This window comes from Bufo gargarizans, chromosome 1 (assembly GCF_014858855.1).
Source record: "Bufo gargarizans isolate SCDJY-AF-19 chromosome 1, ASM1485885v1, whole genome shotgun sequence".
NCBI classification, from domain to species: Eukaryota; Metazoa; Chordata; class Amphibia; order Anura; family Bufonidae; genus Bufo; species Bufo gargarizans.
In genome coordinates this window covers 275,730,920-275,847,821 of record NC_058080.1, presented here as the reverse complement: position 1 = coordinate 275,847,821, position 116,902 = coordinate 275,730,920, and the positions used below count along the sequence as shown (strand labels likewise).

The 116,902-nt window shown below is 42.9% G+C and overlaps 1 protein-coding gene across 1 annotated transcript; it reads right to left on the bottom strand.

Moving 5' to 3' along the window:
- Positions 1 to 9,652: 9,652 nt before the first annotated feature.
- PPEF2 (protein phosphatase with EF-hand domain 2) lies at positions 9,653 to 106,672 on the bottom strand. The gene is made up of 19 exons (XM_044277531.1): positions 106,530 to 106,672; positions 100,688 to 100,803; positions 88,074 to 88,091; positions 84,507 to 84,533; positions 82,536 to 82,663; positions 64,641 to 64,698; positions 60,154 to 60,329; positions 53,575 to 53,689; positions 39,113 to 39,159; positions 38,686 to 38,852; positions 38,561 to 38,597; positions 37,860 to 38,009; positions 36,937 to 37,350; positions 28,906 to 29,091; positions 23,155 to 23,297; positions 22,966 to 23,072; positions 22,704 to 22,867; positions 13,333 to 13,420; positions 9,653 to 11,027 (listed from the first exon to the last, which is right to left on the bottom strand). The coding sequence occupies exons 2-19, from the start codon at positions 100,743 to 100,745 to the stop codon at positions 10,825 to 10,827; spliced, it is 2,286 nt and encodes a 761-aa protein (XP_044133466.1). The 5' UTR covers positions 100,746 to 100,803; positions 106,530 to 106,672; the 3' UTR covers positions 9,653 to 10,824.
- Positions 106,673 to 116,902: the final 10,230 nt, after the last annotated feature.

Sequence of the window (116,902 nt, the reverse complement as noted above, 5' to 3'; positions counted from 1 at the left end):
AGTCATCATAACCCTTCTTTGTTGCTACCTTGTATGTATAATAGTAGCAGATGTTTAAATGCATCACAAGATAGATTTCTATTGATGAGCGGCTCCACATAAGGCTAAGATCACTGCACAATGTGAAGTGTTGGCTAGAGCAATGTTTCTCAACCTTTCCACACCAAGTACCCACTTGTGACAAGGTTTAAACAAAGTACCCCCACAAAACTGATCAGTGATAAATGTTAATAAAATACGGCTACTCTCACACCCTTGTCTACGGCTACTCTCGCAGCTTTAATCTTCCTGCAGACAACAAACGTGGACCCATGATGTATGAATACAGCACTACATACCTATTACATCCAGTGACTGCTCCTCTGGTTGTAGATGGTGTTTTGTTTTTTTTGTTTTTTTTTAAACTCCTCTTCTCTCTTCAACCCAGACCTCCAGGACGACTTCTTCCAGCCATGTCTGCCTCAGCAGAGTTTGCCACACAGATATCTCAATTTCCTCACATTTCCATCCCCATTCTCAGCACAAACTCCCTCACCTGGTGCCCTCCAGAGCGCCATACTGTTGCTGTCCCCAGTACTGTGCCACATAATACTTTTTGCAGAAACAGAGTCCCCCTGAATAGTAGTACTGCACAGATAGTGCCCTCCTCAATAAGTATTGCCACAAAGCGCCCTCAGACATAGTTGTACCCAGCAAGTAGCAGACCTGACTAAGTGTCACAATGTGTCTCATAAAAAAGAATTGTGCCAAGGTGCCTCCCCATACTAAGAGTGCTCCAAAAGTATCATAAGTAGTAGTAATTCTCTAATTTGTAATAATGCCCCATGCTGTGCCAAAATGGTAATTATGCATACCATGAGTGCCCTGTTAGTAGTGCCCTCTAAAGTGTGCCCTATAATAATGTTCCTCCAGTAGCAATAAGTCCCCTCTATGGTGACACCGGTGGTCTGCAACCCCATAGTAGCAAAAATAATATACTCCCCTTGCTCCTTCCCATTCTATGCCGCTAGGCTCCAGTGGGCCTATTATGACTCGTCTGCTCATGATCACGTCATCACACCACATGTGCCATCCTCTCATAGGCTTCAGGCCTAGTGGCCTATGAGGTTGAATGACAGAGAGCCATCGGTTCCTGTGCCTCACTTCAGTATTTAACTGTGTCGACGCAATACAGTTGAATGGTGGAGAAGGCCCCATGTTATTGCCTGAGCAACCAGTAATGAAATTGCTGGATGCTTAGGCAGTTTTGTATACCTCCTGACCCTGCGACACTGGGCTACAGTGATGTAAAGCATGCTACCACTGGACTCTGGAGCAATAAAAAAGTGTTCCCTAGAGTTGTGAATCCCAATACACTTTCTGGTAGCTTTATGGATGAATCTGGGTAAAATTTTGTGGAGGAGCCGTGACCATTGGGACGAATTGTGATATCGATTGTGAGCCAGACTTTCTCATCTAACATCTGTGCATGACCTGACAATTACAAATGCTCTCGGAATTTTGTGCAAAGCCTCTTTCGAAGACTGAAAATTGTTATGCTTCAAAAGGGGACTCTATTTTGTTACTAGCAGAAGGACCCAGCATGGGTTTATTTCATTTAATGTTTGTGTGTGCCGTTAAGATATTGACAGTATCCACTATAACAGTGACGTCTACAGTACCCCACCCCTTTAACAGTGACCTCCACAGCGGCCTGCCCCCTTAACAGTGGCCTCTACAGCAATCTGACCCTTAACACTGACCTCCATAGCGGACTGTCCCCTTAACTGTGACCTCCACAGCAGCCTGCCCCTAGGGTGGTCAGAGGTCCGGTTTTAGGCCGGACAGTATGGCTTTCAGACTCCTGTCCTCCGGCGCAGGCTCTGGACATGCTCAGTCTCGGATAGCAGCACTGTGCTGTCGGAGTGTGAGCTACAGGGAGAAAGTCACCCTCCCACCCCTGCAGCTGACAAAGTTGATTTTTACCTTCATTTTTCCAATTCCTCATGGCTTAGTCAGACCTGGGGGCGGGGTTTTGAAGTCCATCTTTTGAGGGTGGCCTGAATGGCCACCCTACCTGCCCCCTAAACTGTGATCTTCACAGCATTCTGCTCCCTTAAGTGTCATCCACAGCTCCCTGCCCCTTTTTAAAGCTCACCTACAGCAGTGAAGAAAAATGGCTGGGTTGTTATGGAAACTTGGTGTAAAACTGTGTGTATGTGGAGACTAAGGGCCTGCGAGCTTCTATTGGCTGATCCGGGTCATGTGACCAGGCTTCTATTGGCTAATGCATTTTTTGGGGAATATCTCAGGAACGCTACGTGCTAGAGAGCTGAGACCTGGTCTAAAACCTTCCCGGACACCTGATGTACCTGTCTGACAAATTTCACGATTGTAAATGCGACGATTCCTTTAGCGGACACACACGCACTCAGCTTTATATATTAGATGGTAATGGGATGTCCCAAGCTGAACTAGGTGTGATTGAGAGATGTGGATATGCTTTTGTCCACGTAGTGTATGTCATGCAGAGGGTACTGTAGCTGCTGCACAAGTAATACTGCAGCTATCAGTTAAATCATGTCACTCGCAGCCTTATCTACTGCTTTTACAGTCCATGGCTGCCGTTGGCTCTGTGTATCTAGTGAGAGGCTCAAATGAACTCCTTACAAGCTGCTATATCCTCCTATAAAGTTTTTATACAGTACAGTTATTGGGGATCAGTCTTTTGTAGGAATATTTGTTCCTGATCAATGCACCGTGCAATTGTTCCGCCGATCATCTGATGAGCAAGCAAATGCCTGTTCATCAGGTGACTATCTCTTGGCCAGTGCCTAGAATCCTAATTTCTGGGGACCACATCAAGAGAAAAGAGATTCCCTTCCCATACAATGAGGATGATTGCTGAGCGTAAATGCAGCTCTCACCTCCTTTGACCAGCGGACAATTATCAGGAATAAACAGCTCTTTCCTGATCAGTGCCTGTATGTCAGTCTATATAAAAAGACCATTGGCAGGGCTGCACAATGCAATAGAAAATTGTATTACATTACAAAGTAGTAATATCCTGTTGTGAAGTAGAGTTCACGATCCTGGACAAAAAAAAATCCAGTTTGTTAGTCCAGTTCTATACAGATTCTTAATAACACCAGGCTGCCCACCTAGAAAATCTCAGTGCGGTCAAAACCACTAGATATTTGGACTGATAAGAGGAAGTAGAAGAGTGCTCCTATAATATTGAGGGGAGTCCTCTGTCTGCCACTAACATTTAACTAGTACAGTTTTCGGCATTGGATAGGTACAGTAAACTTTATTGAAATGTTCGGTTGATTATAATATAGAAAATTGTATACATGATTACCTGAGTATCGGCAATTAAAATAGATATATAGTGAAACTCGAACAATTTGAATATCATGTAAAAGTTCATTTATTTCAGTAATGCAACTTAAAAGGCGAAACTAACATATGAGAGACTCATTACATGCAAAGCGAGATATTTCAAGCCTTTATTTGTTATAACTTGGATGATTATGGATTACAGTTTATGAAACCCCAAATTTACAATCTCAGAAAATGAGACTATTACATAAAAGCAATAAAAAAAAAGATGTTAAATAGAAAATTTTTGGACCTTTGAAAAGTATAATCATGCATATGTACTCAGTACTTGGTTTGGGCCCCTTCTACATCAATTACTGCCTCAATGTGGCGTGGCATGGATGCTATCTGCCTATGGCACCGATGAGGTGTTATGGAAGACCAGGATGCTTCAATAGCAGCCTTCAGCTCTTTCTCTTGGTAATGCCCCATAGATTCTCAGGTCAGGGGAGTTTGCTGCCCAATCAAGCACAGTAATCCCATGGTTATTGAACCAGGTTTTGGTACTTTTAGCAGTGTGAGAAGGTGCCAAGTCCTGCTGGAAAATGAAGTCACCATCTCCATAAAGCTCGTCTGGGGAAGGAAGTGCTCCAAAATCTCCTGGTAGATGGCTGCGTTGAGTCTGGACTTAATGAAGACCAGTGGACCAACCACCAGCAGATGACATGGCTCCCCAAATCAACACAGACTGTGGAAAATTCACACTGGACTTCAAGCATCTTGCATTGTGTGCCTCCATTCTTCCTCCAGACTCTTGGTCCTTGGTTTCCAAATGAGATGCAAAAGTTGCTCTCATCAGCCAAGAGAACTTTGGACCACTGAGTAACAGAAAAGTTCTTTTTTTTTTTTTTTTTTTCCTTTGGCCCAGGTAAGACGCTTCTGACGTTTGTTGTTCAGGAGAGGCTTGACAAGAGGAATACGACATTTGAGGCCCATGTCCAGGATCAGTCTGTGTGTGGTGGCTCCTTGTGAAAGTTACCAACACTTTTGAATAGCCTTTTCCTGACAATCCTCTACATGCCGCGGTCATCCCTGTGCACTTTTTTCTTCCACACAACTTTCTATTAATGTGCTTTGATACAGCACTTTGGGGACATCCACGTTCTTTTGAAATTTACCTTTTGAGGCTTTCCCTCCTTATGGAGGGTGTCGATGATGGGTTTTCTGCACAACTGTCAGGTCAGCAGTCCTTCCCATGATTGTGATTCCTACTGAACCAGACAGACAATTACAAGGCTCAGCTACCCTTTGCTAAGGGAGTATGGATTAATTAGCTGACTTGAGTGTGACACTTTGAGCCTAGTATATTGAACCACAATATTCTTATTTTCTGAGATTGTGACTATGGGGTTTTGATAAGCTGTAAGCCATAATCATCCAAATTCTAACAAATAAAGGCTTGGAATATCTCGCTTTGAATGTAATGAGTCTCTCGTATATTAGTTTCACCTTTTAAGTTGCATTACTGAAATGAACTTTTGCACAATATTCAAATTCTTAGAGTTTTACCTGTAAAATATAGACCTTGCATTTCTTATTAAGCTATATATTAAAAAGTAACTGCTAAAAAAAAAAAAAACTAATACAATGGTAGTGGTGAGGTAGTCCCACTTAAGCCATTTATAGCTGAGTGGAATAATGAACGAGAACTATGGATACAACATGGCACAGCCCGCTCTGCTGTTTCCACCAGACATTGAATGGCTCAAAAGGGAATACCTCTTTTAAGGCTGTCTACACCTTCAGGGGCAATTTTATTTTTATTTTTTCGATTGCATTTTACTCATTTTTGGCTTAAAATAATGTTTTCTATTGATCTTTTATAAAAAAAAAGAAAAAAATATATGCAGCAGCTTTGTCGTAAAGAGTTAACTAATACCTAGCTGTAAGAAGCCTAAATTCACTTTGTGATAGACATCAAATAACTCTGATCTCTAAATTGCTAATGGCTCAAAAACTATTATTTAAGCAACATTATCGGTAAGATGAGAACTGAGCTATAAAGGGTGTTTATAAAGTCAGAGATGAGGAGCCGTCGGCTGATCTGAACGGAACACAATACAAGCACAGAATCTCAAGGCTGTACAGAGAAAGGGGCTCAAATGTTTTATAAAGACCAATTGAAAAAATTATTTTCAGCTCAAAATGAGTGCAATGCAATAATTAATAAAATAAAATACAAATTCCCTGAAAGGTGTCCATAACCTTTTAAAGGGGTTGTGTCACTTCAGCAAATATTATTATGTAGAGAAAGTTAATACAAGGCACTTACTAATGTATTTTTATTATCCATATTGCCTCATTTGCTGTCTGGATTCATTTTTCCATCACATTATGCACTGCTCTTTCCATCAGCGGTGGTCATGCTTGCACACTAACACTGGGTTCAGACCTGAGCGTTCGGAAACGAGCGCTCTGTATGCGCGATTGTACGGGCGTTTACAATCACGCATACAGAGATTGGCGTTCACACATTGTCGCGCGTTCCTGAATTTCTATGTGCGGGAACGCGCGACAAACACCCAAAAAAAAGCTCAAGCACTTGTTTGAGCGTCGGGCGTTTTACAGCGCGATCGTACGCGCTGTAAAACGCCCAGGTGAGAACCATTCCCATAGGGAATCATTGGTTCTTGCCTGTTGTGCGTTTTACAGCGCGTAGGAACGCGCTGTAAAACGCTCAGGTGTGAACCCAGCGTAAAGGAAAAGGCGTCTGCCTCTCTGGTGGCCAGGACCGTGGGAGCGCACACAGGCTGATGCTTTTTTCTATAGTGTGCAAGTACTGCCATCGCTGACGGATTGCAGGGTGGTTGTAACCATGGAAATGAGAAGCATGTAATGGAAAAATGAGTCAAGCCAGCAAAGGAAGCAATATGGATATTAATACATTAGTTAGTTCCTTGTATTATTAACTTTCTCCACATGATAAAGGGGTTGTGTCATTTCAGCAAATAGCATTTAAGTCTACTTTCTAGTTGTGTTCATCTTCAAGACATTACATGCTGTAGACCAGTGTTTCCCAACCAGTGTGCCTCCAGCTGTTGCAAAACTACAACTCCCAGCATGCCCGCACAGCCAGAGGCTGTCAAGGCATGCTGGGAGTTGTAGTTTTGCAACAGCTGGAGGCACACTGGTTGGGAAACACTGCTGTATACTGATGTGACTAATCTTGGCTTGAGGTTGTTTATTTTAAATTGTTCCTTAAAATTGTGGGAATGGTTAAAGACTATACTTAAAGGGAATGTGTCTTCAGAAAACGACAATTGTTTAAATCACATTTTTATGTTAAACTATTTTATTTTTTTCAGTGTATATAATCCTGCAATTTTCACACCAGCTGCCCTAAAATATGACTTCCTGTCTTTTGAGAGCAGCTACTGTACATGGCCATAGACACAGCTGATCCCACTGACAGGTTTATATACATTTTAATTTAAATGATGACATAGAAACATTTTTAGAAAATCGTCACATATTTGGAAAAAAAATGTTCAATATAAAACCAGATTTAAAGGGGTATTCTCATCTTCATGATCAGGTTTCAAATGTTTACACTGATCCCATACTTCATTTTTCTAAATTGCTTCTATTATTTATAATGCACCCATTTAGCTAAATTGCCTTCCCACATATCCATTGTTTACACTTGGCAACCCATAGATACGGCCAACGCTCCACGGCCGCATCTATGTGCCGCGCTTGCGCAGACCGCACTTACTTTTCCCCCAGGCAGCCGATCATTCCCACGAGAGCGCGCACGTCTGCTACAGAGCCGCGCATGCGCTCCCCATCTTGTTTCAGGGGAGAGAATTGAGGAAAATTAGCGGAGGAGCAGGGGCTTTGTGATCTATTGGCAGCGTTCAGCAGCGCAGCCCTGATGTCCTCTGTGAGTGGTGAAGAGATCGGGGGTGTGCTGCTGTTTATAACTATGAGCTTTGTATCGGGTGAGGGCAGCTGCCAGCTGAGCCGGAGAGGCGGGGGAGGTAGTGCAGAGAGGAGATCCCGGGGAGAGAAGTCCAGGATTTTGACCCTGAAACACAGGTGTCCGTGACAAACAATCATGATAATGGGCAGGAGAGGCTGTGAGTAATGGACTGTTTATATTTATGAGGTCTCCGTACAGATAGCGAACTCAGTCAATAAGGATTATAAAAGTGCAGTTTAACCCCTAACATTTTAAGGCTTAAAGGGTTTCTACCACCTCATTTGGACCTGATTAGCTGTCAGACACTAGCGATCTGCTAGTGTCTGCTCTACCTAACCATGCTATTCTAAGACCTCTGTATTCCGCCCCGCTCGTCCGTCAAGCCCGCCCATCTCCTTTAGATTGCCAGCCTCCATCTCATTCATTCGCCAAATTCTCGCGCCTGCGTCTGTATTCAGCGCAGGCGCAGTGACTGTCTGAACGCTCCCTGCGCCGATTACGTCAGAGTGCTCCGAGGAACAGACGGCGCAGACGCAGTGGAGATGCCGGCGCAGGGAGCGGCGGGGGGGGCATTTTTATAACTTTTGGTGCATTTTTTTGAGTCCATGCCATTTTTTTTTTCAAGCCTTTTCCCATAAACGTTCCTACTGGAATAAAATGACTAAAAGAAAAGTATAAAAAAAAAATGTGAACAAAAACTGCGGCAACAATAAGCTGCTGTTCAGCAACAGTACTAATGGTGAAGGAAATAGACGGAATTAGCAGAGATGTGTATGTGGCGGTTTAGAATCAATGCATGTGAAAGATAGATTCAGATGTAGCAGAGCTGAATGAGCGGCTGTTCAGCCACAGTACTAATGGTGAAGGAAATAGACAGATTTAGCAGAGATGTGTATGTGGCGATTTAGAATAAATGCGGGTGAAAGATAGATTTAGATGTAGCAGAGCTGAATAAGCGCTGTTCAGCCACAGTACTAATGGTGAAGGAAATAGATGGATTTAGCAGAGATGTGTATGTGGCGGTTTAGAATCAATGCTGGTGAAAGAGACACAGATGAAGCAGAGCTGTATATGTTGCAGGTCAGCATCAATGCTGGTGAAAGAGAAACAAATGTAGCAGAGCTGAATATGCGGGTGTTCTGACACAGTGCTGTTTGAAGAGAGAAACAGATGTAGTAGAGCTGAATATGCGGCTGTTCTGACAGTGCTGGTTGAAGAGATAAACAGACAGATGTAGCAGAGCTGTATATGAAGCTTTTCAGACACTGGAGAAGACGCATGTAGCTGAGCTGTATATGCATCTATAAAGATACATAGTGTGAGGTTTATACACAACTGGAGCACAGCTGTAATGGAATCAAATCTGCATCAGTGCTGGTGGGTGGGGGTTGGTCAAGCTTTTGGGCTAATGTATAATATGGAATTATAGTTTTTGATGCACAGAATGTGTTTGTAAAAGATCAGACAGATATTTTATGTGTAAAACTGTGCACTGAGCTCACTTCACATGGCTCTCTGAGTGACCATTCCCCTCAGACACTGCAGACTGATGAGTCATACTATTCACATCAACGAGCACGCAGGACTCAGCTCTCAGTGTGATGTCATAAGGAGGCGTGGCCGCCTTCACTCTAGCTGCCTAAGCCCGCCCAGCCTTATCTGCAGAAAAGCAGGAAGTTACCAGCTAGCTGGCAGCAATTGAGAATGAAGTAGCAAGATGGGAATACCCCTTTAAACTTTTTCAGATGTGTTATAAAAAAATGACCTATTTAAATTTATTTTAATGTTACTATATAATAAAAATCCTAAAATCCTCCAGTTTTTGTACTGGCCATTAAGCCTAATATGTTGGGACTTGTAGAGGTAACTTTTCAATAGCCATCATATCATCGCAGGCAGAATTACAATGACAGATATCGCAGCTTGTCTATACAGAGGTAACGTCACCTATTGTGAATGGTGAAGCCTGTGTTTTCTTCTCCCTGCTGACCTCTGTACAGGTCACAGAAACATGCCTTGAAAAATTTACAATGGAAGTCAGTGGGTCGGTGCCTCTCTATTGTGTCTTTAGCTGCTGTCAAAGGACTGGAAGTCTTGACTTATTTTAGGCCTAATGGCCAGTATTTATGGCTATATATATATATATATATATATATATATATATATATATATATAGCCATATCTCTATCTCTATCAATTTTGTTTTTTGTTTTTTTACCTAGTGACATGGAAAATAAATGCGAAAATTCTAGAAAAAAAATCCCCAACATAAAAACGCATTTTAAACAATAGGTCAATATCTGATGACCCATTCACTTTAAATCCACAAAATATATGGTGGAGAATTTATCAAGCCTTGCACTCCAGAATTCTGTCTTAAAAAATGTAATAAAATAGGGCTTTGTGACATTCTGTGCTCATTTGCAGGAATATTTTCTTTATTTTTACACCACTCACTACAGCTTTGAAAAGGTGGAAAAATGGCTGTGGTTGTGGTTAGCCTGTCAAGTTGATTTAAGCCAGATTTATCAACTGAGATTTTTTTTTTTTAAGTCACAAAAGTTGTCACAATGTTATCCAGTGAAGGAGTGGCATAGAAAGTGGAGTAACATCTGAAGATTGAAATGTTAAAGACCCACCAAGTTTATCAAATGTTATTTGAATTTCGGGGTCTGTCAGTGTGGTTGAGGTGCCATGGTAATGCTGCTAGCACTCATTAGCACTCAAACTGCAACAATTTCTAGTAAAACCACATGCATTTTTTTTTTACCATGTTCTCACCCGCATGGCAAGAACTATGTCTCATTGGCACTGTGTGTATAGACTCGTATGGTGGCCTGTGGCTCCCTAGAGCTTAAAGCTGTGTCGAGGGCTCTCTCTAGCTCTAACAGAAGAGAGATTCCATTTGGGAGACCCTTCTGTATTAACACCTAGTTGGCAATCTTTATGAATGTCTAGGAGGAATAACACGTCTGAAGAGGGGACAGGTGCTCTTGAAGTTCTAATAGACATACCGTGCACTGAAACACTGTTTTGCACTCATTAACTATAGCGTATATTAATGTTACCCAATTCTATGAGCTGTACAGTTATAAACAGCAGGGGTGGATTGGCCATAGACCTTGCAGAGGAATTTCCCAGGGGCTCCTCATGGCCAGCCAGTGGCAGTTTTTGGGGATGTATTTTGTTCTGGCAGTATTGTGTGATGGACTGTGGTATTTGGCTCTGTTGGGGTGGTATAATGTGCCACAATATGGTATTGCTGGCCCTGCCTTCCATCTATTTGAACCCAACTACAAAACAGGGCTACTTTAAGTTTCCAGTCCGCCCTTGATAAACAGGTAGAAACACATGCATTTACGTATTTCTAAAATGGCATGATACTGTGAGGCTCTCTTCTCATATCCAAAGTTAAGAACCTAACACAAGAGGGATGCCTCATAAAATTGTCACAGTCTCAATAGTATAAATGAGTAGGGAATTATCTGTTGTACTTGTCACCGCTCAGCAGGTATTTGTCTGTCCAGTATGTCTGGTATCCATCAAAAATCGGATTCTCTGTCCTCAATATGTGGTCTGTCAGCCAAACGGAAAGCTTCCAGGAACTCATTGATGTCTATATTACCATCCTTATTGAAGTCCATGCTCTTAGCCAGGTTACAGATAGCTTCATCACTGACCTCTATATTGAGGTGAGAGCTTAGCAGCTTCCATGTGTGTTTGAATTCCTCAAATGAAATTAGTCCTAAAATAGAAATCATATTAAACTTCTAATGCAAATTTACCAAATATTAAAAAAGATTTTTGAGAATCCGCACTACATTTTAAGGAATTTCGCTGGTGGCCTCGTGGTTGAGTGTTTTTGCATCCTGTTCTTTTTAATGGGAGGCAGCGATGAAGATTGTGGAGTAGCGGTGTATACGCCAAAACTGCAAAACACTTCAGGTGAACGGTCCTTTAAAGAGGACCTTTCACCAGAATAAAACTTTTAAAGTAACTATACAGGCATGTAGAGCGGCGCCCAGGGACCCCCCTGCACTTACTGTTATACCTGGGCGCCGCTCCGTTCTCCCGTTATTCCCTCCGGTATCTTCACAGTTAGGCTCCACCCAGGGGAACCTGCCGTCGGCTCATTCTCCCATGCTGTAGCGCTGGCCAATCACAGCGCTCAGCTCATAGCCTGAGAGAGAAAAAAGCCTCTCAGGCTATGAGCTGAGCGCTGTGATTGGCCAGCACTGCAGCATGGGAGAAGGAGGCGCCGGCAGGTTTCCCCCGGGTGGAGCCTAACTGTGAAGATACCGGAGGCAATAACAGGAGAACGGAGCGGCGCCCAGGTATAACAGTAAGTGCAGGGGGGTCCCTGGGCGCCGCTCTACATGCCTGTATAGTTACTTTAGAAGTTTTATTCTGGTGAAAGGTCCTCTTTAAGGTTTAATTTTTTGGCCCAAAAGCACAAACCACAAATTTGACCATGTAAACAAACCGCTAGATCACATGTTATTGCCTTCAACTGAAAAAAGGTGGCCACACATTAGTTTAGTTTAGTTTTAGCTAGGTCTCCACATCAGTCCTCCTTTGGGTACATCTGAAATGCGGTGGATTTGAGAGCAGCAAGTATTTACAGTACCAGCAAAATGGATGAGATTTTATGAAATGTCATCTACTACTGCCAAAATAAATCTGTAGCATAAACTGATCTGTGGTGCGGATTTTAAAAAGTTATCTATCTGTTTGGTAGATGCCCAACTCCTGTTAACCCCATCAATCAGCTGTTTGAAGGGGCTGCAACACTGTTCATAATACATACAGTTTGGCAGACAGCGATCCAATTTTAAGGGAAGGGGGAACCCTTTTAGGCCATGTCATCGAAATGACAGCCATATTGAACTGAACCTCAGGTAGGTGTATTTTACATCACGCGCTTAGGCATCTTTCACACGAGCGTGACTGATTAGGTTCGGATGCGTTCAGGGTGTATTCAGTGAAACTTGCACCATTTTGCAAGCAGGTTGTCTGCGATTGCGTTCAGTTTTTTCCATGAGGTTCAATGCGTTTTGATGCGTTTTTCCCGGACGTGATAAAAAGCTGAAGGTTTACAAACAACTCTTAGCAACCATCAGTGAAAAACGCATTGCATCCGCACTTGCTTGTGGATGCAATGAGTGGTTTCAATGAAGCCCCATTCACTTCTATGGGGCCAGGGTTACGTGAAAAATGCAGAATATAGAACATTCTGGGTTTTTCACGCAACGCAGAACTGCTGCGTGAAAAGAACTCTTATGTACACAGACCCATTAAAATTAATTGGTCAGGATTCAGTGTGTGTGCTATGCGTTCATGTCACGCATCGCACCCGCGCGGAAAACTCGCTCGTGTGAAAGGGGCCTTAGGGAAGTTTACCAAAAACAATGATGTGCTTCATGTTAACATAACTTTATTTGTTCTCATGTTAAAACGGTAAATCAGAAATGTTGAAATCATCTTCATTTCCAGTGAATGAAGCACATACGTCATCACAGAAGATTTCAAGCAATCCAGTCAGAGCTTCCATGGCTTCTTGCCAAATTCCAAGAAACAGTTTCTGTTGCCAATAAACCAAAAGCTGGATGGCCAGAAACCGCTGCTGAGGCCTCATTCAGCAAGAACCCACAGCATAGCACTAGTTGTATGTCCTAGGAATGTGGGTTTAAGTGTGCCTCAATTCAGCAAATTTTGTCTACCCATAAATAGCACCCTTACAAAATTCAGAAGGTGTAATACCTGACCAAGGACGACTCTGACTGTCAAATGGTATTTGTTGAATGGGTGACAGCAACTTCAGATAAACCCTTGTTTACCTCATCAGGCACTCGTCGGTGATGGGGCAAATTTCTTTGTGACTGGTGAGGTCAACAAACAGAATCACTGATACACATTTACATTATACTGAGCTGGACTGAAAAGGGGCATCATGACACCCAGGTTTATTCTGATTTTCCGTTGAGCTATTACACAAATAGAAATATGAACACAATGCATAATGGTCAATGACAATTATAAGTCATACTCACCTGAGCTATCACTATCAATAATTCGAAATATTGTTTCCAAGTCTGATCTATTTCTATAGAGAGCTTCCAGAAGACTTGAATGTAAATTCTGCCAATGATAAAAAAAATGATATTTGAAACCAAACGCATTCCAGGAAAGGCTGACAAATGTATTAGGATATACTTACAGGTACATAAAAACTCATTGGTCAATGCTACTTTGAAGGGAAAAAGAACAAAATGGAGAATCAATGCAGCATACCTACAGCAAGTGGTGAAGTCTATCCTCAGGTGCAGTTTTATAGTTCACATATACAATTAAAGGGGTTGTCTCACTTCAGCAAGTGGCATTTATCATGCAGAGAAAGTTAATACAAGGCACTTACAAATGTATTGTTATTATCCATATTGCTTCCTTTGCTGGCTGGGTTCATTTTTCCATCACACTGCTCGTTTCCATGGTTACAGACCACCCTGTAATCCATCAGTGGTGGCTGTGCATGCACACTATAAGAAAAAGCACCAGCCTCTCTGATGGCCGGGACCATGGGAGCTCACATAGGCTAGTGTTTTTTCCTATATTGTGCAAGCACGACCACCACTGATGGATTGCAGGGTGGTCTGTAACCATGGAAACAAGCAGTGTGATTGAAAAATGAATCCAGCCAGCAAAGGAAGCGATATGGACAACCATAATACAATAGCAAGTGTCTTGTATTAACTTTCTCGAAATGAAAAATACCACTTACTGAAGTGAGACAACCCCTTTAACAGAACGTTGGCTCTAGATTTCAATATTGAGAAGTGGTTTCTTTCCATCAGACACTGTACAATATTCTGATAGGTGCTAGGTTGTGAATTGTGAATGTTCCATGGAATGTCTGACCACCTCAATCTACAATACGATGGAGAAGTTTTAAAGCACCTGGATTTTTAGGATATGAAAAATCTGACGTATATTTGCTTTGGAATCCACATCACAAATTTGAGGTTGACCATTGGATTTCTGCTGTGAATTTACATCTATACATCCATTAAATAGGGGTACTTCGTGTGTGGCTAACCCGCCAATGTTTTCATGCAGAATCTGCATCAAGAAGTGATATGTCACTTCCTGATGCTGACCTCAAATCCAGGTCATATGAAAAGCAATGCATATTCCCATTGCATATGTCCCACTGGCACATATACAGAGTCGGACTGGGGTTCCCTGGGCCCACCAGAGGACACTATTCTCATTGCACAACCACTATATCATCAATAAAGTATAACGGGTTTTGAATCAAATAAATAGACCCTAGTGCAGGGATCAGCAACCTTTGGCACTCCATCTGCTGTGAAACTACAACTCCCAGCATGCACACCTATTTGCCTGTTCTTGTAACTCACATAGATGTGAAAGGAGGATTCTGGAAGTTGTCGTTTCAGAACAGCTGGAGTGCCGGAGGTCGCTGATTCCTGCCCTAGTGGCAAGTGGTTAGTTCCAAAGGCAACTCCAAATGGATTTGTTTCTCCTGGACATTTGGGGCCCACTATGGCTTCAGAGACTGGGCCCACCGAAGGATCCTTTGGTATTTTGGATGTAGATTTGACACTAATTTCTGAAATCAGTGTGGAATGTCTGTGTGACCATACAGTGCATTTGGAAAGTCTTTCACTTTCACTTTTTTCATGTTTTGTTTGTGTTAAAGTTAAAATCAATCTGTACTTAATACCACATAATAACAAAGTGAAAACAGAATGTTTGAAATTTTTGCTAATTTATTGAAAACTTTTGACATAATTATTCAGACCCATTACTCAGTACAGTGGTCCCTCAAGTTACAATATTAATTGGTTGCAGGACGACCATTGTATGTTGAAACCGTTGTAAGTTGAGTAATTGGTTCCAAAGCCCTAAAATGTCATCCAAGATAAGAGGAAATTTACATTTAAGAAAAATAAGCAGATAACTAATAGAGATAAAACAAGTCCTTACATATAACCGCCAGGAATAGCTGCTAACTAGTAACAAATACAACTATTTTAACGGAGAAGTGGCCCTGAATGGTTGGGTCTGACTCTGAGACATTGTATGTTGAGTCTGGTTTCAACTTACAATATGGTCAGAAATGACCATTGTATGTTGAAAATATTGTATCCTGAGGCCATTGTATCTTGAGGGATCACTGTACTTGGTTGAAAGACCTTTGACAGCAATTACAGTCTCCAGTCTTCTTGGATATGATGCCACAACGTTTGCACACTTAAATTTGGGGATTTTCTGACATTCTTTCCTGCAGATCTTCTCAAGCTCTGTCAGATCAGATGGGGAGCAGTGGTGGACTATTTTCAAGTCTCGTCAGAGCTCTGGCTGGGGCGCTCAAAGACATTCATAGAATTGTCCCTAAGCCACTCATGTGTTGTCTGTGTGCTTAGGATCATTGTCTTGTTTTGTTGGAAAGTAAACCTTCGGCCCAGTCTGAGATCTAGAGCACTCTCGATCAGGTTTTTATTAAGAATATTTCTGTACTTTGTTTCACTCAGCTTTCCCTCAACCCTGACCAGTCTCTATGTATCACACACAGGAAAACACATCCATAGCATGATACTACCACTACCATGAGTCACTGTAGGATAATATTGGGCAAGTGCCTGGTTGCCAAAACAGTTCAGAATTTTGATGTTCTTAGTCTGAGAATTCTTTAAGTGCTTTTTTACTCCAGGTGGGAGGTGGGCATTCATGTGTCTTTTACTAAGGAGAGGCTTCTTTCTGGCCCCTCTGTCATAAAGCCCAGATTGGGTGCATGCTACAGTGATGGTTAACCTTCTGGAAATTTCTCCCATCTGCACACAGGAACTTTGTAGCTAAGACAGAGTGACGATTGGGTTCTTGGTCATCTCTCTTACCAAGGCCCTTTTCCCCAGATTACTTAGTTCGTTGTGGCGTGCAGCTCTAGAAAGAGTTCTGGTTGTTCCAAACTTCTTCCATTTAAGGGGCTATTCACATCTCGTTTTTGCTGTACATCAAGTGGATATGTTTAGACATACAGTAAAAAAAATTACACAATTTTATGCAATTTTGTGGTTAACTATCCTTTTTTTTAACTGGTGGAAACATTGTGTTACGCTTCCATCTATAGGCCGTTCACTGCAATGTAAAAAATAAGTATACGTTTTTATACCTATTTTTGCAGGACAGAAAAGCGTGCTATGCTACTGTATTCTATCCTGCAAAGAAAAGTACAGAAATGTAAACAGTGACTGAGTCAAAAGTATGCACTTTTGAATAAATTTTTCCCACTTATAGTTTATGTGTATGTCAAGCCACACATTTCTATACTTTTTGTTTACAAACCTATCCTAAGAAATATGGAGGCCACTGTGCTCTTGTGAACTTTCAGTGCAGCATACATTTTGTGTACCCTTCTCCAAATCAGTGCTTCCACACAATGCTGTATCTGAGCTCTATAGGCTATCCTCCTCATGGCTTAGTTTTTGCCTTGATATGCATTGTCATTTGTGAGACCTCATATAGACAGGGGGTATATTTCCAAATCATGTCCAATCAACTGAATTTACCACAGGTTGACTCAAATCAAGGTGAGAAACATCCCAAAGATGATCATGAGAAATGGGAGGCTATGACAAGTATCATAGCAAAAGGTCTGAATACTTATCAATGGAAAATGTAAAAAAATAATATTTTAAATAAATGTGAAGAAACAAAAACGGAAATACTGTTTTCACTTTCTCATTATGAGGTATTGGGTGCAGATTGATGGGGGAAAACTTGATTTTGATTTATTTTAGCACAACACCACACTCGACTTTCCGAATGCATTGTGACTGCAGATCTCATCGTAAAACTGCAGCAAAATTAGCATGTGTTACCGTATATGTAGTACTAGATATAAACTGTAAGAACGCGAGCCTAACTCCAGAAATAGAGATTAAATTTATATATTTAATATTTTTTTTAGTAATTGTAAAAAACGTATGGTACAAAATAAATGTGTAATTACAAAAAATAAATAAAAAAATCCATACATACATACATACATATATATATATATATATATATATATATACAGTACAGACCAAAAGTTTGGACACACCTTCTCAAAGAGTTTTCTTTATTTTCATGACTTTGAAGGCATCAAAACTATGAATTAACACATGTGGAATTATATACATAACAAAAAAGTGTGAAACAACTGAAAATATGTCATATTCTAGGTTCTTCAAAGTAGCCAACTTTTGCTTTGATTATTGCTTTGCACACTCTTGGCATTCTCTTGATGAGCTTCAAGAGGTAGTCACCTGAAATGGTCTTCCAACAGTCTTGAAGGAGTTCCCAAAGATCCTTTTGCCTTCACTCTGCAGTCCAGCTCACCCCAAACCATCTCAATTGGGTTCAGGTCCGGTGACTGTGGAGGCCAGGTCATCTGGCGCAGCTCCCAATCACTTTCCTTCATGGTCCAATAGCCCTTACTTTCAAAGTTTTCCCAATTTTTCGGACTGACTGACCGACCTTAATTTCTTAAAGTAATGATGGCCACTCGCTTTCTTTACTTAGCTGCTTTTTTCTTGCCATAATACAAATTCTAACAGTCTATTCAGTAGGACTATCGGCTGTGTATCCACCTGACTTCTCCTCAACGCAATTGATGGTCCCAATCCCATTTATAAGGCAAGAAATCCCACTTATTAAACCTGACAGGGCACACCTGTGAAGTGAAAACCATTTCAGGTGACTACCTCTTGAAGCTGATCAAGAGAATGCCAAGAGTGTGCAAAGCAGTAATCAAAGCAAAAGGTGGCTACTTTGAAGAACCTAGAATATGAAATATTTTCAGTTGTTTCACACTTTTTTGTTATGTATATAATTCCACATGTGTTAATTCATAGTTTTGATGCCTTCAGTGTGAATCTACAATTTTCATAGTCATGAAAATAAAGAAAACTCTTTGAATGAGAAGGTGTGTCCAAACTTTTGGTCTGTACTGTATATGAAATCATACCTCTGATAGTTATGAATGCATAATATGTGGGAAACTGATTACTGATGTTTTTAGCCATAATTTATTTATATATATATATATATATATATTATATATTCTAAATATATAATAATATATGTAAATATATTATGGCTAAAAACTTATATACACTGCCTGTCCCCAAAAAAAGTCGCCACCTGGATTTAACTAAGCAAATCGTTATGAGCCTCCTATTGGATAATTACTGCATGGGCGATTATCTTTCAGCTGGCAATAAGTTATTTAACCCCAACTGGTGCTATGAGTTGCTTCTCATTTCTTAAACAACCATGTTGAAAGACACATCTCGTGGTCGTGGAAAAGATGTTAGTCTGTTTGAGAAGGGTCAAATCATTGGCATGCATCAAGCAGAGAAAACATCTAAGGAGATTGCAGAAACTACTAAAATTGGGTTAAGAACTATCCAACGCATTATTAAAAACTGGAAGGATAGTGGGGACCCATCGTATTCGAGGAAGAAATTTGGCGGGATAAAAATCCTGAATGATCATGATCTGCGATCACTTAAATGTTTAGTGAAATCAAATTAAAGAAAAACAGTAGAACTCAGGAATATGTTTAATAGTGAAAGTAAGAGCATTTCCACATGCACAATGTGAAGGGAACTCAAGGGATTGGGACTGAACAGCTGTGTAGCCGTAAGAAAACCACTAATCAGTGAGGCGAACCAGGAAAAAAGGCTTCAATTTGCTAGGGAGCATAATGATTGGACTCTGGAGCAATGGAAGAAGGTCATGTGGTCTGATGAGTCCAGATTTACCCTGTTCCAGAGTGATGGGCGCATCAGGGTAAGAAGAGAGGCAGATGAAGTGATGCACCCATCATGCCTAGTGCCTACTGTACAAGCCTGTGGGGGCAGTGCTATGATCTGGGGTTGCTGCAGTTGGTCAGGTCTAGGTTCAGCAACAGTATGTGCTCCAAGAATGAGGTCAGCTGACTACCTGAACATACTGAATGACCAGGTTATTCCATCAATGGATTTTTTCTTCCTTGATGGCACGGGCATATTCCAAGATGACAATGCCAGGATTCATCGGGCTCAAATTGTGAAAGAGTGGTTCAGGGAGTATGAGACATCATTTTCATACATGGATTGGTCACCACAGAGTCCAGAACTTAATCCCATTGAGAATATTCGGGATGTGCTGGAGAGGGCTTTGCGCAGCAGTCATACTCTACCATCATCAATGCAAGATCTTGGTGAAAAATTAATGCAAAACTGTATGGAAATAAATCTTGTCACATTGCAGAAGCTTATCGAAACAATGCCACAGCGAATGTGTGACGTTATCAAAGCTAAAGGCTTTTTTTTTGTGGCAACTTTTGTTTTGGACAGGCAGTATAAATGTTTCTGCCGGGATTCGAACTCCCAACCTTGTACATTAGAGGCAAGGATAGAGCTACATGTTAACCTGCACAAAAATATAAAATAAGTCTTCTGCTGAATAGGAATACTCACTACATCTGGAACTACTATGAGGTTTTTCTGACACAGTTTAGCATTTAGCTTTATAGCTGAGTGGATAAGGTCCTTGCCTCTAATGTACAACACTGGGAGTTCAAATACTGGCAGAAACCTTTTAGAAATTAGATTTAAATACATTGGGGTGTCCCCAAGCACTGACTCCATATATGGATATTGCTATATATGGAGTCAGAGCAGGGACTCCTAAGCCGAACTAGAGTTCCGACACCCTCCCCTCTTCAGAACAGGGGATGCCTGGGGTTCTCCCATTGACTTCCATTGTGCTCGGGTGCTCAGTAGAACACCCAGGCATTGCAAAGTGTTCTACTCGAGCATACAAGCACTTTGGTGCTCGATCAACACTCATTTTTATGGAATTATTTGCAAAGTTACTCAAGGTTTTATGTACATTGTACAGCTCTGTACAAAAATCAGCCGTAACATTAAAACCACCTTCCTAATAACATGTAGGTTCCCTTTGTGCTGCCAAAACAACTATGTTCCAATGAATCATGGACTCCATAAGACTTCTGAAGTTGTCCTGTGTTATATGGCACTAAGACCTTAGCAGCAGATATTTTAAGTCCTGTAAGCTTGGGAGGAGCGGAGCCGAGGACAGGAGTGATAGTTTCTCTGGCTGCAGTAGTTAAAAATAAATCATACAGGGAGTACTCTCACTGACGCTCCGTAGAGCCGTAAAGGGCATACCCTGATTTTGGGGCTCCTACCTGATGGCAGTTAGGTTGCGCTTGGTGTTATGCGTTTGGGACAGGTGCAAAGCAGGAGATGGAGGTGCTGTGGCTGGCGAATGGTGCTAGAGCCAGTAACCAGCTTCAGCTAACTGTAGGCTCACACTAAACTAGGGGTGCACCTAGATCCAACTCATAGCCTCTTACAAGAGCAAAGTCAGGATTGTTAACCCTGACTAATCCATACACAACTCTACAGGTAATAAAATACAGTAGAACATTAAATGACATTTAAATAACAAGAAAGAATTTTGTAAGTGCTCTATCCTGGAGTACTGCAGTTGTGAGATGACTTCTCGATGGATTGGACTTGTTTTTTCAGCACATCCCATAGATGCTTGATTAGCTTGACAACTGAAGGATTTGGGGGCTAAGTCAATAACTTCAACTCTTTGTCATGTTCCTCAACCATTCCTGAAAAATGTCTTCAGTGTGTCTGATGACATTATTCTGCTAAAAGAAGCCACTGCCATTCGGCAATACTGTTGCTATTAGGAGATAGAGTTTGAGTGCCACAAGGTAGGTAGTACCTGTACATGTAAAAGTAATATTCACAGGAATGTCACAACCCAGAGCATCACACTGCCTCCATGGGCTTATCGTCTTTCCACAGTGCATCCTGCTGTCATTTCCTACCCAGGTAAGCAACACACGCACATAATGTGAAAGAAAACATGATTGATCACACAATGCCACATTCTTCCTCTGCTCCATGGTCCAGTCCTGATGCTCGTATGCACATTGTAGGTGTTTTCAACAGTGGACAGGTGTCTGCATGGGCACGCTGACTGGTCTCTGACTCTACAGCCCCATACGCAAGAAGCCATGATTTTTCAGCAATTTATGCTTTTCATATCGACCCTGTGCAGCACTTTAAATTTGTGCTACTTCGGGACTTATGGGAAAAAGAAATTTTGGTGAGTAAATTTGACTAATCTGTCTCTGGTGCCCATGACTCCTTTGTCTCTGGTTCTCGGACTGTGGACCCAGAGTGGTATTACCATTCCTACACCCTGCTAACCACAATGTCATCTGTGTATATATTCCAGGCCCTTTGTCACTGTGCATTTATAATATTGCTCTGAAACATTTATGTTCATGTAATGTCCAGCAGATGGTGGTGTGTATCTGGCAGCGAGAGAGAGAGAGAGAGAGATCCTTAGATAGAATGGAACTTACATTCCATTCTCCCCCTTTTGGGCAGAAGCAGGCCAGTCCTGTTTTCTACCAAAGGGATGGGTTGCAGTTCTAGTTTATTCCAGTCTAGTGTAGACAGTGGAGCTGAAAAGACGTGCCAAGATGTAGCAGCGAGAGGAGTCTGCAGCAGGAGTCTCTCCAGAGGGAAGCAGCTCATAGAGCGCCATGACTCCTTACAGATTTACAGGCAGAATATTGCAATGTGGTCAACAGCCAAAGGCTGTTCCAGAGATACCAGAACAGCCCTAAAGTCCAGATACCAGACTAAAGTCACGTTTAGCACAGCAGAGAGAGAAAGCAGAGTACTCAAGTTTGCCTGCCAGTTTATGACACACACACAGAGACTGTTAGGGCCGCACCACACCAGGGACACAATCGGCCGTGGGGGGCGGCATGTTACAACTGTCCTTGCTTGGACCACTTCCTGTAGGTACAAACCAATGCATACTGAAAACCCCCACATGAACTGCCATTTTGGAGAAGCTCTGACCCAGTCATATAGCCATAACAATTTGGCCCTTGCCAAAGTCTAATTTTTCCTGCATTCAACACATCAACCTTCGAATAGGCTTCAACGTGTACAGACCTGTAAAAGTAATATGCTGCCCTTACATAGGACAGTATATTAAGCTGATAGATCTGCTTTAATGTTATGGCTGAATGGTGCATATCAGCTCTGAAATAGTGTTCATAAGTGTTGTGTCATTTTAGAACAGGACAACGGTGACAAAGAAGAGGCACCTATGATTGAGTTTATAATATGTCATCCTCCAGCCTGCTCCATGTGCTTTGTACTATACATTTATATTGATTTTACACTCTACCATTGTTTTACAGTCAGACCATCAGTATTGAAAGATGTTACATTGTTTTGGTCATAAAAGATGTATTACACAGCACAGTATCTATCCAATAGAAGTGGATTAAAACAGGTTTTACCTCTTTGATTGGTTGGCACACAGCAAGCTCATCAAACCACTCTCTGTATCTCAACAGTCCATCTGTAGCATTTCGGACAAGTTGTGGCCTGAGCATTCTCCAAGGTAGGCCTAGATTCAGGACAGACTCCAGTGCAGTTGCCCAGTCATTTAGTGTGATATTTCCTGCATAGGTATGCCAAATGTTTTAATATACTATGGGCTAAACTTCTGCATTTCAGGTGCAAATTTTTACTGTGCAGGTCAAGTAGTATTTGACTCACCAGACTTATTTGTGTCATATCTTTTGAATTCATAGATGAGATCTGACTTATGAGCAAACAGCTTTTCCCTTAAGGCCCTCAGTGCAGATGCTTCCACTGTACTCACTCTGAAACACAAAGTAACACGTACTAAGCAACCTGGACCATATGGTGCCAATGATGAACCTCTACTTGTTCACAGAACAGTACCTTTGCCTCAAGGTTAGGGTGTTTGTAGTTTTGTTAGCTTGGTACTGCACAAAATGAGGAACCAGATCGGGACCCAGCTTTACATATGCCCCTTTATTACTTCCCACTTCATAATAATTTGAAGCTGAAAATATTGTCAGCACCTATAAACACAAAAAAAATAGACAGTTTTATTACATATTTATCACATCATTTTTTAATCTTTCCAAAAAAACGTATTTTTCAGTTTATAGTGCATCAGTAGTATGTAAGAGTAGGTGGTTTATGGAAGGGTATAAACCTGGTAGACTAATGGCTCAAGTGGTAAATTGTGAAACTAGTAGTTATATAGCTGTGATCAGGAAAGCAGATGGTTCAAGGCTGAACAGACAGGAATAAATTCCACTTTAGGAGTTTTTTTTTTAGAAGATTTACATATCTGAGCTTACGGGAGAGACAGAAGATGTAGAAGAATATCTGGAAGCTACAGGTGTAATATGACTATCAGAAGAAACAAAAGTGGCCTTGGAGGCTCCACTGTCGCTAGATTAAATAAAAGTAGCCATAAGCATCATGAGGAAAAATAAATCTCTGGGACCCGATGGTATATCTGTTAAAGTATTTCAAGAATGTCAAGAACAACTGCACAGGAATTGTTATACACTTTTGTAAGGGTGTGGAAAAAGGATTCCTTGCCGGAATCGATGCATGGTGCAGACATTATTTTAATTCATAAACAGAGTAAAGACGAGTCAGACCATGACTCCTATAGACCAATATCATTACTAAATGTATTTGTGAAAATTGTAACAAAAGGTCTAGCATTAGTACTGGCAAGAGTGATTAATGAAATTGTAGAAGAAGATCAATGCAGCTTCATATCTCGAAAGACTACCACATATACTGGTTAATATACATAGATTTTTCGCATTGATGGGGGTGGAACCTGATAATGGGGGGAGAAAGGTAATTCTCTCCTTGGATGCAACAAAAGCTTTTGAATGAGTAGAATGGCAATTTTTATGGGAAGTAATAAACTATATGGGTTTTAGCCCTATATTAATTGGATAAGATTTATTTATAATGTCCTAGTTCGAAACTGCCTAGGAGCCATGCAGCATTCCTGACGAGTACTGGACTGTTCATGGTTACTTGCAAGTTGCTGAACTTCTCTGTGTGTGCCTGATTGAAAGTAAAGTTAGTTTTGCTAAATTGACTGTGTGACATTTTTCTGATGGGGATAGCATCTTTAGCATCTACATGTTCCTGATGGGGACAGCATACTACATCACCCTGCCAATAGTTGATCCCTTTAATGTTACTATAGTACAGAAGTTAGGTAATATCTATTTTCTCTTTGTAGAAGCCAATTCAGCACTCTATGCTAGACAGGCCAGAACTGAATTAACCAGTTGCCGCCGCGCTAACGCCGAAAGGCGTCATTGCGGCGGCTCTCCCAGGCTACGCTAACGGCAATAGGCGTCATCTCGCGAGAGCCGAGATTTCCTGTGAACGCGCGCACACAGGCGCGTGCGCTCACAGGAACGGAAGGTAAGCGAGTGGATCTCCAGCCTGCCAGCGGCGATCGTTCGCTGGCAGGCTGGAGATGTGATTTTTTTAACCCCTAACAGGTATATTAGACGCTGTTTTGATAACAGCGTCTAATATACCTGCTACCTGGTCCTCTGGTGGTCCCTTTTGTTTGGATCGACCACCAGAGGACACAGGCAGCTCAGTAAAGTAGCACCAAACACCACTACACTACACTACCCCCCCCTTGTCACTTATTAACCCTTTATGAACCACTGATCAGCCCATATAGACTCCCTGATCACCCCCCTGTCATTGATCACCCCCCTGTCATTGATCACCCCCCTGTAAGGCTCCATTCAGAGGTCCGTATGATTTTTACGGATCCATGGATACATGGATCGGATCCGCAAAACGCATACGGACGTCTGAATAGAGCCTTACAGGGGGATGATCAATGACAACGGGGTGATCACGCATATAGACTTCCTGATCACTTCCCTGTCATTGATCACCCCCCTGTCATTGATCACCCCCCTGTAAGGCTCCATTCAGACGTCCGTATGATTTTTACGGATCCACTGATACATGGATCGGATCCGCAAAACACATGCGGACGTCTGAATGGAGCCTTACAGGGGGGTGATCAATGACAGAGGAGTGATCACCCATATAGACTCCCTGATCACCTCCGTCATTGATCACCCCCCTGTAAGGCTCCATTCAGACGTCCGTATGATTTTTACGGATCCACGGATACATGGATCGGATCCGCAAAACACATACGGACGTCTGAATGGAGCCTTACAGGTGGGTGATCAGTGACGGGGGTGATCACCCCATATACACTCCCTGATCACCCCCTGTCATTGATCACCCCCCTGTAAGGCTCCATTCAGACGCCCGTATGTGTTTTACGGATCCACGCATCCATGGATCGGATCCGCAAAACGCATACGGACGTCTGAATGGAGCCTTACAGGGGGGTGATCAATGACAGGGGGGTGATCACCCCATATACACTCCCTGATCACCCCCCTGTCATTGATCACCCCCATGTAAGGCTCCATTCAGACGTCCGTATGTGTTTTGCGGTTCCGATCTATGTATCCGTGGATCCGTAAAAAACATATGGACGTCTGAATGGAGCCTTTCAGAGGGGTGATCAATGACAGAGGGGTGATCAGTGACAGGGGGGTGATCACCTCAATGACAGAGGGGTGATCAGTGACAGGGTTGTGATCACCCCATATACACTCCCTGATCACCCCCCTGTCATTGATCGCCCCCCTGTAAGGCTCCATTCAGAATTTTTTTTGGCCCAAGTTAGCGGAAATATTATTGTTATTTTTTTTCTTACAAAGTCTCATATTCCACTAACTTGTGTCAAAAAATAAAATCTCACATGAACTCACCATACCCCTCACGGAATCCAAATGCGTAACATTTTTTAGACATTTATATTCCAGACTTCTTCTCACTCTTTAGGGTATAAATAACCCACAAGTGACACACATCTGGTATCGCCGTACTCAGGAGAAGTTGGGGAATGTGTTTTGGGGTGTCATTTTACATATACCCATGCTGGGTGAGAGAAATATCTCTGCAAAAGACAACTTTTTCCATTTTTTTATACAAAGTTGGCATTTGACCAAGATATTTATCTCACCCAGCATGGGTATATGTAAAATGACACCCCAAAACACATTGCCCAACTTCTCCTGAGTACGGCGATACCAGATGTGTGACACTTTTTTGCAGCCTAGATGCGCAAAGGGGCCCAAATTCCTTTTAGGGGGGCATTTTTAGACATTTGGATCCCAGACTTCTTCTCACGGTTTCGGGCCCCTAAAATGCCAGGGCAGTATAAATACCCCACATGTGACCCCATTTCGGAAAGAAGACACCCCAAGGTATTCCGTGAGGGGCATATTGAGTCCATGAAAGATTGACATTTTTGTCCCAAGTTAGCGGAAAGGGAGACTTTGTGAGAAAAAAATAAAAAATAAAAATTCCGCTAACTTGTGCCCAAAAAAAAAATTTCTATGAACTCGCCATGCCCCTCATTGAATACCTTGGGGTGTCTTCTTTCCAAAATGGGGTCACATGTGGGGTATTTATACTGCCCTGGCATTTTAGGGGCCCGAAACCGTGAGAAGAAGTCTGGGATCCAAATGTCTAAAAATGCCCCCCTAAAAGGAATTTGGGCCCCTTTGCGCATCTAGGCTGCAAAAAAGTGTCACACATCTGGTATCGCCGTACTCAGGAGAAGTTGGGCAATGTGTTTTGGGGTGTCATTTTACATATACCCATGCTGGGTGAGATAAATATCTTGGTCAAATGCCAACTTTGTATAAAAAAAATGGAAAAAGTTGTCTTTTGCAGAGATATTTCTCTCACCCAGCATGGGTATATGTAAAATGACACCCCAAAACACATTCCCCAACTTCTCCTGAGTACGGCGATACCAGATGTGTGTCACTTTTTTGCCGCCTAGGTGGGCAAAGGGGCACACATTCCAAAGAGCACCTTTCGAATTTCACAGGTCATTTTTTACACATTTTGATTTCAAACTACTAACCACACATTAGGGCCCCTAGAATGCCAGGGCAGTATAACTACCCCACAAGTGACCCCATTTTGGAAAGAAGACACCCCAAGGTATTCCGTGAGGGGCATGGCGAGTTCCTAGAATTTTTTATTGTTTGTCACAAGTTAGCGGAAAATGATGATTTTATTTTATTTATTTTTTTCTTACAAAGTCTCATATTCCACTAACTTGTGACAAAAAATTCCAGGAACTCGCCATGCCCCTCACGGAATACCTTGGGGTGTCTTCTTTCCAAAATGGGGTCACTTGTGGGGTAGTTATACTGCCCTGGCAATTTAGGGGCCCTAATGTGTGCGAAGTAGTTTGAAATCAAAATCTGTAAAAAATGGCCGGTGAAATCCTAAAGGTGCTCTTTGGAATGTGGGCCCCTTTGCCCACCTAGGCTGCAAAAAAGTGTCACACATCTGGTATCGCCGTACTCAGGAGAAGTTGGGCAATGTGTTTTGGGGTGTCATTTTACATATACCCATGCTGGGTGAGATAAATATCTTGGTCAAATGCCAACTTTGTATAAAAAAATGGGAAAAGTTGTCTTTTGCCAAGATATTTCTCTCACCCAGCATGGGTATATGTAAAATGACACCCCAAAACACATTCCCCAACTTCTCCTGAGTACGGCGATACCAGATGTGTGTCACTTTTTTGCCGCCTAGGTTCGCAAAGGGGCACACATTCCAAAGAGCACCTTTCGGATTTCACAGGCCATTTTTTACACTTTTTGATTTCAAACTACTAACCACACATTAGGGGCCCTAGAATGCCAGGGCAGTATAACTTACCCACAAGTGACCCCATTTTGGAAAGAAGACACCCCTAGGTATTTCGTGATGGGCATAGTGAGTTCATGGAAGTTTTTATTTTTTGTCACAAGTTAGTGGAATATGAGACTTTGTAAGAAAAAAAAAAAATCATAATTTTCCGCTAACTTGTGACAAAAAATAAAAAGTTCTATGAACTCACTATGCCCATCAGCGAATACCTTAGGGTGTCTACTTTCCGAAATGGGGTCATTTGTGGGGGGTTTCTACTGTCTGGGCATTGTAGAACCACAGGAAACATGACAGGTGCTCAGAAAGTCAGAGCTGCTTCAAAAAGCGGAAATTCACATTTTTGTACCATAGTTTGTAAACGCTATAACTTTTACCCAAACCATTTTTTTTTTTACCCAAACATTTTTTTTATCAAAGACATGTAGAACAATAAATTTAGCGAAAAATGTATATATGGATATCGTTTTTTTTGCAAAATTTTACAACTGAAAGTGAAAAATGTCATTTTTTTGCAAAAAAATCGTTAAATTTCGATTAATAACAAAAAAAGTAAAAATGTCAGCAGCAATGAAATACCACCAAATGAAAGCTCTATTAGTGAGAAGAAAAGGAGGTAAAATTAATTTGGGTGGTAAGTTGCATGACCGAGCAATAAACCGCTAAAGTTGTGGAGTGCCGATTAAGTAGTTAAGAATAACTGACATACTGTAGGAATTTATGACTACATGTCTTTGTGTGGCTCAGATTAAACAGATTAGTAATGATTTGCATGAATTACTTTAATTAAATTGAGGTTTGGTTTTGTAACCTTTAATTGTATTAAATATTTATTGTTAAAGAAAAGTGTTGTTTTGTATATACCTTTCCATTGTGACAAAACTCATATCCTTCCTGCTTACACTCATGAGATCTGATTAACATTTGCAGCCCATGTTTTCGAAGAATCTTTTCTGTGATGTCTGGACCAAAATAGCACCCCCCACCTCGAACATTGTTTGATTTACACCCTTCTTGGGCCATGGGATCACTCCAAAGAATGTCAACAATCTGTGGAAAATATCAACAGTAAATAGCTGTCATTGACAATGCAGGTCCCTGTTCATGACCTTCTTTGAATAACTATGCAATTCAGGTTCTTGGTAAGTGCCAGGTTTTGCCAGGAGTGAGAAGTCCTCCTATGAAGCTCAGCAGCAATCTGGTTATGTAGTCTGAAACTCCCCATATAACAGTAGGCTAGGTGTGTATCCTGGATCTCCCCTATAACAACAGTCTGACTGTGTAGTTTGGACCCTATAACAACAGTCTAACTGGGTGGTTTAGACTGGCCACTATAACAGGAGACTGACTAATTAGCCTGAACTTCCCCATGACAACAGTCTGGCTTGTAGTCTGGACCCCCCATAACAGCATCTGACTGGGTGGTCTGGACTGGCCACTATAACAGTAGCCCGGCTGTGTAGCCTGAACCTCCCCCTAAAGCAGTAGCCTGGCTGTGTAGCCTGGACATCCCCCTACAACACTAGCCTAGCTGTGTAGCCTGGACCTCCCCCTAAAACAATAGCCTGGCTGTGTAACCTAGACCCCCCCCAAACAGTAGCCTGGCTGTGTAGCCTGGACCTCCCCCTAAAGCAGTAGCCTGGCAGTGTAGCCTGGACCTCCCTCTAAAACAGTAGCCTGGCTGTGTAGCCTGGACCTCCCCCTAAAACAATAGCCTGACTGTGTAGCCTGAACCTCCCCCTAAAACAGTAGACTGGCTGTGTAGCCTAGACCTCCCCCTAAAACAATAGCCTGACTGTGTAGCCTGAACCTCCCCCTAAAACAGTAGACTGGCTGTGTAGCCTGGACATCCCTCTATAACACTAGCCTGGCTGTGTAGCCTGAACCTCCCCCTAAAACAGTAGCCTGGCTGTGTAGCCTGAACCTCCCCCTAAAACAGTAGCCTGTCTGTGTAGCATCAAGATCTCCCCCATGTCAGCAGTCTGACTGTATAGTCTGGGCATTCCTTCCACAATATTAGCAGCCTGTCTGTGTAGCCTGGACTATCCCCTATAACAGTAGCCTGGCTGTGTAGCCTGGACCTCCACTACAACAACAGTCCGGTTGTGTACCCTGGATTTCCCCTATAACATAAGACTGCCCCTCTCCTATAACAGTAGCCTGGCTATGTAACTTGGACCTCCCCCCAAACAGTAGCCTGGCTGTGTAGAATGGACCTCCCCTAAAACAGTAGCCTGGCTGTGTAGCCTGGACCTCCCCCTAAAACAGTAGCCTGGCTGTGTAGCCTGGACCTCCCCCTAAAACAGTAGCCTGGCTGTGTAACCTGGACCTCCCCCCAAACAGTAGCCTGGCTGTGTAGCCTGGACCTCCCCCTAAAACAGTAGCCTGGCTGTGTAGCCTGGACCTCCCCCTAAAACAGTAGCCTGGCTGTGTAGCCTGGACCTCCCCCTAAAACAGTATACTGGCTGTGTAACCTGGACCTCCCCCAAACAGTAGCCTGGCTGTGTAGCCTGGACCTCCCACTAAAACAGTAGCCTGGCTGTGTAGCCTGGACCTCCCCCTAAAACAGTAGCCTGGCTGTGTAGCCTGGACCTCCCCCTAAAACAGTAGCCTGGCTGTGTAGCCTGGACCTCCCCCTAAAACAGTATACTGGCTGTGTAGCCTGGACATCCCCCTATAACACTAGCCTGGCTGTGTAGCCTGAACCTCCCCCTAAAACAGTAGCCTGGCTGTGTAGCCTGAACCTCCCCCTAAAACAGTAGCCTGTCTGTGTAGCATCAAGATCTCCCCATGTCAGCAGTCTGACTGTATAGTCTGGGCATTTCTTCCCCAATATTAGCAGCCTGTCTGTGTAGCCTGGATTATCCCCTATAACAGTAGCCTGGCTGTGTAGCGTGGACACCCCCCTAAAACAGTAGCCTGGACCTCCCCCTAAAACAGTAGCCTGGCTGTGTAGCCTGAACCTTCCCCTAAAACAGTAGCCTGGCTGTGTAGCCTGGACATCCCCCTATAGCAGTAGCCTTGCTGTGTAGCCTGGACCCCCTAAAACAGTAGCCTGGCTGTGTAGCCTGCACCTCCCCCTATAACACTAGCCTGTACATCCCCCTATAACACTAGCCTGGCTGTGTAGTCTGAACCTCCCCCTAAAACAGTATACTGGCTGTGTAGCCTGAACATCCCCCTAAAACAGTAGCCTGGCTGTGTAGCCTGGACCTCCCCCTAAAACAGTAGCCTGGCTGTGTAGTTTGAACTTCCCCCTAAAACAGTAGCCTGGCTGTGTAGCCTAAACCTCCCCCTAAAACAGTATACTGGCTGTGTAGCCTGGCCATCCCCCTATAACACTAGCCTGGCTGTGTAGCCTGGACCTCCCCCTAAAACAGTAGCCTGGCTGTGTAGCCCGAACCTCCCTCTAAAACAGTAGCCTGGCTGTGTAGTCTGTACCTCCCCCTAAAACAGTAGCCTGGCTGTGTAGCCTGGACCTCCCCCTAAAACAGTAACCTGGCTGTGTAGCCTGGACCTGCCCCTATAATAGCAGTCTATCTGTGTAGCCTGAAGATCTACCCATGTCAGCAGTCTGACTGTATAGTCTGGGCATTCCTTCCCCAATATTAGCAGCCTGTCTGTGTAGCCTGGACTATCCCCTATAACAGTAGCCTAGCGGTGTAGCCTGGACCTCCCGTTTAACAGTAGCCTGGCTGTGTAGCCTGGACCTCCGCTACAACAACAGTCCGGTTGTGTACCCTGGATCTCCCCTATAACATAAGACCGCCCCCTCTCCTATAACAGTAGCCTGGCTATGTAACTTGGACCTCCCCCAAACAGTAGCCTGGCTGTGTAGAATGGACCTCCCCCTAAAACAGTAGCCTGGCTGTGTAGCCTGGACCTCCCCCTAAAACAGTAGCCTGGCTGTGTAGCCTGGACCTCCCCCTAAAACAGTAGCCTGGCTGTGTAACCTGGACCTCCCCCCAAACAGTAGCCTGGCTGTGTAACCTGGACCTCCCCCCAAACAGTAGCCTGGCTGTTTAGAATGGACCTCCCCCTAAAACAGTAGCATGGCTATGTAGTCTGAACCTCCCCCTAAATCAGTAGCCTGGCTGTGTAACCTGGACCTCCCCCCAAACAGTAGCCTGGCTGTGTAGCCTGGACCTCCCCCTAAAACAGTAGCCTGGCTGTGTAGCCTGGACCTCCCCCTAAAACAGTAGCCTGGCTGCTTAGCCTGGACCTCCCCTATAACAACAGTCTGGCTGTGTAGTCTGGACCCCCCTATAATAGCAGCCTGTCTGTGTAGCCTGAAGATCTCCTCATGTCAGCAGTCTGACTGTATAGTCTGGGCATTCCTTCCCCAATATTAGCAGCCTGTCTGTGTAGCCTGGACTATCCCCTATAACAGTAGCCTCGCAGTGTAGCCTGGACCTCCAGTTTAACAGTAGCCTGGCTGTGTAGCCTGGACCTCCACTATAACAACAGTCCGGTTGTGTACCCTGGATCTCCCCTATAACATAAGACCGCCCCTTCTCCTATAACAGTAGCCTGGCTGTGTAACCTAAAGCTTCCCCTATAACAGTAACCTGGCTGTTTAGCCTGCACCTCCCCAAGTGCCAGGTTTTGCCAGGAGTGAGAAGTCCTCCTATGAAGCTCAGCAGCAATCTGGTTATGTAGTCTGAAACTCCCCATATAACAGTAGGCTAGGTGTGTATCCTGGATCTCCCCTATAACAACAGTCTGACTGTGTAGTTTGGACCCTATAACAACAGTCTAACTGGGTGGTTTAGACTGGCCACTATAACAGGAGACTGACTAATTAGCCTGAACTTCCCCATGACAACAGTCTGGCTTGTAGTCTGGACCCCCCATAACAGCATCTGACTGGGTGGTCTGGACTGGCCACTATAACAGTAGCCCGGCTGTGTAGCCTGAACCTCCCCCTAAAGCAGTAGCCTGGCTGTGTAGCCTGGACATCCCCCTACAACACTAGCCTAGCTGTGTAGCCTGGACCTCCCCCTAAAACAATAGCCTGGCTGTGTAACCTAGACCCCCCCCAAACAGTAGCCTGGCTGTGTAGCCTGGACCTCCCCCTAAAGCAGTAGCCTGGCAGTGTAGCCTGGACCTCCCTCTAAAACAGTAGCCTGGCTGTGTAGCCTGGACCTCCCCCTAAAACAATAGCCTGACTGTGTAGCCTGAACCTCCCCCTAAAACAGTAGACTGGCTGTGTAGCCTAGACCTCCCCCTAAAACAATAGCCTGACTGTGTAGCCTGAACCTCCCCCTAAAACAGTAGACTGGCTGTGTAGCCTGGACATCCCTCTATAACACTAGCCTGGCTGTGTAGCCTGAACCTCCCCCTAAAACAGTAGCCTGGCTGTGTAGCCTGAACCTCCCCCTAAAACAGTAGCCTGTCTGTGTAGCATCAAGATCTCCCCCATGTCAGCAGTCTGACTGTATAGTCTGGGCATTCCTTCCACAATATTAGCAGCCTGTCTGTGTAGCCTGGACTATCCCCTATAACAGTAGCCTGGCTGTGTAGCCTGGACCTCCACTACAACAACAGTCCGGTTGTGTACCCTGGATTTCCCCTATAACATAAGACTGCCCCTCTCCTATAACAGTAGCCTGGCTATGTAACTTGGACCTCCCCCCAAACAGTAGCCTGGCTGTGTAGAATGGACCTCCCCTAAAACAGTAGCCTGGCTGTGTAGCCTGGACCTCCCCCTAAAACAGTAGCCTGGCTGTGTAGCCTGGACCTCCCCCTAAAACAGTAGCCTGGCTGTGTAACCTGGACCTCCCCCCAAACAGTAGCCTGGCTGTGTAGCCTGGACCTCCCCCTAAAACAGTAGCCTGGCTGTGTAGCCTGGACCTCCCCCTAAAACAGTAGCCTGGCTGTGTAGCCTGGACCTCCCCCTAAAACAGTATACTGGCTGTGTAACCTGGACCTCCCCCAAACAGTAGCCTGGCTGTGTAGCCTGGACCTCCCACTAAAACAGTAGCCTGGCTGTGTAGCCTGGACCTCCCCCTAAAACAGTAGCCTGGCTGTGTAGCCTGGACCTCCCCCTAAAACAGTAGCCTGGCTGTGTAGCCTGGACCTCCCCCTAAAACAGTATACTGGCTGTGTAGCCTGGACATCCCCCTATAACACTAGCCTGGCTGTGTAGCCTGAACCTCCCCCTAAAACAGTAGCCTGGCTGTGTAGCCTGAACCTCCCCCTAAAACAGTAGCCTGTCTGTGTAGCATCAAGATCTCCCCATGTCAGCAGTCTGACTGTATAGTCTGGGCATTTCTTCCCCAATATTAGCAGCCTGTCTGTGTAGCCTGGATTATCCCCTATAACAGTAGCCTGGCTGTGTAGCGTGGACACCCCCCTAAAACAGTAGCCTGGACCTCCCCCTAAAACAGTAGCCTGGCTGTGTAGCCTGAACCTTCCCCTAAAACAGTAGCCTGGCTGTGTAGCCTGGACATCCCCCTATAGCAGTAGCCTTGCTGTGTAGCCTGGACCCCCTAAAACAGTAGCCTGGCTGTGTAGCCTGCACCTCCCCCTATAACACTAGCCTGTACATCCCCCTATAACACTAGCCTGGCTGTGTAGTCTGAACCTCCCCCTAAAACAGTATACTGGCTGTGTAGCCTGAACATCCCCCTAAAACAGTAGCCTGGCTGTGTAGCCTGGACCTCCCCCTAAAACAGTAGCCTGGCTGTGTAGTTTGAACTTCCCCCTAAAACAGTAGCCTGGCTGTGTAGCCTAAACCTCCCCCTAAAACAGTATACTGGCTGTGTAGCCTGGCCATCCCCCTATAACACTAGCCTGGCTGTGTAGCCTGGACCTCCCCCTAAAACAGTAGCCTGGCTGTGTAGCCCGAACCTCCCTCTAAAACAGTAGCCTGGCTGTGTAGTCTGTACCTCCCCCTAAAACAGTAGCCTGGCTGTGTAGCCTGGACCTCCCCCTAAAACAGTAACCTGGCTGTGTAGCCTGGACCTGCCCCTATAATAGCAGTCTATCTGTGTAGCCTGAAGATCTACCCATGTCAGCAGTCTGACTGTATAGTCTGGGCATTCCTTCCCCAATATTAGCAGCCTGTCTGTGTAGCCTGGACTATCCCCTATAACAGTAGCCTAGCGGTGTAGCCTGGACCTCCCGTTTAACAGTAGCCTGGCTGTGTAGCCTGGACCTCCGCTACAACAACAGTCCGGTTGTGTACCCTGGATCTCCCCTATAACATAAGACCGCCCCCTCTCCTATAACAGTAGCCTGGCTATGTAACTTGGACCTCCCCCAAACAGTAGCCTGGCTGTGTAGAATGGACCTCCCCCTAAAACAGTAGCCTGGCTGTGTAGCCTGGACCTCCCCCTAAAACAGTAGCCTGGCTGTGTAGCCTGGACCTCCCCCTAAAACAGTAGCCTGGCTGTGTAACCTGGACCTCCCCCCAAACAGTAGCCTGGCTGTGTAACCTGGACCTCCCCCCAAACAGTAGCCTGGCTGTTTAGAATGGACCTCCCCCTAAAACAGTAGCATGGCTATGTAGTCTGAACCTCCCCCTAAATCAGTAGCCTGGCTGTGTAACCTGGACCTCCCCCCAAACAGTAGCCTGGCTGTGTAGCCTGGACCTCCCCCTAAAACAGTAGCCTGGCTGTGTAGCCTGGACCTCCCCCTAAAACAGTAGCCTGGCTGCTTAGCCTGGACCTCCCCTATAACAACAGTCTGGCTGTGTAGTCTGGACCCCCCTATAATAGCAGCCTGTCTGTGTAGCCTGAAGATCTCCTCATGTCAGCAGTCTGACTGTATAGTCTGGGCATTCCTTCCCCAATATTAGCAGCCTTCTGTGTAGCCTGGACTATCCCCTATAACAGTAGCCTCGCAGTGTAGCCTGGACCTCCAGTTTAACAGTAGCCTGGCTGTGTAGCCTGGACCTCCACTATAACAACAGTCCGGTTGTGTACCCTGGATCTCCCCTATAACATAAGACCGCCCCTTCTCCTATAACAGTAGCCTGGCTGTGTAACCTAAAGCTTCCCCTATAACAGTAACCTGGCTGTTTAGCCTGCACCTCCCCTATAAGAAAAGTCTGGCTATGAAGCCTGGACCTAACCATATAACAGATGCCTGGACGTCTATCTATAACAGCTGTCTGACTATATAGTCTAGAGTAGACCATCTCCTACCACAGCAGTCTGGCTGACTAGTCTAGACTTACCCCTTAAAAAGCAGTCATAATGTGTAGCTTGGACTCCCCCTTTAACAGCAGTTTACGGTAGCTTCATTGCCCCTGATATTAGCAGTCTAGGGGCCATATTTATCATTACTCTGACAGCTCACTCCACTTTCACATATGGCTAAAGTCAGTTTTAGCCAAGTCAGATTTATGATCGGCCCTTTAAGACTGTAATAAATGTGGTTTGACGGTAGCAGTTTATCCGTCAGTAAGCGGCTTTACAAAAGTCGCACGTCTTTACCAAAAAGTTGCATGTTCCAAAAAAAGTCTCATAAGATAAGCATGGTCCTCACTGGAGTGAAATTGCGCAATTTTTTGCGACTTTTAAAATTGTTGCAATAGTAAATCTGTCTAGAGATTTATTTACATAAGAAAACACGCCCACTTTCAGAAAACTGGCGAGCATAGCGCATAGCCAATAAAAGTCGCAAATTTTTGCGCAGTTTTAGCCCTAGGTGTCTATCTGAACAGTCCTATACATTATAATAACACTCTGGATGTGTAGTTTGGATAGCTCCTAAAACAGCAATGTGTTTGTGTGGTCTATACATCTCCTTATAATCGCCCTTTCTTGCAGTCTGGTTCTAAAGTGTGGAATCTATTGAGGGTAGATTAGAAATCTATACAATTTTATGTTTACTGCCTATTTATTGTTTTATTAAAGTGATCACACACATTAAAATGAAACACAATACCTGCTTCCTTTCTTCATTATTCATGTCATATTCCTGTGTTTCTCCAGGATCAGATTCAGACTCAGACACAGATGATGGACTAATAGGCTCTAAATAGGTCTCTGTGAAACCCACTTGTCTACGGCATTTTACCAGCTCTTTATCTACAGCTTCCCGCACTCGTTTGGAAATCTCCTTTTTGTCAACTGATATGGTGGTTGGGCTGCTAGCAGATCTTTTGCCCTTATAGGCAGGCAGAAGGCTTGGAGTGGCACTGCATGAGAATGAACCACTTCTTGGTTGAGGAGGCCAAGTTGTCCCTACTGATAAGATGTTGTCTCCATTTGTATATGTTTCCTGACCTGGCTTGTCCTCTATCTTCTCTGTCTTGTTAGCATTTTCTTTCTTTTTTCGAGGCCGTAAGGTAGATGCAAACTAAGGAAACAAAAATGTGTTATTGTTATGTAAAGGTAATAAATAATAATCATAATTGTAAATATATTACCATTGATATGCATAATAAATGGTAAAAACACTACATGTTACTGCACTAAAGGGGATTTCCGTGAATTAAAAATATTGATATCCTCAGGGTAGGTCATCAATATCAGATAGGTGGGGGTCCGTATTTCTGCGCCACTGCTAATCATCTGTTTGAAGGAGCAGAGCTGTTCAGGAGAACTCTTTAGGCTCTTCCTTGGCCTATGAGGTTCATCAGTCACATGGCCTTTCTGGATCGCACCACCATTTAGGTGAATGGGATTGAGCTGCAATACCAAGCACAGCCACTATACAATGTACTACTCTGTACTTGGAATACTTTGAGGAGGCGGCACAGCTCTTCCCAATGCCGAGAACCCTTCAAACAGCTGATTGACGGGTGTTGGGAGTCAGACCTCCACTGATGGGTCACTGATATTTCACTCCTTTAAGTAATTTGATACCTTGTGTCGTTCAAGCTTTGATAAAATCTCTAGGTCTGTAGAATCGGACAGTCCTCCATGTGTAATCAGTATTTTTTGGTCTATAATTGTTGCTAATGGAAGCCAGCCAAAAACATTTTGTAGCATTTTCAGGATTTTCTTCCCATGAACCTTTAAGGTCAATAAACAAGAAGATTTTGTTAGAAAGAAAACAATGGAGGACTTGTGCTGCACATTTACATACTGTACATATAATATACCGGAGTCCTTGTTTTAACAAGATATAACTTGTCTCTCTTCGCGTATACGCATTGTCATACCTTGTACAGATATAATATAGTGCTGCAGGTATAGCCTCATTAAGACATGACATTGTATTTGAAAACTGTTTGCTGAGAAGACCATGGTTAAATTTATTTTTCCAAAGACCCCCCCCCCCCCTCCCCCCGTTCGTGCACTGTTGGCCCCGTTAAGGAGTACAGCATCAGGCTTTGGGCCTACCAAGCAATCATATCTCAGAACTAGAGTACAATAATTTAAAACTTTTTTTTACATTTTAATGTACAATGACAGGCTTTTTATAAATATACTGTATAATTACGCCGGTCTCCTTTAAGTACTCAAATAAAATAAGTACTTTCAGATGATACATTTTCATCAGTGGGTTTCAAGACAAATCTTTTTTAATTTTTGCATAATTGGTTTCCTTCAAGAAGACATACCTTGTATTTTTTCATTATTTCCTTTGTAAACCCATACCTCAAGAAAAAAAAAACATAATTTGAAGTAAATGATGGATGGGAAACTTTAAGAGTAACAGAATTCAGTGTTTTAAAAAAAAACTTACCTTAAATTAACCATATAGTCTTCATGATTTCCTCTGTTCAAATGGACAACCTTGGGGTAAACCAGTAAGAATGCAAAAAGGATCATCAAGATCTCTATAGACTGCTTTCCTCGGTCTACAAAGTCTCCATTGAAGATGTAAGGCTTCTCTGGTGATGGAAGACCATTCTGGGAGGAAAGAAACATGAGCACTTGACATGATTAATATTTACAGCAAGAATTGGATGATTTTTACTAAGCACGAACAATGACAGACTAGAAGCACAATGCATAGTAAAGGAATGAGCACTATCACCTTGACTATCCATATTCTTTATGCTAACGTGAAATGTATGTGGAGCATGAGACACACTTAGCTTATATAATAATGTCTATGCTTTTACTTCCACCATGGTGGTTATAGCACAGAACCTAGTCTTACCACATACCTTGTAAAATATCAGGAACAAATCATCCAGTCTGCCATGCAGGTCTCCTTGACGAAAGAGAAGAGTAATAATAATGTTAGGATTCTCCACTACAATAGAATATGCCTAGACTGCAACTCGGCTTGCTGCCAACATCCCAGAAATCATGCTATTTTAGAATCAAGCTGATTCGATTTTGGAATAGAATCTCTGATCAAAACCTATTCAGCAGGTGAAATGTCAGATTATTACAGTCTCCAGGACATAATAGAGCATAGTCCCTGATCCATAGGGGTATACAGTGGGATGCGAAAGTTTGGGCAACCTTGTTAATCATCATGATTTTCCTGTATAAATCGTTAGTTGTTATGATAAAAAATGTCAGTTAAATATATCATATAGGAGACACACACAGTGATATTTGAGAAGTGAAATTAAGTTTATTGGATTTACAGAAAGTGTGCTATAATTGTTTAAACAAAATTAGGCAGGTGCATAAATTTGGGCACCACAAAAAAGAAATGAAATCAATATTTAGTAGATCCTCTTTTGCAGAAATTACAGCCTCTAAACGCTTCCTGTAGGTTCCATTGAGAGCCTGGATTCTGGTTGAAGGTATTTTGGACCATTCCTCTTTACAAAACATCTTTAGTTCATTCAGGTTTGATGGCTTCCGAGCATGGACAGCTCTCTTTAAGTCACACCACAGATTTTCAATTATATTCAGGTCTGGGGACTGAGATGGCCATTCCAGAACGTTGTACTTGTTCCTCTGCATAAATGCTTAGTGGATTTTGAGCAGTGTTTAGGGTCGTTGTCTTGTTGAAAGATCCAGCCCCGGCGCAGCTTCAGCTTTGTCACTGATTCCTGGACATTGGTCTCCAGAATCTGCTGATACTGAGTGGAATCCATGCGTCCCTCAACTTTGACATGATTCCCAGTCCCTGCACTGGCCACACAGCCCCACAGCATGATGGAACCACCACCATATTTTACTGTAGGTAGCAGGTGTTTTTCTTGGAATGCTGTGTTCTTTTTCCTCCATGCATAACGCCCCTTGTTATGGCCAAATAACTCAATTTTAGTTTCATCAGTCCACAGCACCTTATTCCAAAATGAAGCTGGCTTGTCCAAATGTGCTTTAGCCCACCTCAAGCGGCACTTTTTGTGCTGTGGGCGGAGAAAAGGCTTCCTCTGCATCACTCTCGCATACAGCATCTCCTTGTGTAAAGTGCGCCGAATGGTTAAACGATGCACAGTGACTCCACCTGCAGCAAGATGATATTGTAGGTCTTTGGTGCTGGTCTGTGGGTTGACTCTGACTGTTCTCACCATTCGTCGCTTCTGTCTATCCGAGATTTTTCTTGGTCTGCCACTTCGAGCCTTAACTTGAACTGAGCCTGTGGTCTTCCATTTCCTCAATATGTTCCTAACTGTGGAAACAGACAACTGAAATCTCTGAGACAGCTTTCTGTATCCTTCCCCTAAACCATGATGGTGAACAATCTTTGTCTTCAGGTCATTTGAGAGTTGTTTTGAGACCCCCATGTTGCTACTCTTCAGAGAAAATTAAAAGAGGAGGGAAACTTACAATTGACCCCCTTAAATACTCTTTCTCATAATTGGATTCACCTGTGTATGTAGGTCAGGGGTCACTGAGCTTACCAAGCCAATTTGAGTTCCAATAATTAGTTCTAACGGTTTTGGAATCAATAAAATGACAACAGTGCCCAAATTTATGCACCTGCCTGATTTTGTTTAAACAATTATAGCACACTTTCTGTAAATCCAATAAACTTAATGTCACTTCTCAAATATCACTGTGTGTGTCTCCTATATGATATATTTAACTGACATTTTTTATCGTAACAACCAACGATTTATACAGGAAAATCATGACGATTAACAAGGTTGCCCAAACTTTCGCATCCCACTGTATATAAACAGCCTTAGCTGTATGTATATTGATTTTCTATCCTGCCTTAGTAGTATAGGGCTACTGTTCTTGTCAAACTCAGTGACAGGTGGCCACGACCCTTTTCTAACCCCACCCTCTCCACCCACAGCCATGCCCCATCACCCACCCCCAAACCTTGCCTAAATACCGCCTATTCAACGTCCCTTATTCTGTGAGATCTGATAATACGTCAGTAATTCAATTAAAGGGGTTGTCCGGGTTCAGAGCTGAACCCGGACATACCCTTATTTTCACCCCGGCAGCCCTCCTGAGCCTGGCATCGGAGCATCTCATGCTCCGATGCGCTCCCGTGCCCTGCGCTAGATCGCGCAGGGCACAGGCTCTTGTGTTTACAATAACACACTGCCGGGCGGTAACTTCCGCCCAGCAGTGTGTTCGGTGACGTCACCGGCTCTGAGGGGCGGGCTTTAGCTCTGCCCTAGCCGTTTTACTGGCTAGGGCAGAGCCAAATCCCGCCCATCAGTGCCGGTGACGTCACCGGGGTTCCTGTCAGCCCCATAGAGAGCCCCGGTACATCACCGGAACTCAGAAAAATGCCTTTGCCCTGCGCGATTTAGCGCAGGGCAAAGGAGAGCATCGGAGCATGAACTGCTCCGATGCTCATGTCAGGGGGTCTGCCGGGGGGGAAATGGAGGGCTGTCCAGGTTCAGCTCTGAACCTGGACAACCCCTTTAAGTTTTAATATGTTTAAAAATAAAATGATATTAAGCTTGTATTAACCTCTTATTAAGCTATTATGAATATTGACAATAGCTATTTGTTCCGTCTAGGATCCTAAAACTAAAAGACCTTTGATGATGTCACCATAGGTCCTTAAAGTTAACTGTTGCATTTCCTTTATTAGTGGACCTGCGATCTTTGAAATTTGCTTTTAATTATATACGATCGTGCTTAATAAAATCGAAGGCGGCCGTGATTTAAGCAAAATTATATCAACAGAATATGACGTTATCTAGCTAATCTATCTATCCAGCATCTATCTATCTATTAGCTAAAGGACCTTTGATCAGTCACTTTCCCCGCCCATAAACCGCCCAAGCCTTCCACAAACCCACACAGCCCCACCCAAAACTGATGTCACCACAGCAATACGGCCCCCATTTTGCGAAGCGTGTCAGGGAATATCCCAGCATGTTCAAGGCATGTTCTGCGGCAGCAGCGGCACCTAACTTTCCCGGGTGTCGATTCTGTCTTCGCATTTTGTCCTATTTCATAGCCACCGCTATCACAGATATTCAACATATCTAGTAGTCAGCCTGCTGTATGAGCAGCTGACACAATAGCACGCAGCTGACAAGAGTCACAATCACAGACCTGATTACAGCTAATGTCCTTTCTATCAATCTATCAATTTATCTATCTATCAATTCATCTATTTATCTATTAGTTCATAGATATCGATCTATCTTTCTATCTACCTATCTATCTAACAATTTATCTATTAGCTCATAGATATCTATTTAGACAGCCCAGTCCGACACTGACTACACCATAGAACTGCTCTATTATAAGGTTATGATTTTCTGTGATTAAAGGGAACTTGTCAGCTACAAAATGCACCATAAACTACGAGCACTACCTTACAGATGTTGTCACCATGTTTCTAAAGATGTTTTGTCTTAGATTTCCGATCCACATGATTGATGTAGAAGGACGTTTATTCCCTAGCAACCTGTATCTAAATGAGGTTCTTGAAGTTAAAGGGGTAGTAGCTTTGTCGCTTGACCCTCCCCATCCCATAGCATTTGATTGACAGCCTTTTGTATACTGTAAACCGCAATTCAATCCTCAGATCTTGTGCATAAGCAATCTGATCTTGTTGTGTACCTTGCGTCAGCGGGTCAATGCACAGGCCACTTACAGGACCAGGAGTGCAACAGCTTATTTTTTTGTTCTTTGTATGTTTCTAACTACGCAAATGGGGTTTTCAATTCACTTACTTCATCCAGAGCCCTGTTCTCATAGTTAGCTGAGTGTCACATGACCTGTGACATCAGCTTCTTTCCCTGCTCTGATGACGTTCACAACATAGTAACATAGTATATAAGGCCGAAAAAAGACATTTGTCCATCTAGTTCAGCCTGTTATCCTGCAAGCTGATCCAGAGGAAGGCAAAAAAAAAAACTGTGAGGTAGAAGCCAATTTTCCCCACTTAAGGGGAAAATAATTCCTTCCCGACTCCAATCAGGCAATCAGAATAACTCCCTGGATCAACGACCCCTCTCTAGTAGCTATAGCCTGTAATATTATTACACTCCAGAAACACATCCAGGCCCCTCTTGAATTCCTTTATTGTACTCACCATCACCACCTTCTCAGAGTTCCATAGTCTCACTGCTGTTACCGTAAAGAATCCTCTTCTATGTTTGTGTACAAACCTTCTTTCCTCCAGACGCAGAGGATGTCCCCTCGTCACAGTCACAGTCCTGGAGATAAATAGATGATGGGAGAGATCTCTGTACTGTCCCCTGATATATTTATACATAGTAATTAGAGCTCCCCTCAGTCATCTTTTTTCTAAAGTGAATAATCCTAATTTTGATAATCTTTCAGGGTACTGTAGTTGCCCCATTCCAGTTATTACTTTAGTTGCCCACCTCTGAACCCTCTCCAGCTCTGCTATGTCTTCCTTGTTCACAAGAGCCCAGAACTCTACACACTACTCCATGTGTGGTCTGACCAGTGATTTGTAAAGTGGTAGGACTATGTTCTAATTACGGGCATCAATGCCCCTTTTGGTGCAACCCATTATCTTATTGGCCTTGGCAGAAGCTGCCTGACACTGGTTTTTGCAGCTTAGGCTGCGTTCACATTTCAGTTATTTGGTCAGTTATTTGGATCAGTTATTTTAAGCCAAAACCAGGTGTGGGTCAAAAACACAGAACAGGTGCAGTTCAAATAATTACACCTGATCTCTTTGAAGGCTTCACTACTGGTTTTGGCTCACAATAACTGATTGAAATAACTGAAGTATGAACGCAGCCTTAGTTTGCGGTTCACCAAAATTCCTAGGTCCTTTTCAATGTCAGTGTTACCCAGTGTTTTACCATTTAGTATGTACGGGTGATTTGCATTATTCCTTCCCATGTGCATAACCTTACATTTGTCAGTGTTAAACCTCATCTGCCACTTGTCTGCCCAAGCCTCTAATCTATCCAGATCCCTCTGTAGCAGTATACTGTCCTCTTCCGGGTCAATTACTTTACACAGTTTAGTGTCATCTGCAAAAATTGATATTTTACTGTGCAAGCCTTCTACATGATCATTAATAAATATATTGAAGAGGATAGGGCCTAGTACTGACCCCTGATATACCCCACTAGTGACAGTGACCCAATCTGAGTGTGTACCTTTAATAACCACCCTCTGTTTTCTATCACTGAGCCAGTTACTTACCCACATACAGACGTTTTCTCCCAGTCCGAGCATTCTCATTTTATATACTAACCTCTTATGTGGTACAGTGTCAAATGCTTTGGAGAAGTCCAGATATATGACATCCATTGATTCACCGCTGTCAATTCTAGAACTTACCTCCTCATAAAAATTGATTAAATTAGTTTGACATGACCAATCTCTCATGAAGCCATGCTAATAGGGTGTTATTTGCTTATTTTCATTGAGGTGCTCCAAGATAGCATCTCTTAGAAAACCTTCGAACAGTTTACTCACGACAGATGTTAAACCTACCGGCCTATAGTTTCTGGGTCTGTTTTCGGATCCTTTTTGAATATTGGCACCGCATTTGCTATACGCCAATCCTGTGGAACACTCCCTGTCAGTATAGAGTCTGTAAATATCAGAAATAAGAGTCTGGCTATAACATTACTTAATTCTCTTAGGATATTGAGGTGTATGCCATCCGGTCCTGGCGATTTGTTTATTTTAATCTTTTTAATACGCTGCTGTACTTCTTCCTGGGTCAGACAGGGTGTCACGGCTGTGTCTCGGTTGTTGTTCACTGTGACACGTCGGCCGTGCATGCAGTCGCCTGGGGCTACGTGTTGTTCTGCATGTTTGTGCACTGCTCCCTTTATCTTTGTTCCTTCCCGGTCTGGTGTGTGTGGGGTTAAGGTGTGGATCTAGGTGTGTTCTGGCTGGTGCCTCATGGCTCTACTTATTCTGGTACTGTGAGCTTGAGGTCAGTTGTATTCCTGCCTTGGTTGGTGATGGAGCCTTGCTCCTGTCTGGATATTCCATCTGTCCAGTGTGAGGGCCACCTAGTTAGACAGCAATGTCTCTCCTATTTCTTCCCCTTGTTTCTATGTCCTTTACTAAATCTCACCTGTTGTTTTGTTTGGTGTGGTTTATGTTCAGGGTGTGTGGTTATGTCTAGTTTGGTGTTCCATGTCTGGTCTGTTTGGTGTTTGTAGTCCAGCATGGTTGCTAGACATTTCCCGTGCCTGTCTGTGCCTTCGGTGAGAGGGTTCCTGGGTTCTCTGGAGGGGGAACTACAAGTCAGTGAGCAGCTCTGCCTGGTGCCACCTTGCACCCTGTCTGCATGGGGGTCCAGGTAGTTATTGTGTCACCACCAGATCTTTGAGAAGTTCTGTTAGACGTTCTCTAGTACCTTCTGCATGATCTTCTTTTGTTTTGCTTTCGTTTTGACATCTCTCCTCCCTCTCCCAGCTGTCATCTATTGGCAGTGATTGCCTCCCTATATATCTCCTCCCCATACTGCCTTACCTTGCGGTTTATACAACTTCCTGGAGTGTGTACATGTTGGATGCTACAACTGATGCTTCTACAGATAAGTCTGTTCATTGATTTGTGTTTTCCTGTTTGCTTGATCCTAGGTGACCCTGACTCCCTCCGTATTAAGTGTAGGGAGACGGTGGTCGTGTCCCCTCACTATTATATGGTGTTCAGGTGTCATACAGTCGTGGCACGAGGGCATGCAATTTTCTATCATAGAGATCTTTGCATGGGCTGAAAAGACAGGGAGAGTTTCAGGGCTTAAATAGGGGTCATCCTTTTGTTCCTTAGTTTTGGATCAAGCCAGTCGGATCCTTATTTGTAACTTCTTGTTTCTGTTACACCATCCGTGACAATAGGGAGCCGGTGGTCGTGTCCCCTCACTATTATAGGGTGTTCAGGTGTCATACAGTCGAGGCACGAGGGCATGCAATTTTCTATCATAGAGATCTTTGCATGGGCTGAGAAGACAGGGAGAGTTTCAGGGCTTAAATAGGGGTCACCCTTTTGTTCCTTAGTTTTGGATCAAGCCAGTCGGATCCTTATTTGTAACTTCTTGTTTCTGTTACACCATCCGTGACATAAGGACCACCTACGTCAGGTCTTGCTCATCCTGCGGGAGAATAAATTGTACGCTAAACTGGAAAAATGTGTGTTTGCGGTTCCAGAAATTTAATTTCTGGGGTTTCTTCTCTCCGCTTCTGGTTTTCGCATGGACCCCGAGAAGGTCCGCGCTGTGCTTGAGTGGGAGCTTCCTGAGAATCAGAAGGGGCTGATGCGTTTTTTGGGTTTTGCCAATTATTACAGGAAGTTTATTTTGATTTATTCCTCTGTTTTTAAACCACACACTGATATGACTAGAAAGGGGGTAGATTTTTCCTCCTGGTCGGTAGAGGCGCGTAAGGCCTTTTCTAGTATCAAGGAGAGTTTTGCTTCCGCTCCCATCTTGGTACAACCTGATATCTCTCTGCCCTTCATAATTGAGGTGGACGCTTCTGAGGTGGGTGTGGGTGCAGTCTTGTCTCAGGGTCCCTCTCCTGCCAAATGGCGACCGTGTGCCTTTTTCTCGAAGAAACTCTCCTCCGCAGAGAGAAATTACGATGAGGGAGTTGTTGGCCATCAAGTTAGCTTTTGAGGAATGGCGCCATTGGCTAGAGGGAGCCAGACACCCTATTACCGTGTTTACCGACCATAAGAATCTGGCCTACTTGGAGTCAGCCAAGCGTCTGAACCCGAGACAGGCCAGATGGTCTTTGTTCTTTTCAAGGTTTAATTTTGTTCTCACGTTCTGCCCTGGGGTTAAGAATGTGAAGGCGGATGCTCTGTCACGTTGTTTTCCGGGAGGGGGGAACTTCGAAGACCCGGGTCCCATTTTGGCTGAAGGGGTGGTTGTGTCTGCTCTTTATCCTGAATTGGAGGCAGAGGTTCAGGCAGCCCAGGCAGAGGCTCCTGATCTTTGTCCTCCTGGGAGGTTGTTTGTGCCTCTCACTTTACGACACAAGGTTTTTAAGAAGCTCCACGATACGGTCCTTGCTGGGCACCCGGGGGGTAGAGCCACAGTGGATCTCATTGCTCGGAGATTCTGGTGGCCGGCTCTTCGTAAGTCGGTTGAGGGTTTTGTGGCAGCCTGCGAGACCTGCGCTCGTGCCAAAGTCCCTCATTCACTGCCATCGGGTCCTCTCCTTCCGTTAACCATTCCTTCCCGTCCTTGGACACATCTGTCCATGGATTTCATTACAGACCTGCCTCGTTTCTCGGGGAAGACTGTGATTCTGGTGGTGGTGGACCGTTTTAGCAAAATGGCGCATTTTGTTCCTTTTCCTGGTTTGCCCAATGCTAAAACGCTGGCGCAGGCATTTATTGATCACATTGTCAAACTGCATGGTATCCCTTCAGACATAGTCTCTGATAGAGGGGCACGCAGTTTGTTTCCAGATTCTGGAAGGCCTTCTGTTCTCGCTTGTGGGTTCGGTTGTCATTCTCTTCTGCTTTCCACCCGCAGTCGAATGGCCAGACAGAGCGCGTCAATCAGAATCTGGAGACATATCTGCGTTGTTTTGTGGCGGAGAATCAGGAGGATTGGTGTTCTTTTCTCTCCCTTGCTGAGTTTGCTTTAAATAACCGTAGTCAGGAGTCCTCTGATAAGTCACCATTTTTTTGGTGCATATGGGTTTCATCCGCAGTTTGGGACATTCTCTGGAGAGGGGGCTTCTGGTTTACCTGATGAGGAGAGATTCTCCTCGTCTTTGTCATCTATTTGGCAAAAGATTCAGGATAATCTAAAGAGCATGAGTGAGAGATATAAGCGTGTGGCTGATAAGAGGCGTGTGCCTGGTCCGGACCTGAATGTTGGTGATCTGGTATGGTTGTCTACTAAGAATATCAAATTGAAGGTTCCTTCCTGGAAGTTGGGTCCTAAGTTTATTGGGCCTTACAAAATCTTGTCCGTCATCAATCTCGTTGCCTACCGTCTTGATCTTCCTCAGACTTGGAAGATCCATAATGTTTTAAAATCTTATGTCCAACCCACTGTACCCTCCTTTTTGCCTCCTCCTCTGATTGTGGTTGATGGTAATCTTGAATTTCAGGTCTCTAGGATTGTGGACTCTCGTATTGTCTGCGGTTCTCTTCAGTACCTCGTTCATTGGGAGGGTTATGGTCCTGAGGAGAGGATGTGGGTTCCAGTGGCGGACATTAAGGCCACTCATCTTCTCAGGGCATTCCATAGGTCCCATCCTGAGAAGGTGGGCTCTGAGTGTCCGGAGTCCACTCGTAGAGGGAGGGGTACTGTCACCACCAGATCTTTGAGAAGTTCTGTTAGACGTTCTCCAGTACTTCTGCATGATCTTCTTTTGTTTTGCTTTCATTTTGACATCTCTCCTCCCTCTCCCAGCTGTCATCTATTGCCAGTGATTGCCTCCCTATATATCTCCTCCCCATACTGCCTTACCTTGCGGTTTATACAATTTCCTGGAGTGTGTACATGTTGGATGCTACAACTGATGCTTCTACAGATAAGTCTGTTCATTGATTTGTGTTTTCCTGTTTGCTTGATCCTAGGTGACCCTGACTCCCTCCGTATTAAGTGTAGGGAGCCGGTGGTCGTGTCCCCTCACTATTATAGGGTGTTCAGGTGTCATACAGTCAAGGCACGATGGCATGCAATTTTCTATCATAGAGATCTTTGCATGGGCTGAGAAGACATGGAGAGTTTCAGGGCTTAAATAGGGGTCACCCTTTTGTTCCTTAGTTTTGGATCAAGCCAGTCGGATCCTTATTTGTAACTTCTTGTTTCTGTTACACCATCCGTGACATATTGGTGTTGGTGTTCCACCCTATTGCTGCCGATCCAGTTGCTGTTCACTGTCTTCCCCTATCTTTGCTGCTAGGCCTGTGGAGACTCCTGTTCATCTGTGTTGTAGAGGAACAGGTTGTCTCTAGTTCCTGACCTTAATTTCAGGGATCATCAGGGCAACTCAGGGTCTGAGGTTCCTGTGTACGAGCCTTCCTTTCATCTGGGTCTGCTCATACGGATAGGAGTCAGGGCTAGGATCAGGGTTGTAATAGAAGGTGACCTGCTCCCTTATCCTGGCATCCAGACGTAGTCTCTGCTCCATTTTCATTTCGGCGTACGGTGTGGAGTTTCCCCCCCACTTCACATCGTGACACTTTTAATGGGGAATTTACTTTTACATTCTGCATTTCATCTTCATTTTCCTTAGTGAATACAGTGGAGAAAAAAATATTTAATAGCTTTGCTTTCTCTTCATCGCTCTCTGCAACTCCCCCCTCATTACTCTGTAAAGGGCTGACACCTTCAGATTTATACTTTTTACCATTTATATAGTTGAAGAACATTTTAGGGTTAGTTTTCCTCTCTTTGGCAATTAATCTCTCGATCTCTAGTTTGGCTGCTTCTATTTGGTTTTTACATATTTTATTTTTTTCTTTTGTCGTTTTTCAGTGCTTCCTGGCTCCCCTCCTTAGTGATTTAAATGCTTTCTTTTTGTCATTTATTGCTTTCTTTACACTTCTATTTATCCACATTGTTTTTTTCTTGTTCATTAACCTTTTATTCCCATAAGGCAGGGATGGCCAACCTGAGGCCAACCTGAACGTTTGAGGGAGCGTGCAATTGGCATGCTGACTGCAGGAATGTCTACTGCAATTGCACGCTCCCTCAAACGTTACGACATCTGTGGCATTGTGCTGTGTGTCAAACTGCACATTTCCGAGTGGTCTTTTATTGTGGGAAGTCTAAGGCATACCTGTGCAATATTCATGCGGTCTAATCAGCACCTTGATTTATATATGCCACACCTGTGAGGAAAAAGGAGAAGTGCTCACTAACACAGATTTAGATAGATTTGTGAACAATATTTGAGATTAATGGGTCTTTTGTGTATGTAGAAAATGTTTCAGATCTTTGATTTCAGCTCATGCAAAATGGGAGCAAAACCGAAAGTGTTGCGTTTATATTTTTGTTCAGTGTAGTTATTGCTGACCATCAGATTTACAGTGCTCTTTTTTTTATATATATAACTTGGCCCACCCCTTTAACTCATGTGAGATCTAAGGATGGAATCACGCATGAAAGTATACCAAAGGCCGTCAATCAAATATAAAGTGGCATGGCAAGCTTGACTTCAATAACCTCATTTACATATGTCCTGCATGGGAATAAAAGTATTTTTTCACCGATTATGAGCATTGGACATCTAAGACAAAAACATCTTTAGAAACATGAAGACGACATCAGGTAATGCTTGCGGTTTATGGTTTATGGTCATTTTGTAGCTGACAGATTCCCTTTAAAAAGCCTGATAGTATTACTGTTTTCTTCACAGGCATAATATTAACCCCTGAGTAACCACTGATACGTGTTTTTACGATGTCGCTAAGGGGCCTTAGGCTGGGCCGCAGCTTTTTTAAGGAGGCCTAGTCTAAGCTCTGCACGGGTCCCCCGTGCAGCGGGGAGAGGGGACTCGGCTCTCACATGCGATCGCGGGGTGCCGATGTGTTTGAAGGCTACCTGGCTTCCTATGTAGGCCCTGGTCCCGGCTGTAGTAATTTCCAGCAGGCTGCGCCAGGGATAATGCATTGCATTTTAAAAGCAATGAAAATACTGTCAGTTATAGTCCCTTTGTGGGACTATTAAGTGGTAAAAAAAGAAAAAAAAAACCATTTATTAAATAAGAAAATTTACACTTTTTTTTCATTGAAAGTACGCTTTTCAATGAAAAAAATAGCAAAAAAAAAATCTCCCCCGTATACTTAGTATTGACGCATCCATAACAACCCAGACTACATAAATATCACATAAATTATCCCTTACGGTGAACGCCGTAAAATAAAATAAAAATAACAAAGACAGAATTGCCACTGAAAAAAGTGATAACAAGTGATCAAAAAGCGCCATTTTCTCCAAAATGATACCAATGAAAAATACAAGTCATCCCGCAAAAATCAAGCCCTCATTCAACTCCATAGAAAGAAAAATAAAAAAGTTATGGGTCTTGGGAAGCGGCAATGTAAAAACATTTTTTTCTTTAAAAAAAAGGAGTTTAAAAAAAAAAGGAGTAAAACTTAAAAAAACTAGATGTATTTGGTATCACTGTAATCGTACTGACCCAGAGAATAAAGATATTATGTTATTTATACCGAAAAATGAACGCCGTAAAATTTATAACGTAAAAACGCAGTGGCAGTATTGCTGTTTTTCCCATCTCCCTCTCAGAAAGAGTTAATAAAAGTCAGAAAGGTCTCCAAAATGGTGCCATTAAAAACTACAACTAGTCCCGCAAAAAACAATTCCTCATAAAGCTATATAGACGGAAAAATAAAAAAGTTATAGCTTTCGGAAGGCGACGATGAAAAAAGGAAGAAAAGCGCTTGGTCAGTAAGGCCCAAAACAGGCTGGTCACTAAGGGGTTAAATAGTATTACTGTTTAGTAGCTTTTTAGGCACGGAAAATTCTATCTTTATTAACAATGTAATTCTATAGTATAGTGGTAAATCGCCTGCAATATAGAAAGTTTAGGGTTAAATTCCCAGCAGAGACCCGTAAAATAACTAATTTAGTAAAGGTGAAGCAAAAAAATCAAACTTTTGGTTATGGCAGGAAAAAAAAAAAATCACTTCATCACGGTGCATGCTCCACCTGCTTCATTAATAAAGTGGGAGGAGCATCCGCGTGAGGAAGTGAGTGACCGGCCAGCCTGCAGTGCCTGCTAGTATGGGAGTTTCATAGTGAGTAGTGGATTGCGCTACCTTGCCTACACTTTGCATATGGATTGGCCACACTAGCCTGCCTGCTAGTACGAGAGTTTCATAGTGAGTAGTGGATTGCCCTACCTTGTCTACACTTTACATATGGATTAGCTACACTTTACATATGAATACTGGTGCGAGCGGGGCCTGATGTAATAGAGTACAGTGACTGCAACGGGCACCACCGCGATTTAAACACCAGTTGCTGGCCTCCACCCCCTGTATTGGGGTCACTATTTACACAGGGACACTGTTATGGCGGGGGGGGGGGGGGGGGGGGATGGGGATCTGTGGATGACACTATAGCATAAGATGCTATATGTGTCATCCACATATCCCCCATAACAGTGCCATCCACAAATGCCCCCATAACAGTGTCATCCACAAATCTCCTCCATAACAGTGTCATCCACAGATGCACCCATAACAGTATCATCCACAGATCCCCCATAACAGTGTCATTCACAGATCCCTCATAACAGTGTGCCATCCACAGATCCCCCCATAACAGTGCCATCCACAGATCCCCTTCATAACAGTGCGATATACACAGATCCCCCCCATAACAGTGTCATACACAGATCCCCCATAATAGTATCATCCACAGACCACCATTAGTTCAAACCCACCAAAAGCACACCTTTTGGTTAAGAAAATAAAAAAATTCTTATTTTCTTCCTCAAAAACCTAGGTGCGTCTTATAGGGCGAGAAATACTGTAAATATCGCAAATCAGTATTTGGTATCGCTGTAACCATATAACCCATACAATATAGTATATTGTAGTACATTATTTATTGCGATAGGTAAACAGTGCAAATAAAATAGTGATTTTTTTCCCCTCACTTTAGTAATCCTATTTATTTTTTGCCTGGAAAACCAGAAAAATAGTAATAGTTTTTACAACAGTGCTCTTCTATGGTGTAGTGTTAAATGTGCGGTCTGCCATGCAGAATGTCTAGGGCTAAATTACCAATAGAAACTTTTAAAGTGATTTCTTTAGTGAATGTGTTTGTTAGAGGGCCCCTGCCGTAACCCACGTGGAAGGGAAGGGCCACACAACCTCATTACTATTTACTGCACTGAAGGGAATACTTATGAGGCTGACCATGCACAGGTCTTACTCAAGTGATTGGGGGAATGTTGCTTCCTGTACAGTGCTAGCTCAAGAGCAGCTTTACAAAAAGGCTGATATGTGAGCAGAGGGAAATAGGTCGTGTCAGCATTTGTGTGCTCTAGAGGGCAGTATTTCAAGATTTCTAAGGGTGGGTTGACATTACGTTTTTGTCATCCGTTTAACATACAAAAAAAATCTATGTTAACGGATGCCTCAGACAGATGACAAAAACGTGATGTGACCCCACCCATAAATGGACAATATTGTGTCGGTGCTGTGTATTCGGTAGAAGTGCGTATTCGTCACTGGCCGAGGCTTTTTCTGATGGCAGAACTGCAGTTGTAACGCACTGCACGGACAATTGGTAAACTACCAGTATATAAAAGATATTTAAATCAGTCACTAAAATACATAAAATTCTTACCACATATGGTGATCTCCTTGCTGTAACTGGTTGTGACGTGTTTTATATTTGGCAGCAGTTTGAGATGTTTCCTTGTCTCATGTAAAAGATGTAACACATAATGTGCATGGAGCTGCTACTAGGAAGAACCGTGAGAGAATAAAACAGTTTTTGGAAGCATGCACCTTGAGTTTTCTACCTATGCTATTTCATAGAAATAAAGACAATGCAGCAGCACTGTGCAAACACAAATAAAGTACAATAATGCCATAATTATAGAAAACATTCTGGTGCTAATGCTACGCTCATTTAGCAAATTTGAGATTCTTGGCAAATACATTTTGTACAAAATTATTTGGGCCCGTCTGCCAAACGTTAAAGGGGTATTCTCACCTTAATGATCACTGTTAAATCTGATTTGACAGTGATCATTTTTCTAAATACATTTTATTACCTATTTACAGACGTGGACAAAATTGTTGGTACCCTTTGGTCAATGAAAGAAAAAGTCACAATGGTCACAGAAATAACTTTAATCTGACAAAAGTAATAATAAATTAAAATTCTATAAATGTTAACCAATGAAAGTCAGACATTGTTTTTCAACCATGCTTCAACAGAATTATGTAAAAAAATAAACTCATGAAACAGGCATGGACAAAAATGATGGTACCCCTAGAAAACACAGAACATAATGTGACCAAAGGGACATGTTAATTCAAGGTGTGTCCACTAATTAGCATCACAGGTGTCTACAACCTTGTAATCAGCCATTGGGCCTATATATATGGCTCCAGGTAATCACTGTGTTGTTTGGTGATATGGTGTGTACCACACTCGACATGGACCAGAGGAAGCAAAGGAAAGAGCTGTCTCAAGAGATCAGAAAGAAAATTATAGACAAGCATGTTAAAGGTAAAGGCTATAAGACCATCTCCAAGCAACTAGATGTTCCTGTGAGTACAGTTGCACATATTATTCATAAGTTTAAGATCCATGGGACTGTAGCCAACCTCCCTGGACGTGGCCGCAGGAGGAAAATTGATGACAAATCTAAGAGACGGATAATCCGAATGGTAACAAAAGAGCCTAGAAAGACTTCTAAAGAGATTCAAGGTGAACTTCATGCTCAAGGAACATCAGTGTCAGATCGCACCATCCGTCGTTGTTTGAGCCAAAGTGGACTACATGGGAGACGACCAAGGAGGACACCATTGTTGAAAACGAATCATAAAAAAGCAAGACTGGAATATGCCAAACTACATGTTGACAAGCCACAAAGCTTCTGGGAGAATGTCCTGTGGACAGATGAGACAAAAATCGAAGTTTTTGCCAAGGCACATCAGCTGTATGTTCACAGACGAAAAAATGAAGCATATCAAGAAAAGAACACTGTCCCTACTGTGAAACATGGAGGAGGCTCTGTTATGTTCTGGGGCTGCTTTGCTGCGTCTGGCACAGGGTGTCTTGAATCTGTGCAGGGTACAATGAAATCTCAAGACTATCAAGGAATTCTAGAGAGAAATGTACTAGCCAGTGTCAGAAAGCTTGGTCTCAGTCGCAGGTCATGGGTCTTGCAACAGGACAATGACCCAAAACACACCGCTAAAAACACCCAAGAATGGCTAAGAGGAAAAAATTGGACTATTCTAAAGTGGCCTTCTATGAGCCCTGACCTCAATCCTATTGAGCATCTTTGGAAGGAGCTGAAACATGCAGTCTGGAAAAGGCACCCTTCAAACCGGACACAACTGGAGCAGTTTGCTCATGAGGAGTGGGCCAAAATACCTGCTGAGAGGTGCAGATGTCTCATTGACAGTTACAGGAAGCGTTTGATTGCAGTGATTGCCTCAAAAGGTTGCGCAACAAAATATTAAGTTAGGGGTACCATCATTTTTGTCCATGCCTGTTTCATGAGTTTATTTTTTTACATAATTCTGTTGAAGCATGGTTGAAAAACAATGTCTGACTTTCATTGGTTAACATTTATAGAATTTTAATTTATTATTACTTTTGTCAGATTAAAGTTATTTCTGTGACCATTGTGACTTTTTCTTTCATTGACCAAAGGGTACCAACAATTTTGTCCACGTCTGTAAGTCCCCTCTTGCCTGATGTTGTCTTTGGTCTCCCCTGGTTACGGCCACCTCTCCTGTCGGATCCTGCCGGAAGCGCTTGAGCAGAAGACTGAAGATTCTCTCCCGTCCGGGCCGCTCAATGTCCTGAACGTGCACGCCGCCGCGCATGCGCCATGATGACTTCTTCCTGGCCAGTATAGTACAAAGCTGCGAACGCGCACGCCAGCTCTGTACTATACAGGCCAGGAATAAGTCACCATGGCGCATGCGCGGCGGCGTGCGCGTTTAGGACATTGCGTGGCCCGGCCGGGAGAAAATCTTCAGTCTTCTGCGCAAGCGCGGCCCGGCCGGGAGAAGAATCCAGGAAGTGAACGTCGTGCTCAAGGAAGGTAAGTATAAAAAGAGAAGATGAGAATACCCCTTTAAGGCGATCTCTATAAGACGGGAACCTAACACTAAATCATACCTGTTATGTGTCATAATGGCCACCATAAAATTCAGGGAGTGCAGGTTCCACATGCATGCTGGGTCCACTCTGCTTTTTACCATTCTTGGTGCCATAACGGCCTCCATTAAATCCAGGGATGCAGGTACCAACCTGCATGCTGAGCCCACGCTATACTTCTCCTAGTGCCAAATGGGTTCCAATAAATACAATGAGTGTAGGCTACAGCTTAAGGCCTCATGCACACGACCGTTGATTTGGTCCGCATCTGAGCAAGAGTATTTGCGGCTTGGATGTGGACCCATTCACTTCAATGGGGCCTTTAAAAGATGCCGACAGCACTCCCTGTGCTGTCCGCATCCGTTGCTTCGTTCTGTGGTCCGCAAAAAAAATACAACCTGTCCAATTCTTGTCTGGCAGTTATATTAATGGCTGTCCGCGCCGTTGCGCAAATTTCGGAACGCACACGGACGCCATCCGTGTTTTGCGGATCCGCAATTAGCGGAGCACAACACGCACAACGGTCGTGTGCATGAGGGCTAATACTTTTATAAAAATCAGCCTATGGGGCAGACAGGCTAGTCAGGGGTGAAAGACCAAGAGGAGTCAGCCACATCTCCAGCTTCAGTACAACTGCAATAAAAGGGGGTCAGTCAGCACATCCCAATGTGCATGTGCACGCTGCCATGGCTAGAAATATACAGGAAAAAAAAGACAATGCAGCAGCACTCTGCAAACACAAATAAAGTACAATAATGCAATTATAGAAATTGGGATGTGCTGACTGACAACCTTTTTTTGCAGTTGTACTATGCTATTTCATGTAAGCTTTAAATGTGTTGTACAGCCATTCAAATATAAAAAATAAATAAAACTCATTCCAATGCTTCACAGTCCTCCACCGGTCTCTTCTTACTGGTCCCTCTATTGTTGTACAGGTGAAGCACCGCACACCTTTACACCTTTGCTGCTGGTGCCCACAGGGACTTGTAGGTTGTAGTAAAGGAGTAGAAAATTGCAGCACACAGTCTCTTTTGTCTGCAAATAGTTATTTATTTATATTACATCATATAAAGTTCATGATCTAATTCCATTATAGGAATTTTACAGTAATCACATTTATGAAAAATAGCGACCGGACGTTTCGTCCAGTGATGGCCTTCCTCAGCGGTCTATTTTTCATGATGCGTCTGCTGGTCTGAGTTGGCGCTGGATCACTAAAGTGATTTCTCATAAATGTAATTACTGTAAAATTCCTATAACGGAACTGGATCATGAACTTTATATGATGTAATAATAAATAACTATTTGCAGACAAAAGAGACTGTGTGCCGCAATTTTCTACTGGTCCCTCTAGACACAAAGGAAATGATCAGTCAGCCAATTACTGAATGCCGTGGGGACCATCTCTGCCAATGATAGGCTGCATAGTCATTGCTGTGTGTCCAGAGGAAACAAGAAGCAGAGACAGGCGGAGTGTCAGGGGATCAACAAGGAGAGTATTTACTTACTTTATTATTTTACACTTTTTATTATTTTACACCTTGGACAACCTTTAAACAAATTTAATATTTGGTCAACCTCTTTAAAAGAGTGTGTAACACCCCAGAGTTGTGTTACTACACGCCTCTACCCTGCTACTATCTTCTAAGAGCCTTTACCTTGTCATCTGATATGATTTTGCTCATGTTTACACAACTGTGTATGTAAAACTATGTTAAATGTAAATTATTGTTGTAATTTTCCATGTTCACCAGCAGGTGGCAGCAATGGATTGGTAAGGAATTAGTTACAGTTTTGTGTATCTAGCCTGGAATGGTTCATTCCAGCGCAGCTCCGCCTCCGTGGAGGTGTGGATTGTTCCCACATCCTGCACCTTGGGTGGAGAAGGAAGTTAGGTTCAGTGTAGCCCAACCCCTTCTAGGGGTAGGGGGTGTGTGTAGGAGTCCCCCTGCATAGGGAACAAAGCCAGGATCTTGTCTCGGCTGAGACATTGATCGAATACCCAGACTGAGCTCTGCAGCCTCAGCTGGATGACAAGAAAGCTGACAATCTCCAGAGTTCCAGGACGAAAGCATTCACTGTGAGCCTATCTGTGAGTAAAGTTCAGAGACCTAGGAGAAGCCATATTCCTCCTCAGCTAGTCAGTCCCCTTAAAGCAGAAGATATAGAGAAGTGCAGAAGCTAAATTCCTGCCACAGTTACAGAGCTACAAAGCAGACGTCTTTTCCTGCAAGTTCCAGATTTATAGTGCAGAAGATTTATTCCTGCCAACCATTGCCTAAACCTGCTGGGACCAAAGACTAATGCTGTATTCTCTTTGGATTCAAGTTATCTTCAGTAAAGAAAAGTTTGAACTTCATCTAAAGGTCTGGACCTAATTTCTGCTGCTAAATTCCTCTATTACTCCTACTATCACTACACTCAACTTTATTGCAAGTGAGCCAGGAGCCAGGAGTCCAGCCGTACCCAGGTAGGAGACACCGTTGACACAATTATCACCACCTATAGAGACATTATAGGCCATTACACCACTCTGGAATTTCTAACCTGGGACGTGCGTTGTAACACCTTGGAAGGGGGCCCTGTGATAGTACCCTGCACACGCTGCAATTGGCGTCACAAACAAAACATAGACTATCATCTACACCTGACCCAGTTATTGCATAATTTGGCGTCAGAGGATATCAGTATTCCTGCTCATTGCAAGTGTTCTCCAGCCAGTGACTCAATAGTAGTTATGCCACCGGGCTGGTAAACCACCAAATCAGCCAGTATTTTCACTGCATGGAGGTAAAAATGTTTTATCGACCATAGCAAATAGGGTTGAGCGAAGCGGGTTAGGAACTTTGTTAATAATATGCACTCCATGCAGCCTTACAATTTATTGGCTCTGCTGAGGCAATCTTCCTTTTGCCACCAGTTACACAAGACTTGTTTAGTCTCGTGCCTGGCCCATTGCAGTTAGTTTCTTTGCATACATTAATGTTTCAAAATCCGAATCTAAACTCTGGTTTGTTAATGAGCCACAAACCCAAGTTCGGATTCGGATTTTGAAACATTAATTCATGCACAGAAACTAACTGTAATGGCACATTATAAAGCTGTATGAAGCGCATATTATTAACAAAGTTTTCAAACAAATCGAGTTTGGACAGAGCTGTCTGAACCTGCTTCGCTCAACTCTAATAGCAAGTATCATCAACTTTACTTAATAAGTCCAGTGATTGCACAGTCAGAGCGTTTCCGGTTTGAACAGAATATTCCTTATTTCTTCCAGACCTAGAAACGTCACTATCATCGGAGGACTAGCTCAAATATGGGACTAGTGCTAGTGCAACAGTGCAGCAGGAGAAAGCAAGATGCACACATTTAGCAGCCAGACGTGAATTCTACAGTAGATAATACTGGCTAAGTTAGGTTGAATTCACAGTAGGCAGATTTGTTTTAGAAATTTCCGTCACTGAAAATCTGTTTCATGTGAATGGGTTGTTTCTGCAGCACATGCAAGGATTTCTGCTAGCCCATTTCAGATGAATGGGACAGTCACAGAAATCACAGATGGGGGAGATTTATCAAAACTGGTGCAAAGGAAAACTGGCTTATTTGCCCACAGCAACCAGATTCAGACTTTGATTTCCTCAGAGGTACATTGTAAAATGAAAGGATCAATCTAATGTTATGGGCAACTAAGTCAGTTTTCCTTTGCACAAGTTTTGAAAAAATCTCCCCCATAGGCTTTCTACGCTGTACTTTTTTGGGTGGGGGTTGTGATGGGTTTTATGGTCAATCTTTCAACTTTTTTTTAACAAGCAAGCTGCTACTAGAGGATCAATTTTAGATATAGTTGTATGCCGACTCATATTGACAAAAGGTTGTACACATGTAACTTAGCAATTAGAGGATCAATGCCCCCTTCTGAAGAAACAGCACCAGCCACTAATTCAGTAGTGGTCTAGAACTATCTAGCAATAATTAACAGTAAAATACTATTCAAACCTAATATAAAAATCCTAAAATGTTTAATACCCCACCCACCACAGAACTCAATAAATGAGGTGATCAAGTTATACTTACTTGCTTCTGTTTGAAAGCTTCCACTAAGGCTGCTGCATGGCTAGGCTTTAAAGGAAATGTCAGTCGAGGACCTGTGTAAGACACTGGCACCTCAATGGATTCATAATCACAGTATTTCTCTAGCTCAGTGTCTTTTAGGTTTTCTTCTTCAGTGAACATACGGCAGATGAAATTCCCTTACAAGAATTAAAACACATCACATGTTATATAAGATTTAGCATGAAGGATACTAGTTTATTTTTCTTTCAGCCATTTCTCCTAGAGCCCAATGAAAAGTCTACAGCAGGCCCCCGACCTATCAGGTGTGATTTATGGTACTGGTGTGGTCATATGTGGTAGTTGGGTCTTTGGGCCCCATCAGGCACCAAAGCTTGGGTGTGATTGCTGCCTCTACATTATAGCTATACCCCTGCTTATTTTCAGTTGGATTCACACATTTATCACACCCCAATGGAGTTTTATAGCATCAAAAAGTCACAAATCTTTCCACATGCCCCTATTTTGCAACTTTCTTGAGGTTTCACACCAAGCTCTCCACTTGGCATCTTATTATAATTTATACCTGAAAAGTGGTGTAAATTATACCTGAAGACTACGCCACAGCAACTAGCTGTCGTAGATTTCCATTCTGACACACAAACCTTTCAAGAAATGCTGAAGAAATGATTAAGAGGCATGTGCTCATAATAATTGTACCACATCTGATGACAGCGGGCAGAGATTAAGACAAGTATATAAAATGCTGGTCTTAGTAATTGTCCCCCATAATTTTATACTGGCTTTTTTGCAGTTTTTTTTTGTTGCCATTTTTTCACTCAGCATCCATGATGAGTTTTATTTTTTTTTGTAATTCCACCATGCTCTGATTATGACACATTTATAAAAGAACATAGATTCAACTGAATGGAACTGATTTACAGAAAAAAATTTGCAACAAAATCTACGTGTGTGAAGGTACACTAAAGGTGTTTTCTAGTTGAATGCAAATAATATGCAATAAGTAACTAATTGCATTACCCATGTAATAATTCTGGGGCATCTATTTTTATGACTGTTTTTTGTACCATTTGTTTATTATTCATTCTAGAATGAGATGCTAGCAGTTTGCGGTGTAAGTCCAGATGGGTGTTGCCAGTTGAGAAGGAGTCCCTACACAGTCTGTCACTATCATCACTGATTGGATAGTGTCAGACTGTGACACACACACACACACTTGTTACAGACAATGGTTGTGGAACCACTGTGTCAACTAACCAGTTAAACCCCTTGTAACGGATCTCCTGGCACCCCGACCGGGTACCTCCATCGATAGATGGTCCTAGTGCTTTCCGAGGACTCCAAGCACTCCACTTGACACCGTACGCATGGCAGACCCCACGAACTGCCGCAGCTTGGTTGGGGTCTCACCGTCCTCCACCCACGCTGGACCCAAGACCGGGCTTCAGCTTCCAGTGGGTGAACCTCTCCTACATCCAGAGAGCAGGAGCCATGAACAAGCTCTTACAAGAGCTTATACTCAGGGGAGTATTGTGATATAGCAATCCCCAAGAGTGTAGTTATTGCATTCCCCAAACATGAGCCAAAACTTCATGAAGGTATAAAGCAGCCTCTTTATTTTAACACACAAGCATTTTATACACATCTTCCAACAAGGCTACCACCCACAGGGTTTTGTAAAAACAGCCAATAACCACGTACAATACACTCAGACACTCCCACACAAAATCCTCCTCTCTGCCCGTGATAGAATTACCTCACACTGGGTTGATGCAATCATCACAGGCAGGCGAATACACAATATCCTCTGTCCTGGAGACAACCGAGAAGTGATTCAATTATCTTTCAGGACAAAGGACATCGCCAATACACACAGAGAGACAATGGAACAGACCTCCCTACTCAACGTATACAATGTCCCACCCTTTTCAATACACATAGACATTTAACATCCCAAAATGGCACGAATTAGACCAGGGGTTCAAGTTAGTCCAAGTCCTTTGTGAACAAAGGAGGCCTGGCTGATGAGAGGGCCCATAATCCTGGGGCAAGAGGCTAGTAGCCAGGCCCCTCCAAAACCCAGTGGCGAGGTTGGTTTCGCCACACCCCTATACAGGAATCTGGTCTTTGCTGCAGGGGAGTCACCAGGTCACTACCTCTTGGAACAGTCCCAGTGTAGTTGGCAGCTGACTCTGAAGAAACATTTAGGAATTTCAACCATTCTTGTACAAAGTCACCTAATTTCAGGGGCTCAAAAGTAATTGAACAAACTAACATTACCATAAATAAAATGTTCATTTTTAATACTTTGTAGAGAATCCTTTGCAGGTAATGACTGCCTGAAGTCTGGAACCCATGGACATAACTGGGTTTTCTCCTTTGTGATGCTTTGCCAGGCCTTTACTGGAGCTGTCTTCAGTTGTTGCTTGTTTGTTGGTTTTTCTACTTTAGGTTTTGTCTTAAAAGGTTATCCAAAGGTGTAAACCCCACCCCTCACAATGCCCAGGCCCCTCATACAGACAATACTTAATTGGTCCCCAACACCTCTGCCCCCCCAGGTCCCTTTAAGGCCATTGCAGCATCTCCCAAACATCCAGCGACGGGGGGTGCAGCCAATAGCTGGCTGGGACAGTGTATGAGGGGCCTGGGCATTAGGGAGCGGGGGGGGGGGGGGGTTACAGCTTTGGATAACCCCTTTAAGCAAGTGAAATACATGTTTGATCGGGTTAAGATCTGGTGATTGACTCGGGCATTGCAGAATATTCTACTTAATTGCCTTAAAAAACTCCTGGGCTGCTTTCGCAGTATATTTGGGGTCATTGTCCATCTGTACGGTGCAGTTCAGTGCAATTAATCTTGCTGTATTTGGTTGAAGCTGAGCAGGAAGTATATCACTGTACACTTCAGAATTCATCCAGCTGCTTCTATCTTCAGCCACAACATTAATAAACACTTGTGACCCAGTGCCATTGGAAGCCATGCATGCCCATGCCATCACACTGCCCCCACCATGTTTTAAAGAGCATGCGGTGTGCTTTGGATCATCAATTGTTCTAAGTCTTCTCCATACTTTTTTCTTCTAATCATTCTGGTACATATGGATCTTAGTTCCATCTGTTTAAAGAATGTGGTTCCAGAACTGGGCTGGCTTCTTTAGATGCTTTTTATTTTTTGCAAAGTCTAATCTGGCCTATCTATTTTTGAGGCTGATTAATGGTTTGCACCTTGTAATGAACCCTATGTATTTGATCTCATAAAGTCTTCTCTTTATGGTAGACTTAGATATTGATTCACCTACATCCTGGAAAATGGTACACCTGAAATCAACACCAGACCTTTTACCTGCTTAATTGATGATGGATTAATGAGGGAATAGCCCATGTAGCCCATTAAATAACTTTTTGGTCCCTTGAAAAAGAGGCAGCTACATATTAAAGAGCTGTAATTCCTAAACCTTATGTGAATACCCTCAAATTAAAGCTGAGAGTCTGCACTTTAAGCCCCTATTGATTATATAACTGTATCTTGAATAAGTTTTGGTAAACAGCTAACATGCAAAAACGTGTGTCCAAATATTTCTGAACCTAAGTGTAAGCACACACAGAGCCAAGTAAAGTTTACCCTAGCAGGACCAAACTGCCAATGAACACAATGACCCAAATACAAACCCACAAGAAGCTGTCAGATCACATGACTGTTGCAACATTTAGTCCTATTCAGTTAGCCTTGGGCTACATTAAACAGAACTGATGCATAGCCTATACTGTTCTACTGTTCAGATAAGGGTCAACAGCACTGATCAAGAAAGGTATGTGAGGAAAATGTTAAATACATGGTATTAGAAAATTGTATGATTTCCCATTCTGTAAAAAAAATAAAAAATAAAACTGGAATGCCCCTTTAAGCCCAGCAAAACCTCTTTTTCCATATATGTCTATACATAAAAGTTCATAATATCACAGTGTGAAGGGGGCACCTGTTCTAGAGACCATGAATACTTTGAACACTCTGATGATGTGATGTTTAATGCACTTTGAGGGGCATTTATGAAACTGTTCACGCTACTATTGTGGCATGAAAAAGTAGCAAACTATGACGCATGCTATATTTGCATCTTTTCACTTCTCTCGCCACTTATTAAAAGTGGTGAGAACAGTAGATGGGTTTGGCAACAAAACGTGTGGCCTCCCCCGGCCTGATGGATTTACTATCATTTACACCAGAGACTAGTACAAATTATAGTTCAAATGGCCAGCCCGTAGCTGGTATAGATTTAAAAGTCTGGTGCACGGACGGCCTGGAAACGTGCCAAATGTATTAATACATTTGGCGCTTTCTGCGCCAACAGTTTTTATACAAAGACTGGCGTTATATTAGGACAACAATCTTAGTTTATCTGCCCCATTGCTACTTATACATGTTTTCTTATAATGGAAACATTTTTATGCCAGTTGTAGGTCATAAAATAGAAAAACCGAAGAACGACTTACTTTCCTTGCTGTTGTCTTGAGCAAAGTGGTCCATTAGGAAATTGAAAAAGTCATAAAGCTACAACAAATGAGATAAATACATTTTATCAGAAGCAATGTTTTTCAACATGTCTACTATCTTTGGATAGTGGTTACAGTTTAATCCAGTTTATACCCCATTCATACAGCACAGGCATGAATTCTTAAGTTTAAAGGATTTGTCCGTTTTTACAGAAACACACCCACTCTTGACCATGGACCATGTCTTTTATTGCAGATCTGCTTTATTCACTTTAATAAAATACCAGAAACAGACATAGATAAGAGTTCTGGAAAAAAAATCTCTTAAACTCATTTAAGAGGTCTCTGTCACCAAACTGCCTCTTTTTTTGTGTCTGAAAAACATAGTTAGATTGGAGAGGTAAAAACATATAAAGAAGTACAGCAAATTATAGGCTGCTCATCTAAAATGATCTCAATACCTTGAAGTAGCAACCAAAACCTTAAAGATGTGGAAGGATGCAGGGAACTACTGTTCAAATGTTTGAAGAATAGTCAAAATTGTAAAGGCTCATCTAATGATCATCTCCAGAAAGATCAAAGAAGATCTGAAGTTACTATTGAGTACTGCTACAATCAGAAGACAACTAAGTGAAGCCAAGTTACCAGCACAAACTCCATGCAAAGTCCCATTGCTAAACAGGAAACAATTTGCCAAGCAACACATTGACTGGTCTAAAGAGAAATGGCACACCATTTGTGGAGCGATGAAAGCAAAAGTCTAGAGGCCACAGACAGTATGTCAGGACCCCCCTCCCCCACCCATCACTGAAATCAAGCCATAGTACACTGCGTAGACAGTAAAGCATGGTGATGCAAAAATCACAATATGGGGATATTTCTCATACCATGGTGTTGGGCCTATTTATCGCATATGAGGAATCATGGATCAGTCTGAATATACTGTATTTCATCAACATAGGACTACAAGATCCTGTTTTTCTATGCCAGGCATGGCCAATATGCGGCTCTCCAGCTGCTGTAAAACTACAACTCCCACCATGCCCTGCTGTAGGCTGATAGCTGTACACAGTCTCGGCATGCTGGGAGTTGTAGTTTTGCAACAGCTGGAGAGCCTCAGGTTGACCATCCCTGTCCTATGTTGAAGAAGGAATGCCTTTGAAATGCATGTTTCAACACAACAATGATCCAAAACACTTCAGTAAGCGAACAAATCTTAGTTACAGACAAACAGGATTAAGGTAATGGAATGGCTAGCCCAATCCCCTGACCTCAATCTTATAGAGAACTTGTGGTATGACATAAAAAAGGAGGCAAAATCTAAAAATGCAGGAGAAATTTGTAATGTAGTCCAATCGTTGTGGACTGTAATACCCTTCCAGAGGCGTCAAAAGTTGGTCAACTCCATGCAGCACAGATGTCAAGCAGTTCTCAGAAACAATGGTGAAGACGAAGAAGAAGAAGAAAATCCCTTTATTGTCCCTCAGTGGGGAAATGTTGGCATAACAGCAGCAATCACATTTACAACAGGAGCAAAAATAAGAGTAATTGGAAATTAAAGAGTAAAAATACAAGAAAAACATAACACAGAATTTACTTTAAAAAATGTACTACAGGGTTTATGGGAACTGTTGAGGGAAATGTTGGATTTAAATATGTATGTATATATGCCCTTACATATATGCATGTATATTGGCCCTTTTGCATGGGCCGATCCAGGTGGTATGGGTGTATACATGGAGATGTATGTATGCCCCCTTGTCAGCATACAACTCTATGTATAATATATCCATAGGCAGGTGGGCTTATTACTGCCCATTTATGCCCCAGAATTATATTGTGTATATGTACATGCAGGTAGATGTGCCCCAAACATCTATATATGTGTATCTGCCATGGCTCTCCCCCAGGTATATATATATATATATATATATATATATATGGGCCTATAACTGCCCATGTATGCCCCAGGTTTCAAATGAATATATATGTGTATATAGATGCGCCCCAAGTATCTATATACATATATATACTTAAATTCCCCCCATAGGTACGGCGTTCAGCCAGTTCCTGCAGGGGGTGGATATGTCTCTAGGTGGCTGGTGACTTCAAAGGCTAAGGGATCAATTGAGCTGAGGCCTTTTGTTGAGTTTATCAGCTTAGTTACTATGCTCTGCCCCACCTTATGTTTGTGACATGGCTGGGCGTGTGGTGCTGCTAGCCTCAGGGGGCCAACTGGCAGTCCTGAGTTCAGGCATACGTCACAGTCACACTATGATGTCACATCCCTGAGGAGGGGGGAGGTGGGCTGTTTCTGAGGCTGATATATGAGCCCGAAGCCAGGAACAAGGCTCTCTTGCAACCAGACTACAATCAGAGACACATGGGAACAACTCCCTGAAGGAAGAGAGGCCACATGCCCCTGGAGATGGCTGAGGAACCTTTTCCCTCCAAACCCCTAATCCCCCTAATCCCCCTAGAACCCTTGGTAACCCTTACCTTCCCCTGCCCTGATTCCCCCTATACTCCTAAATCCCCTGTGTTCCCCCAGGATTGTAGATCCCTCATATCCCCTGCTACCCTGGTATTGCCCCTGTGCTTCTACCCCTGATACCTCTTCACGGCTGCCCTGCTTACCCCAGCAGCAGCAGCAGTGTCCGTAATAACCCCTTGTTATGCCCCGTAGGGATAGGAGATGACAGGATTGGGTGGGCTACTGGTAAAGTGTATGTATGTGTATTATTGTAATTGTAGTTAGATTCTGGGGAGGACTTGGGACTGTGTTAGTGTAGTTAGAACCGTATTAGTGTGTTGTTATAGTGTGTTTACTTATATTGCTGTGTGCTGCTATAAATATATATATATCTATTCCATTGATAGATATATATAATTATAAGCAAATATTAGACTGTTATGTATAGTGTGTTAATAAATACCCTTTATTTAAGCACAGTGTGTAGTCTTTTGTAGTAGTAGGTGCCGCAAACAATAGCCGTAGTGTAGTTCAGTGGAGTGTATAGGTAACAGAGGTAGCTAGTTAACATAGCTAAATAGGTTAGTTTATTTATTATGATTTAGGCATAAATAGGCGGAGTCATCACTAGACGACTCGCGCCTTTTTATGAATATTAATTATTGAGATTTGCATAAATATTAATAATTAATATCCCCTTTAACAGGAACAGTGGTGGTTATAAATCCTAACCGCTGCTGGGAGGGAGGACCTACAATAACGTTCCTTCGTGCGCATAGGATGCAGCAGTTTGTCACTGAAGGAGCTCTCCAGCTCCACAACAGCCTTGTGCATAGGGTAGGAGACATTGTCTAACAATGATGTTAATTTTGCTAGAGTTCTTTTGTCACTCACCTCCTGCACTGGATCAAGGGGACAACCTAGGCCAGAGATGGCCTTCTTAATGAGCTTATCTAATCTCTGTCTCTCAGCCACAGATAAGCTGCTCCCCCAACAAACCACACCATAGAATATGGCTGATGCCACCACTGAGTCAAAGAAGGTCTTTAGGAGCGTCCCCTGCACTCCAAAGGACCTCAGTCTCCTCAACAGATAGAGCCTGCTCTGACCCTTTTTGAAAAAAGTCATCAGTGTTATGGCTCCAGTCCAGTTTGTTGTTCAGGTGAACACCCAGATACTTATAAAAGAGTCCACCACCTTAATGTCTGTTCGCTGTATGTTCACCGGAACCAAAGCAGAGGGCCTGTGTCTGCGGAAATCCAACAACCAGCTCCTTGGTTTTGCCTGCGTTGATTTGGAGCTGGTTCTGCTGACACCAGTCCACAAAATCCTGTGTCCCCTGTCTGTACTCTGAGTTGTCCCCACCTGCCATAAGGCCGACTATGGCAGAGTCATCAGAGAACTTCTGTATGTGGCAGCCTGGGGAGTTGGTGGAGAAGTCTGCAGGGAAAAGGGTGAAGAGGAACTGTGCCAGCACAGTTCCCTGTGGGGCCCTTGTACTGCAGAACAGCTTGTCAGAGACACAACCCTGAGATTTAACAAACTGTGGGCATTCTGTGAGGTAGTCAAGTATCCAATGTGACATGTGGTAGTCCACTCCTGCCATCTCCAGCTTGTCCTTCAGAAGTCCAGGTTGGATGGTGTTAAAAGTACTGGAGAAATCAAACAACATGATCCTCACTGCTTCCAGGCCTCTCCAGGTGAGTTACAGCTCGGTGTAGTAGGTAGATGATGGCATCATCCATCCCCGATGCCAGGCTGGTAGGCAAACTGCAGTGGATCCAATGAAGACCTCACCAGGGGGCGAAGATGGTTGAGAACCAGCCTCTCGAACTAGCCTTTATAAGAGTAAATATTCAGTAGTTCAAAGTAAAGTGAAATCTCAAGCATCTTTTTAGTTCATGCAATTAATTTTTGAGTCTAAAGAAAAATGCTGGCGCTGCTATTTTTTTAACCGCCTAATATTCCCTTTTCTTTCCCTTTTGTAAAGGCTTAACACAAACTGGATTGTTCTGATTTGGAATTGAATATGTAATATTTCTAGTGCATTTGTATTTATGGAAATAAAAGTTAGGATTCTGAGGTGTAGCTTTCCTTATACTTATTTATGTTTTAATGTTCAAACAGTTTTTGTTGAGGAAATATTAGGATAAACCTAACATTTACGTTACATAAAAAGCTGGCAGTAGAGTTATAGAAGAAAACTTCCAAATAATGAAGATATGCTATAATGCTAACACAATATCACACAAATGAATGAAGGTAAGTACACTAATCTAACAATTATCCAAAAAAGACTGTGTAACACCCCAGAGTTGTGTTACTACATGCCTCTTCCCTGCTACTATCTTCTAAGAGCCTTTATATTGTCATCTGATGTATTTATATTATGTCTTCACAAATGTTCATGTAAAATCATGTTAAACACAATTGTTCCTGTAATTTTCCAGGTTCACCAGCAGGTGGCAGCAACACTTTGGCAAGGTACAAGTCCTAGTTTAATGTATCTAGGTTGGAATATTCCAGCTTAGCTCCCCCTCTGTGAGCGAAGTGGGCTGTTACCACATCCTGCAGCATGGGTGGAGAAGGAAGTTAGAGTTGAGTGTAGCCTACCCCCTGCTAGGGGTAGGGTGTGTGTGTAAGGAGTTCCCCTGCATAGAGAAGACAGCAAGGATATTGTCTCGGCTGAGACTTGATCATATTCCCAGTCTGAGCACCTTCAGCCTTGGCTGGATGAAGAAGCAGAAAACTAACTACAACCTCCAGAGTTACAGGAAGAAAGTATCCCCTGAGAATCTGTGAGTTAAATCCAGAGACCTAAGAGAAGCCATCCCTCCTCAGCTAGTTTGTCCCCACAAAGCATAAGTTACAGAAAAGTGCAGAAGATTAATTCCTGTCACAATTACAGAGCTACCAAGCAGACGACTTATCCTGCAAGCTCCCCATATTTAAAGCAGAAGTATTTATTCCTGCCAATACTTGCCAAAACCTGCTGGGACCAAGAGACCAAAGCTGTATACTGCTTGGATACAAGTTATGTCAAGTAAAGAAGCGTTTAAACTTCATCCAAAGGTCTGGACATCATTAACTCTGCAAAATTCCTCTATTACTCCTACTATCACTACACTCAAATTTATTGCAAGTAAGCCAGGAGTCCAGCCGTAACCAGGTAGAAGACACCGTGACACAATTATCACCACCCTATAGAGACATTATAGGCCATTACACCACTTTGGCATTCCTAATCTGGGACGTACATTATAACACCTTGGAAGGGCCCTGGGATAGTACCCTGTGCATGCTGCAATTCGCGTCATGACAAATACAGAACTTTAACCACCCGTATCCTACTCACTGCAAGTGACAAGAACTAGACAGAGATGAGAGGCAGACTGAGGGGGATGTACTGTGATCATATAGATATGCATTGGGTGGAGTTAGAGGTGTGGCTTAGCATTACAAAATTTGCTATGGAGCGCTATGTGCACAGCTGCTATTGTTTTTCCTACATACAGGGCCGGTGCTACCATAAGGCAGACCAAGCGGCTGCCTTAGGGCGCACCCTGGGGGAGGGCGGAAAAATGTGACACGGAGGGGGAGAAATGTGACATGGGGGCTGATGGCTGACATGGGGGGCTAATGGCTGACATGGCTTCATGATGGCTGACATGGGGGCTGATGGATGGGGGCTGATGTCTGACATGGGGGTCTGATCTGAGGTCTGATTAACATTGGGGGTCTGATTGCTGGTCTGACCTGAGGTGTAATGGAAAATATTTTTTTCTTATTATACTCCTCTAAAACCTAGGTGTGTCTTAGAGGGCGAAGAATATGGTCCTCACAGAGGAGAAGCTAGCTGCTGCAGACAGGACCAGGACCAGGTAAGCTGCGAGGGAAGGGGGCGCCAAAATGTAGCTTTGCTTGTGTTGGCAAAAATCCTTGCACCGGCCCTGCCTACATATGCCCACCATTAAATTTAACTCCAATGTACAGCTATATGGAAATACTACCTACTTATACAGCGGCAAGCAGCAGCAAGATGTTTTAGATGATTGATTATGGAGTCCCTGCAGTTACCTCATGAAGGTACAGTTGTGTTCAAAATAATAGCAGTCAGACATCACTAAACTGATCAATCTCTGTTTTTGGTAGAAATTACATTTCTACATGGCAAATAATTTACTAGCAGGTGTAGTAGAGTAATAGAAACCCAACAGACCCAACAGTCATGACATGCATGCTGCTGATTCTCTAATTTAATCACTTATTGAAAGGGGCATGTTCAAAATAATAGCAGTGTGGAGTTCAATGAGTGAGGTCATTCATTCTTTGAAAAACAGGTGGCAATTATTGCCCTTATTTAAGGAAGGAAGGCAGCAAATGCTGGTTACAGTGCATTTCTCTCTGAAATTCTGAGAAATATGGGTCATTCCAGACTGTTCAGAAGAACAGCGTACCTTGATTAAAAAGTTGATTGGAGAAGGGAAAACATAAAGAAGTGCAGAAAATGATAGGCTGCTCAGCTAAAATGATCGCAAATGCTTTAAAATGGCAACCAAAACCTGAAAGACATGGAAGAAAGAGAAAAACTACCATTCGAATGGATAGAAGAATAGCCAAAATGGCAAGGAATCAGCCAACAATCAGCTCCAGGAAGATCAAAGAAGGTCTAAAGTTACCTGTGAGTACTGTTACAATTAGAAGACACCTATGTGAAGCCAAGCTATCTGCAAGAAGCGCCTGCAAAGTCCCACTGTTGAAAAAAAGACATGTGCTGAAGAGGTTACAATTTGCCAAAGAGCACATTGATTGGTCTAAAGAGACATTTTGAGGACTGATGAAAGTAAGATTGTTCTTTTTGGGTCTAGTGGCCAGAGACAGTTTGTCAGACGACCCCAAAACACTGAATTCAAGCCACAGTACACTGGGAAGACAGTGAAGCATGGTGACGCAAGCATCATGATATGGGGATGTTTCTCATACTAAGGTGTTGAGCCTATTTATCGCATAACAGGGATCATAGATCAGTTTGAATACATCAAAATACTTGAAGAGGTCATGCTGCTTTATGCTGAAGAGGAAGTGCCCTTTAAATGGGTGTTCCAGCAAGACAATGACCCCAAACACACCAGTAAACGTGCAACATCTTGGTTCCAGACCAACAAGATTGACGTTATGGAGTGGGCAGCCCAATTCCCGGATCTTAATCCAATAGAAAACTTGTGGGGTGTGTAGGGATTTGCTCTGGTAGGCAGGGTAAGCGGACGCAACACAGAGGCAAGACCACGGTTGAAAAACAAAAGTTCAGTGTTTATTCACACCAAAACAAGCAGAAAAGGAAAAACAACACTTCACAGGGTCTTGGTGTTAATTTACACAGCAAGATTCCACAAATCACCTGGCAGTCCACAGCAGGCTGCTCTGATGCGGCTCTCAGCCTGGCAGCGTGGCGGGTCTCCTCAGCTCCCAAAACACAGAGATTCCACAGCTCCAGTAGCACTTGGAGAATCACACCATACCCAGCTGAACTGCTGGCTGGGTTTTTAAACCCCAACCCCTATACCTGGCTTGGACGTGGTGAACAGCCACCCACCCTGCTCTTTGGCTGCTCCCAATAAGAACCGGCCTGGATTGGCTTTACAGCCATACTAAGTACAACAGTGTCAGCGAGCACCAGCTGCCGCTGACACACAAAATTACCGGTTCTTATCTAACCGAGGCCAGGAACCTCGGTGACACGTACCTTCCATCAATGACGGACCCCTGTGCCTTCCTACAGGTGACATCAAAAATGCAGTTTGGCAGAGGCAAAAACAAGAAATAGAGAAGAACTGTGGAATGTAGTCCAGTCATCCTGGGCTGGAATACCTGTTCACAGGTGCCAGAAGGTGGTTGACTCCATGCAACACAGATGTACAGCAGTTCTCAGAAACAGCGGTTATACAACTAAATATTAGTTAGGTGATTCAAAGAAAAGCAACATCTTCAACCATTTTCAGTTTATATAGTGAATGTTTGAGTTTGTAAAGAAGAATACAAACACTGCTATTTGAACTGAACAGGATTCACTTTTCTTAAATTTTTTTTAGAGGAACAACACAAATTTTTCTTCATGTTTTGATTTGGAATAGAATGTGTAGTGTTCCCAATGCATTTGTGTGTATGGAAATAAAAGCTATTAGAAGGATTTTGAGCTTTATTCACTTTTTTAAACACACTGCTATTATTTTGAACACAACTGTAGGTCCCTGGGGAAAGAAGATATATTGGCTGGCCTGCCTTTGTGCCTAGAAGTGTTTTCTACCACCTGAATAATAAGCTGAATGTCTACCCAGTTTTTTATAGGCTGGTTGAGATGCTATTTGTATGTAGCGCAGTCAATTTACTGTACCTTGTGCCACTTGTGCAAGGGGTGGGATACTGGGGGCCCAACCTTGCTTAGAGGCTCACTGTGGGATTCACCTGTTTCCCTGTCGGACAGTCTGAGCATACCCAGAATATACCTGCTTCTTCCCTTTAGCAAACATTTTAATTGATGAGACTATTGGTCGCTTTCCCCACTGCATACAGGCTCTAAACCTTCCTGATTTTAGCCTTCGTTATTGAGAAGAAGTATCATTACAAATATGAAACAGTCTGACTCTAAAGATCTCCTCCGGTAATCCAGGTTCAGAAGTAAATTGTTGACAGGATTAAAGCTTACTAAATGAATCATACCTGGAATTCAAAGCATTATTATAGCTTACCGATAAGTAAGGCTCCTTTCACATGAGCGAGTTTTCCGCGCGGGTGCAATGTGTGACGTAAGCGTATAGCACCCACACTGAATCCTGACCCATTCATTTCAATGGGTCTGTGTACATGAGTGTTTTTTTTTTTCACGCATCAGTTCTGCATTGCATGAAAAATGCAGCATGTTCTATATTCTGCGTTTTTCACGCAGCCTTGACCCTATAGAAGTGAATGGGGCTTCAGTGAAAAACGCATTGCATCCGCAAGCAAGTGAGTTTCTCACTGATGGTTGCTAAGAGATATTGTTTGTAAACCTTCAGTTTTTTATTACGCGCGTGAAAAACGCATCAAAACTAGTGTTGATCGAGCACCAAAGTGCTCGGGTGCTCGAGTAGAACACCTCGGGATGCTGGGGTGCTCTACGGAGCACCCGAGCACAATGGAAGTCAATGGGAGAACCCGAGCATTAAACCAGGCACCCCCTGCTCTGAAGAGGGGAGAGTGTCTGGTTCATAAGAAAAGGTCAGAAATTGATGGAAACACCACTGATATGGTTCGGGAACAGCATGGGGAGGATGTCTGGATGCATCTTGGACTCCCAGGTCGCTGCTGGGAACGATGATGTCCGAGTAGTACGCCAATTTTACAGACTGACAATAATACGCACCAAACCGAAGATAAAATCAATTTTAGAGAAAAAATTGTTAAGAAACATTCTTTCCTGTATATTTACTTGGATGCACTCCGATACAACCTGTATATCACATAAAGAAGGGCCTCATTCACATTGTGGTACAACTGTTTAGGTAGTGGGACTCCTACACTCATAAAGCCTATGCACTGTGAAAGGGCTACCAAAAATTACAAGGAACCGGCACTCCAATACACCCTTTATTACACATAAAGGAGGGTATCATACACACCCTTGAAAAATTATGATTGATGGCCTGCTGGTGACCCTCAAAAACATTAGGAGCAAGGGCCTGCTGGTGACCCTCTCAAACATTAGGGGCGAGGGTCTGCTGCTGAGCTGACCATCTAAAACATTAGGGGCGAGGGCCTGCTGCTGAGCTGACCATCTAAAACATTATGGGCGAGGGCCTGCTGCCGAGCTGACCATCTAAAACATTATGGGCGAGGGCCTGCTGCTGAGCTGACCATCTAAAACATTAGGGGCGAGGGCCTGCTGCCGAGCTGACCATCTAAAACATTAGGGGCGAGGGCCTGCTGCTGAGCTGACCATCTAAAACATTAGGGGCGAGGGCCTGCTGCCGAGCTGACCATCTAAAACATTATGGGCGAGGGCCTGCTGCCGATCTGACCATCTAAAACATTAGGGGGTGAGGGTCTTCTGCTGAGCTGACCATCTAAAACAGGGGTGTCAAACTCAAATTCATCGGGGGCCGCATCAGCAGTTTGGTCACCCTCAAAGGGCCGGCTGTATCTGTATTGTATTCCTTCATCACTGCCACTGCCTCATAGCAAATAAGACATACCGGCTTGTCTCCATTAATCACAAACATGTATTCACTTTCCCATCTCTCCTGAAATTGCCTTCCCTCTGCATAAACTTTTCTTTTCTTGGACATTTTTGGGTTATTTGATTGTAGTTTATGGTCCCTATACCACTGTAAAGTGACATGGAAGTGGTCAGTATATCCAAAGTTTACCGCTCCACCTGCCATGGTATGTAACCATTGCAGTGCTGTGAAGGGCAGGTGTAGACCAACGCAGAGCCCACTCACATTTCAGTAGCAGATGATGCAAGTCAGAAAAGGAGGGTCACACATCGCTGATATTGTCCACAAGACACTTTATTGGAGACTGCTCAGACCAAATACCATGTTCTTCCATCTGAGCAGTCTCCAATAAAGTTTTCTTGCGGATGATACCAGCAGTGTGCAACCTTCCTACTGGAATTATATTCTCAAATTAATTATAATCAGACTTTTAAGCAGAATAATAAGCAGACCCCCCCTCCCCCCCACAGCCGTTGGATCTGTCACATCACAGGATGGCATGCGCTCAATATAAAAACAAGTGGAGGTTTCCTGAATGCATGTAAAGTGGAGGTTTCCTGTGTAGAACGGCCGGCGCCGCTAGAGGGCAGACGTTCTCTGGCTTGTAGGCTGCCGTGCATGCGCTGAAGAGGCGGCTTTCTTGTGTCAAAAAAAAAAAAAAAAGCGAGAATAAAAGGTGAAGGCTGGCAGCCGGCGGCCGGCGGCGGCTACGCGGGCCACATGACGAGGTCTGGCGTGCTGGATCCGGCCCGCGGGCCTTGTGTTTGACACCCGTGATCTAAAACATTAGGTGCGAGTGCCTGCTGCTGATCTGACGATGGAAAAAATTATGGGTGAGGGCCTGCTGCTGAGCTGACCATCTAAAACATTATGGGCGAGGGCCTGCTGCTGAGCTGACCATCTAAAACATTATGGACGAGGGCCTGCTGCCGAGCTGACCATCTAAAACATTATGGGCGAGGGCCTGCTGTTGAGCTGATGATCTAAAACATTAGTGGTGAGGGTCTGCTGCTGAACTAACTCTATAAAACATTAGGGGCGAGTGCCTGTTGCTGAGCTGACCATCGAAAAAATTATGGTTGAGGGCATGCTGACTGACCATCTAAGACATTAGGAGCGAGGGCAGCCTAATAAGCATGTTGATATGATGGAGGAGGAGGACAAGAAAAGGAAGATTGAACCATATACCCTTTTTTGTGGTGGGAGGGGTGCATGGGAATACAGTGTATTTAATACACCATAAAAGCCACATTTAGGCTCCATTCACACGTCCACAATTCCGTTCTGCATTTTGCGGAACAGAATTGCGGACTCATTCATTTCTATGGGGCTGCACGATGTGCCGCCCGGATCCGGAAATGCGGACCCACACTTCCGGGTCCACATTTCCATTCCCGAAAAAAATAGAACATGTCCTATTCTTGTCTGCAATTGCGGACAAGAATAGGCATATTCTATTAGTGCCGGAAATGTGCGGTCCGCAAAATGTGGAATGCACATTGCCGGTATCCGTGTTCTGCAGATCCGTGGATCCGCAAAACACACACGGACGTCTGAATGGAGCCTTAAAGTGTCTTTATGTTCAGCCGCTTTCCTCTGGTAGAGTATAGAAATCAGGGGCAATCCAGGCCTTGTTTATTTTAATAAGAGTCAACCAGTCAGCATTTTCAGTTGACAGAAGGATGCGCTTATCAGTTATTATGCCCCCAGCAGCACTAAATACCCACTCAGACAAAATGCTGGCGGCAGGGCAGGCCAGCACTTCCAAGGCGTAGAGCGCCAGTTCGTGCCACATGTCCAGCTTGGACACCCAATAGTTGTAAGGCAAAGAGGGATCATTGAGGACATAGACACGGTCTGCTACATACTCCTTCACCACCTTCCAAAATGTTTCCCTCCTTGTGACAGTAGGCCACGCATCAGGGTGAGGGTGCTGGTTGGGTGTCATGAAATTGTCCCAGGCCTTGGAGAGTGTTGCCCTGCCTCTGCTGAAACTACTGTGTGTTCCTCTCGTCTCCCCTTCTCGGTTGCCCAAGGAACTACGTACTCTGCCGCCAGCGTTGTCAGCTGGAAATTTTTGGAGCAATTTTTCCACAAGGACCTTCTGGCATTGCACCGTTTTGCTAGTCCTCTCTACCACAGGAATGAGAGATGAGAATTTCTCTTTGTAGCGGGGGTCGGGGAGGATAAACAACCAGTAATTGGTGTTGGCCAAAATGCATATAACGCGAGGGTCACAGGGAAAGGCAGCATAACTTAAACTCAGGCATGTGTGCCTGAGTCCCAACAGACAAGACTTTGCTGTCCTTATCAGGAGGATGACTCTCAATCTCCTTATCCTCTTCCTCCTCTTCAGCCCATCCACACTTAACAGATGGAATAAACCTGCTATGGGTACTACCCTCTGTAGCGGAGGCAAGTCTCCTGCTCCTCATCATCATCATCCAATTCGCGCTGAGAAGACGAACGGAGGGTGGTCTGGCTATCACCCTGTGTACTGTCTTCCCCCATTTCCACCTCATGCAAAGCGTCCGTCTTCATTGTGAGCAGCGAGCGTTTCAGTAGACACAGAAGTGGGATGGTTACACTGATAACAGCGGTATCGCCGCTCACCTTCTATGTTGATTCCTTAAAGTTGCGCAAAACCTCACAGAGGTCAGACATCCATGCCCACTCGTCGCTTGTGAAGAGCGGAAGCTGACTGGAAAGGCGACGACCATGTTGCAGCTGATATTCCACTACTGCCCTCTGCTGCTCACAAGCCTGGCCAACATGTGGAACGTGGAGTTCCAGTGCGTGCTCGTGTCGCACAACAGTCGGTAAGCTGGCAATTGCAAGTGCTGCTGCAGCGCTGCCAGACAGGCAGCAGCTGTAGATGACTTTCAGAAATGGGCACACATGCGGTGGACCTTCACCAGTACCTCAGGCAAATTGGGGTAGGTTTTGAGAAACCGCTGAACCACTAAGTTTAACACGTGGGCTAGGCATGGTGTGTGTGAGCTTGCCGAGCTCCAAAGCTGCCACCAAGTTATGGCCATTATCAGACACAACCATGCCTGGTTGTAGGTTGAGTGACCAGAGCCACAGCTCAGTCTGGTCCCTTATACCCTGCCACAGCTATGCGGCGGTGTGCTGTTTGTCACCTAAGCAAATAAGTTTCAGCACGGCCTGTTGCCGTTTCCCCGCTGCATTGCTACACTGCCTCCAGCTACTGACTGATGGCTGATTGGTGCTGCAATGACAATTCAGAGGTGGAGGTGGTGGAGCAAAAGGGGAGGTTGCAGCCACTAATGTAGGTGGTGGCGGAAATCCTGATGGAGGTAGGGCCCACAATCCTTGGCATCGGTAGCACCTGTGCCATCCCAGCACTTGTCCATGTGTCAGTCATTAAGTGGACCTTCCCAATAACTGCATTGGTCAGGGCACGGGTGATGTTACGGGACACATGCTGGTGTAAGGAGGGGAAGGCACACCGGGCAAAATAGTGGCAGCATGGGACTGAGTAATGATGAATGGCTGCCGCCATCAGGCTGCGGAAAGCCTCAGTGTCCACAAGCCTAAATGGCAACATTTCCAGGGCCAGCAATTTGGAAAGGTGCGCATTTAGTGCTATGGCCTGTGGGTGGGTGGTTGGGTATTTGCGCTTTCGTTCAAAGGCCTGGGGTATGGACATCTGTACGCTGCGCTGGGACACAAAAGTGGATGTGCTAGCTGATGGTGCTTGCGAAGATACAGGTGCAGGGTGGGAGGCATCCGGACCTGCGTCTTGGACAGGGGATTGGCCAGCATGTAACACAAGGTTAGAGGAGGCAGTGGTGTGACCCACAGACACTGATTGTGGACCTAGGTGTTCGTCCTACCTATTAGGGTGCTTTGATGCCATGTGGCGGATCATGCTGGTGGTGGTGAGGTTGCTGGTGTTCACGCCTCTGCTGATTTTGGTACAGTACAGGTTGCAAATGACAATTCTTTTATTGTCCGCACTTTCATAAAAAAAGCGCCAGACTATGGAACACCTACTGCTTGGCAAGGGGGATTACCGCAAGGGGGTGCTCCGAGGAACAGTTGCGGGCCTGTTAGGTGTGGCCCGCCTTCTTTCTTTTGCCACTCCACTGCCTGTTGCGGTGCTGCGGATCCCTCCCCCTCTGTACTGCTGTCCTTGCTCGGCTTGCCACCTTCCCAGGTGTCACCACCAGACATCTAAGAAGCTCTGACAGACGTCCTTCAGAACCTCCTCCTTGAGGTTCCTTTTGTTTTGCTTTCCTTCTCTCATCTCGTTAGCCTCTTTCAGCTGTCATGTAGTTGCACTGATTGCATCCCTTTAAATCCCTTCCCATACTGCATCACTTTGCGGTTTATACAACTTCCTGGAGTGTATGCATGCTGGATGTTACTACTGAGTCTTCTACAGATAAGTTTTGTTAATTCATTTGTGTTTTCCTGTTTGCTGGATCCCAGGTGACCCTGACTCCCTCCGTATCAAGTGTAGGGAGCCGGTGGTCGTGTCCCCTCACTATTATAGGGTGTTCAGGTGTTATACAGTCGAGGTACGAGGATATGCGATCATCTACCATTGAGATTTTTGCATAGGCTGAGCAGTTAGGGAGAGTTCCAGGTCTGTTGCAGGGCTCTCCCTTTTGTTCCTTAGTTTTGGATCCAGTCAGTCGGATCATCATTTTGTGTCTTCTAGTTTTCTATACACCTTCCGTGACACCAGGTTGGGTCAGTGATTTCATCGTCCACCACCTCCTCTTCCACTTCCTCATTCTGGTCATCCTCCTGACTTGTTTACCTAACAACAAGCTCACTTATTGACAACTGTGTCTTATCATCATTATCCACCTCGAGAAACACTAATTGCCGTTCCCCACCGCCATCTTCTTCTGACTGTGGATGCTCAAAAGTTTGGGAATCAGGGCACAAGATCTCCTCATGTCCCTCTTCAAGTGGGCTTGGTGAGAGGCCCAAATTAAGGAATGGCGCTGAAAAGAGCTACTCGGAATATCCAAGTGTGGGATCACTTGTTTGCAAAGACTCTCCATGGGGGGAGGAAGGAGGATCAGGGTGAGGATTCTGTTGACCAGACTCTTGGCTACTGAGACTGGACTTTGTGGAAGACAGGGTGGTGCTTAACCGACTTGAAGCATTATCTGCTGCAATCCAACCGACCACCTGCTCGCACTGGTCTGACTTCAGGAGTGGTGTCCTGTGCCGTCCTGCAAACTGGGACATGAATCTAGGTATCGTGGATGAGTGTGTTTCTTGTGCTCTGCCAGCAGGCACAGTTTCACCACGGCCAGGGTCACGGCCTCTGCGTGCTCCATCAGCAGCACGGCCACTTCCCCATCCCTTACTGCTCGCCTTCATCATATTAAATGGTATATATGCTTGCAAGTATGTCACACGTACAGTAGCACAGTTTTTTAAAGTGTATGCGCAAATAAATTACAGTCAAAGTCACAGATATTTGCGATGCAGAAACGTTATACAGGAGAGGTACCACAGGTAATAACGCTACTGTCAGCAGCGGCTAAGAAAAAATTACAGTCAATGTCACTAATATTTGGGATGCGGAAACGTTACACAGGTAATGGCACTGCTGTCAACAGCGGCTAAGAAAAAAATTACAGTCAATGTCACAGATATTTGTGATGTGGAAACGTTATATAAGAGATGTCACTGTCCCCAGCGTCTACGGAAAAAACGCAAATGTCATACAGGAGATGTAGCGCAGGTAATGTAACTGTCCGCAGAGGACACCGTCTAAGGAAAAAGTACACTGAATGTCAGATATTTTTAGTATGTGCACACGTTAAACAGGAGATGTAGGGCAGATAATGTCACTGTTCGCAGCGTCTACGGAAAAAGTACACTGGATGTCATGGATATTTTTAGGATGCGCAAACGTTATACAGCAGATGTAGCACAGATAATGTCTCTGTCCGCAGCGTCTATGGAAAAAGTACACTAGATTTCACAGATATTTTTAGTATGCGCACACGTTATACAGGAGATGTAGCACAGATAATGTCGCTGTCCGCAGTGTCTACGGAAAAAGTACACTGGATGTCACAGATATTTTTAGGATGCGCAAACGTTATACAGGAGATGCAGTGCAGGTAATGTAACTGTCCGCAGTGGACACTGTGTACAGAAAAGTACACTGGATATCACAGATATTTTTAGGCTGAGTAAACGTTATACAGGAGATGGAGCACAGGTAATGTAACTGTCCGCAGCGGACACTGTCGACAGAAAAAGTACACTGGATGTCACAGATATTTTTAGTATGCGCACACGTTAAACAGGAGATGTATCGCAGATAATGTTGTAGTCTGCAGCATCTACGGAAAAAAAAACACTGGATGTCACAGATATTTTTAGTATGCGCACACGTTAAACAGGAGATGTAGCGCAGATAATGTCACTGTCTGCAGCGTCTACGGAAAAAGTACACTTAATGTCACAGATATTTTTAGTATGTGCACACATTAAACAGGAGATGTAGCGTAAATAATGTCGCTGTCCGCAGCTTCTACGGAAAAAGTACACTGGATGTCACAGTTATTTTTAGTATGCGTACATGTTAAACAGGAGATGTAGCGCAGATAATGTTGCTGTCCGCAGCGTCTACGGAAAAAGTACACTGGATGTCACAGATATTTTTAGTATGCATACACGTTAAACAGGAGATGTAGCGCAGATAATGTTGCTGTCTGTCTGTCTGTTTCTTATTTTGCTCTTCTAAAACCTAGGAAATTTGATGTGTTCCTTTGGAGCCTTGTCACAGGCAGAGCTCCATAGGAACTATTGCTGTGGTAGCCTGGGATCCTTCAGAGGAACTGAGGCTACCACAGAGAATGAGAGGAACCGTTTGGGCCCTGGGAGTGCAGTACTCCTAAAGAAAAGCCTCTCAGATGCTGTGAACACAATTAAACAGCACATCTGAGGGGGTAAATGTCTGTGTTCGGCATTATCGACGATCACAGACATTAGCTCTGGATGTCTGCTGTGTAAAACAGCAGGCACTCGGCGGCTATAGTGCCTGCTTAGCTCCTGAGCAAGCGCCATATTTATAGACTCTACTTCTGCTGTATATATTCATTCGGCAGCAGGGAAGTGATTAACTAAATATGAAATTACTTTATTTCTTGTAATACAGAACATTACCTTGATTTGGTCCTGCTCTCCTGTGTATTCTATTGATTGGAAGATACTCCAGGTGCACCTCCTCCTTACTTCCAACTGGGCAACATAGCGGCGGTACCACCGTTGTATTAACACTGCTGATTTGAAAGCTGTGAAACAGAGTATATAGATACTAGCAATATATACCATTGCTTGAAGGGGTCATCTTTGGTAACATTTATACCTCTTTTTCTTCCAGCTGTTTGTGATTTCTTGTACTTTATCTTCAATGTTGATTAGGTAGAATAGTCAGTAAAATGGATGCATGTAAGAGTCCAGGCATGCGCCATCAAAATGAATGGTTCCGTATACGGAACGCACAAAATGGAATGTAAACGGAAAAAAAAAAATGTTAGTGTGCAGGAGGCAAACTTTTTTTTCCGTTTACATTTAGTTTTTTGCGTTCCGTATACGGACCGTATACGGAACGATTCATTTCGATGGATCCGCCCAAAAAAAACGGAAGGTACTCCGTATGCCTTCCGTTTCCGTTCGGTTCAAACATAGAACCTGTCCTATTATTGCCCGCAAATAACGATCCATGGCTCTATTAAAGTCCATGGGTCCGCAAAAAAAATATTATGCCCAGACTAATTTTTTAATGTACTTACTGTTTAAACATTATTGTATGCTTCCGTTTCCGCTTGCGATCCTCAAAAAACGGTTCACAAATGGAAACCAAGCGGAAAAACTGAACGGCAAAATGGAACAGAAGCGGAAACACTACTGAAACAAAAAACGAAAAAATGGATCCATGAAAAAGGGACCTCAAAATACTGAAAAAGCTACGGTCGTGTGCAGGAGGCCTAAGTCAGCAATACCTGATGGGTGGGTTCCGACCCAGTAACCCCATCAATAAGCTGTTTGAAGAGGTGCGCCACAGCCTTCTCACAGCTTACCAATCCATTGGTAAGCAGCTCTGCCTGGTATTGCATTTCAGGCCCATTCACTTGAATAGGACTGAGCTCTGCCTAGGCTATCTGACTGATAAATGTGATGTCACTGGCTTAGGTAGAGGCTGCAGTGCTTACAGAGTGCTACGGTCTTTTCAAACAGCTGACCAGTGGGGGTAAAAGGAGTCGGACCCCCACTGGTCAGATATTGATGACCTGTCCTCAACATAGCTAATCAATATTAAACAAACAGCCCCTTTTACTTATTCTTTTTGACATTTAAGGCTACTTTCACACTAGCGTTCGATCGGATCCGTTCTGAACGGATCCGATCATAATAATGCAGACGGAGGCTCCGTTCAGAACGGATCCGTCTGCATTATATTGCCAAAAAAAAGCTAAGTGTGAAATTAGCCTGAGCGGATCCGTCCAGACTTTTACATTGAAAGTCAATGGGGGACGGATCCGCTTGAAGATTGAGCCATATTGTGGCATCTTCAAACGGATCCGTCCCCATTGACTTACATTGTAAGTCTGGACGGATCCGCACGCCTCCGCACGGCCAGGCGGACACCCGAACGCTGCAAGCAGCGTTCAGGTGTCCGCCTGCTGAGCGGAGCGGAGGCTGAACGCCTCCAGACTGATGCAGTCTGAGCGGATCCGCATCGATTCAGACTGCATCAGGGCTGGGCATCAGGGCTGGATGGAAGCGTTCGGGTCCGCTCGTGAGCCCCTTCAAACGGAGCTCACGAGCGGACAGCCGAACGCTAGTGTGAAACTAGCCTAAGACTGACACATCATCAGTGTGGAGCACCAATTTTTAAGTGTAGTGCAAGGCTAAGTCAATGCCTCCAAATCTGTTTAAAGGTTGATCAGGGCCTACATATCTAGATATGGTATAATGATAACTCTCTCCCTAAAGTGTTATTACTTTATCACACAGAATAGTTGGATTGAGTTATCTCTGAATTATCTTTCTGTGCATAGGCATTTTTGTCGCAGACCTAAAAATAGGTATTTTACAATATTTTTTTGCAGTTCAGATAAAGATGAGGCATACCTGTTCCAGCCGGTGCCACTGAACCTGCTGTGCAAAGAAATTAAGACTGTTAAATCCAGCAGTATTTCTAAATTCTTTATTAGTCTATAAATCAAGTTACAAATTAATATAGAAAGATTCATGCACACAGCAGTGTCAGAATCTGTGAGAAAAAAAACCCTCTGTGTGCCTTCATGTAAAATAAGAAGAATATGGAGTCTATGGGTGCCATATTTGGGAGCCATGTGACAAAGCCAAGCTTAAAGGGTTATCCCACAAACAGTACTTATCACCAATCCTAGATATATAACTTTTTTATTTTTCATTCTATGTAGCCGTATGAGGACTTGTTTTTTTGAGGGACAAGTTGTAGTTTTTAATGGCACCCTTTTGGGGTACACATAAGTTACTAATTAACTACAAACCGGATTCCAAAAAAGTTGGGACACTAAACAAATTGTGAATAAAAACTGAATGCAATGATGTGGAGATGGCAAATGTCAATATTTTATTTGTAATAGAACGTAGATGACAGATCAAACGTTTAATCCAAGTAAATGTATCATTTTAAAGGAAAAATACGTTGATTCAAATTTTCACGGTGTCAACAAATCCCAAAAAAGTTGGGACAAGTAGCAATAAGAGGCTGGAAAACGTAAATTTGAGCATAACGAAGAGCTGGAAGACCAATTAACACTAATTAGGTCAATTGGCAACATGATTGGGTATAAAAAGAGCTTCTCAGAGTGGCAGTGTCTCTCAGAAGCCAAGATGGGTAGAGGATCACCAATTCCCACAATGCTGCGCAGAAAGATAGTGGAGCAATATCAGAAAGGTGTTACCCAGCGAAAAATTGCAAAGACTTTGCATCTATCATCATTAACTGTGCATAACATCATCCGAAGATTCAGAGAATCTGGAATAATCTCTGTGAGTAAGGGTCAATGCCGTAAAACCATACTGGATGCCCGTGATCTCCGGGCCCTTAAACGACACTGCACCACAAACAGGAATGCTGCTGTAAAGGAAATCACAGAATGGGCTCAGGAATACTTCCAGAAACCATTGTCAGTGAACACAATCCACCGTGCCATCCGCCGTTGCCAGCTGAAACTCTACAGTGCAAAGAAGAAGCCATTTCTAAGCAAGATCCACAAGCTCAGGCTTTTTCACTGGGCCAGGGATAATTTAAAATGGAGTGTGGCAAAATGGAAGACTGTTCTGTGGTCAGACGAGTCACGATTAGAAGTTCTTTTTGGAAATCTGGGACGCCATGTCATCCGGACCAAAGAGGACAAGGACACCCCTAGTTGTTATCAACGCTCAGTTCAGAAGCCTGCATCTCTGATGGTATGGGGTTGCATGAGTGTGCGTGTGGCATGGGCAGCTTGCATGTCTGGAAAGGCACCATCAATGCAGAAAAATATATTCAGGTTCTAGAACAACATATGCTCCCATCCAGACCTCATCTCTTTCAGGGAAGACCCTGCATTTTTCAACAAGATAATGCCAGACCACATTCTGCATCAATCACAACATCATGGCTGCGTAGGAGAAGGATCCGGGTACTGAAATGGCCAGTCTGCAGTCCAGATCTTTCACCTATAGAGAACATTTGGCGCATCATAAAGAGGAAGGTGCAAGAAAGAAGGCCAAGACGATTGAACAGTTAGAGGCCTGTATTAGACAAGAATGGGAGAGCATTCCTATTTCTAAACTTGAGAAACTGGTCTCCTCGGTCCCCAGACGTCTGTTGAGTGTTGTAAGAAGAAGGGGAGATGCCACACAGTGGTGAAAATGGCCTTGTCCCAACTTTTTGGGGATTTGTTGACACCATGAAATTCTGATTCAACATATTTTTCCCTTAAAATGGTACATTTTCTCAGTTTAAACTTTTGTTCCGTGATTTATGTTCTATTCTGAATAAAATATTAGAAGTTGGCACCTCCACATCATTGCATTCAGTTTTTATTCACGATTTGTATAGTGTCCCAACTTTTTTGGAATCCGGTTTGTATTATTAACTCTTTCTGGGAGGGGGATTGGATTTATTTATTAGTTTTCTTTAGTTTTACTACTTTTGTACAATAAAAAAGGGGGAAAAGAAATGTTTTTTACATTGCCGCATCCCAAGACCCATAACGCTTTTATTTATTTTTCTACGGAGCTGTGTGAGAGCTAAATTTTTATTGGACGACTTGTAGTTTTAGTTGGTATTATTTTGGAGTACATAACACATTTGATCACTTTATATTTAGTTTTTTGTGTGGAAAATAAGCAAAAAGCAGCAATCCTGGCTTTTTTATGGTGTTCACCATACAGATAAATTACATGATAATTGTGTAGTGCAGGTCGTTACAGACATGACAATACCAAATATGTGAAAGGGATTTTATTTTTGCAATTTTTTCTATTAAAAGGTGTTTTTTTCATTCTACATGGCTTGTTTTTTTGCAGGACAAGATGTAGTTTTTAATAGCACTCTTTTGGGAAATGGCTCAAATGGATGCTTTAGCTGCTCGGGATTGGTAACAGCTACATATATGACATGCCTTGTTTGAAAACTGACATTCCAAGCTTTCAAGCAAGACTCACAGCATTATCTCCACTACATTGGGAGATATAGCTGTTAGATATCGGGTCAGGAGTGAAAGTGAAATCTGCTTTTACAATCACTTTCAGCTGCATTCACTGTGAGTACGATTTCTAACACCTATATCTTCCAATATAGTGGAGATAATGCTGTATTTCTGGTCTTGGAATGTTAGTTTTCAAACAGCACCAGGCCCATATCTCTAGCTGCTACCAATCCTGAGATATGAGGGGTTAAAGCAGGACTCCCCATTTCAGTCTGGAGGAGGAGGGGGTGCAGTTGGGGAGCCGACAGCCTGCAGGAGGAAAGAAAAACTTTGAAAAAATATATACATTTGGCATTATCATATTTGTATTGACCCACAGAATAAAGTGATCATGTTACTTATACCACACAGTGAACACCATAAATAAATTCCAAAACAGAATGTTAAAATAATAAACGTTATTTAATACACTATATGTACCCCAAAATGGTTCCTAAATATAACCTGCAAAATCAAGAAAACATTGTAGAAGAAAAAATGCAAAAATTCAAAATGCAATTGTGTGCCAACAATATTTACTTCGGGCATATATTAAAACTCTACAATAAAAAGTGACATTTTCAGGAAGGTTTTTCCAATTTTAATGTGCATGCAGGACTTTTTTTTTCATCTAAAATAATGGATCTCTGACGGAATGGCTCAAATGGATGCCAAATGTTTATAACTGATGCACAGGATCCTTTTTTTTACTGGATCAGTAAAAACAGAAAAATAATCATAATGTAAACTCGCCCTTAGGAGGTTAATCTCAATATTTTTCTTATTTTGGGATGACATATTAGGGCTTCGTTACTAAGTACTAGTTATCCATAAAATTATGGTCTCAAATTACAATATTCTCAACTCATAATTGTCGTCCTGAAATGAAATAGTATGGTAATATTGTAGCCTGAGGAGCAACTTGTATGTTACATATGTAGGAAAAATCATTATAATGATGTATTCATACCTTGTGTGAGAGAGTGAGCTATGGAATAATAGAAAAAAGGTTATGTGAGGTATACAAGTCAATAATCATAAATGTTTGACATCACAAATTATACTGTATTTGTGGCAATTGAACAATAAATGTAAAGATACAATAGAATAATAAAAATGAATCATAATATTCACCAGTGTGAGGTGTTATAGTATACCTGTATAAAATTAAGGATGTTCTTTTGCCTATATACTGTACAAGTTTGTTAAATGTGTAAGGGATCGCTGTCTCACAGGGGGTCGCAATTACAGACTTCTCCTCTGACAACGGGGTTCAAGTCCAAATGGTGCTTTATTTTGGCACTTTAGCACCAGCACAAACATAAATCCAAACCAAAATAAATACCTGCCCGTCTGGGCCCTAGCTAATACAGAGGTCTTCTCCCTGACTCACCTCTAAAGCGTAGATTACCCACAGGGTATCAGGCTCCAACCCTTAGCAGGTTAGCTCACCAAACATAAGTCCAGGGGAGAGATCCAGCTTCTCTAAGCACCACGATCTAGCAGCCCACCTGGCTGTGACCACACAAGTCTCAGGCTTCCCTCTCTCTAGGACCACTTCCTCTCCCCCAGACTCATACACAGAGGGTTGATTTATCCCAGCTTGATTAATCCAGCAGACCTCACCTGGGGTCAGGGAACCTGTAATAGACTGGGGTGTGGTCTGGAAGACTCCCACTACCAGCCTGTCTCCCAGTCCAAAGAAATCCAGCCCATACAACTTTAAATAAAAAAAGAGCTCCAGCAACTATGCCTTGCTGAAGCCATACCATTTCTGGATTTCAGTTCCCACCCAGTTAAACTGAAAAACTGGGTGAGATACACCCCCACCATACCTCTACCATGCACTTTACTGTACACATTACCATAAATGCTACACAAAAATTATTTTATTATGTATCCTACCAATAAAGGGTTAATACCAGAAGTGAATGTCCTTTATACTTTCACTCCTTTTATGATCCACTCCTGATTTTGGCTTCTAAAACTACATGCAGAAACCTGACTGCATGGCTGTACCCTCAAAGGTTTCCCATTAAACCACTCCATTGTAGCTTTAGTGATATGCTGGAAGATGAACCCCTATCCCAGCCTCAAATCTCTGGCAGACTGATACAGGATCAGAAATTCAGGAATTGTCCTAAATTTACTGCCATGGATCTTTCCATAAATCCTGGCCAGTTTTTGATTCCCTGCCAATAAAAAGCATCCTCAGCATAATGCATCCAGCATCATGCGTCACTGTAGGAATGGTGTTCTTGGGATTATTGGAAGTGTTGGATTTTCACCAAATACGTTTTTTTTTTTTTTTTCTTTAAACAATGGGTTTTTTTCTGGCCACTCTTCCATGAAGCCCCACTCTTACCGTGGTCCTATAGACAGATACTTTCACCTCTGCTGTGGATCTCTGGAGCTCCTTCAATGTTATCATTGGTATCTTTGTGGAATCTCTGATTAATGCACACTTTGTCCCTGATGTGTTTGGAATGCTCCTTGGTCTTCAACGTGCTTGCTTATGCTTCTTTCACACCTGCAGCCGCGTACAATGGTTTTTGTCTGGCCTATTCTCTGCATATTTGCCGGACAGTGGCTGGATCTCTGACGGACCCTATTATAGTCAATGGGATCCGACATGAAGGCAGTAGTATTCGGCAAAGCCGTATTTGGAGGACTGTGGCTAGCTGTTATCTACCGGCCAGAGTTCCCTGCCACATATGTGAAACTAGCCTTAGTGGTGTTACAGACTCAGGAGTCTTTCAGAGCAGGTATATTTATTCTCACATCATGTGACACTTTGCCCATAGGGAGTCTTATTCAACTAAATATGTGCCTAAATGAGTCCCGAACACCTGGGAGACTGACGCCATCGTTAACGGAAGCAGTAGTTAATTTAGAAAAAAGGTAAAGATGGCACTGATATTGGATTGTATAGACCAGGCATCCTCAAACTGCGGCCCTCCAGCTGTTGCAAAACTACAACTCCCAGCATGCCCGAACAGCCTACAGCTATCAGCCTACAGCAGGGCATTGTGGGAGTTGTAGTTTTACAACAGCTGGAGGGCCGCAGTTTGAGGATGCCTGGTATAGACCCATATCGCTACTTAACACGGATTAAAAGATATTAGCAAAACTGCTGTTGAATCGATTGCAGGCCAGACAGGGTTTATCCCTGGACGGCAAATTCAGGACAATATACGTAAAATGTTTTTGAATATACAGATCGTGGGGGAGGGGGGACCGCTCCATCCTGTCTTTGGATATTGCAAAGGCCTTTGACGTGGTGGAGTGGTCCTTCCTCTGGCAGATAATGGACCGTATGGACCTGGGTAACAGTTTTATTGATTTGACTCGGCTACTGTATTGTCAACCTATTGCCAGAATCAGTATTAATGGGGTGTGCTCACCAGCCATTTTTTTACAGCGTGGCACTCGGCAGGGTTGCCCCCTCTCCCCCTTACTCTTCGCAATCTTTGTGGAACCTCTTGCCTGTAGAGTTAGATCGGAAGACGGGATAGAGGAGTTTGGGGGAAGAGGGGCAAAATACAAGATTAGTCTATATGCAGATGATGTACTAATATAATTAAATGCCGGGTGGAGAGTTGTACCCCGGGTCATCCAGATAATTGACGAATACAGTGAATTGGCGGGATATGAAATTAACTGGTCCAAATCCGTACTCCTTCCTCTGAATTGGAGAGTCCCACATAAAGATATTAAAGTGTGGGTATTGTCGCCATCGGACCACTTAGATTATTTAGGGATTAAAATCGGCACGAAATTACAATGCTATACCGGGTTAGATATCACCCCCACGATAAATAAAATCAAAGAGAAGATCAGGACTTGGCAGAAATTACCTCTTTCACAATCTAAAATGATTCTGCTCCCTTTGATACTTTATGTGATGGCCGCCAGCCCCATTTGGATCGAGGATGCCCTTTTTAATTTGCTGGAGAAACTTATTAATGATCTGATATAGGGCAGAAAAAGGGTTTAAATTAAACAAAGATTTTTGTGTAATAAATAATAAAAAAAATATGTGACTTAACCCCTTTGTGACTACCTATATGACTATTTATGGTGGCCCAGTTTAGGTGTTGCATGGTCCTCCTGTGCAGTGGAGAGCAGGGGCTTAGCTCTCACATGATAATCCCGTTCCTGCTCTAACAGCCTGGACTGGCAGAAGCACCGATTATGTCAGTTTAACCCCTTAGGTGCTGTGGACAATAGCGCCTGCAGCATATGAGTGTTAACAGGGAGGGTACTCCCCCTGCCTCGGCACACCAGGAATCCAGTTGTGGGACTATTAAATGGTCAAAAAAAAAATAAAAAAAGTTTTATTAAATAAAAAAATTAGTTTCAAAATATACCCTTTTCTATTGAAAAAACACTTCAATGGAAAAAAAGTTACAAAAATAAAATCTCCACATATATGGTATCATTGCATCCATAACAGTAATCACTATACAATTATCATGTAATTTACAGTAAACGCCAGAAAAAATGCCAGAAAAAAATGATCAAAAAGTGTTATTTACCCCAAAATAATATCAATTAAAACTACAAGTTGTCCTCTCACATAGCTCCGTAGAAAGGAATATGAAAAAAAATGATGGGTTTTAGGATGCAGTGATGCAAAAACATTTTCTTTTTAAAAAAAGGTTTTTATTGTGCATAAGTAATAAAACATAAAAAAGAACTTTTACTAAATACACATTTGTCAAACTGGTGTAAACTGGCTTAGTTGCCAATAGCAACAAATCAGATTCCACCTTTCATTTTGGACAACTCCTTTGTAAAATGAAATGAGGAATCTGATTGGTTGCTATGGGCAACTAAGTCAGTTCTACTTTACACCAGTTTGATAATTGACCCCCTATATGTATTTGGTACTGACCCAGAGAGTAAAGTTATCATGTTATTTATGCCGAAAATGAACGCTACATAATTTATAATGTAAAAACTCAGTGGCAGCATTGCTGTTTTTTATCCCATGCCTTTCCCAGAATGAGTTAATAAAAGTTAGTAAGTCAGTAAGTTATGTGTCCCCCCAAAATGGTGCCATTAAAAACTACAATTTGTCCCACAAAAAATAAGCCCTTATATGGCTACATTGACCAAAAAATATAAAAAAGTCATAGCTCTTGGAAAATTAAAATGCCAAAAATTTTTTTTTTTTAATCGCTTGATCATTAAGGCCCAAAACAGGCAGGTCACTACGGGGTGAAAAGTTACATAGAAACATAGAATGTGTCGGCAGATAAGAACCATTTGTCCCATCTAGTCTGCCCAATATACTGAATACTATGAATAGCCCTTGGCCCTATCTTATATGAAGGATGGCCTTATGCCTATCCCATGCATGCTTAAACTCCTCCACTGTATTTGCAGCTACCACTTCTGCAGGAAGGCTATTCCATGCATCCACTACTCCCTCAGTAAAGTAATACTTCCTGATATTACTTTTAAACCTTTGCCCCTCTAATTTAAAACTATGTCCTCTTGTAGCAGTTTTTCTTCTTTTAAATATTCTCTCCTCTTTTACCTTGTTGATTCCCTTCATGTATTTAAAAGTTTCTATCATATCCCCTCTGTCTCGTCTTTCTTCCAAGCTATACATGTTAAGGTCCTTTAACCTTTCCTGGTAAATTTTATCCTGCAATCCATGTACCAGTTTAGTAGCTCTTCTCTGAACTCTCTCCAAAGTATTAATATCCTTCTGGAGATATGGTCTCCAGTACTGCGCACAATACTCCAAATGAGGTCTCACTAGTGCTCTGTAGAGCGGCATAAGCACCTCCCTCTTTCTACTGGTAATGCCTTTCCCTATACACCCAAGCATTCTGCTAGCATTTCCTGCTGCTCTATGACATTGTCTGCCTACCTTTAAGTCTTCTGAAATAATGACCCCTAAATCCCTTTCTTCAGATACTGAGGTTAGGACTGTATCACTGATTTTATATTCTGCTCTTGGGTTTTTACACCCCAGGTGCATTATCTTATTAAATTTTAGTTGCCAGATTTTTGACCATTCCTCTAGTTTTCCTAAATCCTTTTCCATTTGGTGTATCCCTTCAGGAACATCAACCCTGTTACAAATCTTTGTGTCATCAGCAAAAAGACACACCTTACATTCGAGGCCTTCTGCAATTTTGCTGATAAAGATATTAAATATGGGTCCCAGAACAGATTCCTGAGGTACCCCACTGGTAACAAGACCATGGTCTGAATATACTCCATTGACTACAACCCTCTGTTGTCTGTCCCTCAGCCACTGCCTAATCCATTTAACAATATGGAAGTCCAAGCCCAAAGACTTCAATTTATTGTTTAGCCTTCTATGTGGGACAGTATCAAAAGCCTTACTAAAGTCTAGATAAGCGATGTCTACTGCACCTTTGCAATCTATTATTTTAGTCACCCAATCAAAAAAATCAATAGGATTAGTTTGACATGATCTCCCTGAAGTAAACCCATGCTGTTTTTCATCTTTCAATCCATGGAATTTTAGATGTTCCACAATCCTCTCCTTAAGTATGGTTTCCATTAATTTCCTCACTATTGATGTCAGGCTTACTGGCCTTTAGTTGCCTGATTCCTCCCTACTACCTTTCTTGTGAATGGGCACAACATTTGCTAATTTCCAATCTTCTGGGACGACTCCTGTTACCAGTGATTGGTTAAATAAATCTGTTAATGGTTTTGCTAGTTCACCACTAAGCTCTTTTAATAGCTTTGGGTGTATCCCATCAGACCCCTGTGACTTATTTGTATTAATTTTAGACAGCTGACTTAGAACCTCTTCCTCTGTAAAGACACATGCATCAAAAGATTCATTAGTCTTCCTTCCTAACTGAGGTCCTTTTCCTTTGTAAAAACTTAACAGAAGTATTCATTGAGGCAGTCAGCTAGTTCTTTATCTTCTTCCATATACCTTCCTTCTTTTGTTTTTAATTTGTTAATGCCTTGTTTTAGTTTACTTTTTTCATTTATGTATCTGAAGAATGTCTTATCGCCTTTTTTCACTGACTGAGCTAATCTTTCTTCTGCGTGTGCTTTAGAAGCTCTTATAACTTGTTTGGTCTCTCTCTGCCTAATCTTATAAATTTGCCTGTCATCCTCATTTTTTTTTTATTTTTTATAATTACTCTTTTTTTATAATTACTAAATGCTATCTTTTTGTTTTTTTTTATGATTTTGGCCACTTCTGCTGAGTACCACAGTGGTCTCTTCCTTTTTTGCTTTTACTGACGAGCCTAATGCAATGTTGCCTTCAATAGTGCCACTTTTAAGTAGTCCCATATCTCCTGGACTACATTGAAACTGTTCCAATCTGATAGGGAGACACTGAGTTACCTGGTTGGACCAGCCCTTATTTTGATTTTGTGGGTTCATATCAAAACAGAGTAAATACATATGAACATATTTATTAAACAAGTTTTTTTAATTTCACTGTATATATATTCACTTTGCAATATTTTTTCAGGTTCATTACATAAATCTAAATTAAAATCTATTTTAATTCCAGGTTGTAATGCAACAGAACAGAAAAAACACCATTGTTAATGCATATTGTCACATTGAATGGTAATGTTAGATAATATGGACATAAACACATAAGAGTGACCAATGCAATTATTTGTCCACCCATATTATCAATGTTTAAAAATTTCACTTGGAATCAATGTTTTAAAATATTCTTGTGTCTAGATATTGCTATTACATACAGACGTGGACAAAATTGTTGGTACCCTTTGGTCAATGAAAGAAAAAGTCACAATGGTCACAGAAATAACTTTAATCTGACAAAAGTAATAATAAATTAAAATTCTATAAATGTTAACCAATGAAAGTCAGACATTGTTTTTCAACCATGCTTCAACAGAATTATGTAAAAAAATAAACTCATGAAACAGGCATGGACAAAAATGATGGTACCCCTAGAAAACACAGAACATAATGTGACCAAAGGGACATGTTAATTCAAGGTGTGTCCACTAATTAGCATCACAGGTGTCTACAACCTTGTAATCAGCCATTGGGCCTATATATATGGCTCCAGGTAATCACTGTGTTGTTTGGTGATATGGTGTGTACCACACTCGACATGGACCAGAGGAAGCAAAGGAAAGAGCTGTCTCAAGAGATCAGAAAGAAAATTATAGACAAGCATGTTAAAGGTAAAGGCTATAAGACCATCTCCAAGCAACTAGATGTTCCTGTGAGTACAGTTGCACATATTATTCATAAGTTTAAGATCCATGGGACTGTAGCCAACCTCCCTGGACGTGGCCGCAGGAGGAAAATTGATGACAAATCTAAGAGACGGATAATCCGAATGGTAACAAAAGAGCCTAGAAAGACTTCTAAAGAGATTCAAGGTGAACTTCATGCTCAAGGAACATCAGTGTCAGATCGCACCATCCGTCGTTGTTTGAGCCAAAGTGGACTACATGGGAGACGACCAAGGAGGACACCATTGTTGAAAACGAATCATAAAAAAGCAAGACTGGAATATGCCAAACTACATGTTGACAAGCCACAAAGCTTCTGGGAGAATGTCCTGTGGACAGATGAGACAAAAATCGAAGTTTTTGCCAAGGCACATCAGCTGTATGTTCACAGACGAAAAAATGAAGCATATCAAGAAAAGAACACTGTCCCTACTGTGAAACATGGAGGAGGCTCTGTTATGTTCTGGGGCTGCTTTGCTGCGTCTGGCACAGGGTGTCTTGAATCTGTGCAGGGTACAATGAAATCTCAAGACTATCAAGGAATTCTAGAGAGAAATGTACTAGCCAGTGTCAGAAAGCTTGGTCTCAGTCGCAGGTCATGGGTCTTGCAACAGGACAATGACCCAAAACACACCGCTAAAAACACCCAAGAATGGCTAAGAGGAAAAAATTGGACTATTCTAAAGTGGCCTTCTATGAGCCCTGACCTCAATCCTATTGAGCATCTTTGGAAGGAGCTGAAACATGCAGTCTGGAAAAGGCACCCTTCAAACCGGACACAACTGGAGCAGTTTGCTCATGAGGAGTGGGCCAAAATACCTGCTGAGAGGTGCAGATGTCTCATTGACAGTTACAGGAAGCGTTTGATTGCAGTGATTGCCTCAAAAGGTTGCGCAACAAAATATTAAGTTAGGGGTACCATCATTTTTGTCCATGCCTGTTTCATGAGTTTATTTTTTTACATAATTCTGTTGAAGCATGGTTGAAAAACAATGTCTGACTTTCATTGGTTAACATTTATAGAATTTTAATTTATTATTACTTTTGTCAGATTAAAGTTATTTCTGTGACCATTGTGACTTTTTCTTTCATTGACCAAAGGGTACCAACAATTTTGTCCACGTCTGTACTTGCTATGGTGCCCCCTGGTGTTTTTTAGATTATTTCTCCAGTGCTGGGGGACACACATGCACAGCTGCTCAGTCCTAATGCTCAGGACATCTTGAATATGGGTGGTGGAATGATATCTGGTATTTTGCAGATCAGCCAATATGGATTACTGCACTGAAAGCAGTTTCTTCTGACTGTATGTAACAGCGATATCTAGACACAGGACGAAGGGCTCATTTATTAAAGACGGGCTCAGGCCTCACCATAAATTAGGTGCATCTTTTGGTGGTCCATGCGCATATAACTGAAATCTACTCCAGCCGATGGGCCCATGTACACCACACCCTGTCCCCACCACTCCCAGTGGAGAAGGTGGTGAGAATCGCTACATGCCCCCAAATCTATATAATTATTATAATTGTTTTTTTTTTTTGCTAAATGTAATATTTAATTGTGGGACAGCCCTTTTATTGAATTTACTTCCTTTGTCAGCAATAATCCGCACAAAGGGCACCTGAGGCAACAAAATTTCCACACTATCACACTGTCGCCACTATGTTTAAAGGAGCTGTACAAAGTTATAGAAATATTAGCTTTTTAATTTTTTTAAGAAACAGTGCTATACTTCTCCATGGGCTGTGTCTTGTGGTGCAGCTTATATCCATTCAAATCAATAGGGCTGATCTGAAATAATAGTCAGTGTGAAACTGACAGTTCCAATGCAGTACAATACAGCATGTATTGTACTGCATTGAAACAGGGATCAGACCCTCAAAAGTTGAAGTTTCATAGTGGACTAAAATTAAAAGTAAAAAATAAAATAAAAAAGTGTTTTATAAAAATAAAAAATAAAAGTTTCAAGTTAAAAAAAAGGCGCTCCTTTTCTCTAATCAAGCCATTTACATATAAAGTTAAAAAAAATATATTATATTAAGCGATCAAAAAGTCATATGTACACTAAAATTAAAAATCACCTCATCCCCCCACCAAAAAAAACCAAGGGGGTCATTTATGAAGCTGAAATACGCCTATAACCGTTGCGCCTTTTCACCATTCACGCCAGGTCTAAAAAAGTTGACGTGGCATGAGTGAAGAAGGGGATAGGCTGGCAGGTACCTCAGGGTCTCTGCAAATGGGATGTAGTGCCCAAAAAACATTCGAGCAAAATCTGTGCTCCAAAAGCCAAATGGTGCTCCTTCCCTTCTGAGCCCTACCATGTGCTCACACAGCAGCTAACGTCCACATTAATGACATTTTCGTAGCTAGTAGAACCTGACTATGAAATCAAGCAAAGTGGTGTAAGTATCAGATAGCATGAGCTGGCAAATATATTGGGCACTGAAATGCCATATCTGTTGAAAAATTTAAATTTTCATTTTGCAAGGGTTGCTGGACATTAGGGCTGCACGATATGGGAATTTTGTGTGATTGCGATTAGGGCCCTAAAAATTGCGATTACGATATGCGATGCGATATTTTTAAAGGAATTGTGCTAGAGGTCTATTTGCTTGGATTTTCCCATATGAGCCGCTGACGCGGCTGGGTATGACATAGTTATGGGGGATCTGTGGATGACGCTGAGTTGTGGGGGATCTGTGGATGACGCTGTGTTGTGGGGGATCTGTGGAGGACGCTGTTATAGGGGGGATCTGTGGAGGACGCTGTTATATGGGGGATTTGTGGAGGACGCTGTTATGTGGGGGATCTGTGGAGGACGCTGTTATGTGGGGGATCTGTGGAGGACGCTGTTATGTGGGGGATCTGTGCAGGACGCTGTTATGTGGGGGAGCTGTGGAGGACGCTGTTATGTGGGGGATCTGTGGAGGACGCTGTTATATGGGGGATCTGTGGAGGGCGCTGTTATGGGGGATCTGTGGAGGACACTTATGGGGGACCTGTGGATGGCACTGTTATTGGGGATGTGTGGAGGACACATAGGGCCATGAGGGGGGCCAGCTTAAGACATATAGCATCTTATGCTGGTCCCCCTCATGTATCCTAAACTGGGCACATAACTGCCTTTGCGTGTAAAGTGTTTTACTAGTGTGTGTGTGGGTGAAACAATCTCTCTCCTAACAGGTCCGGCCTCTGTACTCACTATGAATGCAATGCACTGCAGCGAGTGGCAGCGAGGTGGCCGGCCGGTGCGTGACTGACGTCACTTAGTAACGCTCCTCCCACTTCAGGAAGCAGGAGCGTTACTAAGTGACGTCAGTCACGCGCCGGCCGGCCACCTCGCTGCCGCTCGCTGCAGAGCATTGCATTCATAGTGAGTACAGAGGCCGGACCTGTTAGGAGAGAGATTGTTTCACCCACACACACACTAGTAAAACACTTTACACGCAAAAGGCAGTTATGTGCCCAGGGCCCCTTTAAATATAATCGCGGCATTTTCGGGTCGGCCAAATCGCCATATCGCATTTGCCGATTATCGCGATTCGATTATTTTTTCGATTTATCGTGCAGCCCTACTGGACATTAATTTCTGAAAAATACCTGTGGCATCAAAATACTTACTTCACACCATTTTACCTTGAGGGGTGGAGTTTCCAAAATGAGGTTTCTTCTCAGGGGTTCCATTTATTATTTTGCCCGAGAGCCTCAACAAGCAGTGTAAATCACCAGTGTAAGGCCCCTTGCAGACGAACGTGTCCGGATTAGGTCCGGGTGCGTTGCGAATGTGTTCAGTGAAGAATGCGCGATTTCGCAGGCAAAGTCATTCAGTTTTGCCTGCGATCGCGTTCAGTTGTTCAGTTTTTATCGAGCAGGTGCAATGCGTTTTAAAGTGTTTTGCACGCACGTAATAAAAAACTGAATGTATACAAACAACATCTCTTAGCAACCATCCGTGAAAAACTAATCACATCCGCACTTGCTTGCAGATGCGATGCGATCCGGATTACATGGGTCCGGATTACGTGCGGGCACAATGCGTTCGCATCACGCATTGCATCCGCGTGGAATACTCGCTTGTGTGAAAGGGGCTTAAATCACCACATTGGGCTTCAAATTGTGTATTGAACCCTCTCAGATCTGTCCTCCAAAAGCCAAATTGTGCTCCTTCCTTCTGAGTCCTGTCATATGCCCATACAGCAGTTTACGACCACATAAGGAGTGTTGCCATAATCAGGGAAAAGTGCTTAACAAATTGTGGTTTCATTTTCACAGCAAAGTGTCTCTAAATTGTATTAAATTCCTGTTGCGTCAAAGCACACCTAAAGTGTTAACAAAGTGTCTAAAATCTGTTTTAATTAATTTGAGGGATGTAGCTTCTTAAAGGGAATCTGTCATCCACTTTATGCTGCCCATACTAACGGCAGCATAAAGTAGAGACAGGTGAGTTGATTTCAGCGGTCTGTCATTTATAAGTTAAAAGTAAGTGGTTGCCAAGAACCAACATCACAATCATTGCAGACTGGGCCTGGAAAAGAGTCACGGCCACCTGAGAAGAGTCATGGATTCCTGCTCTCCTGCCCTCCTGCTGATGACTGACAGTCTTCTACCTAGTTTTCTCCCTTTCTCTCTAGGAGAGAACTGCCAATCATCAGCAGATGGGCAGGAGATTATGAATAACCAGGACTCTTCTCAGGCAGATTTGACTCTTTTCCAGGCCTGGGCTGCAATGATTATGATGCTGGTTTTCAGAAACCACTTACTTTTAGCTGATGAGTGACACACCACTGAAATCAGCATTTCTGTCACTATTTTATAGTTGATGACGGGTTCCCTTTAAAAAATAGCTTCTAAAATTCTAAGCGTTCTAACATCGTTAAAAAAATTAAAAATAAAACGTTTGCAAAATAATGCAACCATAAAGTAGACATATAGTGAATGTTAATAACTATTTATGAAATATCACTATATGTGTTAAAAGCAGAGAAATTCATATATAGAAAATTGTGCATTTTTCCATTTATTTTTATAAAGGTAAAGCATATCGGCTCAAATTTACCACTAACATGAATTACAATATGTCACAAAAACAGTCTTGGTCTTGGTTGGATAAGTAAAAGCAATAACATTCCAAAGTTATTACCACATAAAATGAGACGTCAGATTTGCTAAATTATGCTTGGTCCATAAGCTGAAAACTGGCTATATCTTGATGTGGTTAATGTTACTCTTGGTTAGAGGAGATAGTCTCACTATGCTTTGGCCACTGCTCCAAGTTCACCCCTTTTCAATTTTCAGCTTTCAATGTACTTCATTGGATTCAAATTGCATAATCCTTCCAGCTTACCTTTTCTAGACTTGCGCATGGAGTGATTGCTGGTAGTCGAGGATGTCCCACATCCCATGATGAACAGTTTGGCAGGCAATTACTCACTTATTTTTGTAGTATATGATTAATGCATTCTAAGTGGAAAGAGAAAGAGAAAGTATGTCATCAACTAGAACATTTAAATTAAATGTGTCATCAGAAAATGGTCTATCAAGGGCAGGGTTGCACCCACAGGGCGATCCAACAGGTCTGGACCCCCCCTAGAAGCAATTTTTTCAAATGGATACCCACCGGTTTCTGCAGCCCCTGAACTCAATTGTATCTCCATCCACTAGACGCAGATACAACTGAGCATGCGGCAGCTCTGGCGGAAATAGGGAACCACTGGTTTTCTGTTGCGCTATTCCCGATGCATTGATATGACATAGGCGGGCCAACTGTGACGTTCCACAGGAGCAAACCCGCGAGAAGAGGCTGGTAATGCATTGCTACATCGTGGGCCAGGTGAGTAGAGTGCCCTCCTCTTTTCATTCCATGTGCCCCAACCCTCAATACTGGCCCTGACCAAAATACTCACCTCTAACCCTAAAACTGACCCTAATACTGACCCCTAGCCCTAATACTGATCCCTAACCCAACTTTTATGCCTAACCCTAAAACTGACCCTAATCTCTGACCTCCCAATACCTCACGTACCTCACATCGTGACCATAATATATAACTGTCCACATATATCTGTACCCACTGCATCTGTTTTATCTTATACCTACATAGTATATACACAGTGTACTCATACTTCATATACGAGGCATAAAAGATGTAGTGGATACAGGTATATCAGTACACCGCTGTATATACAGTACTTGAGGGCTGCACTCTCCCTATATACATATATTACTTTTCCTGTATTATGTTACAGAGCTGCAGTACTGTCTGTGACTCAACCTGCACAATTGTCAGCGCAGCTCTGGAGTATAATACAGGATGTAACTTAGGATCAGTACAGGATAATATATATGTACCCAGTGACTACACCAGCAGAATAGTGAGTGCAGCTCTGGAGTATATATTACTCAGGATCAGTACAGAATAAGTAGTGTGTGTGCACAAAGACTCACTATGTACACTATGTACATACATTACATTACTTACCCTATACTGATCTTGAGTTACATCCTGCATTATACTTCAGAGCTGTACTCGCTATTGTGCTGGTGCATACTCTGTGTACATACATTATTACATTACTTATCCTATACTGATCTTGAGTTACATCCTGCATTATACTTCAGAGCTGTACTCGCTATTGTGCTGGTGCATACTCTGTGTACATACATTACTTATCCTGTACTGATCCTGAGTTACATCCTGTATTATATATTATATGGTATATATGAGATGGAAGAGTGTATGGTGTATGACCACTCAGGACCTCAGAAAAGGAAGACACTTGGAACTTCCCAGTGAACAAGAATTCTCAAGTTTTATTATTAGAACAACGCGTTTTATGTCTTATGGCTGTACACTTCATCAGGTTCAGATTACAATCTTGTTGCCTGTATAGAGCAGGATTATTATTAATCCTGCTCTATACAGGCAACTGGATTTTAATCTGAACCTGATGAAGTGTCTAGAAGTAAGACACAAAATGCGTTGTTCTTAATACTGTTCTAAGTGTTCTCCTTTAGACAACATGACGGTATAGTTAAATAATTCCAGCTGTATGGTATTTGTTGGGAGTGGCCTATTATATGTAGGAGAGGCTTATAATAATGGACACAGCCTAAAATTTAGCACGGCACACCGTGGCTGGGGCAGGTGAGTGTGGTTATAGGATGAGGCACAGTATACGGGGCACAGCACAGAGCAAAAATGTAGCTTTGCTTGTGTTGGCAAAAATCCTTGCACCGGCCCTGACTATAAATATATATGGAAAAGAGGAAGAGGCTGAAATCCTTCTCAATGCACCTTGATTCCTTCCTTTGTCCCCAAAGACAGACGTCTGGAGAACGTGTCAGTGACAAATGCAGTATGATGTCAGAAACAGTTCTATTTATTCCTTGTCATACAGGGCCTTATATACATAAGCGATCACAGAATCTGGTACCATATTAAGGGGCCACAGAGAAAGAGGCACTATATAAAAGGGGCCTAGATGCTGGCACTACATAAAGGGGGCACAGATCCTGGCCCTACATAAAGGGGGAAGAGAATCTAACACCATATTAAGTGGACACAGAGCAAGAGGCGCTATATATATAGGGGTTATAGATCCTTGCACTATATAAAGGGGACACAGAGCAAGAGGCACTATATATAGGGGTAATAGATCCTGTGACTATATAAAGTGGGCACAGATCCTGGCAGTATATACAGGGACACAGAACCTGGCACTATATACAGTCAGCACAACATGTGTGGCACTATATACAAGTGGTACAGATCACAAGGCTATATATACATGGGGCACAGAGTGTGTGGCACTATATAACAAGGCACAGAGCTTTAGGTGCTATATATAGGGCACAGAGTGACACTATCTGTAGGCGGTGTCATTATTAATGGCACTGTATGTGTGGTGCTTTATTTTCAGGGGGCATAGTATGTGACATTGTATTCAAGATCACCATGTGTGTTGCCCTTATATTCAGAGCACACAGCATGTGGCACTAAGAAGAGTTGTGTTAGTATATAGGGTGCAGATGTATTGGTAAAGCAAGCTGAAGATATATAAGCGGCAAACTCGGCAGTCATCATGGTGGTCTGACCCAGATGGGTAAAAGGGGAAAGAGAATAACTCCAGAGGAGATGTGACCTGTACGTCACTAATTGTAAATATTTATTCACACACTAAGGCTACATGCACATAACAGTGAAAAACAGACATGTGATGAACTTTTTTTTAACGGCCATCCCACGTCCATTTTAAGACTAATGGTAGTCTATGGGGTTATTCAGACAGCAGTTTTTTTGATGGTCAGTGAAAATCGGATGGGTGAAAATCCCCATTTTCACCCAGCAGCCCCCCCAGATATGAGCATCAGAGCACTTCATGCTCTGATGATCTCCTTTGCCCTGCGCTGAATTGCGCAGGGCAAAGGCTGTTATTGGAGATACGGTGACATACTGGGCTGTCCATGGGTAAAGCCAGGTAGAGGCTCTTGCCTAGCAGTGAGCCCAGTGATGTCACCGACACTGATGGGCAGGCTTTAGCGTGACCTAGACTGTAAAACGGCTAGGGAAGCGCTAAAGCCCGCCCATCAGTGCCGGTGATGGCATCGGCAACACTGCTAGGCAGAAGCCCCCCCCTAGCAGTGTAAAAAATATAAACAAACAGCCTTTGCCCTACACGACACAGCACAGGGCAAGGGAGAGCACCGGAGCATGAAATGCTCCAATGCTAATATCAGGGGGGCTGGAGGGGTGAAAATGGGGGTATGTCCAGGTTGAGCTCTAAACCTAATGGTGTGCTTCATGTTGACATAACTTTATTCATTCATGTTAAAACAGTGATTTTTCTTCTGTACCAACAATCCCATGCAGAAAGTGCAGAGATTTTCCTCATTTCAAGTGAATAAAGCACAAGTGTTATTGCAGAAGAGTTCAACCAATGCCACCCAATCAGGCCTGTTGTTCCCCACTGTGCAGTTACCAAAGTTAATGATATATCATCCCGATGTGCAAATGTCTGTAACATCTTCTTAATGTTGTGTTTTCCTTCCATAATTCATTTGTAAACCTGCCTGATGAAGGAGCCTCATTTGGGGACTAGAAGTGTAGTAAAGACTACCTGGGAGCCACGGATTCGGAATGAAGGATTGAGGAGCAGGCAGGTATACAGTAGGTCATCAATTTCATATTGGCAGGGGTCCAACTCCCAGCATCCCCATCAATCAATGGGCAGCACGGTGGCTCCTCAGTGGTTGGCACTGGTGCCTTGCAGCGCTGGGGTCCTAGGTTTGAATCCGACCAAGGACAACATCTGCATGGAGTTTGTATGTTCTCCCTGTATTTGCATAGGTTTCCTCCCACACTCCAAACATATACCCCATTGGGGACAGTTTAATGTCTGTAAAGCGCTGCGACATTTAACAGCGCTATATAAGTGCTTAAAATAAATAAATCAACAGTTTTAGGCCTCTTTCACACGGGCGTGTGTGCCCCGTGGTTGCGCTGCGGGCCGCAATGCACGATCACAGTCCGTAACCCATCACTTGAATGGGTCCACTATCCGGCCGTTCCGCAAAAAGATAGGACATGTTCTATATTTTTGCGGAACGGAAGTACGGGACGAAAACCCCACGGAAGCACTCTGTAGTGCTTCCATAGGGTTCCGTTCCGTGCTTCCGTTCCGCACCATTCTGCATCTCCGGATTTGCGGACCCATTGAAGTGAATGGGTTCGCATCCGTGATGCGGAATGCCGACGGAAAGGCACCCGTGTATTGCGGATCCGCAAATACGGTCCGCAATACGGCAACGGGGCGCACACGCCCCTGTGAAAGAGGCCTTAAGGGATCACGGCACTTGCGTGAGCGCTGCATCCTCTTCAAAGTTTACCTGCACGCTGTCTCCTTCATAGCGGCAGTGCTACCCCATTCGAACGGATATTGACAACCTATGCTGACAATAGGTCATCTATTTTATATTACTTCACAACCATTTAACGGGATAACCTAATACTGAAAATCAGTAACCCGACCTCTCATTAATTTCATTAGTGTCTACCACTATTTGTCATACTGCTGGTGTCTGATTTATGGGGAATTATATTACATCAATTCACCTGTATCCCCTGTTCATGTGAGACTGTTCTACAGTATGTGCCATGAGTTTGTGCCAGGCATGTGAATGGATTTTCTCACAAGTATATTTGACCAATTATATCTCAATCCTTTATATATGCCAGCATAACCCAGAATAGGCTCTGAATACCCTAATAAAGTCATGTATAATGAGTTAGTACTAAAGCTTTCAGAATTCTCAGTTACAGTTAACAGAGACAATTAGCAATGGTAACATCAGAGGTTCCTGGTTTCCAATGAAAATTCTATAAAAGAGACCCCGACTACCATGTGACAGCTATAAAACATCTAATAGTGGCAAAGAGGCCCTTGGGTATGTCTGCACCTCTTTCCCATTATTCTTACACCCCTGGGGAAAACCGATTTTGTCAGTTGAAGATTTTCAAGAAGTGGATCTGGCTGATATGCCTTCTGGAGAAATAAATGGAGAAAGCACTGGTAGTGATAGTGAATGGTGATACCAGACTAGAGCAGTGTATAGCTAGTCAACCACACTTACCTATGCCGGATATTTACTTTATGTGGAGGTCCAACTTTGATGACCTTTTCTTAGTATTTTAGGGAAATTAGTCTTTCAGACTATTACCAAATTAATCTCATTTGACATAAGAAGGCAGCCAAAATGTGGGTGCTTTTCGAGAATACCTCCATATCTAATTCTCTACAATTAGCGTTAAAGGAAATTATCTACAGAAACATACATTGCAGGGGCATAGCTATAGGGGCTGCAGAGGTAGCAGTTGATCCTTGGTCCTGGTGTCTGAGGGGTCCCAAAGCCCCTGTGCCACAAAGACCCCAGTATGATAAATGCACACAATAGCTGGTATTCCTATTACACATTCTGCATCAGGACCCTGGATCTTCCAGTTACACCTCTGAAAAATGAGGTGTGTATATTTTGGCATCAGGATTTAAACATAAAGCCTATATCTTTTTAAAAAACTAAACAAAAACATTATATTTAGAAATAAAATCATGAAAAATAATCTAACAGTAAAAAATAGATTGTTAATTGTTTCTTTCTCATCATCTATGAAACAAACAGTAACAACGTACCTTTCTTTATGCTTTATACAATACAGCTCTTTTCTCCAGATAATCCAGTCCTACATAATGGCATCTATAAAACTGGAAATGATAAATCCAATATGACCCTGAAAAAATCATAATGAATGTTCTGAATGTCTTCTTTACACTGTAACAGGACATCCAGACAGACAAAGCAAAACAATGTGACTGTGTTACCCCACGTGACACTTAAGACACTGAAAGGATCTGTAATGGATTAGGATTATGCAAGATTCTGAAACAAATACTCTACAGATTTTTTCTTAATAACCATGTAGCCCACGGAGTGCAGGGATATTTTACACTAGGAAATAGAGGCAGAGTATTCTGAGCAGTAAGCAAAATCTTAAAAATCTGTAAACAATGTCATACCAGATTGAAATCATAAAGGCCATATCAGGCATGGGAAGGAAATGAGAAGACGTTTCTTAGCATGTAAAAAGCAATAGATATTGTTATGTAGATTTTGTAATAGTATTATTACCGTGTTTTTAAGTATATTCTTTTTAACCACTTCCAGACCGGGGCCATTTTAGAACAATTCTTAATTTTTTTTTTTTTTCCCAAACCCACTTTTTAAGGACCAGTTCAGGTCTGAAGTCACTTTGTGGGGCTTACACAGTGGAAACCCCCCATAAATGATCCCATTGTAGAAACTACACCCTTCAAGTTACTCAAAAGTAATTTTACAAACTTTGTTAACCGTTTAGGTGTTCCACAAGAATTAAAGGAAAATGGAGATGAAATTTCTACATTTCACTTTTTTGGCAGATTTTCCATTTTAATTCATTTTTTTCTTTAACACATCGAGGGTTAACAGCCAAACAAAACGTAATATTTATTACCCCAATTCTGAGATTTACATAAACACCCCACATGTGGTCGTAAACTGAAATAAGGGCACACTGCAGGACGCAGAAGAAAAGGAGCGCCATATGGTTTTTGGAAGGCAGATTTTGCTGAACTGGTTTTTAGATGCGATGTCCCATTTGAAGCCCCCCTGATGCACCCTTACAGTAGAAACTCCTAATAATTTACCCCATTTGGAAACTAGGGGATAAGGTGTCAGTTTTATTGGTACTATTTTGGGGTACATATGATTTTTAATTGTTCTATATAAAATTATTTTGTGAAGCAAGGTAACCAGAAAATTGCTGTTTTGGCACAGTTTTTTTTTTTTTTACAACATTCATCTGACAGGGTAGATCATGTGCTATTTTTATAGACCAAGTAGTTACAGATGCAATGATATCAAATAAGTCTACTTTGTTTGTTTGTTTCAGTTTTACATAATAAAGCATTTTTTTTATATATTATGTTTTTGTGTCTCCATTTTCTGAATGCAATATTTTTTTTTATTTGTCTGCCATTCCTCTTGTGCAGGGGCTCATTTTTTGCAGGAAGAGTTGATGTTTTTATTGGTACCATTTTTGGGTACATATGATTTTTTGATCATTCATTATTACACTTTATGGGGCAAGGTGACCAAAAAATTGGTTGTTTTAGCACAGTTTAAATTTATTTATTTTTACAGCACTCAACTTAAGTCATGTGACATTTTTATAGAGCAGATCATTACGGACGTGGAAATAACTAATATGTATACTTTTTCTTATTTATTTAAGTTTTACACAAGAATAGCATTTTTGAACCCAAAAAATGATGTTTTAGTGTCTCCATAGTCTGAGAGCCATAGCTTTTTTATTTTTTAACCGATTTTCTTAGTTAGGGTCTCAATTTTTGTGGAATGAGGTGACGATTTGATTGGTACTATTTTGGGTGTCATAAACCTTTTTGATCACTTGGTGTTGCACTTTATGTGATATTAGGTGACAAAAAATGTGGCTTTTTTGGCACTGTTTTTATTTTATTTTTATTACGGTGTTCATGTGAGAGGTTAGGTCATGCAATATTTTTATAGAGCTGGTTATTACGGACACGGCGATACCTAATATGTATACTTTTTTTATTTATTTCACTTTAACACAATAATAGCATTTTTTTATGGTTCAATCATTTTTTATTAGGCAGAAAAAATGAAAAGAATAGCCAGTAAGTTCACATTAATCCAAATATAGGTGGAGTAATCATAATCCAAAAGAGCAAGCATAATGCATGAGAAATACACAGTTATTCCATTTACCAACTGTATGAAACAGGGGGTACAAATACACAAAGACAGAGGGGAGGGGGGACAGACTAGGGGAGGGGGGACAGACTAGGGGGCGGGGGTGGGGAGACAGGTTCAGGTAACGCGTATATTGTATGAGTAATGTAATGCTGTTCAATTTACCCGCTGTAGGAAATCAGGGCTAGCAGGCACACAAGATCAGGGGGGAAGGAAGAAGCCCATAGAATAGCCGGTAAGGAGGCTGAGAATGTTCTTTACTACCTAGTGTCCCAGGAACCACATCAGGAACCGTGAGTCTCAATAGTACCAGTAGCCAACCAGATTGCGCAACGGGATGAGTTTCAAAATTGGAACCGTGGCTCCCAAGAGCGAGAAAAAATCTGTACTCGGTTATGGGACTCTGACCCAAGTTACTCCATACGAACTAGGGTGTCCAGGGCTGGGGTCCAGGATATTCTCTGCAAGCTGTCCGTGGACCGCCATCTGCGGGGGATAATTTGCCTCATGGCCTGAATAAAGATTCTAAGTGTCCCTCATTTTATCTGTTGGGGGCGCCCCAGATATATGGACAGTAAGGCGATCAATGGTGAGGGTGTGACGTTTGGGTGATTTATAGGGCAAAAACATCTGACCATAAAGTAGAGACTCCTGGGCACTCCCACCATATATGAAGCATGGTGCCCACCGCTGCATTACAGCGCCAGCATGTGTCGGGGACCAAAGGATAGAATCGGTGAACCTTCACTGGAGTTCTATACCATCGCATGAGTATCTTTTAGTTGAGTTCCTGCAATCGACAAGAAACAATGGACTTGTGCGTGTACAGGAGTGCTCTTCTCCACTCATCATCAGATAATGTGGTGTTCAGTTCTCTCTCCCAGTCAGTCGCAAACCTAGCATCTGCGATTTGGGGGGGGGGGACCACCTCTGTAAACTGGTTGTAATACAGCTGATGATAGGTTTATAGTTGAGTTTGTATAGGTGTGCTGGATTGGCAGGCAAATAGATCCCCAGGTGTTTAATGGCGGGGGTAGTCCAGCGGAACGAGAAGGTGTCTCTGATGTGGGCGAACTTCCGCTGCGGAAGAGTAACATTCAGGATTTCGGATTTTTGCATGTTCACCTTGAAGTTACTAAGGTGACCGAATGTTTCGAATTCTCGGAGGACCGAGAGCAGACCCACTCTCGGGGAAGATAAATACAGGAGGAGGTCGTCCGCAAACAAAGACAGCTTGTGCTCGGTGCGTCCCACTTGTATGCCTTTGAAGGACTAGTTGGCTCGTAGGGCATTGGCCAGGGATTCCATACACAGAATGTATAGGAAAGGGGAGAGTGGGCAGCCCTGACGTGTCCCATTTCGTATCTCGAAGGGACTGGAGAGCATTCCGTTCACTCGTACGTGGGCCGAGGGGGAGGTATACATTTCCATAATCCTACCTATCATCTTAGATCTCAGTCCTATGTGTTCTAGCGTTCTAGAGAGAAACTGCCAATTCACCCTATCAAATGCCTTCTCGGCATGTCTCGCCTCGTATATAATGCCAATCGACTTCAGGGTATTATCGCAAGCTTCCCTGCCAGGGACGAATCCGACTTGTTCCCTGTGAACACAGCTGGGAATATACGGATGCAGCCTCAGGGCCAGCAGCTTCGCATAAACTTTCAAATCTACATTAAGCAGGCATATCGGGCGATAACTGGCGCATAGGGAGGGGTCCTTTCCTGGCTTAGGGATCACCGTGATGTGGGCACTAAGGGTTTGGCGGGGAAAGGGGTTGGCTCTGGAGATATGATTGAATGCCCGCAGTAGAACAGGGGACAGGACTTCCCCCAGTAACTTATAGAAACGAGGGGTCAGGCCATCGGGCCCTAGGCTCTTCCCTGATTTGAGATTTAATTATTTTTAAATAAAAAATGATGTTTTAATGTCTCCATGTTCTGAGAGCTATAGTTTGTTTATTTTTTCAGCGATTTTTCTTATGTAGGGGCTCATTTTGTTTGTGGGATGAGGTGAGGGTTTTATTGGTACCATTTTGTGGGACATACACATCTTTTTGATCACTTGGTGTTGAACTTTTTGTGATGTAAGGCTTTTTTTGACAGTTTTTTTTTTAATGATGTTTATCGGACGGGGTGGATCATGTGAAATATTTATAGAGCCAGCCGTCACGGACGCGGCAATACCAAATATGTCTACTTTATTAATTTTTATATATATATATATATATATAAAAAAAAAATGTAATTACTTAATTGGGGAATTTTTTTTACATGACCACTGAGCCGGGACAGGAAGCGCATAGTGCTTCCTGATCTGTATATACAGTTGCAAGAAAAAGTATGTGAACCCTTTGCAATGATAAGGATTTCTACACAAATTGGTCATAAAATGTGTTCTGATCTTCATCTAAGTCACAACAATAGACAATCACAGTCTGCTTAAACTAACAACACACAAAGAATTAAATGTTACCATGTTTTTATTGAACACACCATGTAAACATTCACAGTGCAGGTGGAAAAAGTATGTGAACCCTTGGATTAAATAACTGGTTGAACCTCCTTTGGCAGCAATAACTTCAACCAAACGTTTCCTGTAGTTGCAGATCAGACGTGCACAACGGTCAGGAGTAATTCTTGACCATTCCTCTTTACAGAACTGTTTCAGTTCAGCAATATTCTTGGGATGTCTGGTGTGAATCGCTTTCTTGAGGTCATGCCACAGCATCTCAATCGGGTTGAGGTCAGGACTCTGACTGGGCCACTCCAGAAGGCGTATTTTCTTCTGTTTAAGCCATTCTGTTGTTGATTTACTTCTATGCTTTTGGTCGTTGTCCTGTTGCAACATCCATCTTCTGTTGAGCTTCAGCTGGTGGACAGATGGCCTTAAGTTGTCCTGCAAAATGTCTTGATAAACTTGGGAATTCGTTTTTCCTTCGATGATAGCAATCCGTCCAGGCCCTGACGCAGCAAAGCAGCCCCAAACCATGATGCCCCCACCACCATACTTCACAGTTGGGATGAGGTTTTGATGTTGGTGTGCTGTACCTCTTTTTCTCCATACGTAGTGTGTGTTTCTTCCAAACAACTCAACTTTGGTTTCATCTGTCCACGGAATATTTTTCCAGTACTGCTGTAGAATATCCAGATGCTCTTGTGCAAACTGTAAACGTGCAGCAATGTTTTTTTTGGACAGCAGTGGCTTCCTCTGTGGTATCCTCCCATGAAATCCATTCTTGTTTAGTGTTTTACATATCGTAGATGTTAGCATATGCCAGAGACTTTTGTAAGTCTTTAGCTGACAGTCTAGGATTCTTCTTCACCTCATTGAGCAGTCTGCGCTGTGCTCTTGCAGTCATCTTTACAGGACAGCCACTCCTAGGGAGAGTAGCTGCAGTGCTGAACTTTCTCCATTTATAGACAATTTGTCTTACCGTGGACTGATGAACAGCAAGGCTTTTGGAGATACTTTTGTAACCCTTTCCAGCTTTATGTGAGTCAACAATTCTTAATCATAGGTCTTCTGAGAGCTCTTTTGTGCGAGGCATCATTCACATCAGGCAATGCTTCTTGTGAAAAGCAAACCCAGAACTGGTGTGTGTGTTTTATAGGGCAGAGCAGCTGTAACCAACACCTCCAATCTCATCTCATTGATTGGACTCCAGTTGACTTACACCTCACTCCAATTAGCTCTTGGAGATGTCATTAGTCTAGGGGTTAACATACTTTTTCCACCTGCACTGTGAATGTTTACATGGTGTGTTCAATAAAAACATTGTAACATTTAAATCTTTGTGTGTTATTAGTTTAAGCAGACTGTGATTGTCTATTGTTATGATTTAGATGAAGGTCACATCACATTTTATGACCAATTTGTACAGAAATCCATATCATTCCAAAGGGTTCACATACTTTTTCTTGCAACTGTACAGCGATCTAGAAGGCAGGGACACCTGGGAACTGTCCCTGCCTTCACTCTGGGTTGCCCTGCTGTCACTGACAGTGTGCCCCCCGCTTGGCAGCTGCTCGATTAGCGTGCAGCTGCCATCTCTGAATGGACGTTTTAGAACTTCCATTTAGAGATAAACAACCGCCCTCCAATAAAAACATAAATTCTTCCTGCAAAAAACGAGCCCCTGAAAAAGACGTTTATATCAGGGGGTTTTTATTAGTCAATTATTGGGTCAAGAGCGTTTGAAAATTTGTTCTTAGAGTACTTTCACACTAGCGTTTTTCTTTTCCGGTGTTGAGTTTTATCCTAATACATCCTGAATGGAGAGCATTCCGTTCAGTATGCATCAGTTCAGTCCCTCTTATGTTTTTTGGCCGGAGCATGCTGCAGTTTTCTCTCTAGACAAAAATCCTGAACACTTGCCGGAATGCCGGATTCGGCATTAATTTCAATTGAAATGTATTAATGCCGGATCCGGGATTATGTGTTCCAGCAAAACGGCTCCGGTTTTCCGGTCTGCGCTTGCGCAGACCTTTAAAAATGCAAAAACATTTTTAATACCGGATCCGTTTTTACGGATTACACCGGAGAGACGGATCCGGTATTTCAATGCATTTGTCAGATGGATCCGGATCCGTCTGACAAATGCCATGTGTTTGCTTCAGGATTGCCATATCCGGCAGGCAGTTCTGGCGACGGAACTGCCTGCCGGAATGCTCTGCCGCAAGTGTGTAAGTACCCTTAGCTACTGCTGTGATATGCACTGCAGGATAAATTCTCTTTCTATTGTCCACATCTGAGACAGGCATTAATTGGGCAACTGAGGCGGGTTTATTTTAGGTATGAGAACTCACCTTTGTTTAACCACGGGCAATTTTCCATTTTTGCATTTTCACTTTTTTTCACTCCCTGCCTTCTCAGAACCATAACTTTTTTTAATTTTTCCGTTCACATAGCCATGGCTTGTTTTTTTGCAGGACAAGTAGTACTTTCTAATGGCACCATTTAATATTGCTTACAATGTAGTGGGAATCAGGAAAAGAATTCTAAATGGGGTGGAAAAAAAAAATCACAATTTTGTCACAGTTTTATGGGTTTTGTGTTTATGATGTTTCCTATGTGGTAAAACTGACCAGTGCCCTTCATTATCTGGGTCAGTACGATTAGAACAATACCACATTTGTATAGTCATTCTAATGTTTTAATACTGAAAAAAATGTATATTTTTTTTATCACCATATTCTGACCACCATAACTTTTTTATATTTATGGAGTTGTGTGGGGGCTCATTGTTTGTGGGGAAATCTTTGCTTTTCAGTGATACCATTTTGAGTTGCATATGACTTTTTTGATCACTTTTATAAAAAATTGTACATGTGTAAATATGTACATAGTATTATCACGTCTTGTATGGCAGGTACCAGATGTGCGGCGCAAAGGGAAGGGAGACCGGGTGCTCTAACACAAGGGAGAGGGAGGAGTGGTGACCCCTAACTGACCTAACACTGGCACCCGGCTACCCTGATGTCCTTAGATGGGTTGCTCACCCGTACGCTGATCACGTGCCTCGTCCCTGGCTTACCCTGAAAGAAGCCCTAGGTAGTGAGTAGGGTGGTGGGAGCACTAGTCCTCACCACTGATGCAACGTGCCGGACCGCATGGGGAAACACGTAAAGTTCACGGTGGGCCAATGGGTACAACAGTTCATTGGGTACTCACGGTTAGCAGATACCTCCCTCGGCCAGCGGTCAGGTGTTGATTGAGGTGCCCTTGATGGTGATTTGGATTTCTGGGTGCTTGTGCGGCTGGGCCCCTGAATTGAAGTAATGTCGTGATGCCAGCACTTTGGTGGTGCAAAATGATGAGTGGTGGTAGTATGGAGATAGAAGAATGAGGCAGGTTTGAATCCAACTAAGGACGTTACTGTAACCAGGGTCTTGACAGCAATTTACATCCAATTATAAACAGTCTCTTATAAATATGTAGGTTGGATGTGGCAAATCCAAGTAACAGGCTGTATATGTGGCTATATCTCAGGCTATGGTAGGAGATTGTGTACTCACAGGTATTTAGTCGTGAATCTGGTCCTTGTTCTCCAGCTTATTAATGGTGAGGCTGCCGGAAGCTAATAAATCCTTCACCTTGAATCCAAAGGTCCTTAAAGCCTGGTAAAAATGGCTATTGTCCTTTGTGACTTTATCCACTCCTCACTTGATTTGACTTCCACTAACACAGCTAGCAGCTGCACTCTCACTCCTTCAACTCCTACTCCTCCTCTACCTAAACTAGGCCTGAACTGAGCTATATATATTAGTGCTATCCCCATCTAGTGGTGGAATGTGTGTAATGCACCTAACAGCCTGTTAACAGGAATCTTTATACAAAAGTGCAATACAGCATGATACAACATATAATATAACAACTTTGCAGTACCCACGTACACTGACACCTAGGGTAACAACAGGGAAAGGACAAACAATACAAACACAACATATGATCCCAGAAGTGAGACAACAAATAGTAGGAAACAAGCTGGAGAGAACCGGAGATCCAACTGAACTGGTTCCAACAGCTCCACCACCTGAGGTCAGAATAGATAACCTGGAAGGAAGGTCTATATCTGGCAACAAGGGAAGCAGAAAGGGAGAATATATAGAAGCCGGGAGTGGCTGACAGAGAACAGCTGAAAGGAAAAGCTACAGATTCCGAACAGGGACAAAAAGGATCACAAACCTAAGCAGGAAAACCTGGACCAGAATCCATTCCCACCATTAGGTCATGGAGTGATCTATTGAAACCGAGTGAGTAGCCACCCGCTGCGATCTTCTGACCCCAGGCACAACAGGGTCAGTGACACCCTTGTTACAAGTACATGCATTTTCAGACACGGTAATGCCTAAGATGTTTGTTTATTATTATTTTATTTTTGGGGAAAGGGGGGTGATTTGAACTTTTATATTTTTAAAAACTTTTTCCATTTTTAAATCACCCTAGGTGACTATAACAAGCGATCATTAGATTTTTATTATCCATTACAGAATACAGCATTCAGTATATTCCAGTGCAGTGCTGCCACCTGCAGGCCTGTAGTGGCATATACCAGTGATAAGCATTGAAGCCTCAAGCATCATATGGCCTATCATTGCAATGTAATAGCTCCCCTGATCTCAGCCAGGGGAAGCTGTTACCGGCCCGGGAGCACAGGGCTCCCTCATTTTCATCTCTCAGGTGCCATGGTCGATGTTTACCACAGCATCTGAATGTCTACGATTGGCATCATTGTTTATCGCATTCATTAGCCCTGTACCTCTGCTGTGTAAAACAGCAGAAATCCCACAGCAGTGGCCATATTTAGACTGGACATCCATCATACATTTATGGTGGATGTCCTGAAAGGGTAAAAGGGATATTCCAGTTGTGAGAAGTTATCCCCCATCTACACGAAAGGAGATAACTATTGGATCCTATCGCTGGGAGCTTCACTAATCAAGAGAACGGGTACCCCATACCCTTTGGGGCCTCCAAAATGAACTAAGCAGCAGGTCGGGCGTATGCACATCCACTCCTGCTTTTCCATTAATCTCTACATGAGTTCCACAGACAGCCAAGAACAGTGATTGGCTATTTCTAGAACTCACATAGAGATAAATGGAGTGGCTAATATGCATGGCCAACCTGCCTCTCTGTATATTTTGAATGCCCCAAGGCGTATGGGGGTCCCTGTTCTCATGATCAGTGGGGGACCCAGCAGTAGGACCCCCCGATCTAATAGTTATATAACTTCTCACAAATGGAACATCCCTTTAAAAATCCTAATAATACTTATAATGTTGATGATATTCTCAATACTAGTTGGAATAGGTGACATAAGCTTGATAAAGATAAAAACTCATGAAAAGTGGTCCTGGGCCTTATCTCTCTCTTCTAAGCCCTTGAAGAGTCATTTACATTGTATATGATGTACTATTCTCCTAAAAATGTATTGCATGGCTTAGAAAAGATAAGTCATTATCCTAGCTGTGGACGTAATATAACAGACATTAGCCATATGATTTGGAGATGTCCCAAACAATTCAGATATTTTGAAAATGGGAGGAAAATATTGGAGGAGACGTATAATATTACAGTTTATTTTGCTAGTTCGTTATGTTTATGAGTGATAATTCTCATGTTGTTTTAACTGGGAAAATGAGATCCACTATATTGCAAGCCCTGTTTCTCGCCAAATGAGTGATTATAAGACTCTGGAAAGATAGCAAATTACCATTAATCGATATCT

What these genes read in the sequence shown, in the direction of transcription:
- PPEF2 (XM_044277531.1), bottom strand. Translation starts at nt 100,745, where the DNA reads ATGGGATGTGGGACATCCTCGACTACCAGCAATCACTCCATGCGCAAG. An exon ending in AGTGGCACCGGCTGGAACAG is followed by an intron (nt 82,664 to 84,506) that starts GTATGCCTCATC and finishes TCTGTTTCACAG; the next exon opens with CTTTCAAATCAGCAGTGTTA. An exon ending in GAGAGCAGGACCAAATCAAG is followed by an intron (nt 64,699 to 82,535) that starts GTAATGTTCTGT and finishes CATTTGTTGTAG; the next exon opens with CTTTATGACTTTTTCAATTT.